This window comes from Crassostrea angulata, chromosome 7, assembly GCF_025612915.1.
Source record: "Crassostrea angulata isolate pt1a10 chromosome 7, ASM2561291v2, whole genome shotgun sequence".
Lineage (NCBI taxonomy): Eukaryota > Metazoa > Mollusca > Bivalvia > Ostreida > Ostreidae > Magallana > Magallana angulata.
The window spans coordinates 54,717,854-54,862,032 of record NC_069117.1 but is presented as its reverse complement, the minus strand read 5'-3'; the positions used below and the strand labels follow the sequence as shown (position 1 = coordinate 54,862,032).

Genomic DNA, 144,179 nt, shown 5'->3' with positions numbered 1-144,179 from the left:
AAATTACGAGAGGAGACGACTTTCTTCATGTTCATGAACGAAATGCTACGTCGGAGGAAAATGCCTATCCGAGAACTAGCTAAAAACATAACAAGTATCATCGATCATTGAACAATTCTTAAACACCTCTTTTCTACTGTTGTTATACATACTGTTGTGATGTTTAACAAATAAGTGCAGTAATGGTATAAAATTCTGAATACGGACTCTCTCTCTCTCTCATTCTCTCTCTCTCTCATTGTTACTAAAAATAAAACGTCAAATTGTGTTTCTGATATATAGAGCTAAGATACATCGGTTAAATGCTCTGCTTTATACAATTTTACCGATGTAATGTGACTAGTTTTCGATGTATAGATTGAATAAACATACAGAATAGCAACTTAACTTAACATGTCCATCTACAGCAAATGGAGGTTCTAAAAACAATGCAGTTTAACATATTTCCAAATGTTCTTTGAACAACCCCCTCGTTTTTTTGAGAGGACTTTCTCCTCAATTGTTTGGAGAATGACAATTATGAAGTGGTATTTCTTAGTGAACTTGAATCAATAAAAAATAATGGATCACCCGGTAGTATATATAGCTGCAGATCAAAAAAAATATTCTGAAAATACATTAAAATCTATTGTAGGAGCCATTATTAGCAGAGCTTACAATTTTTCAAGGACTTTTAATCATCTCATGTTTTACGAAAGGTGACAAACCATGACAATTTTTTAAAATAGCTTCCAATCACTCAGTAATATTAATCTTAGAAGATAACATATGCATGTCTTAGTTTTAGAATGAAAAAATAAAGTCTTAGAATAAAAAAATATATAGATTTACATACTTTCAGATTTACACTATGGGTTTATGAAGGGCAAATATAATGAATATAATGGAGACTAGACTCTTGTTGCAAAAGCAACAAAAAGGTCTTCCGTTTTGATATACATGTATCAATATAACTGTAAGACATTGCTTCTCTCACATAGAAAAAATAGTGGATGTGATAATTTTTGTGAATGATATATCCAGACGTTACTTCAATGTAAAACAACCGGAATAAAAAAGAAATCAATTTTTGAAGTACTTTCTGTGACGACCGGAAGTAGCGACGAACTAAACAAAACATGTTAACCATTTTTACTATCATAAGTCAATCTTTCCTCAAAGTTTGGTCGTTCGCATCGCTGCCAAATTTGAGATCTCTTTGAAACAATGTTTTCTGTCTCGGGACCGGAAACGGACGAACGGAAGTTGTTAAAAAAAGGCTCGTATTTCTCGTACATTTGCTTCACTGTTTCTCAGGCTAAATAAAACACACAAGAAGGTTAGTTAAACCTGTTAAAAACATGAATTGTTTGAACCCTTACGGTGGGAACCGGAAGTGACGATTGACAAAATAAAAACCCGTAAAACACATTTTCAATTAAATGTCTATCAGTCATGAAAGCTTCGTGTCTCAATCACTTACAGTGACAAAAATCTCGCGGGCATCACATTTGGAAAACGAAAAATTACATAGAGATATTTGAGATATCTCAACGGAAGTAAAATTTATTTGCTAATTTAACATTATATATATGTAATAACTAAGATTGTATCCTGATATATTCATTCCACGTCTAACATATAAATTAAGAAAAAAATTTTTTTTTGATGTGCTTCCGAAGATGACTTGAAGTTACGCCGAACAAAACAAAATAGTGTAAACACATGTACATACATAGGTATATTATCACACAAAGTTTGATTGTTCAAGTCAATACCGTTTTTGAGATCTCGTCGAAATAAGGTTTTTTGTCTCGGGACAGGAAACGGACAAACGGAAGTGCTCAATGTTAATTGTATTAAATATTATTTGTATACTTGCCCTTTGTACTTTGTTGTTCATCGAGCACACTACAAATATCAGAAGAATGATGTTAATTTGATTAACATCTCGATTTGTTTGAACTCTTCCTGTGTGGACCGGAAGCGATGGAAGACAAAATAAAACCAGTAAATACATTTTCAATCAAATGTCTATCATCCATGAAAGTTTTGTGCTTTGATCACATTTAGTTTCTGAGATCTCGTTTGTACAAAATGTGTTTCAAAAAAGCTACCTGAGATATTTGAGATATCTCACCGGAAGTAGATTCTTAACATCGCATAGATAACCTATGCATAAAATTTATACTTATATATTTATTTTATGGAAAAAGAATTTTATGCGAAAAAGTAGTTATATTTGAAGTGCTTCCGGTGACGACCGGAAGTTACGACGAACAAAACAAAATAGTTTAAACACATCTACAGCTATAGGTCTATCATCCCACAAAGTTTTAATGTTCAAGTCTTTAACGTTTCTGAGATCTTGTTGATACAAGCTTTTTCAACGCGGGACAGAAAACGGACGACCGGAAATGATTTTAGACAAAATGTAAAAAACGCCTAGAGATATTGTCATTCTCTTTCATTCCAGAAAATTTCACAAAAATCTATCGAGCCATCTCTGAGAAATCTTGTGGACAAAAAAAAAGGGAAAAAAAAGTAATAATAACTAGACTCTTGTTGCTATGGCAACAAAAAGGTCTTCCGTTCCTCATGTATTGATCTGCACAAAAATTCCAGTTATCTTGTAAACAGAAAATGGATATAATATGTACATTTTATCTTTCCTTAAAGTTTGGATGTTCAAGTTTTTGTTAGTTATGATATCTCGTTGAAAAAAGGTTTTTGTCTCGGGACCGGAAACGAACAAACGGGAGTGATTTAAGAAATGGAAAGTCTATATTTTAGTACATTTACCTACGGTACGTTACTGTTCATCACATTGAGTAAAATGTTTAAAAAAAAAGTTAAAATTTAAAAAAAAAGTTCTATTGCTTGAACGTTTCTAGTAATATCCGGAAGTGACGTAGGACCAAATGAAACCCGTAAAACACATGTTCAATAAATGTCCATTATCTATATAAGTTTTGTGTATTGATCTATCACAGTTTCTGAGATCTTGTGGGTACCTTGTTAAAAAAAAGAAGGCTACCTGAGATATTTGAGATGTCTCACCGGAAGTAGATTTTTTTTACCATGTGTAGATGACCATTTTTTATTTCTGTAGTTAAAATGTTACTTCAATGCAAAAAACAAAAATATTTTTAACAAATCAAAATTGGGTGTTCTTCCTGTGACGACCGGAAGTTACGCCGGATAAAACAAAATAGTGTTAACAGATGTACATACATTGGTCTATCACTCCACAAAATTTGGTAGTTCAAGTTGTTACCGTTTTTGAGATCATGTCGAAATCAGGTTTTTGGTCTCTGGACATGAAACGGCCAAATGGAAGTGTTCAATGTTAATTGTATTAAACATTTCTTGTATACTTGCCTTTTGTACATTATTTTTCATTTATCTAACTAAACATATCAAAGAAAAACAGTTAAACTGATAAAAAGCTCGATTTGTTTGAACTCTTCCGGTGTGGACCGGAAGTGACGGAAGACAAAATGAAACCGGTTAAACACATCTTCAATCAAATGTCTATTATCCCCGAAAGTTTCGTGTCTTGATCACTTATAGTTTCTGAGATCTCGCGGGTACAACATGTGTTTTCAAAAGCTTCCTGAGATGATTGAGATATCTCACCGGAAGTAGAATTTTTTTGTTGATGAAACATCGCATAGATAACTTATGTATAGATTTATACTTATATATTTAATTTATGGAAAATGAATTAAATGCGAAAAATAACTATTTTTGAAGTGCTTCCGGTGACGACCGGAAGTTACGACGAACAAAACAAAAGTGTTTAAACACATCTACATACACAGGTCTATCATCGTACAAAGATTGGTTGTTCAAGTCTTTACCATTTTTGAGATCTCGAGGTGACAAGCTTTTTCGTTGCGGGACAGGAAACGGACGACCGGAAATGATGTTTGGAAATATGAATAAAACATCCCTAGATTTTATCATTCACTATAATTCCTGAAAATTTCAAGAAAAAATATCCAGTCATCTCTGAGAAAATCGGGGAAAAAAATAAGAATAATAATAACTAGACTCTTGTTGCTATAGCAACAAAAAGGTCTTCCGTTCCTCATGTATAAATCTGTACAAAAGATCCATTTCTCTCGTAAACAGAAAATGGATATAATTCATACTGTAAAGGAAATCCCAAGAAATAAACAAAACAAAAAACGTCATTTTTTGAGTACTTTCTGTGACGACCGACTATGTTCTGTATGATCGCCGGATCATACAGAACATAGTAAACATATCTTCATACATTGCCTTGTCTTTCCTCAAAGTTCAGATGTTCAAATTTTTGTTAGTTATAATATCTCATTGAGAAAAGGTTATTGTCTTGGGATTGGAAACGAACGAACGGAAGTGATTAAGAAATTGAAAATACATATTTTAGTACATTTACCTATGATACGTTATTGTTCATCACATTCAGTAAAATGTTAAAAAACAATTCTAAAGTTAAAAAAAACTTTTATGCTTGAACACTTCGAGTGAAAACCGGAAGTGACGTAAGACCAAATGGAACCCGTTAAACACATGTTCATTCAAATGTCCATTATACATACAAGTCTTGTGTCTTGATCTCTCACAGTTTCTGAGATCTTAGGGGTAGTTTGTTTTTTAAAAAGAAGGCTAACTGAGATATTTGAGATGTCTCACCGGAAGAAGAACTTTTTTGGTTTTGTTTTTTTTCCGAAGTGTAGATGACCTCTTGTATTTTTAAAACTTAAATGTTACTTCCATGCTAATTAACCAACGTATTTATAAAAAATCAGAATTTGGTGTACTTCCTGTAACGACCGGAAGTTACGCCAGATAAAACGAAATAGTGCTAACACATGTCAATACACAGGTCTATCATCCTACAAAGTTTGGTTGTTCAAGTCGCTACTGTTTTTGAGATCTCGTCGATATATGTTTTTTGTCTCGGGACAGGAAACGGACAAACGGAAGTGCTTAATGAAACTTAAATTTTTTATATCTTGTTTACTTTTCTATTTTACATTATTTTTCATCGAAGTAGCTAAAACTATCAAATAAAAACAGTTCAACGGATAAACAGTTTGATTTGTTTGAACTCTTCCGCTGTGGACCAGAAGTGACGGAAGACAAAATGAAACTGTTTAAACACATCTTCAATCAAATGTCTATGATTAGTGAAATTTTCGTGTCTTGATCACGTACAGTACCTGAGAACTTGCGGGTACAAAATATGTTTTAAAAAAGCTTCCTGAGATAATCGAGATATCTCACCGGAAGTAGATTTTTTTTGTTTATTTAACATTGCATAGATGACATATGTAAGGATCTATACTAGTATCTTTATTATATGGAAAGTAAATTAAATACGTAAAAAAAAAAAAAAATTGAAGAGCTTCCGGTGATGACCGGAACTTACGCCGAACAAAACAAAAAATGTTTAAACTCATTTAAAACTATAGGTCTATCATCCCTCAAAGTTTGAATGTTCAAATCTTTATCGTTTCTGAGATCTCGATGTGACAAGCTTTTTGTCGGGGGACAGGAAACGGACGACAGGAAATAAATTTTCAAAAATTGAAAAAATGCCTAGAGATATGATCATTTTCTATCAGTCCTAGAAACTTCAAGTAAATCTATCGAGCCTTCTCTGAGAAATCTTGTGGACAAAAACTGGGAAAAAATTAATAATAAAAAACCTTACAATCTCTATAAGGTCTTCCGTTGGAAACGGAAGACCTTAACTAGACTCTTGTTGCTATAGCAACAAAAAGGTCTTCCGTTTCTCATGTATTCATCTGCACAAAAAGTTCAGTTATCTTGTAAACAGAAAATGGATATAATATATACATTTTGTCTTTCCTCAAAGTTTGGATGTTTCAAGTTTTTGTTAGTTATAATATCTCGTTGAAAAAAGTTTTTTGTCTCGGGACCGGAAAGGAACAAACAAACAAACGGAAGTGATGTAAGAAATTGAAAGTAGATATTTTAGTACATTTACGTACGGTACGTTACTGTTCATCACATTGAGTAAAATGTTAAAAAAAAAGTTAAGTTTTTAAAAAAAAGTTCTATTGCTCGAGTAATAACCGGAAGTGACGTAGGACCAAATGAAACCCATTAACACATGTTCAATCAATGTCCATTATCTATATAAGTTTTGTGTCTTGATCTCGCACAGTTTCTGAGATCTTGTGGGTACTTTGTTTTTTTTTTAAAAGAAGGCTACCTGAGATATTTGAGATGTCTCACCGGAAGTAGAACTTTGTGTTGTTTATTTATAATGTGTGTATGACCTTTTGTATTTCTATAGCTTAAATTTTACTTCCATGCTAATTAGCCAAATATTTAAAAAAAATCAAAATTTGGTGTACTTCCTTGGACGACCGGAAGTTACGCCGGATAAAACAAACTAATGTGAACCCATATACATACAAAGATCTATCATCCCACAATGTTTGGTTGTTGAAATTTTTACCGTTTTTAAGATCTCGTCGAAATAAGGTTTTTTGTCTCGGGACAGGAAACGAACAAACGGAAGTGCCTAGTGTAAATTGTATTAAATATTTCTTGTATACTTGCCTTTTGTACATAATTGTTAATTAAAAAAACTTAAAATATCAAAGGAAAACTGTTAAACTCATAAACAGCTTGATTTATTTGAACTCTTCCTGTGTGGACCGGAAGTGACGAAAGGCAAAATGAAACCAGGTAAACACATATTCAATCAAATGTGTATCATTCATGCAAGTTTCATGATTTGATCATTTATAGTTTCTGAGATCTCGGGGGTACAAAATGTGTTTTAAAAAAGCTACCTGAGATAATTGAGATATCTCACCGGAAGTAGAATTTTGTTGTTGATATAACATCGCATAGATAACTTATGTATAGAATCATAGTTTTATGTTTATTCTATGGAAAAGAAATTTAATGCGTAAAATTAATTATTTTTGAAGTGCTTCCGGTGACGACCGGAAGTTACGACGAACAAAACAAAATAATATAAACACATCTACTGCTATAGGTCTTTCATCCCACAAAGTTTGGATGTTCAAGTCATTATCGTTTTTGAGATCTCGAGGTGACAAGCTTTTCGTCGCGGGACAGGAAACGGACAAACGGAAGTGAATTTAGAAAAAAATTAATTAATAACTTCTAGATCTTATTAATTTCAATCATCAATGAAATGTTTAGGAAAATCTATCCAGGCATCTCTGAGATATTCACGATACAAAAAGGGGAAAAAATAATAAGGAGAAGAAAGAAAGAAAAAACCTAACAATCACTATAAGGTCTTCCGTTGGAAACGGAAGACCTTAAAAAGAAACATTACAATCACTATAAGGACTTCCGTTGGAAACGGAAGACCTTAATAAGAAACATTACAATCACTATAAGGTCTTCCGTTGGAAACGGAAGACCTTAAAAATACTTACGTTATCTATGCTCTGAATATCTGTACAGATCTATATAATATCCATGGTCTGCGATAGTCCTCATATAATTCGAAAAAAAGCTTTTGGCTCCACGTCTTATGCATTTATATATTATGTTTAGGGTATTTAGTTTTGACTAACATTCTGTATAGTGGATTAAGATTTCAAATGTAAATGTCAAAGCATGCACATTGAATATGATTTCTATCAGCACAAAATGACATACAAAGGGGATGTAGACAGAGGATTCATGCCTTTCCTTGCCTTTTTCATGTGTGCAGAAATTCTTTCAATTCGTAAAAAGCAAAACAGAAATATGAGAAGTATAATGATAAATAATACAGAACATAAAATATCATAATGTGATGATGATGCTGTTTTAATACCCTAATAAATGGAATGGTTTATTTAGATCTTTTTTTTTATTGTAGATTTTATATAGGTTATATGATTCATGCCTTTATGACAAAATGTGTGGATTGGTTAGAAAATATTTTAGATCATGTTTTCAACCATACTAGTTAGAATTTGGATTAGGAGTTCACAACAAAAATTTACTAGGAGTTCTTTTTTGAACTTGATGAAATTGTTGGGATAAACGTTAGCCTCCAAATCTATTTCTGCACTTATTGAACAAGAAACTTTCCTTGATCGTGTTACTATTATTAAATCTTTGCTGAAGTATGCTTAATTTATTATGGAAATCGAGAACAGATAAAAGGAAAAGGTCTGGAACAAAGTTGTTATACAGGATTTTTTTTTTAATTTTAAATCCAAGTTTTGATATAACACAACAATTCTTTGGATAAAAATAATTTCTTTTGCTAATTCTTATAAAACATGGATGGACATTTTGGTTTTATAGAATATGTTCGATTATGGAGACAATTTTATATTGAAATAGTTGCTTATAGAAAACAATGCATTTTGAAAAGATGTTAAATTTTCTTTAATCTATTATATGAAGTCAATTATCAATCCCCTCCCCTCCAAACATTGCAATATCATCTGCATAATAAACAATAGTCATAATGCAAAAGAAAACCCATTACAAAAACATGTTTGAAAATCTATACAGAAAACAGTCTGAGTAGATGATTAAATATCTATTTCTTTTTATTTCATTCACAATTAGGTATCTGGTATATGAGGTACATTGTTTTATTTAAAAAAAAAACTTTAAAAAACCCAACAATTGGCAATGAGATCACAAGTTTATGTTGAAATCGAAACTTATGAAAGTACTCTATATTTTAAGTGTCTTATGAGGAGTATGCATCCTTTTTTCTTTTCAAATACTGAAAATTAGATCATCACCCCACTTCAATGCAGTTCCGAACGGAAACAGTTCATATTTTGATAAGTATCAAACAAAAGAACGACTTTAATATCTCCTTATACAGAGCCACTTCTGTCACGAATATTAAATAATTTATACTCTTAAATCAGCCCTCTTAAAAGTATGAGTAAACGCATCCAAACGTTTTTAGAACCTAACTCACGCGGTTTTCTTCGTAATCTAAGTCAACTATGAAAACTGTTGAAATAGACTTTTAATTGTTCTTTCAATTTTAGGGTCATTACACATGATATTCAATATCTGGATTTTGTACTCACTATGTGAGGTCAATGTCCAGGTATTAAATATTAAATAAGTACATGAATTGATTAATTATATTAGTATTGAATATTAAAAGCAAATCTATGATTCTCTTTGGTCCATGTATTTGTAGTTTAGAATGGAAAAAATTGTTGCCATCCTATAAAAATGTAAACCGATTTCAATTCGTTTGTTCTAAACTTTGCCTTATAACTTGACTATTACGCTAAATCTTTTAAGTTATTAGAAACTTGTACTATGTATGCAACCGTATGCACTGTTTAGATAAAGACTATTCCTCCATATCGATCTTTTTGTTGTGAAGCTAGAAATGAACGTGAATCGTTTTTGGGAGTTGATTTTAATCAACTCTTCTATGCAGTTACTCTGGGTCTCTTGGACCTAAGCACAAATCTTCACCGCTGACAAGTACTTAAAAATAGTCGATAAATTCGATGAAATCTATTCAGATGCATTGTATTTAAAAAAAAAACTTATTTGAAAATAGTAAAACTTCAAATGACATGAACAATTTAGATATTTTTTGTAGTCGTATATATTTCTATGCCAGAGTTCAATATTGCTTTGGGGGGGGGGGGGGTGAAATATTTTGATTACTGACACATAATGCATCACGGGGCGTTAATGCTATCTTTAAATAAGACACAACATGATTCTAATGATGGTTTCCGTCTATATTAAGAAAATATGTGCGTACTCATTCAAATACAGCTAAGTAGCTTCTTGCCATGAAAATTGCATGTCTTTGATTTTTTATTTTAAAATATTGAACAATAATGAATAAATCAACTCTCGTTAGTACTTCAATACTTTGATTAATATATTTGGATTTCAGCGGCCAGATAGTTTGAAATGCGAGAAATTTCCAGATTTGGGAATGTGTGTGTGGGAAAAAGGGCAGACCACATGGACCCTCAGGATCCGGAAAATGGATAGAAAAAATAAAAAGAATGTTTTTGAAACAAAGAACAGTGGACCAATGAATAAAACGTTTAAGAATTAAGAAATTGTATATTAAAATATTTGATAACCAAATACTTGCTTTCGGCATCTTTGTGTATCTGGCATTTCATTTTTAGAGACATCAACCTCTGTTATCATTTTTTAAGTCATAAAACGAAGGGTGTCAATCATCAAATATTTAATTATTGTAATTGAAGTGACACGTAGAAATACACAACAATAACAGCAAGAACATTAAAAATGGATGCGCCTTTAGCTGATGCTGAGTAATTGAACTGAATTTATTAGATTAAACAGAAATGAAAGTTGTAAACCGACTGATTTGAAAAAAGGGAAATTACATGCAATGACCTGTATTATTTTACTGTGCAGAGAGATTCGTTACAAGAGAAAGCTGGATATACTGTCACTGTGATATTTTTCGACCAATCAGAAACGTCTATATCTTGTCAAACCAAGAAAATGATAATAGAAAAGAAAAATATATTTTGAATTCCCTATACATCAATAGAAATACACATTGATGCATCATTTTTGTTTATGATTATAATCATCATTTTTTTTGTTATTTGCTTTGACGATGAATGCTCGTATCAAGCAATTTCTAGTCTTTTTACAGCACTGTATACATATTTTTCAACCTATTAAAGAAAAAGTCCTTAATACTTAATTACAAAGTTTGTGAATTTTGATACTGTAAACGAATAAATTGTGAAAAAAGAATTTAATCAATGGTTTGTAAATTTGATGATCGTTTTGCAAATCTTTCAATTGTTTAAAAAGGCTTTCTTAATCTATAATTGTCATGTTCCTGCATAAAACACAATGTCAATTTCCAAACAATTTGTATGGCCTCCTTATAATGCTTTAATTTATCAAGAAATATATAGAAATGTTTCCAAACTATTTTATGTTTAAGATTTTTCAAGTCATTTTTAGCAATCAAAATTACTGTTGCTATACATCATTAAAATTAATTTAAACAATAGAAAATCCTAAAATCTTCTGTCGTTTTATCAGAAAACTTGTCGTGACAAAAATGAATATGGTTGATGATTAAATGCGCCTGCTGGGCAGTGTTGGGTAGGACGCGCCCACCGTAAGTAAATATATCTCCCGTAAATATTCTTCTTTTTGTTCAATTACTATGGGGTATATGTATGACCCAAAATAATATTTAAAACCACACATCATTGTCGCAGTTTATCGTATAACGTAAGATCGGAAGAAGCTAGGACACTGTAAAATAAGTCTGACTATGAAATTTCGTAACTTAAAACCTGAATATCATCAATTTCCTCATTAAGAATTGCTGCTTTTGTTTTGTTGGCTACATTTGTATACAAACTAGTATACAAATAATTGTATACAAACTAGTATAACAATTCTTGTATACAAACTAGTACCGTGTTTCTTCTATAGCTGTATTCTAGATACTTTAAATATTACATCTGACATGACATTAATCGTTGAGTATAAACTTCTACACGTTCATCGAAATTTAGAACATAAAAGTCTGGATAAGGCGAGCACCATATGCCGGAATGAAGACGGAAAAGACCGAACAAATCTCAAGTGAAGCGTATGCTAAACGAGATTACTATATTTTGCCAGACAATTTGTGAAACTATTATAAAGTGCGAAAAATAAAACATGAAAATGTATAAATTAAGTAAAACATATAGGCAATTAAGTTGATTAAGCAAACGCAAAAGTCAAACTCCAATATTATAATTAAACTTAAAAGTTGAAATACTTCTACAAGAATTTTAATAGTATTTGCATTTTTTGTTTGATAGATTCAGCTATGTTTAATTGTTATTGGATTTGAGTTTTGATTGCAACCAGCTACGCTTGTTTGCTATTGGATTCGTTTTAAAAAGATATCAATATTTTATCTAGTTTTATATTGCTTAAAAAATGAGACAAGATGTGAGTCATGCAAGTTAAAGAATGAAAAAATAATGACCAGATAGATAACTAATTTACATTTGTACCATCATTGTCACACGATGATCAATTTATATTTTTGTCCGATATTTTCATCACAATTGAGATAATTTTCAGCTAAATATATTAAAGAAGTGTTTCGTTAGCTTTAATTTATGGACTATCTAATAGATATATAGTGTCATATTATGACACTATTATGACATTTTCCCGACTTTGACATTTACCTCGACTATGACATGTCCAATTGTGACAAAGAGCACACAGCGGGTGTGACCGGTCAGCAGAGAATGCTCACTCCTCCTAGGCACCTGATCCTACCTATATCTTTTTGGAGGTCCGTGTTGCTCTGCTTTGAATTTGTATTTCGTTTCTTGGATTTTTGAGATGGTTGACGATTTGTTATTGTCATTTTTTCATGTATCCTAAAACCCATCTTACATCATAATGAAAGTTTTTAAAAAATATTCACATTAATGCTACCATGGCAAATTGTTTTCGCAAAGCGAGATTACACTCCTTCCTTTTTATAGAAAGCGCCACTAGGCGCCATATAGAGGCATTAATTTTTAAATGTAGATAAATATCAAAATTTACATTTAGTGGACATTTTGTTCTAAAACTGATTTTTAAAACTCACTAAGCTATAACAAAGCCAGATCAAAGATAAATTTAATTTCCATATGCAACAGTTATTAAATAAATATATTGCTATTTTAAATTTATCGTAAACTTTGTTAAATGCCAAGAAACAGAAAAAATGAAGAATTAATGAAAATATACAGTTGTGGAAATGTAAAATCGGTAAATGTTTAGTCAGAGTCTATGAATACAAAAAGTAAACTTGATATGAAATTGTACATATTTGAGTAAAAGAAGAAAAAAATGTAGAACATATATAGATGTATTAACATATAAGTGCTGAATTGCTATATTGAAATTAAAAGACGCTTTAAAGAATGGTCATTATAATATTTGAAGACATATATTTTAAATATTTTATGTTAGCATTCGTTCATTTACAAAAATAGAGACGTGCAAACGGGAAGATGAAATCATCTAAAAGACTGCAAAATTTCCATTTAAGTATAGAAGATCTCCAACGGACAAAATACAAAATCCATAACTTTTTAAACCAGACATTCAGTGGGAAATTCATAGAAATCAGAAATAGATGTAGTGTGATCGATCTGCGTGTGAGTGAAACACTCGACCTTAGTGACACCGTCTACTAAGGAGAATCCTTTACATGTCCTGTCAAGTTGACAGATGGCCTTACAATCATGTCGATTGTATTTCCCGTAGCTCAGTCCGTTAATACCAATCCGTCCGACATGTTTTATCAAACCTACAATTAGAGTTAATGTCATAGTTATTAAATATTTTTGGAATATTTTCTGAAACCTCTTTGCTCTTATATATATCATACGTACTTTTGGAATGAAAAACATTGTTTTATATAATTATAAAAAAAAACTCATAAAAAGACCCTATAGATATGATTAAATCTAAGAAAAACATACTGTAGCAATTTGTTCTTCTGCTGTTGGTACAGTCATTGAAATCGTTGCAGTCCTTACAGTTGAATTGTCCTTCAAGATCTTGATATGTACCAAAAGAACAAAATATACAAGCCGCCTTTCCTGTAACAGATAAGAACCATCGCTAAATGATTTTATCAAGAAATTTTATTTAGCAACAATAATATACAATTGTTATTGGTAACACGACAACCAATTCAAAGGTCAAACGATATCAATTCAAATCGAGCTACACATTTAAACAGGAACAGCAATTGGTAAACCTGTTGTATATTGGTGGTATCCCGATGGGCAAGGTTTGCATGAATCTATTAAAATAGAAACAGAAATATCCAATCACATGTGTTTTGTATAAAAATTTTTTTTTACAGATCAAAGTACTTTATTGAAAAGTCATTAAAATTTTGACCTTTTCTTTAATGAAGATTATTGCAGATTACCATTTTAAAAGCGCCAAAGTAATATTTTTCAAACAATATTACGAAGAATATGGTCTTCTTTTGAAATTTCATTTTTGACCTTAAGGTATTATTATCATTTTGAATATTACCTTTCATAATTCATCCAATATTATATTAAAAGAAATAATACATTTATTACAATATTTTTTAAAGATAGAACAACAGTTAAATCATTGATATCAGATTTCATATAATCTTCTTTAAAATCTGCGAGGGGTGCTTCTGACGATTTTATTATCGTTTTACTAACAGCGTGCCAGTTTGCTTTTCGGGCCGTGCTAAAATTTTGTATGCCGATTATTATATTTCTGTCCGATTGGTTGTTCGGTTTCATTGATGTGAATGCTAATTTGCATATCGAATACAGAACCCAGAAACGCACTGATCAATGACATTGCATGATGTTTTGGTAGTGAATATCAACACGTGGACAGTCCAAAGCCTGTGGTTTGTTAAATTTATTTCTTTACGTTTTTAACTTCATTAATATCCGATGGTTTCCGTAATACTTGGATTACTTTAAGACTGGTTTTTTCATGCAAGAGCGCTGCCCCTCCCAGTATAAATAGATTTACCGGGGAGTATTCGATTAATGCGACGTTCGTTAAACGTTCGTAGAAACGGTGGAGGACGTTTATTTCATTTGAACACATTGTCCATCTTCCCCTTTCTAGCGTTTTGTTACTGATATGAAAGTTGTTGAAACTGTATGTAACTGTTAACGTTAGTACCATACGCAGGAGACCCCGTCAAGGAGGTCCGAGTAAAATGGTGTAGGTATACTACTACACTGATTTCAATGCATATATATTTATACATTTAACAAACAACAAGCTTTGGATTGTCCACGTGTTGATATTCGCTACCCAAAAAATCATGTAATGTCATTGGTCAGTGCGTTTCTGTGTTTTGTGCTTGATATGCAAATTAGTATTAACCTATAATGAAATTGAACAACCAATCAATGAGTTATATGATAATCAGCATACAAAATTTTAGCACGGCCTGACAAGCAAACTGGCACGCTGTTAGTAGAACGATAATACGTGGGTATAAATTCCCCGCGTTTAAAAGGAATTTACAGTAATCATCAGATCTTCCTAAAATTTTAAGATATGAATTATAAGGCAATAAAAATTATTTAGTAAAGAATAATTCCATTTTATTCACCTTTTAGATTTGGATACTTATATGTTTATAAGTAGCTTTTCTTTTAAAGGCGATCAATACAGTCTAAAAATGGCAACAATCGTCGAGCGGTCTTAATTGTGTGGTCTTACCTGGCACTGTTTGGCCATAGAATCTATTATAAGTACCAACAGGACAAGGATAGCAAAAACTTGACCCTGTTTCGTTACTGTAACTCCCAGGGGGGCAATAAGAACACCATTGCTTGGATCCATCGTTGTACTGACCCATGGGACAGGGCAAGCACTGACCCTCTTTTCCATAAGTTCCTCCCCTACAAGCTTTTGAAAGGAAAGGAGAGTCCAAATCATGAAAGGGTATCACTGACAGATGATGACAATGTACATTGTTTTCACTATCTGAGAGCTTTTGTTGATATATTACTATTGAATTACTGAGACGTACGTTTGTGAAAATAATAAATATTCTATTTTTTTTAATCTGACAACGATAAAATGATTAAAGGTATTGCGTTTCTCGAAGATGAATACAAGAGAACGTTGTATCAAGGACGGGCAATTTTACTTCGTTATAAGCGTAATTCGGTCTATCCGTCAAGTTTGCAACATGAAATAAAAATCACGTCGCTGAAAGCGTCAATTCATAAACAGCATGTTCGCTATAACCGTGTTTTATCTCCAAAATTTGGAGAATTTTTTTTCAGAATTTGGTAACCTAGAAGCAGTTGGTTCTTATGACACCCATATAAATATCAAGGATTTAAAAATGTATGCTGAATTAATAACAATTTCTAGTAATATTATAATACTGATTTTTAATGTCCAATGAAAGACATTGGATAAAGATATTAATTTTTGTATGGGTTATAAATTTATGTTTTATTCTAAAAACCCCACCACATTAAACCTAAATATTTGTGCCAACATTAAATAATATGTTTTTAAGGCAATGTTGCAACTTAACATTTAATTTAATAAATTAAGTCATATATATATATATATATATATATATATATATATATATATATATATATATATATATATATATATATATATATATATATATATATTCCAGTTTAAAATCACAAATTGATCCTATTTACAGCAAACGTTTTCGCCATTCCTGGCTCTTCAGGCAGTTATGTAGAGCCAGGAATTGCAAAAATGTGATTTTATTCTGGATATTTATTATTTTTAAATTATTTAAAACTGTGCCGATTTATTTTCATGTTTATGTAAACCATGTTACAAAGAAATAGATTATACATACCTGTTGAAATACAAACATGGGTATTTTTCATGGCTACACATTTATGAAGAGGTTGACAGATTTTATCCTTGCAGTTTTTTGAAAAATCCTGTAGAAAGAAAAAAAATGTAAAAATAATTATTAAAAAGAAATAAATTAAAAAAGAACAACATTTCCTACTTATAAATAACATAGAAATAACAAATACTCTTTACCTTGGAAACATTTGCTAAATTAGCAAATATGCTGTTCACATCCGGCGTTCCTTCCAACAAAATGGCAGCCCCTTTAGAATTGACCTCACATCGAAACTGTTGGGTGTTGTAATTGATGGACTGACAGTGAGGTTTCCTCAGAAGACATTCTTTTATGCAGGTTTGAACACCAATGTTTGATATTTCTTCAGTGATGAAGTTGTTTAAGCGGTATCCATACATCAAACTATCAAAACAGAATGGAATAATCGGAGAAATTATGAAACAGAAGAACAAGAGTGAAATTTGTCTCATTTTTCAGATCAAATGTATATGCTCGCATATAATGAAGGTGCGCACTAATGTCCTTATATATCTTACTCACGATATGGTGGCTTCCTCAAAATGAGAGTTTTCGATTGGTAAACCAATATTAACAAAAAAATATTGCAACAAAATTTAATATAACTATAAAAAAATTTAGTAATGGTACTTTACAAGTATTTTCAAATTCAAATAAAAATCATTGCAATAATATTTACACAGTGTTCAGAAATAGATAAATTCCAAGTATGCTAAAATGCTTCAGATAATTTCATCATTTATTTCTATTCTTAGAAATTAATCAGTAAAGAGGATCAATAAAATGCATTAACAATAACAATTAACAAACACATTAGGTGCTCATCCCGAGAAATAGGAAATATTGAAAATACGAAATAAAATAATATGAATTTTTTAACACATTCTTACCAAAATGTCTTCTAATCTATAGCACATATAAAAATGAGACAATGCCAATGAAAATCAAATAGCAATGACGAAAGTTCAAATAAAGAAATAGATATCATTCTGGCAACATTTTGCGAGTGATATTAGTCTTGTGTATAAGTTTCAAAAGTAAAACATTTAATAGAATTGCCAACGAGTAAAAAAATGACCCAGAGTAGTTAGAATATTGGTGTCTTGATTGTTCCTACGACAAGTTGTACCTTAAATCTGCTGTTCATATCGTCCTCGATATTGTTTTAAATATAAAGCAATCCGAATAAAATGTTCCAAAATTAAACACACTGAATGTATTTGTAATATCCAGTAGAGGTGAAGGTATCGAGTCGCAACCAGAGGTCATAATTGCTACATCGTTCTTTACCACTTTAAAGTAAGGTAGAAATCAGCCAGCCTAACTTCAAGACAAACTAATGTGTTTATTTCATTCCGCAAACACATTTTTATAAGGTGAACACTTTGGACTTTGGTTTAGGGTAAAGTTAATATAATCTAACTATTCAGTTAAGGATAGAAAAAAGCCCCAACAAAAACAGTGACAAGGTTAAAGGTCCATCCTTTCAAGATAAGCAAAGTTACTGACTAATTGATCATATCATCAATATACATTTACATCTACCGAGTATGATTCCCTCTATTTCTTACGGAAACTTTAGTTAATTCATAGCTCTATAAAAACTAACAGGATTGATATTGACACGGGCCGTTTATCGATTGGTCGAAACCTACAGCTGACAGGAAACTGACAGGAGTGATATCTACACGCCCCGTTTATCGATTAATAGGAACCTACAACAACCTAAGAAAAATCACGGACTGCTCGAAATCTTCATGATGATGTCAGACTCAAAGTCTCACAGGAGACGATTTGGCTGTTACTTTTATCTGATGTATCTGACGTACATTAACAGATTAGTTAATTTAACTTATTTTTTACAATCAATTTATTAACGCGGGTCATGTATATTTTCTGCAAATAAAATATCAATATATACCTACATCAAACTTTGACCCCCTTGTGGGGCCCAAGAATTATCCAGGGGTCACAGTCAAAACCAGTAAGAAACATCAACATGTAAAGTTCGCTTTTTTCGCGATCTCTTTTAAATAGAAAATAATTGAATATGCAGAAATTATATCCTGTAACATTTTCTATAAGAAACTTTTAAATCGCAAAATATGATAGACGCAAATTTAAAATGTTACAGATTTTACCCCATTTTCGCAAATATTGTGACAGGCGAAAAAACCCAAGATATACTGTATAATTATGGGTGTTTTCAGATGGTTTTTGTACTGGGCAGCACCGAGCGCATGCTTGGTTAAGTACAATTTTAAAGTATCTTGTATATAATTTTATGAACAAAAACATATGTAAAGTCGTCCTTGCGCAGATCTGCACTCTATACATCTAAATACAAAATATAAAGAAAAACATGACAACATTTTTATTCGTTTGCAAAATTGTTGGAATTAGCTTATTTTGGTGATGTCATAGACAAACACCTAATGGACAATGGTGACTTAAAGCAAGATTAAAGTAATAGGCATCTATTTTGATTAACAATAATTTGCTTTTTTTTAAATTGCTTAAATTTAGGGGGCGGATATTTGACCTTATCATATATACAGTAAAACTCGTTTATAGAGAATTTCAAAGGACCATAAAAAGAATTTCGCTATAACTGTCATTCGATAGGCATTCAGAAGTTGGAGTTCTATTCGCTTTTCGCTATTCACTATTCGAATAGCGAATAGAATTCTGTGGTCGGTTCGCTATTCAAATTACCGTAAACATGCTAATTAACGTAAATTCAAAATTTCATATAAACTTCCCTTTTTAATTGAAAAAAATAGTTTCATAGTAAAAATTGTTACTTGCTCACCTAACCTAAACATTGACATAATGAACACGGCCAGTAAGAGGCTTAGCTAGCCTGGCGAAAATGCGACATTTCGTATAATACAGTTATAATAGGATATCTTTCGAGGGGCTGGCTTACACCCTGTATCCCATATTTGGGCCTTCATATTTGGTGGGGATGGGGCCCCGGGGAAGCCCAGTCGACCCTCAAAAGGAATTGGGTTTACACGGCCATTAACAGGCCTAGCTAGCCTGGCGAAAATTGGAAATTTCGTATAATACAATTATAATAGGATATCTTTCGAGGGGCTGGCTAACACCCCGTATCCCATATTTGGGCCTTCATATTTGGTGGGGATGGGGCCCCGGGGAAGCCCAGTCGACCCTCAAAAGGAATTGGGTTTACACGGCCATTAACAGGCCTAGCTAGCCTGGCGAAAATTGGAAATTTCGTATAATACAATTATAATGGGAGATCTTTCGAAGGCCTGGCTTACACCCTGTATCCCATATTTGGGCCTTCAAATTTGGTGGGGATGGGGCCCCGGGGAAGCCCAGTCGACCCACAAAAGGAATTGGGTTTACACGGCCATTAACAGGCCTAGCTAGCCTGGCGAAAATTGGAAATTTCGTATAATACAATTATAATGGGAGATCTTTCGAGGGGCTGGCTAACACCCTGTATCCCATATTTGGGCCTTCAAATTTGGTGGGGATGGGGCCCCGGGGAAGCCCAGTCGACCCTCAAAAGGAATTGGGTTTACACGGCCATTAACAGGCCTAGCTAGCCTGGCGAAAATTGGAAATTTCGTATAATACAATTATAATGGGAGATCTTTCGAGGGGCTGGCTAACACCCTGTATCCCATATTTGGGCCTTCAAATTTGGTGGGGATTGGGCCCCGGGGAAGCCCAGTCGACCCTCAAAAGCATTTTCGCCAGGCTAGCTTAACCTCTTACTGGCTTTGTAAACCCAATTCCTTTTGAGAGTCGCCTGGGCTGTCCCAGGGACCCATCCTCACCAAATATGAAGGCCCAAATATTGGATACAGGGTGTAAGCGATCCCCTTGAAAAAAATCCCATTATAACTGTATTATACAAAATGTCGCATTTTTGCCAGGCTGGCTAAGCCTTTTACTTGCTGTGTAAACCCAATTCCTTTTGAGAGTCCACTGGGCTGTCCCGGGGCCCCATCTTCACCAAATATGAAGGTTCAAATATGGGATACAGGGTGTTAGCCAGCCCCTTGAAAGAAATCCCGTTATAACTGTTTCATACGAAATGTCGTATTTTCGCCAGGCTAGCTTAGCCTCTTACTGGCTGTGTAAACCCAATTCCTTTTGAGAGTCTACTGGGCTGTCCCGGGGCCCCATCTTCACCAAATATGAAGGCCCAAATATGGGATACAGGGTGTTAGCGAGCCCCTTGAAAAAATCCCATTATAACTGTATTATACGAAATGTCGCATTTTCGCCAGGCTAGCTAAGCCTCTTACTGGCCGTGTTCATTATGTCAATGTTCAGGTTAGGTGAGGAAGTAAGAATTTTTACTATGAAACTATTTTTTTCAATTGAAAAGGGAAGTTTATATGAAATTTTGAATTTACTTTTATTAGCATGTTTACGGTAATTTGAATAGCGAACCGACCACAGAATTCTATTCGCTATTCGAATAGTGAATAGCGAAAAGCGAATAACCCCAACTTCTGAATGCCCATTCGGCATACGTTTATGGCGAATTCATAAGATATCTGATTTGACCCAGTGGTTCTGGCATTGACAAGAAGTCAAAAATGTAAAAAGATTAAGGACGGACAGACAGTCAAACAAAAAAAACAAGAAGACGAAGAAACAAACATACTGATGCCGGATAAAAAGTGATAAGAAAAGCTGCCTGAGCTTTCAGGTCAGTAGAGCTAAAAATCAATTGTACATTTTGTCATTTGGACAATAAAACATTAAACACGCGTAATCTTAATCTGACCATGCTTTTTTAAAAATAAATATATGGACAAAAACCATTAAATAAATGGGATCAAATGAAATGCATGTTTAGCCGGTTTGAACTTATTGTTTCATTCAATTCTTTAATTTTTCACTCCACTTCCTCTTCATGATTTTAAACAGCATTTACAAAACAACTTTTGTATAGATACAGTTTGTGTGTAAAATTGCATAAATCTATGAATAAAACATTCAAGTTTAAACAAGAATATTTTACAGTATTTATTAATATCAATATAGCTTCTCGATATATTTATACTTATAAATTGAGGCATTTTGCAAATAAATTACAAAATGCCTGCACCGGAGTACTTTCTTACATCTTTGGTATTTCAACACTTGTGTGATGATGTCCGTAAGGTATAACTGAATTTTAACTGCTAAGTTATTATTGTGAAATTAATCAAAAACCTTTCGATTTCCGATAAACAAGCCCGAAATAGCAAAAATGAGAGTAAGGTGGTGAACATGCTTTGGCAGATCCAAGTCAGGGATTGTCTCGATCAAAATATATACTTGCAATGAAATCATATTCAATGATTTCGGAAATAGTGAATATATTTACTGTGAGGCTATTTAGAGAATACATCGAAGTTAAAATTTGACAAATGTAAAACAAATAAAATGATTCAGTTCGTTTCTTTATTGGGCGATCTCAGTTTTGATACTCATTTGCTTGCGAAGCACGACCTCTGGTGAGAGAATGGGATAGAAATTTTCAGAACGGGGTAACCAGGAACGCGAATTGACTAAATACCGAAAAGAGTAGGACGAGTTCATCATGCACCTGCACCGCGGGCAAATACCTTGGAACGGACTTCAATTAATACAAAAAAATTCGATACCAAGAACGACTTAACAAAAAAATTTCGAATGTCTTTAAGTGTGACTTAACAAAAATCGAATTATTTTTGGAACGAATCAATTTTACTTTGAACTTTACGCTATTTTTGAAACCAAGAACACTGAATCAAAATTTACGAAAAATCAATTTTTTAAACCCCGATATCTCTGTAATGCATCTAGCTGCAGAACTGTAGCTCTCCGGGAAAAAAATATTGACAGACCGGAGAGCTACAGGGGCACCCATTTCAAGATTTCAAACAATGACTTTTTATGAAAATCAAAAGATTGGGGGGGGGGGGGGGGTATACAGTGTACATGTAAGGGCATTTCTAAGTGATGTGATGCTTTATCATTATAATATCATGTAGATGTATGCTGTATTGAAAAAGGTTTCTTATTGAAGGAGGTTGAGCAATTGACCTCTAAAGGGTTAGGCAAAGATGTTTTACTATGGGGAACCCAATAAGGCTGTGTTGAAAAGAGGAAAGTTGAAATGGTGGGTTCACTTCAATGGCCATATTTTTCTTAAACCTCAATGGAATTGGGAATATGGGGTATACTTTTTCTCAGAATTGCATTAGCTTTCTAAGTCTAAGACAAAACATCTTTTCATTAAATGATATTGACTAAGTTAAAGGTAGCAAGGGACATTTTTCGAATAAAGTACCCATTAATAATTTTGTAAAATTGAGAATTGCTGTACTTGAAGGCTTATGAGTGTTGTAATGATTCATGAAATTAATTTTAATGATTATTTTTAGTTAGAGGGATGTCTCCTGTTTAAATTGGTATGCAATATGAAGGCTTCTAATGTTAAGTGCATGAGAAGCAGGAGTAAATTTTGAAACTACGAATGTTGTGTTGACTTAAAACAATGATATTGCAGGTTACAAATGGGAGGTCAATCAGGTCATAAAACTCAAAATGTAGGTGGATGGGACATTATATACCTTTTTACTGGCTATAAGGATTTAGCAAGTTTATTTTCCAGCAAGACAGTAACTAAATGAGGCTTAGCCGAGGGAAATAGTTGCTATCGAGGGGGACAATAAACTTGTTATTGTCCAAATAATAAATATTTATTTTATTATCCAAAAAAAACTTTATTTGTCGGCAATGCAGAATTTTTTTATGATAAACAATTCGGAGTTATCGGACCAAGAATTTAATGCAGCGATCGGAATACATCAGAGGTGTTTCGTGTTTGAAAATGAGGGAAATTGAATGAATCCTGCTGGTGAATGGTTTTGATGACTATTCACCATGGGCAGGTAGCACGGAAACTGTTTCACGGTTACATGTAGATAGAAAAGCATATTTATGCGGATACCCTATAGTGATCAGTACCCTATAGTGATCAGTTTGTCCGTCTGTCCATCCGTTTGTCTCTCCATCCAAGATCACTTATCCGGAGCATATCTTTTCTCCCTTTGGCTCAATCTGGTTTATACTTCATCCACAGAGTGCCGTTGGGTAAAGGGTTTGCAGTGGCCTTGAACCATATTTATAGGTATAAGGTTAAAGGACAGGTGACACAAAATCATTTTCTTCTAAAAACATTTTATTTGACAAATATAAATCAGTTTATAACAATTTTTCCATTTGACTAGCATCAGATAAGAACACACAGCTCAATTAAGTGTGCTGAAAATCCCAGCTGCAGCAGATCTCCGAGTTTTGCCGATCTTTAATGAGATTAGAAACCCCTGTGCGTTATTCGTCAAAGATGACATAGTCAGCTATCGGCTACATAGTAAACAGAGCAATGGACGAGGATTTATATACACATACAGGATAGAGTATTTGTGTTGCAAATGATGATTTTGAAATAAAGCACTATCAGATTAAAGTGAATTTATTAAAAGAATATTATATTGAAAAGTTTAGTGTATAAACCCTCTCCTAAAAACAAAGTAGTAAGATTATGGCATGTACAAGATTGCATGTTGTATTATTGGTTGATGGAGTTTTTGAGAAATTTTGTGTACATAAGATAGTGGTAATAGGAATTGAAACAAGAGGCCCATGGGCCACATCGCTCACCTGAACAGCAGTTCCTTGTAACATTACATTTCGTAGCATATGCTTTTTCTATTTTAAACATTGAACCCCTTTCTGGGGACCCAGTTATGGTCCGAGGTTTATGGTTGGCTTGAACAACATAAATAGTAACATAGGAATGAAAATGTGTAGCACTGCGGTGGGACCGCACGTACACAACCTGAAAAACTGAACGTAGAATAGTTCCACTTCAAGAGGAATAACTCTCAGACTGTACAGAACATCAAGAAAGATAACTCTTGGTTCCACTACATTAGAGTTTACACAATTTGAGGATCCTTGCATAGTAATCTCACAAACTGTAGCATTATAGTTCTCGAGAAAAACTTTTTAAAAACATTTTCAATATATCTTTCTATGTTAAACTTTGAACCCCTCTTGGGGCCACAGTATTAGTCCAGTGCTAAAGTTTTAATTATTTGGAATCTACATTATTTAAGGATGCTTGCATAGTTATCTCACAAGCATTATAGTTCCCTAGAAAAAGGTTTTTCAACATTTTCTTTCTATATTTCCATGCTAAACTTTGAACACCTCTTGGGGCCCCAGTATTAGATTGAGGTCACGGCTTTTATACTTTCGAATCTACACTATTTGAGGGTGCTTACGTAGTTATCTGAAAAATTGATGCATTGAAGTTCTCGCAAAAGAAGATTTTCAAACATTTTCCGTATATACCGGTACTTCTACATTTAACTTTAAACCCATCTTGGGTCCCTAGTATTAGTCCAGGGGTCACTATTTTAAAACTGTCGAACCTTCATTATCCAAGGTTGTATGCATGATAGTAATCTCACAAATTGAAGCATTGTAGTTCTCGAGAAGAAGATTTTTTAACATGTTACCTTTATATTTCTATAAAAAACTTTGACCCCATCTTGGGGCCCCAGTATTGGTCCGGGGGTCACGATTTTACCAATTAGGAATCTACATAAGCGAAGGATGCATGCATAGAAATTCCACAAATTAAAACATTGTACTTCTTGAGAAGAAATTTTTTAAACTTTTCCTTTATGTTTTTTAAAATGTTTAAATTTTGAACCCCTCTTTGTGCCCATCAATTGTCCGGGAGTTACAATTTTTTGAATCTACATTATTTAAGGATGTACATGTATGCATAGTAATATCCCAAACAGTTGCACTATAGTTCTTGAGAAGAAGATTTTAAAACATTATCCTATATATGTTAAAATCTAAACCCCTACTGGGGCCCCACTTTTTGTTCAGGGGTTATAATTTTTACAATCTTCACTATATATACAACGTTTTGTGTATGTATTGGCATTTTTGGTGAAGTGATTCTTGAGAAGAAAATTTTTAAACATTTTTCATATGTAGTTCTATGTTAAACTTTGAACCCCGCCTGCAGCTGGGGCTGCAGTTTTGGTCTGAGGGTCACGATTTGTACAATTTAGAATCTTCATTATACATACAAGTTTTTGTGTAAATATTTGCATTTATGGTGCAGTGGTTCTTGAGAAGAAGATTTCTTAAACATTTTCTTATGTATTTCTATGTTAAACTTTGAACCCCGCCTGGGGCCCCAGTTTTGGTCCGAGGGTCACGATTTTTACAACTTAGAATCTTCACTACATATACAAGCTTTTGTGTAAATATTGGCATTTCTGGTGCAGTGGTTCTTGAGAAGAGCTAGGCTTTTTTTATACATTTGTTTAGTGTACACTACTGTTAATCATGGAAGATGAAACACCAAAGATAATCAGTTAAACTTGTGAAAAAAATGAATTGTTTGAAGTCTTCTGGTGAGTACCGGAAGTGACGGTTGACAAAAGAAAACCCGTTAAATATATCTTCAATCGATTGTCTATCATTTATAAAAGTTTGTGTCTCAATCACTTACAGTGACTAAAATCTCGCTGGTATCAATTTTGTAAAAAGGCTAGGTACCAAAGATATTTGAAATCTTAATTGTTTTCAAGTTATCTGTAATATAGTTTACGAGTGTCTTGGCCCCTCATTTAAGGGGCCAGCCCCTTTTTCTTGATTTCAATCGAAAGGTCTCACGAATACTAACATTTTTTGTTCTTACACCCATCTAAAATTGTTGTTCATTTTTGAGATACAAATGATTGAATATTTTAGGGACCAGCCCTCTAGATCCTTAATGGGGACAGACTTTAGAGTTTTGATTAGTGGAATCGATTAGAATCATCAATGCAAACATTTTCTTTTCTACATTGCCTAACAAAATATGTCTGCTTCTCTAGATATATTGCATCAAAGTTTAAGTACTTTGGCCCCTTAAAATCCCTAATTACGTCATAAATGGGTGTGAAAATGATTTTACCTGATAAATATTGCTACAATCAACAACTTTGCTTCTATATTGCATTTCAAAATTTTGATCGTTTTTAAGTTATTTGTAATAGATTTTACGAGTGTCTTGGCCCCTAATTTAAGGGGCCAGCACCTTTTTCTTGATTTTGTTGGAAAGAACGTTTAATTATCTACTACTTTTGTTATATATGTCTTAACAAAATATCAACTGATAAAAAGATACAGATAAAAACGTATGAAAATTTTGAATGAAAATTCGTACTCAATTTTCGAGCCCAGGCGAGCTCCAAGAAGTGGCGCCACTGGCGTAAAACAACATAAAATTGCACAACTTCAAACTATAGACTACCTATCCTGAAAATTTAATAGTCATATCTCTGATAGTTTCTGAGATCAGCTCTGCACAAAATAGGTCGTGAAAATGTGCAAAATTGCCGATAAATCGGTACCGGAAGTGACGACAGGAAAAATCTCAAAAATGTATGAAGTTTACATCAAGTCCCATCTTCTGTGAAAAAATTATTGAAATCGGTCGAATAGTTTTTGAGAAATCGCGTGCACAAAATTTGTGGAAAAAAATAATAATAACTAGATACGACCTCGTTACGAGTAACGAGTAGGTCTTCCGTCCCGTTTTTATTTAGTTCAAATGATACCATGAAATATCGATACAATTTCAAAATTATCCCCCCCCCCCTTAAAAAAATTTGAAGTTAAAGAATAAAAACCCCAATTACGTCAAACATGGGCCTGACGATGACTTTTTCAAACCGATAATGTAGAGATCAACAATTTTGATTTTTATTATGCATAACAAAATATTTATCGTTTTCAAGTTATTCGTAATAAAATTTACGAGTCTTTTGGTCCCTAATTAAAGGGGCCAGCCCCTTTTTCCTGATTTAATTGGATAGAACTTTTGATTCTCTACTACTTTTGTTCTATATGTCTTGACAAAATATCAACTGATAAAAAGATACTGATCAAAACATATGGAAATTTTGATTCGAAATCTGTACCCCATTTTTGTGCCTAAGCGAGCTCCAAGGAATAGCGCCACTGGTGCAAAACAAATCAATAGTGCACAACTTCAAACCATGCTCTACCTCACCTGAAAATTTCAAAGTCATATCTCTCATAGTTTTTGAGATCAGCTCTGCACAAAATTGGTCGTAAAAAATTACAGAATCGACCGTAAATCCGGACCGGACGTGACAACGACAAAAAATTCAAAAACATATAAAATTCAGATAATTTCCCATCATCTGTGAAAAAATTGTTGAGATCGGTTGAGTAGTTTTCGAGAAATCGCGTGCACAACATTTTGAAGAAAAAAAATAATAATAAACAGTACGAAAACAATAAGGTCCTCCGTTGGAAACGGAAGACCTTAATAATAAGAAATCGTACGAAAACTATAAGGTCTTCCGTTGGAAACGGAAGACCTTAATAAAATGGAACAAGTATTGCGACTTTAGTATTAATGGAAAGAACTTTCTATAGCGGGATGCCCTGGGCGAAACGGGTTGACTAATTGATATCATGGCGGAAAATGTAGGGCGAGTTCACCATCGGGCAGATACTTTGAATCTGACAACTTTGGTTTAAAATATGCATCCAAATGAATAATAGTGCATAACCTAGCGTGTTTTAATTTCATTCATTTTCATACCACGACAGATTGGTTGTAAACCTTAGACATTAATTTGTGAACATTAATAAACAGATTATTGTATTCTACGTTATTCTACGTTTATATGGATAAATGATGTATGCATAAATCGGGGAAGTTTAATGTTTAATTGGGATGCCCCCCCCCCTTCCAGATTGGACAGTTATAGAAATTATATTGAAAATTGACATAAAGAACCAAATTTAGAGAGAGATACACTACATACCCATTCACTGGTTTGAAATAAATACAATAAAAAAGCAGTATCTTTTTTATTTCAATTTTAAAAAATAAGATAAGGAAAAAATCGGACAAAGTATATACAAACAAGAGGTCCATGGGCCGCATCGCTCACCTGAGGAACAATAGGTATGATAAAATCAGCTTAAGGTTCTCCGATCCTCAGCCTCAAAGTATTTTTTTCATCATAAGAATATTTTTCTTTCAACCTTTTTAAATGAAATGATATAAAAAGAATTTTTTAGAGAGTATCAATGCATTTTACAAAGTCATTGTAAATTTTCCTACGATGGATATAATGGAATAAAGAAACAAGTTGAGTTAAAAAAAATTCTAGTGCATCGATTGGCTAAAACTCATACCAAGATGTATATAAGTGGGAGTGCTCCGTGGATCCACTACGCCAAGCATGCAGTTGTGTAACTGATGGTTATATTAGCAGTAGAATGCTAAACTAAAATTGTCTGTATTAAAGTCATATTTATGGTACGAATAAAAAAAATCCAGGTAATTTAGAGTTATCAAACTTTGCTGAGGATCGGAGATCGTTAATGGAGTTATGATACAAACTATCTGGACAATGAACAACAATACATGTAAATCCTGTATCGATGAAATCCATTTTCCCCTGGATATTCTTATGTTTATAATCATGTCTCTTTTCTAACAGGGTGATTTTATAGTCATATCACATGTTGAGTACTGTAGTTCTCAAAACGATCCTTAACAATTGTTTATGCATGGGATATAAACCTACATCAAACTCTGAACCTCTTGGGAGGCCGAAAAATTCCCCTGGGGCCAAAGTCTTAACAATTATAAATAATCATCTGGCTGATTAGTTTCTGGGAAGATTTTTAAAGATTTACTCAATATATTCCTATGTAAAACTTCGACCCCCCCCCCCCTTGTGGCCGACCCTACCCCAGGGGATCATGATTTTTACAACTTTGAATCTACACTACCTGAGGATGCATCCACACAAGTTTCAGCTTTCCTGGCTGATTAGTTTCTGAGAAGAAGATTTTTAAAGATTTACTCAATATATTCATAAGTAAAACTTTGTCCCCCAATGTGGTCCCACCCTACTCCTGGGGGTCATGATTTTTACAACTTTAAATCTACACTACCCGAGGGTGCTTCCATACAAGTTTCAGCTTTCCTGATTGAATATTTTCTGAGAATTTTTTTTAAAAAATTTACTCTAAATATTCCTATGAAAAACTTTGACCCTCCATTGTATCCCCAGCGTACCCCGATAGGTCATGATTTTAAAACGTTGAATCTACACTACCCGAAGATGCTTCCACACAAGTTTCAGTTTTCCTGGTTGATTAATTTCTGAGAAGAAGGCTTAGATTTACTTTATATATTCATATGTAAAACTATGACCCCCCATTGTAGCCCCACGCTACTTTCAGGGGTCATGAATATCACAACTTTGAATTTACAATACATGAGGATGCTTCCACACAAGTTTCAGCTTTCCTGGCTGATTAGTTTCTGAGAAAAAGATTTTTAGAGATTTACTCAATATATTCATATGTAAAATTTCGACCCCCCATTGTGGTCCCACCCTACCCCCGGAGGTCATGATTTTTACAACTTTGAATTTGCACTACCTGAGGATGCTTCCACACAACTTTCAGGTCTCACAACACTATTTTTCCGAAGGTTCACGTCAAATCATGGCTGAGTGAAAATCATTCCCGAAGTCCCCTTCGTTTTAAGGAGTTTTCCGCCAGCGACAGGGACTGTACTTTTTAATGAGATGGAAACCAACGGTAAAATGCCTGATTTTCCCACGTTTGTAAAAATACGAGGTCACTTGAATTTTTGATGCCAGTTGTTTCGGCAGGGGGGTAAAAGGGCTCGGACATGATTTTCAAGCACAGGTGTAACTTTGATGTAAACAAACTCTCGTGCCTTTGTGGATGGCTGTGTGTTTTTTGCTACTAAGTTGCGTAATTTTGGTAAGAATATATAGTAAAAATTAATAGTGGTGTGCAACCTGAAGCTTTCCTGATTGATTAGTTTCTGAGAAGATGTATTTTAAAGATTTACTCTATATATTCCTATGTAAAACTTCGACCCCCCCCCCCCCCCATTGTGGCCCCATCCTACCTCCGGGGGTCATAATTTTCACAAATTTGAATCTACACTACCTGAGGATGCTTCCACACATGTTTCAGCTTTCCTGGCCAAATGGTTCTTGAGAAGAAGATTTTTGTAAAATTCTCAATATTTTTCAAAAATGTCTTATTATCTCCCCTTGAAAAAGAGTGTAACCCTTAATTTTCACAATTTTGAATTCACTTTGCCTAAGGGTGATTTGTGCCAAGTTTGGTTGAAATTGGCTCAGTAGTTCTTGAGAAGATGTTGAAAATGTAAAAAAGTTTAAGGACAGACAGACGGACGTACGGACGAACGGACGACAGACAAAATGTGATCAGAAAAGCCCACTTGAGCTTTCAGCTGAGGTGAGCTAAAAAGGAACCAAAAATATAGTTCAACATATTAAGCATTATATCCTAATAATGTGTAAAGTGTTAATTCCCGCGCTTATGCAGGTTAACGTTATCATCGTGTTTAAAGAAAAGGAAAGTAAAGAATTCCCAACTTAGTGATAGGCTAAATACATATTTTAAAAAGTTATAAATCCACATAAATAATAGTATAATGAAGGACTATTGTTATAAAAGAGATAATTTACTAAAGAATTCATTTTAAATCTATCATTTGTATTATAAATGCGTATAGGAATAATGGACACTTTTAAAATAAATTTTCTTCTTTTCGACACTGCAATAAAGACTACAACAAACTATAAATTTCACTTAACTTAAACTTGATGTTCTTATAAGTTGTTTACCTTTCATATAATTAACACAATACAAAATTATTGTGCTTATTGTGATGGAGATATCAATAAAGTTTGGTTTCAAGTTATTTGAGAGGTTTAATATGAACATTAATCAACACATTTAACATATTCTCTCTGAAAGCGTGACGTTAACGATGACAATCAGGTGGATATTCAAAGAAATTTCTGTACTCATGTCCATAACGCTCTTTCCCTCTATGAGTGTGACATGATTCATAGTCAGTACGAGATATAGTGAATCCCCTACAGTTCGGATTTTCCTGACATCTCCGCTTGCATTCAAAGCGATCAAATTCCCCTTCGTATCCGTGGTAACCGCTCTGTTTTTCATGTCTTTTCAGGTCTGAAATATTAGCATTATTGGTACATGTAAATGCGTTTTGCTAGTTCATGGGTAATAACTTTGTAATGGTAAAAATTTGTATCCCTAGTCGATTATACAGTGATCAAGGTAGGTATTTTGAATAAAGCAATGTAAAATATATGGTATTAAGAAGTCGCGTAGCACGCCATATCATCCTGAGGGAAATTTGTAGTGCGAAAGATTTAACAGGACACTGCACGACAGGTTGCGAACGCTCAATGCAGATCAAAAGAGAAAGTGGACAACGTATTTGCCAGAACTTGTTTATGTGTATAATGTTACCCCTCATTCTTCTATAGGTTTTTCCCCTTATTATCTCCTTTCTGGAAGAGAACCGAAATTACCCGTAGATTTCCTACTAGGGGTCAACGATAACAACGAGTCTTTCCAAGTAGATGAATGGTTAGATAAACACAGAGAACGCCTTCGATATGCATGGGCTGCTGCTGAGAAAACACAGAAAAAAGTGCGGAAAAACGACGCGAGTTTCATGAGAGGAAATCTACTCCTTGCTCTATTGATGATGGAACAAAAGTTCTCTTGAGAAATCATGTACAAGGTAGGAACAAAATACAAGATGTGTGAAAACCAGATCCTTATATCATAACTGAGAAATTGCAAGAAAATATGTACAAGATTAAGTCTGCGAAAGGTGTGATGATGTAAAAGTTCTACACAGGAACGAGATTTAAGATACTAAAGAAAAAGCCCAAAATGATATTGACCTTTGTAAAGAGCCTGACTCGGACGAGGAGATAAAGACATTCGAGGTTACAGAAATAGAAAATGAAAGGGATAACCCTGATCAAGAATCTCATTGCAAAGAACAAGCAGTCTGATATTTCAAATTCTCCGTTGCAATTTACACCGGGTCAAAGTCCCACTGACAATAAAGTTTCTGTTGGGCATGAGCAAGAAATACCTCTTCGACGCTCTAATAGGTCAACGGCGGGTAAGCATTCCAACCCTTTCAATTTGCCTAGATCAGTGTTATCCAGAAACATGTCAGTAAATGCCAATTTGTATAGTTCTGAGTTTCAGGATTTCGGAAATGCTGTTTTAGCATTAGGTGCAAGTCTAAGCGCAAGCTTAAGTCAAACGTGTTTAGAATACTTGCATATGAAAAACAGGTCGAACTCAGATGATTGTACATAGATTTTTTGAATGAGTATCCAGTTTTATATGATTGTTGATGAGGGTATCAACATACTTGCGCGGGGGAGATATGTAATGGTTAAAATTATGCGAGTTATTTGCGCGAATCGCGTACCGTATTTTTTACCTGTGTTTATTCTATTTATAGCGTTTTTGTTCACGCAAATTTCTTTTTTTTTGACATTATGGTTCTTAAAACTTAAAAATATCTTTTGAACATTTATCTAGTTGTTTTCTATTTCATTATGATAATCAGCAAAGTGAGACTAATTTGCGAAATTATTTATTTACTTTTTATAATATTTTTGATTTAAACTAGTTTAACAATTTGTACGGAGTCTCACTTCGCTGACGCCCTTGAGAGTGTTCAGGTCTGAAAAGCGTAAGCGATACCTTACATTATTAGAGAGTTATTTTCATGTTCTGGAATTACTATTCATTTGTATTTTATTCAATACATAGTAATTCAAATATTCTTTATGTGAAAATAATAAAAGTTTAATAAACAGAAAACTTTAGAGATTTAAACATAAATATATATGGTGTTTTTCATATATATATATATATATATATATATATATATATATATATATATATATATATATATATATATATAGTCATACCTTATGCAAGTGCGTTACTCTACTGCTTATTGACTGTGTGTGGCACCGCCACCATATATTGGAGTTCGTTAATATGTCATATTTTGAAGTAAATGCAAATTGTGTATTATGAATTTTTTTTGTGTTTCTTTGTGTGTCTATTTGTAATAAGAGTTATTTTGTTTATATAGAAGCTCATCGCCAATAAATTTAATATTTAATTGAAATAAAGAACTTGAATAGAAAAAGCAGTTTTATCTATTACAACTTAATTCAAATTGTAACGTCTCATTTGATTGGCTAGACAAATCCATATATATCGTATAACATAACTTGCCTCCGCCACAATTTGACGCTGCCCGTGCAAAATGAGACAAATCCGCTTGATGTCAAATTTGGTAGACGTTAATGTCAATTTATTAAATAATGTACCATATTTCTGATTTTACTTGTTGAAAATTTCTAAAATATGAAGAATAAATTTAATCTCTACCTATGTTATAGAGTATATCTTGGAATAGTTTACGCATTTTAATTGACCGCTTCTTAATATAACATAATTAGATTATAAGAAAATTCATTTCTCAAGTAAATACAAATAGCAAAAAGGTAATATAAAAAAGAAAAAGGAGATGAAACACAAAATGATGGTAGGTAAAATTCTGATTTGAATTGAAAATATTGATTTGAATACAACTTACTATGACATTTTGTTCTGATGGGGTTTGTGCATTCTCTGTAACCAGAACAATTCTTACAAGAAAACTGTCCTTCCAGATCTTGATATGTATCCACAGTACATTTCTTACAAGAAATTTGTCCTTCTTCATCTTGATATGTTCCCAAAGGACATTGCAGACACTCCGTTTGTCCTACAGCAAACAATGATCGATGCTTTCACACAAGTTACAGCTTGTCTGGACCAAGTACTAGTAGATTTAAAAAGATTGATCTGTGTACATTCCTAATAAAACAATTGACCTCTGGTCCCATCCTACCCCCGGGGGTCATGATTTATACAAAATTTAATCTACACTACCAGGGAATGCTTCTACACAAGATACAGCTTGTCTGGCCGATTGGTGTTTTGAAGGATTTTAAAAAATTTTTCTCTATATTTTCTTAAGTTAAAACTTGACCCCCATTGTTGCCGCCACCTTCCCCTTGGGGATAATTATTTGAACAAATGTAAATCTACACTATCTCAGGATGCTTCCATACAAGTCATAGCTTGTCTGATCGATTGGTTTTTAAGAATGTTTTTAAAAACAACCAAAAATTTAAAGTGTACATGTAACGTTTTCCATAATATCTATTTTGATTCAAATGCTTTCAATTCCGGAAAATATCATCATAAAATCAACTTAAACAAACATATATTCTTTAGAAACAATTGATCGACTCAAAACTAATAACTGACAAAAAACTTAGCTTCCTTGTCGCTGCACAAAGAAAACAAAAGTGTACATATTAAACTGATGTTGAGTTAATTTTTTATTATAGTGTCACTTATTAAATTGAAATAAATATATGAAAATGATATCTTATACCAACTATTCTACAAAATAACAAAGCAGTTTCATTTTTTTTGAATTCTCGTACATTTTAAAATGTCGAATTATTTGGGGGGGGGGGGGGGGGGGGGGCAAAAGTATCATAAGTTATTTGAAGATTATCCCTGACAGGTAAATAAATCCGTTACCTATATTAGACTGAAATGATCCATGTGAACAATTTTTACCTGTTAAAAAGAAATAAAGACTTTTTCAACAATACATTTAAAAATTGATAATATACAAAAACATAAAAAAAGAAATTAAATTTTTTGAAACCCATATGAGCGCCTCATTATATTACAATAAAATTTGGTTATTTAAAAAAATGAAAAAAAAACCAAATCATTTGCATGCAAAAACTATCTTAAAGCTTAATACTAGGTCTTACTTTATGCATGATAAGATTATTTAATTTATATGACAAGATCGGTCATGCAGACCTTTTAAAATAAAAATCGATATTAAATCTGTAAATAAAATCTTATTCATAACCAAAAATCGCAGAATACAATACTTAGAAAAATCTTTTTAACAAATTTAATTCAATCCCAAAGGAAATAAAACTGAAACCAATTAAAATCGATTAAAAATTTAACATAAATGAAGATACTTCTTTTCCCATTTAGATAGCAACATGTATTGTAAAATCAATTAATCTAAAACAGCCCAGAACTCTTAAAAAGTGTTACACGTACATGTTTAAATTCTAACTTCATATACCTTTGTTCGGAGTCAGTTTAGCTACAATCACAGTTAATTAAAAAATTTAAAGATTTTTTTTTTCCTAAAACGTCGCAATACCGCATAAATTTCTTTTTGAAATATGATTGCTTGATCATTGCCCAATGTGAATGACAATTAATTGATAAATTTCATCCATACCCTTAAGAAATGTCAACAATTACCTATTTCAAATTTTCGAATAATTTCATATTTTAAACTATAAATTTTATTTCATCGCTTTTAAATGCATTGTTAAAAATTTATATAATGTTTTAATAAATATCAAATCTAAGGCGTAAAGCAATCTTGTTTTAAGCAAAAGATTTTTTCGGTTTACTGAAAAACTAATTTACATTTTTAACTTAATCACCTTTTTAAAAAGTTTAATAAAGGAATGCATTTATTGATATTACAAGGATTTAAATGAAATAGTAAAATATAATAATTAGATGTTTCCAGTCGTAAAAATATGATTGCATTTACTTATAAATTTATCTATTTTTCAATGTTTTTTAGCATTTTGCATTTTCGATTGCATTTGCATTGATTTGATACTATTCCGTTTAGAAATTCAAAGTTTAATCATGTTTTGATACATTTTCTTAACTTACAAATATATTGTCCTTCAAGATCTTGATATGAACCAATAGGACATTGCAAACATAACGTTTTTCCTGAAACGAAAACCTAAAATTCATGATTGAAATTTAAGATATCAAAATATTGGTCGAATATCAAAACTGCCAATTCTACAGATTGCAAACACTCTCTCACGCAAGAACATAAAAACGTTTAATCCTAATGATATTTTTATCATTACATTTTCAGAAAATTCCTTTGTTTGATGTAATGAAAATTGTACAATTTATTGAGATAAAGTCGATAAAATTATTAATTGCAAAATTACATCGTAGATGAAATCACACGACACCATTTAAATACACTAAAAATGTACATTACCTGGAAAATCTTGAAAGTATCCGACCGGGCAAGGTTTGCAAGAAGCTGATAAAAATAAAAGAATTTTTAATCAGTACACTTTAAGCCCCTTTCACAATTGGCGCACGAGGAGAATCGACAAAATATTCGTGCGATCGTAAAATTTGATATTAGCTATGCTTCGTAAACTGTTGCCAAAATAATCGCACGTACGAAACTCGCACGATTCAAAGCGACCGTTGTGCGATGTAAACGCATTAAAACTTGTGATATATCCTGAGTCTATATGCGAATGTTGTACAATGAATGCAACTGTTGTAAGATAATTTGATAGGATCGCACGAAAGACCAGGCGCTCGTTACATAAAGGGTACTAAAGTCTCAGACAATGCTTAAGTAGGACTTATATACATTCTTAGATTTAAGTCCGCAACTAGAAGAGTGCTTAGCTAGGACGCTTTACCTAAAACTTAGGCGGCCGGTGGAGGTGACTTAAGTATGTCTTAAGTATTGTTTTCATACATTTAGAAGTTTTATTGTTAAATGCAGCCTTTGAATACAGTGTATTAATCACTTATTCACACAAAAGCAATATCTAAATGTTCACCAATAAAGAAGTTTTGTTTTAATTGATATAAATTTTAACAGTGGTCCCAATGAGCTGTATTATTTTCCATATAGTATGCAACTGGGCTGTTGAATAGGTTGTAAACACGTAATAGTCAGTTTACAAGAAATAACTATATATGTAAACTCGCGAAACTTGAGAAATTGAAAAAAGGACTTACGGAGACAGAAAAACCCTCAGTGAATTTAAAGACGACGATTGCCTCATTTCATTACAATGTTTATCGACTTAATGAAGAAATTATACTCAGAGTATGTCAATTGCCTTATTGGTAAGATGTATATCAAAAGATAAAAAATAAATCCACTGAATTATTCTATCAAGTTCTAACAGCATTGCGATATTATGCCACAGGCAGTTTTCGAGAACGACTAAAGTAGTGAATATTCGTCAAAACAAAGACGTAACAACAACAGACTGAAAAACATTGCCTAAGATCCATCGCTTTGAGCTTTTGAGAGTTACATATGCAATGAGGTACATATGCATGTATACTCATGCCACCTTGAATTATGTGTCTGTACATTTACATCTACCCCCATCTTATATCCAAGATATTATAAGTAAACAAAATATTAATCTAAGACAATGATTTTATTACCAATGCATTCAAATTCAACAAAATAAAATATGAAAAATTCGTTCTTAGTTTTTAACATAAGCATGACTTAGCTAAGATATTGATAAGTTTGTTTTATGTTACGGTATAAGACATACTTAAGTAGGACTTATGTAGGTCGTAAGATTCCGCCAAAGTCCTACTTATGACCCTACTTAAGTCAAAATCTTAGCATGCTTTATGTTACGAGCCCCATATGATCGGGCGATTGAACGTGCAGCAATACGTTAGGATGAGCGGCGCTCGTCCTAACATGCGTTTCATCGTACTAATGATCGTAGAGTCAGAGGAGGTATGCCGGTATAAACCGCCAGATTGCGACTCTCTTCAGTAGAAATATTTGAATGCAAGATGAGATACCTCCCAGGAAGATGACAAAAGCAACAGCTAAAATCAAGGTCAATTGAGGCCTGAAAAGGATATGTTTTTGCATTGAATACTTCATAAGGGGTATTAACCCCGATTTATTTTCGTTCACTTGCTCTTTTTGCCAGTAAGCAGATTAATACTTGACGAATTCCAATGTCTCATATTATCCCTCTTTTACCACAATATCATTGGGGCGAATTAAATACGAGATAAAACCGTTAGTAGAAGCAAAAATAACATTAGGCGAAAATAGCCCTGTATCCAATATATTTTAGAGCAAAGCATGTAAACTGAATCTGATATATCTTGCAATGATAGTAAAACGTTGCAAGATTACATGAGACACGTTGAGCAACAGTCTTATAGTCGCACAACACACGTAGCAACAGCTGCTATTTTCTTACGATCTTTAAAAACCGTGCATCGCTCTTTCGAGCACACAAAACGTTGTGAAACATTCGTACTAATGTTAATGCTTCGCATTGGAATAATTTGGATCGCATTCGGTCGCGTCTGAAAAGTGCGCATGTCCACAATTATGATGAGACCTGATGCGACCACAAAAACGCATGCAACGAATGCGAGGGCTTGTGCAACATATGCGAAAGCTCGCACGAAGCCAAAAAATATCGACTGCATAGTGTTGTAAAGTGTTCGTGCGCCAATTGTGATAGGGGATTTAACGACCTACTTGTATTAATGTATTTAACAAAATTGATGGAAATGTAAACACGACAGTAAACAATTTGTTTTTTTTTAACAAAAAATATATAATATGAAAAAAAGATCAAGTTTTTCTAAAAACATAAGAAAACATTCCCAGACATATGTACAACATTGTGTACATCAGCCTAAAATATGTTTTTATACACATGTACATCTAATTTATTGAACGTGCATTATATATCAAATATACCAATGTATTATATATGCATTAAGTATTGACGTATTCCGAAGCTAAAATTTGGGTGATGTAACAGATTTAATGAAATTCAAAAATCATAATCATTATTAGAATTGATCAATTACAAATCACAGAAAATTTAATATTCTTGTTCTTTGTTTCAAGTTAAATAATTTCAAACGCAACATATATACATGACGCATAAAGATTACTCTTCAAAATCAGTATCAATATTTTAATCGTTTAACTTGAAATAATAAATTTCTAAGACATCATACAAACAATGGTATTTCTATTTTTTAACCGCAGATAGGTTAATCTATTGTAGGCGGAGTGATTCTAAGTGTTAATAATTTTCAAGACGGAAGTAAATGGTAATATATTATTAATGCTATCATTAAATAATTTGAACATTTTTGATTATGTTAAAAGGCTAAATACGATTGCATTTTTTAAATGTGGAACCAAGGCAACTTAGTGCAATGTTTACAAAACTTACTGACAAACCACAGCAAGTAAGTTTCAATCCTTCAGAAAATAAAGCATAGGGTATATTAAAGGTTAAAAATCCATAGGAAACAAAACGCCAGAGGGAAAGCGATATATCTTAGCATTATTTAACGCCTGAGCCACCAATAGATCAGAATAATATCCCTAGGTGCAGTAAACAGCTTACCGTATTCTATTGTCGGAGGCCATTGGTTGACCGAGGGCAATAGGAGATGCATTAAATAAGTGTTTCATTGCATAACTTTTTTTTAGTAAATGGTATTCACAAGTGTACTTTACAGAAGGTTTTCATACCAATATGCATTTAGATAATTGTAAATTAATACCAATATGACGTCTGCGCAATGTTGCATATAAACTTGAAACCTAGATCGGTTTTTCCGAAATACATTGCTGGTCAAATAAAACGCAGTCTATTGACCAACGGTTTCATAGATCGGTTTAGTGGTTAAGGAAAATGAATACAAAATTGAAGAAAATCTGTATTTATATGTAATTAAACAACAAAATTTCTTTGATAAGGTAATACAATTTTTTTGCTCAGTTTACAAAGTAGTTTTACCTTGTGTGGTCTGTCCGTATAATGAATTGTCCATATAAGTTCCCGGAGCACAGAGTTTGCAAAACTTGACCCCGTTTGGTCATTGTAACTTCCAGGGGGGCAATAAGAACACCATTGCTTGAAGCCATCGTTGTACTGACCCACGGGACACGGAAGACACTGATCTTCCTTACCGTAAGTTCCTGCTTTGCAAGCTATAAAGAAGAGAAACGTCAAGGGTATCTGTATCTGCGATATATCCTAAAAGGACAAATAAATGTTTAAAAAAAGCCCCTTTAATTAAGTCAACAATAAGATAAAGAAAATTTATTAAGTCAGACAGATAATGTGGAATAATTGAAATTCTTGGTTATTTAAAAAAAAACTATCTAAAGTTTTAAAATGTGAAAATGTTTCTTAATAATACGAACGTAGATAATAAAGAAAAACCGTTAAGAGAAAAAATTACGATCTGAAAATCATTCACCAATTATTGAGGTTATTTTAAGTCAACATCATTCTCAAAATACGTAATCACTATTTGCAATTTAAAAACAAATAAATTAAAATGCGGCATCGGAAAGACAGTTTTAAAAGCAGTAAAAACTGCACATACCTGTTGAAGTACAAAAATGGGTGTTTTTCGCAGGCACGCATTTGTGACGAACTGGACAGAACGCATCTTCACATGTTCCTAAAATTTTCTGGGGGAAAACATTTTTCAGAATAAAAAATACAAAATATCAAATGCATGTTTACAAATTAAATACATCTTAAAGTAGAAATAAATACTCGTGTCGAATTCAAAATGTTTGCGAAGATACTGTTGGAGTCCGGAACTCCCTCAAACTCGATGTCGTCAGCCTCTCTAGAGTTGATTCCACACTGGAAATGTTGGGTGTTGTAATTAATGGATTGACAATGAGGTTTACGAAGAAGACATTCGTTTATACATGCGTGGACTCCAATGTTTGATAAAATTTCTGTGGTAAAGCTGTCCAAACGATAGCCATGAGTTAAGTTATTAGAGCAATTTGCAGCGAGCGAAGGAGCTAAGAAACAGAACCAGAGACAAATATTTCTCATTCTGTAGACGTAAGAAAACCGAATAATTTCGATGAACCATATACCTTACTTATATTAGCCTCTTAAACGAAGGGTAATCACTTTAAAATTATTCTCCATCACAAAGAAACATCTTTTTTCGTTAGAATAAACACAACAGTATTGTGTAATAAAAATGGGTTCCAGGAAGTAGACATACTTCAGAGGACAATCAGAAAAAGTAACATTAAATATTTAAACATTTTTGCCAGACTTGAAGAATAAGAAAGTACTTTAACCAGGATGATATTAGCTTTGAAGTACGCAACTGTTTAATTTAAAAAAAACTCTTTGGGTTATTTTAAAATTTTAATCCATTATATGCTCCCATTCGTTCTGTTATTGGGTCAATATAACAAACAATGTTAGGGTTTCTTCCTTATTTTGTCTTAGTTATTTAGCTTTTGGATGAGAACATCAAATATTATCATAAAAAGCTGATACTTTAAATGATATTCCCATTCTTGTGGTTTTTGTTCAATTCTGCGATGAGAAAGCTTAGTTGTGACGGGGTCTTTGGCTTTTTAATGCATTAGCAAATGGCATGAGGGTTAACTTTTGAGGTACAAAAATATATAAATCAATGAAAGCAAGAAAACTTCATTGACGCAATCGTCAAATTGGCCGCAAAAAATATGATTGTTGTATGAATCATCGTTGGTTGTTTACATTAAAAACACACCACAAAGAAGCAAACGAGTTGGTTGTTATACAGTACTAATTTTAATAGTAAATTTTAATAGATTTGTACATTATTCTAATACAAAGTTCAACTCATCAACTCATCATTATTTTCATGGAGATTATGTATTTCAAACCATTTTGATTTTTTGTTGCACTGTATTGAATAAAAACTTAATGCATCAGTTCATATGATTTCAAGACACCACATTATAAAATAGAAATGGAATATTTTAAAGGTACATGTACATGTAAGATCGTGCTCATCCGTTAGAAATTGCAGAATTAAAGTAAAAAATAAACGGGATAATTTTCTTCCCAGATTGAATTACAAATCTTATCTACACTTCCGTTTATGAAGGTAAGCATCGTTATTTAATTGCATGAGGTTTTCAAAAGAATTAAAAATAAGTCAGGTCAGCTCAAATTTCAGGTTATTTCAAATTTTTAGATCTTTCATATTTTTACATGTAAGTAAATAATTGGGTTTATCAAATATGGATAAACCCTGTTATTTCATGCAGTTAAGCATATTGTTTGGGGCAAGAACTATAACTCTAGTAATGTTAATTCAAGGGCAATAACTCTACACTTCCTGGTCTTGGAGCGTGCGCGTTAAGCTCTTCCTTTTATATTCAACTGTTCCCTGAGTCGGTCACAAAAAATCAACTAGAGAAATAATCAAGTTTTATCGTTTTAATCGGCGAGTTTTATTACTTTATACCGGTATATTATTACAATATCATGCTGAGGGTAAGGAACCAAAGGGCATCTAAGGCGAGAAGCCCATACGCAGCCGTGCCAAATGGAACAAATACAGTTGCCTCGAGTAGTGTATTGGCACGAGGTCGTCGCGGAAATCGTCGAGGAGGTCAAGTGAGACAGCCCGTTCCTCCGACACAAGCGACTCCTCCAACACCTGCGGATCCGACGACACCAGCGACACAGGCGTCAACTGAAGCAGGCCAGGGAATGTCACGGAGCGGGATGATTCCTCACAACATGCCGCCCATAGTTAACCCCACCCTTGACGCACCAAGTGCGTTGTCGTCACATGTTCCCATGAATCAAGGTACAGAAATTTATTTGGAAAATAATATTGACACGCCAAACCCATTTAACAGTGTTACTTCTATACTGGGATCCCATGTATCCCAAGCTCTCAAAGATAAAATTTGGAATGGCGAATTTGTTCATTTAAACAAATTGTTGCTTCAAGAGCCTTGCACAGAAATGCAAAATCAAATTGTTTTCGAGGGGGGTGTTTTTCAGGTCAAACCAAAAAATAAAGAAACCAAAATTACAAACCTCTCGCAATGGATGGATGCATTTTTCATATATGCTTCTATATACTTAGAAAAACATCCACTACAAGCCATTTCACTCTTGAGGTATATGTCAACAATTAAAAAGGGGGCTGCTAGTAACAATTCAGGTTGGTTGGATTATGATGTGCAATTTCGCTTAAAGAAGTCTGTAGACTCCTCTTTAAACTGGGGATCTATTGATGCTGAACTATGGTTGTTTTACATGCAAACAGTTAATAAAACCCAATTGTCAAATCAGTCAACTCGTAGGTATTTGAAATGTTATGCCTACAATTATGAAGGTGTTTGTCAGAAGCAATATTGCAAGTATTTGCATCAGTGCATCACATGTAATGCATATCATCCCTCCATTAACTGCTTCAAAAATAATCAATCTAATCAAATTCCCAAAAATGCACCTGCTCGTTCGGAAAATTTTAATTCCAACAACAAATTTTTCAGGAATCGACAACAAACCACAGGACGGCAAACCTACATGTAACTTGTTACATAAATTATGGGATATTGGCAGCACTCCAATCAATACATATAACTTCGATTCTTTACTGGTAAATTACCCTAACAAAGAAATAGCAACAGTTCTATCAAATGGGTTTAAAAATGGGTTTTCACTTCAATATACAGGCATTAGAAAAAAGGTTGAATTTAAAAACATGATATCTGCAGAGGAACATGCTGTTGAGTTACATGAAAAAATAAATAAAGAAATAAAATTGGGTAGAATTTTAGGCCCCTTTCCCTATCCACCTATTTCAAATTTGCGGTGTAATCCTATTGGTATCCTCCCCAAAAAGCAAGGGGGGTGGCGTATGATTTCTAATTTATCACACCCAGTGGGTAATAGTATCAATGATCACACTGATCAGCAATATTGTTCAGTGTCGTACTCTACATTTGATCAAGCCTTGTCACTGATTCAGGAGATGGGGGAGGGTGCATTAATGGCCAAAATGGACATTTCAAGTGCTTTTCGATTGTTGCCAGTCTGTCCTGAAGATTTCTGCTTGCTAGGTTTCAAGTTTTTAAATTCATATTATGTGGACAAATGCTTGCCAATGGGTTGCTCAATTTCATGTTCATTATTTGAGATGTTCTCTTCCTTCCTTCACTGGGAGCTGCAGCAAAGGTCAAATTCAAGGGGGATCATTCATTATTTAGATGATTTTTTATTTATAGGTAGAGCAAACACAGCTGAATGTGAGATGTTAATGGCTCATATGATAAAGTTATCTGAAATTTTAGGGATCCCATTAGCTCCAGAAAAAACAGAAGGTCCATGTACATCTATTTGTTTCTTAGGATTAGGCATTGACACAGTTTCAAGAACTATTTTCATTCCAAAAAATAAAGTTACTGAACTTTTGAAAAAATTAATGATGCTTTAAGTTGTAAAAAGGTCACCGTTAAAAAATTACAGTCATTAGCAGGGTCACTTGCATTTGTGGTTAAAGCTTTGCCCTCAGGAAGAGCATTTTGTTGTTTTGTATATGCGGCTTTAGCAGGAGGTAAAAAATCTTTCCATTTCATAAGAATTTCAAAAGAAATCAGATTGGATTTAGAAATGTGGGTAGAATTTCTTACAAAGTTTAATGGCTTAACCCCTTTTCCATCTTTGACATGGCAAGATGATGAGACACTCAAATTTTATACAGATAGCTCAGGTTCAAAAGGGTGTGGGGTTATATTTGGCAGTCAGTGGTGTTATTTGGCTTGGCCTTCACATTGGTTTTATGAGACAACAAAAGATATTACTTTTCTTGAACTTGTGCCTATTGTTTTGGGAGTTTTTATTTGGGCAGAACAACTCTATGCTAAAAAGTTATTGTTACATATTGACAATCTCTCATTAGTTCATATTATTAATCAAAAGTCTTCAAAAAATAACAGGGTCATGGTTTTAATTCGAGCATTGGTATTGTATACCCTTAGTTATAATATCCAGGTTAGAGCTATACATGTTCCGGGAAAAAATAACAATATAGCAGATGCTATTTCTCGCTTTCAGTGGTCAAAATTCCGACAGTTGGCTCCTACAGCAGACAATTTTCCATGTCAAATTCCTGCTCCATTTTGGGAGATTATTCATCAACTATAGATCAACTGTTAGAAGCCAGTATATCTGAAAACTCAAGTAAAGTTTATAAACAAGGCATCCAAGCATTTTTTAATTTCAGAGTTCAAGCTTCCTTTGAGCATTTGTGGCCACCACCTATAGATCATATAGTAATGTTTATAGCTTATATGAAGGAATCTGGATTTGCATTTTCATCAGCAAAATCTTATATGGCTGGTTTGAGTTTTGTTGTAAATTTACATGGTTGGCAGAATGCTACGGAATCCTTTTTGGTCAAAAAGTTGTTAGCAGGATTTAAAAGGTCATGCAGAACTCAGGACATTAGACAACCAATTACATTGTCTTTATTAACACAAATTACCAGTATCATTCCACATTTAACTATTTCTTCATATGAAGCACATTTATTTCAGTCAGCATTTCTCATTGCATTTTTTGCTTTATTGAGAGTAAGTGAGCTAGTGGCATTGGAAAGAAATCATGTTCAAATGTTGGAGGGTGAGTTTATAGTTTTTGTGGGTTGCTCAAAAACAGATCAATTAGGTAACGGTTCATCCATTAGAATACCCAAAACACCAGATTCTTTTTTGATGTTTCAAATTTTTCAAAAATTTCAAAGTCATAGGTAATGCATTCAAGCAACACATCTATTTGCCCACTGCAATACTAAACCATTGACTCAATATCAATTTTCATCCATGCTGTATAAATCCTTAAAATTCCTAGAGGTACCTACAAATTCATTCAAGTCGCACTCATTTAGGATTGGAGGTGCAACTTACCTGTACTTAAAAGGGGTTTCTGAAATACAAATCAAGCACATGGGTAAATGGAGTTCCTCGGCTTTCAAATCCTACATAAGACCATGTTAATAGTATTTTTAGTTTTATGCTGTTAAATCATACATAAATTTCAGATTCAGTTTGGATCATTGGCTCATCTATTATTCATTGGGCACAGAAATATGCAGAGACCACAAATCAGTTAAACCTTGGATTAAACCACTTTACCATTAATTGGAATGGTAGAAGGGAAATGGTTTGGGGGTACTTGTATACAACTGTGTCAAGTATGTTAATAGCTAATAAACAACCAACTATTTTGATAATTCACTGCGGTGGTAATAATATTGGGGACCCTCAAAATACCCTAAAAGGTATTCAAAAATTCATGAAACTAACTTTATCTCAAATAGCAGACCTCTTGCCAAACACTCTCATTGTATGGTCACATATATTACCTAGAAGTAATTGGAGGCAGTCTTTATCAACCATTGAAGGTGAAAACTCTAGGCGTAGAATAAATAGTGCCATTGCAACATTTGTTTTGAAAAAGCTTAATGGTGCATCTATCAAATATCCAGATATCCACATAACTCAAAAGAGATTATTTAGATTAGATGGTGTGCATTTGTCAGATCTGAGTAACAATATATACATAAATTCCCTGAAAAATGCTATTGTGCAGTTTGTGACATCTTCCTCTCGCACCTATCCTTAAAATATACTAGCTGATATATCTCTTGCAAGTCATGGTCCGTTTACTTATCTATCTTATTATATATCATATACATATATCTGAATCTAGAATGTCCAAGTATAGACATTCTTATGTATCATATCTACAGGTGTCATTGTTGTCAAAATTGCCGCCTGGTATTGGCGGATGGTTCACGTGACAGTGTCCGTGATCCATTTGGCATAATTTTGATTAGAATACTGTTTCCGTGGGGCACTGTTTTTTCCAGGCTCCTCGGGTCAAGAGAGTATTTCTAATATTGTATATTACATATAAATATTTGATATATGCTGCCATATTGTTTGAAGGGCGCATGTCGAGTTCAATGTACATGTATGAAATCTATCTGATGTACATGTACTATATATCTGACTGATATCTATCTGATATTCATGTACTTATCTAATTTTTGCACATTTGATTAAACGGCCATGACAACTACGCCAAACAAACAAAAGTCTATTTAGTTTTGTATATACATCAAGGTAAATATCTGAATCATAATTGTCTGTTGTTTTGATATTGGTATTAGGTAGACACATGAAAACCATATTTATTTGGGCAAAGGTCATGAAATAATTGATATGGATGTCATTTCATGATATTTTTCTACCACATTTCACTTCGAAATAACATAAATACACTCAAAAGTTAATTGACGCAGAATATAGAAATTAAAATATATCATTTATATAATAGTTCTCGTCATTTAGGTCTTTAGTGTTTCGGGTCTTTAGTGTGTCCCGTATACCGATCCCGACACATTGTTTTGAAAAGAATGAAAAACTCTGAAGTTTTCCGAATAGATCATAGTTTCGATAAAAACGCGTCTAACACAACAGTCTATGACCTGCTTTACATTTACAAGAAAAACAAAAAATATGTAATATTTTTTAAAGTCTAAAAACACATTTCTACATGCAAATTTACTTTCAATTCATAAAAATAAGCATGATAATAATTTTATAAAAAAGACCTAGATCCCGCAGAAACGCAGTTACAATATCTAAATGTACATCAAATAACGGACCGCCTTTTGGCGGCCCGTAATAAACAATTCCGAAAAATCTGAAGAATTTTGAATTTTTAAGATATAAATTAAAAATAATAACTCCAAGTTCATGTGTATACACACGAATACAATTTTAGGTGTTCTTACTTCAGTTATATGCTGCATGTGCATGTTTTTGCATATTCCTGTTAAATACAAATTATTTGCCCATTCTAAGAAATATTTTTGTTATCATTTATAAAATTGAATGCAATAAACAAATTACCGATCTTTTTTACAGAAGATATCTTAAAACTTTTTTTCTGCTGATCGGTTGGTGAACAGCTCCTTCGTTTTTGGTTTTTTTTAAATAAATGTATGATTAACTGAAATCGTAATAATGGTAATCCGGAAATATTGTATTTGTTTGAGTTTTGTTTATTCAATCAATAAAAGGGTTTCTTTTGTGATTCATGTTTGATATGGAGGTCACTGGTGGCAACATTGCAGAAAAAACATAATCCGCGTTATCGGGGTATGTTCTGCACTGACTGCTACATTCGTAACCCGCAAGAATCATCAAAGAAAGCATTTTAATCTTTCTTTTAAAATATTGATCACTTGATCGTAAAAAGTAGGAAAAATTAACTATATAATTGTTAATGTATCTCAGTAATTAAATAAAAAAAAAACCGGCTAAATCGTCTCCTATTAGGAATGTGAGTCTGACATTATCATGATTATCTCGTACAGTCCATGATTTTTCTTACTTCGACGAAGGTTTCGACCAATTGATATATAAGTCATGCAGATTTTAACCCTGTCACTTCTACAGAGCTATGAATTATCAATCAAAGAGGGAATCATACTTAGTGAATGTATATATTCATGTATATAATTACCGGAAGTGAATTAATAAATAAGAAGTCCATACAGTGGAACCATGTGGGTCGAGTTCTTTGAGCACAATTAAATCTTTTACAAAGGTATCATAATTGGCGACGAGGATAAAGTTCCAAATGTGTAAAAACGTATAGTGCACGGGAAAGAAAATGGCAGTGTTCTTAAATGATTTCCCAGCGTTGCAGGGCTTCGATATACACAGAGACTCGGCAACAGAAAGTGCACGATTGCAAAAGTGGCTTCGTATCTTTGAAATAAATTGTATACTGGACAGGCAAGGCTATGAGAGAAAGCGATACTGTTTCATTAAGGAGGGTGGGGGGGGGGGGGTGTAGAACTTCAAGATGTATACTAGAAGTTCACATTTGATCCCAGGCAGCCTGGAGATGGGGAGACGAAGTACAGTGTTGTGAAAAAACAGTTTTACGATTACTTCGAGGCATAGGTAAACGTATCGTATGTGAGACAATAGTTTCGAAACATGATACAAAAAGCAGACAAACTTAAGCTTGTTTATCAGTTTATCACACGTTTACGTCAGCGAGTGGAATTTTGATAATTCGGTCAGCAGAGTGATGAACAAATTCGAGATCAGGTCATAGAAAAGTGTATTTCAAATCATCTATAACTAAAAGTTCTGGAAAAAGGAAATATTTGACCTTGGGGCAGCTGAAAACATTTACATCAAGTAAAAAACAGGCAAAGTGTATGGGTAGTGCTAAAGCAGAAGCAGACTCTTGTGTGATTTATGTGGTTAAGTCCCGTAATGCAAAGCAGCAAAAGTAGAATCGACGAACATATAAAAAGGGTGTTACAGGTATGGTGGAAACGATCATTTTCCCAAAACAAGAATTGCCCAAGAGAAAAACGAATTGTTACAAGAGTCATAGAAATGGTCATTTTGCGAAATTCTCCAAAATTAAACCGAAACATGAACTTGCAGAAACGTCCAAACAAGAACAAAGTGAATTATAGTATGTTGATGATGAAGATAATGATGAAGATTGTGCAAAGTCGTAACCACCGAACATGATAATAAACTAAGGACCAACATGCAACCTGATTGGTATATATAAAAAACGTGATGTGCGATTCACACAAGTGCACAAAGAACCTATTTGCATTTCGATGTAAGAAACCTATAGATGTGGCAGGCAGTTTCACAGCAGAAATTTCAGTTGGAAAAACTTCTATAATGGCAGAGTTCATTGCTGTGGCAGGCCATGGACAGACTCTTCTGGGTAAAGAAGCTGCATTGTGTCTCAATGTTTTAAGACTTGGCCCAGAACACATGAATAGTGTGAGAAAAATGACTTGTTGGATCAGTTCTGTAATGTATTCAGTGGACTCTGAAAACTCAAGAACTTTCAGTGGAGATTACCATCGACAAAACATCGAAACCTCTTAGAGCGTTCATCTGAGAATCAACAATATGGCGAGATGCTCGCATACTGTGGTTTCATTAATTTTCGTGGGTATCAATTTTCGTGGATTTTCTGAAAACCATAGTTTCAAGGAAACGTAATTTCGTGGCCAATGATCCTATCAATACAAAATGTTAGTTGAAATTGAACTTCAATGAACATTTAATTTCGTGGATTAACTTAAATAACGAAATCCACGAAAATTGGTATTCAACGAATATTAATGAAACCTCAGTATAAGTAATACCATACAAATTTATGAACAATTTATTTTTTTCTGCAATGTAATTTGGACCACCACCAACCCTTCCCACCCTCACAATATATGGACCCGCCCTACTCCAGAAGTTCACGATTTTTAACTTGCCTGAATCTACACAACCTGAGGATGCCTCAACACAGGTTTCAGCTATTCTGACCACACATTTTTAAAAATACCAGAAATTTCCAATCATTCCTCATTATCTTTCCTTGAATGAAGGTGCGGCCCTTTATTTTTACAACCTTGAATTCCTTCACCCGATTATACTTTGTAAGAAGCTTGGTTGAAATTGGTTCAATAGTTCTGCAGGCATGTTCACGAAACTTTCCTAAGATATGACGTAAGTGTGCTCCTAAGATATGACTTAGGAAAAAAGTTAGGAACATCCTAAGATCAACTTAGAACACGTCTTAAGATGTAGCTCAACGGTAACTTAGGAAAATCTTAAGTTAGGATATCCTAACCTTCTACAACCATTCTTATTTTTCATATTTATTCATACAGATCGATTTTGAGAGACTTTTGTGGTGATAAATCCTTAAACAGTTTGCCAGAGAAAAGTTTATGTGTCGGTAGTTTACACAATATGCCTAAAACTAGTTATTTAATAGTGTACATTTTTAAAATTTATATTAAATATATATCAGTGTTCGATAACAATTTAGTTTTAAAAAACACCCCCCCCCCCCCAAAAAAAAAGCAAAAAAAAAGCACCCCCCCCCCCCGAAGTCTAAATGAAAAGAAAATATGTGTCAGGACAGAATTAGCTTACAAAACAAATAATTATTTAAACAACACGTGTGCATTCTTTGAGTGTAAATTTACATTGGATAATCTTGTCATTCAAGTACATGTTATACACAAACACGCGCTTGTCTCAGAATTTAAAGTTACATGTAGAATAAACACACGTACATACACGACCATTTTCCCTTTAATCTGCAAAATATATAATACACGAAAATATTAAGTAAGAAATAAGTCATATTGTATCTCGAAAATACATAAATACAGTTATGCAACATTACGAAAAAATTTTCAAGGTTATTTTTTTTCAGAATGAAGTGATAAGAATTAGCCGATGTGAATTTACTTTTTAGCCAAGAATATTTGAAAAATTTACACAAGAATCAAAACAAAAAATGTATCTCACGTAGTGTACATTGTAGATATTAAAAATAAGTGAATATTTTCAATTCGCCAAACAGAGACAGTATTTGCGTTAAAAAAATTGCTTAAAGGCAGGCATGTAGCAACGGGGAAGGGGGTGAGAGTTTGGGGTCTCTCTCTAATTTTGTTAAAATGAACATACATGATAGAATAAATGACTAATTAGCTTACAAAGCAAATAATTATTTAAACACCACGTGTGCATTCTTTGAGTGTAAATTAACATTGGATAATCTTGTCATTCAAGTACATGTAATACACAAACATGCGCTTGTCTCAGAATTTAAAGTTACATGTAGAATAAACACACGTACATACACGACCATTTTCCCTTTAATCTGCAAAATATATAATACACGAAAATATTAAGTAAGAAATTAGTCATATTGTATCTCGAAAATACATAAATACAGTTTATGCAACATTACGAAAAAATTTTCAAGGTTATTTTTTTTCAGAATGAAGTGATAAGAATTAGCCGATGTGAATTTACTTTTTAGCCAAGAATATTTGAAAAATTTACACAAGAATCAAAACAAAAAATGTATCTCACGTAGTGTACATTGTAGATATTAAAAATAAGTGAATATTTTCAATTCGCCAAACAGAGACAGTATTTGCGTTAAAAAAATTGCTTAAAGGCAGGCATGTAGCAACGGGGAAGGGGGTGAGAGTTTGGGGTCTCTCTCTAATTTTGTTAAAATGAACATACATGATAGAATAAATGACTATTTCTTCAAGTCTTATCAAATTCCTTTCCAAAGTAAAGAACTGTTTAAGGGTTGGGCAAGTTTTTTGGGAGGTTCTTGAAAATGATCTAAGAGTATATGAAGTTCCTGTTGCGCTTGCCTCAATGGTTGCAATGAGATATATATAATATATTTGCCCCCCCCCCCCCAAAAAAAAAAAAGAAAGTGATAGTAAGGATGTTATTTTGTTGTGTGTGTCTTTTTTAAAAGATGCTTGCTGGTGTTGATTAATTTATTACGCGTTAACACTAACTATAATATTTTGTTCTGCTTTGATTCGTGCATAGCAATAGGAACATCTCACTCAAATAATAGTTTGATATTAAAAATGCCTTAATGAAACACAGTTAACATTTTTATGCAAAAAAGAATTTGGACCTTAACAGCTAAAATCGTGACCACGTACCTTTAGAATACGTACGTAGACTTTAAGAATACAAAATGAGTAAAGAAAAGAGGAAAAATTCTACATTTAAATAATATTTAAGGTAATAAAATCTAAGAGATATTTTTTTATTACTTTAAATAATTTAAAAATATATTATAATATCAATTTAATATATTCGATATCTTTTAATAATGACATATTTTCATCTAATAATATGGGGAAATATTTTTTTCAAGAATAGTATCTAGCAAAACATTTTATGAATTAATTACTTACCGAGTAATTTTTTAAGTATGTTTAAATGAATAAAAATTTGTGTAAAAGTAATACTTTTAAAAGTGATCACTATTTGCGATGTGAGAAACAAATAAAAATACGGTACCGAAGAAAAACAATTTTAAGCAGTAAAAATAACACTTACCTGTTGAAATACAAAAATTTGTGTCTTTCGTAGGCACGCATTAGTACGAAATAAACAGAGTGCACTTTTGCAAGTTCCTAAATTTTCCTGTCAAAGGAAGACATTATTTAGAATTTAAAAAAGAAGGCAGAACCAAAAGTATCAAATATATTTAAAAAGTTAAAAAAAAATACTCGTGAAGAATGCAATACGTAAACGAATATATTGTTGGAGTAAAAAACTCCATCACACTCGATGTCATCAGCCCCTCAGAGTTTATTCCCAATGGAAATGTTGGGTGTTGTAATTGATGGATTGATAGTCAGGTTTACGATGAAGACATTCTTTTATACAGGTGTGGATGCCAGTATCATATATGGTATATTTTTGGGGCTGTCCAAACGACAGCCATGTGTCATATTTTTAGAGCAATTTGCAGCGACAGAAAGAGCAAAGAATTAAAAACCAGAGACAATTATTTCTAATCCTTGTACGTGTAAAAAAAAATCAGTGCTTTTAATAAATCAGATACCTTATTTATATCAGCCTCTCAAACAAACATAATTTCTTTGCTGTAAAAAATGATATTGATTCCTTTTTTGAAGTTATTTTCCATACAAAGAGAACTTCTCTTCATCAGAGTAAACTTAATATGAAATCTTAAATTGACTCCGGGAAGTGCATCTACTTTTAAGGACAATTAGAAAATGCAATATTAAATATCAAAAACCGTAGCATCAACCTTAATAAATAGAAAATGTACTTTACGGAGGATGATATTGAAAATTTGGAAGTATAAAACTGTATATCTTTTGTTCATTATTGATTACAATAGGTTTTAGCTCTATATATCATTCTAGAATAATTTAATGCTCTCAAACTTTTTGTCTTTGGATCAATTTAAAGAATAATGCTATTGGGTTTCTTCCTTATTCTTTTTTAATTATTACTTTTGGTTGAGAACATAAAATATTATCATTAAAAATTCGATACCTTTTTTATAACATTCTGTTCGAACTTTTTTTTCACATTGTAAATCTCTTGGTCTATTATAAGAAAGCTCATCATCATTGTGATTGAATCTTTGAGTTTTTCAATAAACTTTTGACGTACGTTGATGGTTAATTAAAAGCAGCGAATAGATCCAGAAAATCTAAAAAAAAAAATTAATAACAAAAGGCTGATATTCCTTAGCATACTAGTATGTAAGAACGTCCTTTCTACAATAATCATTGAAAATCTACCATTATTTGATAATTTTAAAACAAAAATGAATAGAAAGGACACTTTCTGGCAATTGTTTATAGTTTGAATGTATTTTTTTTATTTTAAAGATTCATATTCTCCAGCCTTAGCTCTGCATTCAGCTTTCGCAAAATGCTTCCATTGGAAATTAAAAAAACTCCAGATTTGATGTTATAGATGTGGAATTCTTTACACAAAGGTACACAGAGGAAGATCAAAGCATAAGACCAAATCTTCCCTGATAAATAAATTTTGTTAGCTGTCAGTGTATACTGGGTATAGTCAACTTTTAATTACAATACAAGACAAAAATATGTGGGGCAATATGTTGAACGAATTGAAACGCCATGTGATATGTTTGCCAGTAAAAATATGCATCAAAGAAGATTCAATAACAAATCAAAATACTAATTTTTTGTTTCAATATGTGGGTGATTTTTTCATGGAATGCAAAAAACGTTTTCATTTTAAATATTTTCAAATCTGCATAACAGGTTTGCAGCTGTTCTTTTGATTCTTGTGTCATCTCCCCCTTGTATTTAGTATTGAAATGCTAATGAGGATACATACAATAGTATCTTTATAAAAGAGCAGTCAAGCTTACATATTTGAAAAAAAACCTCAGAAATTATATAATTGTGCTTTAAAAATTGGAATAAACAAAATTGGAAAGTTATATATAATACTTTTTCTGATACCTTTACTGATTTTGGACCGTTTTTAACGTGATCGATTTAATATCAGCTATGATGAAAACATCAAAAATCACGATATTGGTTCCCCTTCTTTATCTTCAATGCAAACTACTTTTGTCCATTTCACCTTATTTTTGTAAGATACCCAAAAGAAAAGGAATATAAACAGCAAAATGCTTAAGAAAATAGATAATTATGTAATTCTGAAATTGATCGGTATTTTACTAAAGGCTTTAATTTCAACAAGAGGCCAATGGGCCATATCGTTCACATGAGCAACAATAGGCATGCTAAAATTAGCTTATTGGAGATATAATACAAAATATTTGGACAAAGTGGTATAATACATGTCGATCCTGTATAAATAACAATTGAATTTCCCCCTGAATATTCTAATGTTATTAATCAAGTCCCTTTTCTAACAGGATGATTTTATAGTCATATCACATGTTGACCATTGCAATTCTAAAATGATAATAAACAATTGTTTATATAGGGGATATAAACCTACATCAAACTCTAATCCCCTTGTGAGGCCCAAGAATCATCCAGGGGCCAGAGTCTAAACAATCGTAAAATCGTAAAGAATCAGCAATATGTCAAAATGATTGCATATAAGTAAAACCATATGGGATAACATTTCCAATTTCGTGAGCAATTAAAATGTTTTCCTCTCTGTACAACTGGATCTCAAATGTGCCCCCCCACCCCTCAAAATATTAATTTTCACGTCTATCTGAAGTTGCCTCCACTAAAGATACAGGTTTTCTAAACAATTTCTTTTGCAGATTTTTAAAGATTCCTATGTAACAATATGCCCCCCCCCCCGTTGTGACCCCATCCTACCCCTGGAGAGCTGAACACATTTGAATTTACCTTACCTGAGGATGTTTCCACACAACTTTCAGCTTTTCTAGCCATTTAGTTTCTGAGAGTTTAATAAGTTCTAAGAATTTTTATGTTGTAATTCAAGTTTACAATCATACAATCTTTGTTTACACATATTTCTTATTCTTGCTCAATTTTCTAATCTTCCAAAGAAAATAATAAATTGAAAATATTTGATTGATACGTTCATGCTATTTTTATTATGTTGACATATAAAACAATCTGATTAATTTAAAAAACTTTAAATTGTCTCAAGATGAATTGTCACAGTCTAGATAAAATTTACATCTACAATAAGTAAACAACAATACTCTGCTGTTTTTAATATTTAAAATCCTACCAGTTTGATAACTCAATGTTATAACACGTAACAGAAACACGGATGTTTCGAGGGGACAGCTATGTTAGAACGAAGATATTGTTATTACAGATATTGAAGGTATTCTTATAATATTAATATATAATAATAATAATAATAATAATAATAATAATAATAATAATAATAATATTCTTACATTCACTCTGGAATTACGAAAAATTCAAAACAAATTATTTTAGTGCCTAATTTTTAGCAACCCCCCCCCCCCCCCCCCCCGCATTTTCATAACTCATTTCCATTTAGGATAAAAATAAATCAATTGTACATTCTTTCATTAAAAAGGAACACATTATTTAACACGTGTAATGGGACTTTGACCACGTAAGTTTTTTATTATGCATTTCTTTCAGTATAAGAGAGAAAACTGGTTATTATAAATCAAAACGAATAAGCTAAGGGGATAATACGTAAAATTTATTTTTTTTAAAATTAAAATACATTAAACTTTATTTCTTACCATACTGCCTCTTTCGATGATTTTAAATTTAAAAAAAAATTAAATAGCATTTATATATGTACTATATGTACATTTTGTGAAAAAAATAACCCTCTCATTTTTTTCAATAATTTTCAATATTTCAATTTTAAGTTAAAACATATATATATATATATATATATATATATATATATATATATATATATATATATATATATATATATATATATATTTACATCTTTATGAATATCAATAAAGCTTCTTGATACATTAACATAAGTTAAAGTTGGCAGAATACGAATATTAATCAAAGTACTGAGATTACTGAAAGACCTGGTCTTGAATGTTTTAATTTGTAATTGTCCACGCTTTCCTAAAATCTGTTTTTAAAATTATGAGTTTGAATTAGGTGTTTCAATCTATGTTAGAATTCGACTTTTTGCAATTGCCTGATACTGGTGCAACAGTATTTTATGTAAGAAAAAGACCCCAAGGAAAAATATAGATAATTTAAATTATAAGATTTATTTAATTTTGTGATCAAAGGGAAAATCCACAAGTCGGTATCCGTTATACAAGATTTATGAAAATTCCGAAAACTCTCCAACTGTTGAATTACCGAACAAAGTTAACTTTTGTATACCGGAAACAAACACAGGCATCTGACGTTAGAAATATTTCTTTTTACTATAAGATTATTTTAAGTACTATAACAATAACAAGGTTCGTCATGGTCGGCATTTTGATGTTTTAAACCGGCCTATCTGACACGATTTTCTTGCAGCAATTCATGTAAAATTAATAAGTAAAAATAAAACGTTTCGCCACTACTACTACACGAATTACTATAAACCGTTCCTTTTATTGAAAATCATACTCTTAATCCAGTCTACTGCTTTTCAAATCGATAAAACTAGAAAATGGAGACCGGAATGGAATGGATCACGTCATACTTTGGGGCAGACCTTTCCTGGTTTGTTGTTTTATTTGTCGTTAAGAATAAAGCAAAAGAATGACAAAGACTGATAAATGTACAGAGATAAGTCAATTAAAGGATTGGTTAGAAAAAAATTGTAGAATGTCCAGGTCAGTCACTTAGTGCTAATGCAATAGAGAAGGTGTCATGTCTAACTAAAGACTAATATTCACAAAGTGGTAATATGTCTAACTGACAATTGACAAAGTATTGTTTATTGTATGATAATTTAAAATTTTTAATTCTATCTATTAATTCAGAATCATTTGATTTTAAAATCTCTAATATATGCCAAGTTAACGCTTTAAAGAGCAAAATTAACAAATGTTGTAGGAACTTGTCATTCAGTGATATGTGTCTTTTTAATACACTCTTGTCTATCAGGCGCAAATTTGGATGCGTTTCTTGAAAAAAATGAACTTAACTTCGAAAGCGGTTTAATTTGAATTTATTCGAAGAGCTACAATAAAGGATTTGTAAATGATATTTTAAAACTACGATATAAACTATGAGTTTTTATTTTCTTGAAATTGAGATAAGTACTACTTCTATTTTCATGTACTACCTCACGGGAAATAAATTTTTTTAAACATAATAATCATGCATTATCTCTGAATTCATAGGTCTAATATTGGTGTGATATATATACAGATTGGAGAAATCTGTCCTGATTTCGGCTGGGCTTCTGATGATAGACATGAAGAAATTGATAAATATTTTTTTGAATGTGATTGATTTTGTACGTTATAAAGTATAAAAAAAATAGTATAAACTTATGTCTCATAACCTGTAAAAAAATAACATATATATTCCAACGATGCTGTAGAACATGAACATGAAAATTTTATCTTGATTCTTCAGTCGATAAGATTGTAATATTGTTTGATGTGTTGGTCACCCAAAATTTATAATCTATATTGATTTTGCTTAAAATGCATTGTTCAAAATTTAAATTCAGTTTAGTTAACTAAAGAGTCAATGAACGGGAAGGCAAATTCAGACTTATTTTCGATGTGCAAAAATAGGGTTTATTTTAATGTTGTACATCACAGTTTTTATACGGTCTTAAAAGGTTTTTATTTCCGTAAGCAAATTTTATGAGCGATCATTCAATCAGAAAATCTAAATTTTTACAGTCTTAGTTTATGCTAGGGGAAGCTGCACAGATATTGTTGATCGTTCAAGACACCCCCAACCTCCCCATTCATCCACTACTTCTATCTTTGTATAAATAAAAGATACAAATTTTGCAGAAAGCCTTTTTGCCTTTTTAATGCACCATTTTTATCTCCATTGTATTTCAGTTTGGTATTTTTTTAGCCTGTGAACTAGTTTTAGCAATTTTGTTGCTGCGAGACCCCTTTGTTATATAATCTTCAATTTTTTTTGTAGTCAAATGTTTGTGGATCTTCCAGCCACTTTTGTTTATGTTTATATGTTCTAACAACAATTATGTTAATAATTGTATTTATGTGTTGAATGCTATAATTTTATTTGCTGATTTATTGTATTTTTCATGTTTATGTTTGATTAGATAAGTTGCATTTCTTTCCCAGGCCTTCTAGAGGTCGTTGGCCATATTATGTAATTTCCCTGCAGTGGTCACTGTCCATGTCTATTTTTAGCCCAAATTCCTAGTCTAAAAACCTCCCAGTGACCTATTATGTAATTGCTAAAAATTCCATGGTGTAATTCTCCCCAAATTTAATCTAATAGCCAATCAAATTAAGCGATACGGTCACGTGGTTTGATGCGGTCAGTATCTGACCAGTGAGAGTAGGGTCATTCTGTCTTCATCTATGAGAGTGTTAGCACGAGTAATGTTTTGATATAGTAGGTTTTTGAAACGCAGTTTCTAGTTTTTTGTTGTATGCGATATCGCATGATTATTTCTGCTGGTTTCGGTTGGGGTACAATATGTAAACAATGAGTATTTTAAATGCGTGCGTGATTGGACATTCTTACATCAGAAGATTAAGAGATTATTGTATGCAGACAGAAACAGACAATCTGAATTTAGACCCTAAAGTGTTTAAAGTATCATTTAGAGGAAAAGGCGGTTTGAGATTAAGCAAGCGTGTCTTTAGGGCGGAGATTCTGCATTTTGACTCAATTTCTGATGTGGTGTTTTTACAGATTGGTGGAAATGATATCTGTGAAAGTACAAACAGTGAGAAATTAGCTAGGGACATTATATCTGTTGGACAGTATTTAAGAGATGGTGTTGGAGTAAAATAAGTGATAATAGACCAGTTAATTCGCCGAATGCAGTTTGCATCATGCCAAAAATTTTAACGTCTTTGTGGTTCAGACTAATGAACATTTGAAACGTTTTGCTGAGCCCCTTGGTGGAATTTATTTCTGGGGACATCGGGGGTTTTGGAAGGACTTTCATTATTTAGGCCCGGATGGTGTCCATCTGCTGTGTACCCCTGCCGAGGACCAGCCCATGAGGAAGTTTCGCCGCAGCATTAGGAATGCGGTGATCCTGCACTCAAAAGTTTTGAGGCCAGTATGATTTTAGATCTTATGTGCTACCACTCTAGAATAATGATATTCAATGATATGTGAATATATATATCCATATTTATATATATTTACATTTTATTTGTTTTAATTAAGACAGTGTAAGGGCAGTTTATGTCTTAACTCCCTGAAATTTAAATGCGTAATTTTTTCATGTTGATGAGTATCAGTTCAAGTTTTACCTTTCATTTTTGGGTCTGTGTTACCCATATGGCCAGTGGGACATGTTTCCTTCCAATTATGAATTTAATGTTAACATGTAATTAAAAATCATGTTGAGACTATTTAGTTACATGAATGTTTGGATCTACATGTACTAATAATGATGAAGGAACATTGGGTCTGTGTTACCCATATGGTCAGTGGGACATGTTCCTTACAATTATGAATTTAATGTTAATAATGTTATGTAATTAAAGTCATGTTGGGACTATTTAGTTACATAGATGTACTAATAATGATGAAGGAACATTGGGTCTGTGTTACCCATATGGTCAGTGGGACATGTTCCTTACAATTATGAATTTAATGTTTATAATGTTATGTAATTAAAGTCATGTTGGGACTATTTAATTACATAATGTTTGAATCTACATGTACTAATAATGATGAAGGAACATTGGGTCTGTGTTACCCATATGGTCAGTGGGACATGTTCCTTACAATTATGAATTTAATGTTAATAATGTTATGTAATTAAAGTCATGATGGACTATTTAGTTACATACATGTACTAATAATGATGAAGGAACATTGGGTCTGTGTTACCCATATGGTCAGTGGGACATGTTCCTTACAATTATGAATTTAATGTTTATAATGTTATGTAATTAAAGTCATGTTGGGACTATTTAATTACATAATGTTTGAATCTACATGTACTAATAATGATGAAGGAACATTGGGTCTGTGTTACCCATATGGTCAGTGGGACATGTTCCTTACAATTATGAATTTAATGTTAATAATGTTATGTAATTAAAGTCATGAGGGACTATTTAGTTACATACATGTACTAATAATGATGAAGGAACATTGGGTCTGTGTTACCCATATGGTCAGTGGGACATGTTCCTTACAATTATGAATTTAATGTTTATAATGTTATGTAATTAAAGTCATGTTGGGACTATTTAATTACATAATGTTTGAATCTACATGTACTAATAATGATGAAGGAACATTGGGTCTGTGTTACCCATATGGTCAGTGGGACATGTTCCTTACAATTATGAATTTAATGTTAATAATGTTATGTAATTAAAGTCATGATGGACTATTTAGTTACATACATGTACTAATAATGATGAAGGAACATTGGGTCTGTGTTACCCATATGGTCAGTGGGACATGTTCCTTACAATTATGAATTTAATGTTTATAATGTTATGTAATTAAAGTCATGTTGGGACTATTTAGTTACATAATGTTTGAATCTACATGTACTTATATTAATGAAGGAACATTGGGTCTGTGTTACCCATATGGTCAGTGGGACATGTTCCTTACAATTATGAATTTAATGTTTATAATGTTATGTAATTAAAGTCATATTGGGACTATTTAGTTACATAATGTTTGAATCTACATGTACTAATAATGATGAAGGAACATTGGGTCTGTGTTACCCATATGGTCAGTGGGACATGTTCCTATTATTATGAATTTTATGTTAACATGTACATGTATATCAAAATCTGTGTTGGTATTCGCTTAACTATCAGGTCAAAATACCAAGTACATGGTTGAAATCATCTGTTAATGCAAAAGTTATTAGGAAAAAATGCTTATGGGTTAGGCTAATCATATATGTGAAAGGATAGGATTCATACTTATTATTCTTATTATATATTTAGCCATTATGCCACCCAAAAAGAGAGCCAGGAGAGATGATGTGGCAACGGGAGGAGTACCACCACCAACACCACCAACTGAAGTACATAATGGGCAAAAAGGGCAAAAAAGAACCCGAAAACAGGCGGAGACTGACACTGTCAATGTGCTATCAAATCTTGATTATGAACTACTGGCAAAAGAAATTGTAAACCAAAAAGCTGCTAGTGAGAAACAAAACATCGGTGAAAAGGTTGGGCAACCTCCAATGGTGAATTCTGTTGAGGATACTGCACCGGTAGTTGGGGAACTGGGACTGGGAACATTACTGGATAATGTGTTCACAGGTGAGCCCGCAGGCAATTTATCTCAGAGTACGATTAGTAGTTTTGCATGCTTTAGTAGCCCTCAAATCCACTTATCAGATTGTGTGCCTCTAGGAGCATCAGTTTCCTCCAAACTGAAACTTAAAATTTGGAACAATGAATTTGTTGACTTAAAAAATTTATTGCCGACCTCAGGAGATGAACCCCTTTCAATTGTGGTACAAGCGGGGAAAATTGAGCTACAACAAGCGGCTTCACATAAAACACCTATTACAATCCATCAATGGACAGATGCTTTTCTGGTATTCAGTACAATTTACTTACAGAAATTTCCCCATGAGGCATGCAATCTGTTAAAATACATGTTTACAATTAGGGAGATTCACAAGCTTCATGGGGACCAACCCTGGAGAATGTATGATGAGTCATTTAGGAAAATAAGAGAGACATCCCTCCTGCCGTGGGAGAGAGTAGTAACAGAGTTGCGACTTAAGGTAGCCTCTATGGGTTTAAAGTCTCCTACCCAATTCCAAGCTTATAATGGTAAACAGCAGCCCTTTCGGGCAAAACAGTGCTACAATTATAACAATGGGCAAAAATGTAACTCCCTACCCTGTCGATTCGCCCATACTTGCCAAGCCTGTAGTGGACCCCACCCCCGATTTCAGTGTAGAAACATGTCATCCAAATCTATTACATCAAACAGGAATGGCGCTGGTTCTTCCAACTCCAGTAAACCCGTTAAGACTTCACAATGAACTATTAGGTTATGAGGCAGATGAATTAAAATTGTAAGTGAATGGCTTTACATTTGGGTGTAGATGAGGCTGTGTTAAGTCCCCTTCCATTCATCCTCCTCATAATCATAAGTCTACATATGAGCACCCAGAAGTTATTGAAGATTACATTCATACGGGTTTAAGTAAGCAGAGGATATCTGGCCCATTCACAAGACCCCCTTTACCTCATTTTAAAACTTCTCCTCTGGGGGTTGTACCAAAATCCGAGCAAAACAAGTTTCGAATCATTCATGATTTATCCTTTCCTGCTCAGGACTCAGTTAATTCTAATATACCTAGGGAATACTCTCAGGTTCATTATGTTTCAATTGATACGATACTCAGTTTGGTGCATCAATATGGGATGGTTTCACTTATGGCTAAAACAGATATAAAGTATGACTTCAGAATAATCCCCGTGAACCCAAAGGATTATCATTTTTTGGGTTTTACTTGGAAAGGTCAGTTCTACTACGAACGCTGTTTGCCACTGGGGACAAGTAGCTCTTCTCAAATATTTGAGAAGTTAGGTACAGCTCTTCAATGGGTTATGTTAAACAAGCTAGAAGCAGGGGGTATGTCTCATATGTTGGATGATTTCTTTTTTATTGGACCTCCTCAGTCTGAAAAATGTAAAAATCATTTGATGAATTTTTTGATTTATGTGGAAGGATTAATATTCCAATTGATGATAAGAAAACTTTCTGGCCAGTAACATGCATCACCATTTATGGTATTTTAGGTTGATTCTATTGATATGATGAGTCCGCTGCCACCAGACAAATTAGAAAAATGTAGGACTCTTGTATATCAGTTTAGTAGGCGTAAAAAAAGTTACTTTGCAGGAGCTTCAATCATTAATTGGAGTCTTAAATTTTGCTTGTTTGGTATTAGTTCCTTGTAGGGCATTTTTACGTCGTTTGATTGACTTGACTATAGGTGTGAAAAAACCTTATTATCAAAAAAAAAATTTAATAATGAGGTAAGAGCTGATTTAGCCATGTGGCTAGATTTTCTTCAAAATTTCAAAGGAAAATCAGTTCTTTTTCCAGAGGAATGGGAATCTTCAGATGTCACGCGACTATTTACAGATGTTTCTGAATTTGTTAGGTTTTGCTGCTGTGTTTGGTTCAAAATGGTTTGCTGATGAGTGGACACAAACTCTACCTTTGCAAATTGCTGTAAAAAATTGTTTCCAATTGTTTTGGTTTTGGAAATTTGGGGTTCAGAGATGGCAAATAGAAAAATCTCATTTATGTCAGATAATATGGCAGTGGTAGAAGTAATCAATAAACAGTCCAGTAAGGAAAAGTGCCTCATGCATCTACTTCGGCGTTTTCGGATAGTGGCAGCAACACATGCTGCACAGTTAGGCTATTCTGAGAGTTTTATTCAGCATTTAGGCTGTTGGAACCCCAATGCATTACACATATATATTAGAATACAATCGTTTCAACTGTAATTATTTGTATCTACATTCTTTCTTACCCCTGCAGTTTATGTATAGCAGGCCAGTGATTAACTGCTGCTATTGATCTGTACCAAAAAATGTCTTTATGTCTGTTACTTTTTCCATAAGAATCTTGTGCGTAAAATAAGGAGGGTGTCTCAGTTAATTTTGTAATTATAGTATGTTTACAGGTGTAGTAATTTGTAATGATAGGTCAGTGTTTAACTGCTATTTTTTAGTTGCACATTGTGTCTTTAGAAATTGTTAGTACAACTTTATAGTTAGTCTGTTAGAGTGCCTGCGGGTTATCACCTTGGAATTGCCATTCATGTTACATTTGTACGGGTTATAGTATAATGAATTATATGCACTTATTGCCAGGTCAGTGTGTAACTGCTGGTAACAGTATGCCAAGTCAGTGTTTAACTGTTGGTACATTTGACTATAAACTGTGATTTGTGTATGTGTTTTCATCAGCATCAACAAGTGCACAACTCACTTTGGATGGCACAATGGAATTGCCAATTGTCATTATGCAATTCACATTTGGTGGCATATTTTATTTTTGAGGTGCCATCTTTTTGCTGGTTTTGTATATATTGTATATAATTTTGAACAAAATATTGTTTTTCTGTATTTTAAGGGGATCAGCATATTGATAAGTTATTTAACATTTTGTGTGAACAGTTTTGGGTCTGATCCCCTACTATGTTGTTTATATTTTTCTTTACTTTCGTCATTTTTAATAAATGACATATTTCATCATGCACAAGTGTTGAGTTCATTTATCAGACAGCAAAAACGGAGCTGCGGTGAGGTTGTGCAGCATGAGAAAATATAAATAATTTTGCGTCATTTTTAATTAATGGCCTTTTTATGCACCACGTTTGTTTCCATTGTATTTCATTTTGGTAGTTTTATAGCATGTGAACTAGTTTTAGCAATTTTGTGGCTGGGAGACCCTTTCTGTTCTATACTCTTAAATTTGGTTTTAATTAAATGTTTGTGCACCTTCCATGTTGTTTATATTTTCTATATTTTTTACGTCATTCTTAATTAAATGACAATATTTTAACAATCACGAGGTGTTACTGTCTTTTTTTAAAAGGAAACAAACAAGCGTCAATGTTGCCTTGAAAGGTTAAGAAGGGGTTTTAACATAAATTCCTTTAGAGATGAACAGCAAGAATATCGCAAGTAGACAGGAAGCCAATCAAGAATCTATTTAACAAGTAAGACAGCTGTGTATAACCCGTTCAGATTTTAACTTCGGCTCGCACATGAAGTTCGGTAGTACTGTATACAGGGTTATTTTCGCCCCGTGTAATTTTTGCCCTTTTGCACTTGCAAAAAGTTTCGTTTAGATTTCGCAAGACAGTTGTATTAAGGAGAGATAAAATGAGAAATTTGAGTTCGCTCAGCCTTAAATTCGCCCGCTGACAACGAGAGCGAAAGGGGCGAAAATAAAACGAGGACGAATATTGGCACATTGCATTTGTGATCTTTAATTTCGATTCAACCTTCAACCCATTCTTTTAATTAATGACGTCGTTCACCAACTGAATCGTCAACGACGTTATGCATTCAGTTACGTAACTCATTCCACAAAACGCTACTACTGTTGAATCCGAGCAAAAATATTTTGATCATTGAAACTTTTATTTTCTTTATAGAATTTGGATTGTACATAGACTTAAAAAGATTTGATGTGTGTTTTTTTATAACATATATTTTCTGAAGTGCATGAAAACTTCTTGCACTCTTTTCGTATGCGTAGACTCAATTCATGTAATCTTCGCGTGCCTTCTGGTTTGAGACTTCGGCTGACAGGAAACTAATAGACGGGATCACGTGACTCCGTCTAAAAATCATTGTCTTAAAAACTTTTACATTAATGAAACTTAAAATATTCCTGTTTTCGACAGTGATATAGGGATCACAACATAATGATGATTCTACTTGAAACAATTTAAACTTCATGATCGTAATAGTTCTTAACCGTTTAATTCTACTTTCTACGAATAAAACATGTTGTCATAAGATACACATAATACAATGTTATCAGTGATGATAGAAATAAAAATCAATTTTGGTTTGAGGTTTTTTCCCCTCTGTTTTATCACATCTGAGAGCATTGATATCAACATTTATAAGCACGCTTTTTTCATTCTTCTTGCAAGTAAGACGTTACGGATGGCAATCAGATGGATATTCAAAGAAATCTGTCAACTCCGATTCAAAATGATCTCTTTGTTGGTGGGTGTGACAAAACCTATAGTCAGAACGAGGTATAGTGAATCCCCTACACTCAGGGTTCTTTTGACATCTCCGCTTGCATCTATCTGGACCGTAATTCCCTTCGTAGGATCCGTTGCGACCATGTTGTTTGTCATGTTTTTTCAGGTCTGAAATATGAGCAATATTGGTACATGTAAATCCTTTGATCTGTCTAATAGGCAGTTAATACAAAAGGAAATAAGTTAATACAAGACGAAAAAGAAAAAAATGAGAAAGATGATGCAAAAAAGTCATTTTGACGCGTTTTTAATTGCTATTTCTTCTTAAATTATCAAAAGTAAATCGTATTTTGAATACATCTTACTGTGACATTCTGTTCTGTTGGGATTCGTGCATTGTATGTATTTTGAACAATCCTTACAAGAGAGTTGTGCTTCTCGATCTTGAAACGTATTTTCAGTACAATTCTTACAGGAATTTTGTCCTTTTTCATCTTGATATGTTCCCACAGGACATTGCAGGTAATTAGTTTGTCCTACAGCAAATATTGACTTTATAGGAATAAATTCTGATAATATGAAATAGTAAAAAATTAAAATGCAAATTCAAGATGATGGATAATTTTTAATCGCAAAAATATAACGTCGGCGAAATGTTTTTATTTACAAACGCTTTTTAGCAATTGAAATAGTGCTTTATGACCATTTACGACAACTTTTACGGTAAACTATTGATTAATTGCAAAATTTGCATCTTGGAAAAAATTCACTAGATAGCATTTAAATTCATTCCAAATGTACCTGAAGCAGATTGATAATGTCCAGCCGGGCAAGGTTTGCAAGAAGCTGTTAAAATTAAAAGAATTCTCAGTCAGTACATTTTGACAACTAACTGATAATAACGTAATTATACATGCACATTTTCTTAGGAATCTAAAGCATGAGCAATAATGAAAATATTGACCTGAGCGCAAGATGCACTGCTTATTTAATTTCAAAATTAAACTTTTAACAATGTGTGGACTTATTTCTCGCTCATTTTGAAAGACAAAAAAATTGTTAAGTACAAACACAAATAAATCAAAATCTTGGATATAGCGAAGTTTTATGGAATACCTGGCAACATTCTTAACAAAACCTTGCACCTTTTTATGTTATAACGAACTCGGCTATAATTAATTTGGTTTTATTTATTCAAATACGTTTGTATTAAGCACCATGGTTCATTCTGATAAAATAATAATGGGAAAAAAGCGACATCTCTCTAAGTTGTACTTTCAGTGCAGAAAGGTCCTAATAAAATTTTTCTTTTGAGTATTTGTTGAACTGTTTGTTATAATGTTAAATTGGATTTTTAAAAATAAATTTAACAATACTCCTTAAAATTTCAGGTTGCAGAATCCAATGTCCTTCAGCTCAATTTTAAGTTTCAAAAGATTCATGGATCAAAACATTAGAACTCTCTGTCAGCTCTTGTTTCCTGGTGCTTCATACTTTATAAAAGTCAAGCAGCAACAAGATAGAGAGAAGCAAATTGATTTTAAGCCCCCTCGCAGTGAACAATTACGAAACTCGCATCTTTAAGGGGAATGTGCGGCCAAGTTATACATTTGAGGATAAAAATGTAAACATTTATTGAACTGGCTTGTTTCTGTCCAAAACTGACCAAAGCTGTGACATAAGATATGAAAGGATTAAATATGAGATTCTACATGCTGTTTTGTATGCAAGTTATTCATAAAAGAACATTACAATGCGTTTTAATTAATTAAAACACCTGTCTAACTGCGCAGTTTGAGAGTTATTTTGAAGATTTTTGTTGTGACTTTGCCTCGATAAAGGGTACCTTATTTTTATCAGTCGGCATGGGATTTATTTTTAGAACTTGAAAAATCCAGTCTTTACTTAGATCTTCTGTGTTTATGTAGACCTACTGACGTTATATTTTTATAGAAAATAATAAATGTCAATTCAAAACACTCATTGTTGAATTTGATATACATCTCTATACCTGTCCCTGATTGTTTTAAATAATTAATTAAAGTAAATTCTTTTTAGAGATGGAATAGAGGTTCAAAAAGTTATTGTCTTAAGTTAAAAAAGGTATACATCAAATTTCAATGAAAATATATCTTTAAAGTACCTCCATAGACAGAGACAAATATATCTTGTGGGAATTGAGGTCAATTTTAAAAATAGGATACCCTACTTTGAGACAAAATTACAACTTATTAAGCAACAAATGGTTGTAGAGAGGACACAAATAGACCCCCTTAATATTTTTTCAGATTTTTTAAATATGTCTGTAGCTGCGCAATTCGACGGCTGTTCTAAGTAATTAAAAAGGCATTGTCCTGTTGTTGTATGCATACATTTAAAAAAAAATGACATATAGAATTTCTTTTTACTGCTTTTATATCTTTTGGCAACCTTTTGCAAGTTTTGGGCAGAAACAAGCTTTTTCAAGAAATGCTTACATTTTTATCCTCAAATGTACAAGATGGCCGCACATCCCCCTTAATAACGATTTTCTTATATTTAAAAAACTTAATAGCGTTGACATTTAAACAGTAAAATGCTTTCTTTGGTGATTCATGCGAGACATGGTGTCGATATTGCAGACAAAGTATATGTTTCTGCAATGGTCGATACCTTCATAACCCGCATAAATCATCAAAGAAAGCATTCTATAGTTTTTATTACAATTTTCTTTTAACTAATCAATAAATTGATTGTAAAAAGTAAGTTAAATTAACTCAATCACTGTTAATGTACATCACTACGTTAGCTAAAAGAAACAGCCTAATCGTATCCTATGAAATTTTGAGACTGACATCATCATGATTATTTCGTACAGTGTGTTTCTTAGGTCGCTGTAGGTTTCGACCAATCGATAAACGGAGCGTGCAGTGTTCAGTCCTGTCAGTTTCCTGTCAATTTCTTGTGAAATTCAGTCGCTGTATAGATTTCGACCAATCGATAAACGGGTCGTGTAGATTTCAGTCTGGCTGTTTCTTTAGAGCTATGAATTAACTGTAAGTTTTCGAAAGAAATAGAAGGAATCATACTCGCTGGATGTAAATATACTTCTTTGATTTACTTTATTTTCACAATGATTTCTCTATTTACTATCCATTTATCTCAGATTTCTAGGGAAGGTATTTTTTAATTTTCAATAAGCGCAGATAGTATTCATCTAAAAGAAATCATGTTTTTATAGAGTCATGGATAAAGCATGGTAAATCTACTGGTTCGTAGGACTTTGCTGAATCAAGTTTTACTAAAGTTAAACTTCGATACACCTCATGAAACCAAGCTATTGATATGATGCATCATTAAAAGAACTTATAATTAAAATTTTTGAAATATGTAAGTTCCTTTCATTTAATGGATCTTAACCTTAATCTGTCATTTCCGATGTTGGTGATCATCCAAAAATGATTCTTAATGGACAGAGTGATTCTAAGCGTTTGTAATTTTTCAAGTTGGAGGTGTTTTTTGACAAAGAAATGCTATAATAAAATAACATAAAAATGTTTGTTAACGAAAGAAATACGCTTCGAACAATTAACGATATTTTAATCTGCAAAAAACTAAGACAACGCAGTTCAATGTTAAATGGAACCAAAATTTAAATTAGGTGTGAAAAGTGCAGGAAAATAGCAAAAAATATAATTAAATTGCATAGGAAAAATACCGAAAAAGGAAAACAATGTGGTTTAATGAAAGTTTAAACTTTTGAGTAATTAATATAGTTATACATGTATTACCTGATGAATTCTCTCCATATAAAAAATAGTTCATATAAGTTCCCGGAGAACAGAGTTTGCAGGACCTTGACCCCGTTTCGTCATTGTAACTTCCAGGAAAGCAATAAGAACACAATTGCTTGGATCCATCGTTGTATTGACCCGCAGGACAAGGCAGGCACTGGTCCTCCTTACCGTAGGTACCTGCTTTGCAAGCTAAATAAAAAAGAGAAACGTCAAGGGTATCTGCAATATATTATGATTTTGATATGCTGATGACAGGGCAAATATATATAAAGAAAAAGACACCGGTATTTATGTCAACAATAAGGAAATTTAGCCAGTCAAGCAGATATTCTATTATCAATTTAAAAGATGAAAGTGTTATTTAAACAAATGAATTTTTACTTAAAGGTTGATTTTGAATAAATTGCAGGAATTCTAAGACATTCTTTGTACTTATATCTATCGACTACCAGACACTGTTAATACTATGCAGTTTCGAGTACATCTATTTAGTCTGATTTCAATGATAGCTAAAATATACTAGTTGGTAATATTTTTTTGGAGAATTGTGAGAGACATGTCTTTATCACCTGTTTGTGATCATGGTTTTTTTTTTATTGTAACAATTAAGGCTCGTGCAATATTTTTGTTAACAAGGAATAGAATACAAGTGATTTGCTAGTTTGTTATAAACACAAATTAACAGAATATAATGTTTGCCACATAACGATCTGTTGAGCCTGTTATATTAAATTTAGTCTTCAATACTCAAACAAAAACATAGTATGGGCTTTTTACCTCGCATATAAGTGTACAACCCACACTCCAATTATGGTTGCTTATTTAAAAAACTTATGAAAATCCTTACATACACAAAATATATTTTGTATATATTGTTATTTATATCAAATCCCGAAACGTTCTTGCCGATTAAAAAGAGGTAATATTGTTAAGGGAATAAAATTTTAGGGTTATTTTTCAATCTTTTTTAAAACTTTTTTTCTTATTATCATGTCAATGCATTCAATTAATCCTAATAAGGATATATATCGCACCCCCAAAACTCGTTTTTCGCAAAATTTGCCGTATTTAATTAATTACATCAACGGTAAACCTTTCTTTAGAATGTTTTTAAAACTTAAGTGTAAAATATCTCTGTCATATCGTGTGAGCACTATTTGCAATTTAAAAAACATATCAAAATACGACATTAAAGGTCATATGAAACGATTTTTAACACTATGATTTTCTTTCATAAATATAAAGATTGGTATAAACAAATGTTAAAATACATGATGTAAGATTTTTTTGCCTTTGCATTACTGAGAAATAACCGTGAAAACTGAGCACCTGAAAAAATTCTTGCCCGCTTATCGTTCTTGATTTTGTGGATTTATGACGTCACACAGACCCACCGACGTAAACAATGCATTAAAACTAGTGTAATTTTACAGTAGTTTATCGATTAAATTTTAGTTATTTTTGCATATATGAACGTGTCTTTCTTTTCAAATGAGATCATTTGATTTCGTAGTAGCCTACAGATGACTTAGTTTTAATTGGTCGTTAATGAATAAACCTAATATCAGCTTCTCACTAGAGTAAAATCATGATGAAGATCCCGTACTGCACTGGAAATTTAACGAAAGAAATGCTCCAACATTAACAGCTGATTAATGAATTATCCTTATCCTTTTGAAATAGAAACATCATTTTCTTCTTCGGTACGTATAATGATTGAGCTACATTTAAAGGGAATTAAAGCATTTTAATTCGGATTTGATTTATTTTGTCACATAAAAAAGTATATAAGGCAGGCCAATGAAAATGTTTGATACATTGTGTACATAGTTTGTATTTAAGAGCTGCTATAAAATGCCGCAAAATCATTCTTAAATTTTATTTCGAAATAATATAAATTTCTGATTTATTGATCTATACATGTAGCAATATCTTTAGAAAATACTTTGTGTACACCTGTATTAACGTTTTATTAAATTAGATCGCGGAAATATGGCATTTAAGGATTTAGAAATGTATCGGTAAAATAAATCGGTTGTTTGATAAAAATAGTTGTGAACGAATGTGAAGATAATCAACAGATTTTATTAAAGAACAAGCATCAATAATGATAAAAAACGAAAGGAAACATTGCGGTGGAGAGTGAGATAAAAGGGATCTGAGAGTAATACAGTAAACACCGCACATACACGTTGTAAAATCAAAACACCGTACATTCAATTACACGTTTCAAAAACAAAACATTTGAAGAAATTTTTCTTAGACTAAAAATAATTAAATGGTAAAATATTTGTGAATTTGAAAAAGAAACAAACAATATAATCGTGAAGCGAATGAGGCATACAAATTGTTTTAAAAAAAATCTATATGAATTGCATGAATGTGCAAATGGGAAAAAACGATCATTATTTTCAATTTGTCAATTTCATTGAAAAGATCGAAATAAAACATATAAATAGCTTATATTAAAATTATATTATACTTGCATGTGGATCTATGAAGAAAATCATTCATTCTCCGTGCAGTCTCGAAACTGAATATGTACACGCTATTAAATAAAAACGCACACGATTTCATTTCTTGAGAGAAAAAAAACTGACGTGGTGATTATTGTATAATTATACAAGTTTTTATATAAAATAGTATTTTTTTTCTTTTAAAATGCTGCAAAATGACATAGATATCTGTATTCACAACATAGCTTTATAAGGCGATTGGGTCTTACTGACGTCATAAGCAAGGGAGGTAAGCCGCGTAAGTCAGTGTTCCTTTTCCCGATTAAGTGATTTTGATCGACTGTGGCGCTCACATTTTGCATAAAATATCCAAAAAAACAATGTCAGTCTTATTATATAGGCACTTATGAACTCATTCCCGTATATAACTCAATATGGTCAGGATATCGTTTCATATGACCTTTAAAGAAACGGCTTCTTTAAGCAGTAAAAACAACATATACCTGTTGAAATGCAAAAACTGGTCTTTTCTGCAGCCACGCATTTGTGAAGATTAGGACAGAGCGCGGCTTTGCAGGTTCCCAAATTTTCCTGGGAAAAGAAATATTATTCATAATTTAAAAAGAAAACAGTATCAATTGTATATGAACAAAATACATCTTTAAAGTAAAAATAAATACCCGTGAAGAATTTAATACGTTCACAAAGATACTGTTTGAGTCCAGAACTCCCTCCGACTCGATGTCATCAGCCCCTATAGAGTTGATTCCACACTGGAAATGCTGGGTGTTGTAATTGATGGATTGACAATGAGGTTTCCTTAGCAGACATTCTTTTATACATGAGTAGACGCCAATATCAAATATTGTTTCTGTATTAAAGTTGTCCAAACGATAGCCATTTGTCAATTTTTCAGAGCAATCTGCAGCAACAGAAGAAGCAAAGAAGCAAAACCAGAGACAAATATTTCTCATCCTGTAGACTTTAAAAACCTGAGTGCTTGCTATGTGTTATATAAGATATATATATCAGTCTTTCAAACGAGACAGAATCACTTAGCTAGAAAAAAATATATATTGATTCTTCTTTGAAAATCATTCTCCATATATAGGAAATGCAGTTGTAGTAAAATAAAATCCTACATTAACTCCGGGAGGAAGTGCATCTACTTTAAAGGACATCAAACTTTCAAACTTTTTTGTAATTGGATGATTTAATGCTATAATTCGGCATAGCATAATAATCCTATTGGTTTTCTAACTAATTATATTTTAATTATTTATCTTTTATGTCGGTAACATAAAATATCATCGTTTAACAATCGATACCTTATGAAATATTCTATTTGAACCTTTTTTATATCATAGATTTCTTCTTTGGTCTATCATAAGAAAGCTCTTTAGTTGTGACAGAGTCTTTGATTTTTTAAACTATAGTTTTGAAGTTCTTAGGGCAGTCAATAGGAAAGAACAGATCCAGAAAATGTCATGAATTTCAAAAAACGAATGTATGATATTCCTCATTATATGTAAGGGTCCCTTTTAATATAATGAAATACAGAAAATCTTCTATGATCTTTGTATATAAAAAAAGGTTGATAAGACACAATTTCTGATTAGAGTTAATAGACTGGATTGCTTTGTTTGTTTGTTTTTTTTATTTTGTACACCCTGTAATAATAATTTTCGTTCTTGTTTGTGACCCTGTCCTTGCCTTTTACTGAATAATTAAATATAAAGAGAAGGTGAACTATGGTACAATGGACAATATGATGAAATTAAGGTTGCTTATTACACATTAATAAAGTTTTCAGCAGGAATTACTTGATTATGAAAGATAACATGATGAGTAAGAAGTAAAATAGGCGAGAAAATATGCAATTCTAGGTAATAGTTATGATTTCCAAATGATGATTTGTAATTACAGGCCCGATATTTTAACCACTGAGGTATGATGATATTGTACTAAATCGATTGATTAAAACGATTTACCAACATGCTCAAATTGCTTTCTTGTGACGTACGAAGGCTGAGCCTTCGATATGCAATGTGCATTGTAGCACAGCGCGATTTGCATTAATCAGTATATGACAGTATGCTTGAATAGCTAATTTCAATACCTTTCCAAAGTTATAAATATGAGCCTTCAGATCAACATAACCAGTCGGTGACTACTATTGTAAAAAAGGGTGTGGAAACGTGTGGAGAATATCTAAAAAAAAATTAGAGCTTACTGTGGAATCAATTTTATTCGTGGGGGTCAATGTTCGTGGGTAGCCAACATTTTCCTGTAGCAATGTCGTAAATATATATTTAAAAAATGATTGTATACACGTACGTGGGCAGAGGTTACACACAAAAGCCACGAACTCCCCCCACCCCCTCCGTACAATGATGATTCAACAGTATATAAACGTTTGAACAAAACTCATTCGGCAATGCAGTTGTGTACTGAATTGGGAGAAATCAATGGGTCTGATAAATAGAGGATATCTAAATTGTGTGATTTTATATTTGCTTCATCCAACTCATTGAAATGGCTTATATATTCGCGAGGCTTGTCGACCGAATATAACCATTTCAACAAGTTGGGTAAAGCAAATATAAAATCACACAATTATAGATGTTCTATTTATCTCAATGATTTGATATATATTAAAAAGATTTTGAGACAGCCCCTTAAATGACACTACTATTACTATTACTGTTGAATAGAACCTGAAGCACATTTGCAGCTCAGTTGGCTTGTGTGAAGAGCATTTATAAAAAATGCCAGATGAAGTTATACTGAATATAAACATGAAAATGTGAGACTGCATACATTTAGTAAATCATCAACAGTGCAGCAGTAGGTTTGGCCAACAAAATACACCAAACCTTTTACAAAAGGAAGTTATCCATTCAACTCAAACACACAATCAAAATAATTTATAGAAAGGAGGATATTCTTCTTATTTTAATTCCGATCTGCAGGAATAAAATATGATATGCATCTCTAATTGCCAAAATACACAGTTATGCTATAAATACAGATCAAGTTTATTCTGGGGATTTTCCTCTTTGCTTTATAGACATTATTAACACAAGCTCTAGAGAAGAGACACTATGGATGACCTTCAAATGGATATTCATAGAAATCTTTTTCGTTATCTGAATCGCGCTCCTTTTGTCCATGAATGACGAAGTAATGAATTACAGTAATAATGATGAGACAAAGTAACTCTCCTACGGACTGGGTTTCTCTGACATTTTCCCTTGCAATCATTAAAATGGAAATGCCCTTGATAGATTCCGTCCTTACCGCTCTGTTTAACATGTATTTTCAGGTCTGAAATTTAAGTATTATTGATACATGTAAATGCATTATTTGGAGGTTAGTCAATAAACCCATCATTTTTTTCAATATAAGAATATAAAACCAAGCACAACGACGACGACGAAGAAGAAGAAGAAGAAGAAGAAAATGGAAAGTTGTCGTTTTATTATGCATATTTTTTAAAATTTATATGCTTGCTACTTTTTGTTTACATGCGGTAATAACAATTAGGATACAGCTATCTGTAACATTTTTGTCCGCTTCGATTCGTGCATTGTTTGTAATCGGAACAACTCTTACAAGAAAATTGTCCTTCTTGATCTTGATATGTATCCATGGTATAATTCTTACAAAAGGATTGTCCTTCTATATTTTGATAGGTTCTCAGAAGACATTGCAGACCATCGGTTTGTCCTACACCAACCATTAATGAATGGACGTCATTTTAAATAACTTTAGATAACAATAAATAGTATGAAATTTAAATGTAGATGATAAAAACGTTCAGGCGCACGTAGTTGTGACGTTGGCAGAAGAAAAAATTGTTTATTATTTTTGCCATTGAAAAAACCTTTAGAAACAGAAAAAGCAATTTAGTACATTATTATCAATCTACCTCAATTATAAAAAAGAACCACTATCTTGTTTCATAAAAACAGTTAAGCAAACTAAACTCTGAATGGATTTAAAATATGTTAAACCATAAACTCATGTCGTTCCCAGAGTTCTTATCGTAATAGAATTGATACAAGATAATTTAAATCCTTTTTTAATAAATGAAATTTTAACAGACTGTAAGCAATTATATGTACTTTTCGAAGTTTTGTAGGAATATGCAATTAAAATTAACATGGAAGAGAAAATTAAAAAAGTAGAGGCCTCAGAATTTTTTCACAAAAATATAGGCTTCCTTCAGGGTTATCCTTTGTTTAGTTTATGAGTGATTCCTTTCTACGAAGTCCGTATAGGGTAATTCTACTTTCAAAGTCAACCAGATAATCTACAGATCAAAAACAATCATTAAATTTTATTTTAGGGATATTAAAGTACTTTTAATTGTAATATTTGTGCCAAACAAGTCAGGTGTATTAAAATAACATGTTTGATCGGTTCTGTATGTATTTATTTTTCAAACAAAATATCAATCAAGCTTGTTCAAAATACTTCTAAACAAACATTTATTGATAGATTGGTCAATTTGAAAGTCAATTCACTTAAGTCTGAAAATGCCTCCTCGAAAAGTTCTAGTGAATTGGATTTTAGATGGCGTTATGTTAATGGACATCGTTTGTTTGAATACTTTACTTTGTTTACTCAGCTATGATACTTAGCCATCAATATATAGATGCAATGAGTAGTCCAAAAAGAATAAAAATAGCCAGAAGTGGACAGGAATATGGAAGTTCTTTTCCAAGCTCTATTTTGGTGTTCCCTCTTAAGAAGTTTGTTAGGATTTGAAGTGTGCAATGAAAATTATCTGGATGGATACAAACTTGACGGTTATTTAGTGGCCACATTAAGAGATGTCGGTCCCAATGCTTGCATCAAGGAGTGTTTGTCGCGTCCCAACCATTGCATGTCTGTTAACTTTGACAGAGAACATTTTATTTGTGAATTAAATAGTGAAGCAGTTGATGTCACCGTGGATGGTACAGAAAAGAAAGCATCTGCGTACATCCAAATGACCAGCCAATATATGGTACATAAATACCACTGTGTCATATAAGGCTTATAAACATTTTGTGATGTAGATAAAGTTGCTACAATCTACGCATTTTTTCTATCTTTGTTTTATCTTATTCAGGATTCATTGGGAAAATGTCAAAACAATTCTTGTTTAGAGTCTTTCAAGTGTGAGGAAACTGATAGACAGGCAGTTTGTATTGCTACAGGTACTGGATTCTTCAATTTTTTCTTTCCTATATTTATCAATAACGAACGGTGGGGTTTACAAAAGTCGAAAATCTAAAAGTAGACAAGGAATAGATAAAAGAAGATACCTGAAATACAACAACTGGTGTTAATAACTTGTTATTGATTGAGTATTAATTACATAATCATGTGTTATTTTGTGATTTTATTTTTCAAGAATGCCCGGCCGGAACCTACGGCAGGGATGGACAATGTCTCCCCTGTCTCCCGGGACAATTCAACGCAGGTTCTGGAAGACAATGGTGTGCCCTCTGTGCCGCGGGATCTTACCAGGACCAGTCAGGGTCTACTGCCTGTAAACCATGCAGTGTAGGGCATTACCAAGACGAGATCGGACAAAGTGTGTACATCAAAAAAGTGTCCCAAATTTTATAGAAATAATATTAATGGAAAAGCTGTCAAAATGCTACCCTTCACTTACGGTTTTATTGTACCAGTATGAATTAAGTGCTGTAGTTTCTATTACAAAACACTAACTATTCTCTCCTATCTTAACCAGTATTATAGGCTACCAGAGACTTTTGACTCTATAGGTCATGTCTGAATTCTTAATAGATGATTAAAGTGTTTGAGTTTTATATTCAAATACAGAAATATGAGATAGTATTTCAGGTCGATAAAATGTAAACAAACTTTGATATAGCATTTTTAGTACATACCTTTTAGTAATTTTTAGTAAAATAGACTAGTAATTCATGCATATTTCTATTAAGTTTATTCTAGTTAATTGTATGGAACTTTCTTTTCACGTTAACCCTTATTTCACCTAATATTTTAATCTATTCAGGCAAACATCAGCTTTTCATATAAAGTGGCGGTAATCAAATCTATGCTAAATGATAACTCATCTGAATATATTTTTCCCCTTTATTAATAAGCTTCGTGCAAGCCTTGTGATAAGGGAATGTTTGCTGACGCCCCTGGGAGGGCTGCTTGTACAAACTGCGTGGCTGGGACCTACCAGGACAAGATTGGCCAATCCTCGTGCCCTGCCTGCTCACCTGGTCATTACTCTGGGGTGGCGGCTCTCGTCTGTATACCCTGCAGTGTAGGACACCACCAGCCCTCATCAGGTAACGTTGGTATTTACCTGGATTTAATGCATTTTTAATGTTTCAGTTCAATTCAATTTGAATTTGACATGTTTCAGCTTATTCATGGTATGGATAATATGAAGGATTACGTATGCTTAGGGGCGCAAAAGGTTTACATTTAAAAACGAAAAACTACTCAATGTACCTTTTTAACTTGGCTGTAGGACTCTAGCTCTCGATCTGAAAAAAAACCCCATTTTGATGGATTACATTGGAGCTACAGTTTCGTACGTGTGAAAAACATGCAACATACGGCGCATAAAAAAATGAAGGTTATGAAGTTAGTTTACATGTCAAAATTGAATTGTTTGTGGATTTTTCATTCATAATTTTCCGACGTCGGTTAGCGTATTTAAAAGAAAGTCTAAGCTAAGTGAAAGGACGACATCAGTTATGAATTGTCTGAAGAATTGAAGGGTACTTATTATTTCAACTGAGTTTCTACTGAGTAAATAAGGTTAAACAGTCCATAAGTAGCACAAATTCTTGTACGCCGTAAATTGCAAGTTCATTAACCCGTATGGAACTGTAGGTCCCAGAACGTCCATCCAATGTTTATTCTCTTTTATTCAGGAGGTGCAAATTGTTCCCCTTGCAGTGCAGGATCATATCAAGACAAGACAGGACAGGCAAATTGCGTCCTCTGTCCGAAGGGGAACTACCAGTCAAACACTGGACAGACCTCTTGTCAAATCTGCCCAATAGGGACTTCTCAAAACAACGAAGGTTTATTATTTTATATAATCAAGTTTTAGCAAACATTTACTGCAAATTAACTGTCCTTGCTTAATTCATGTTTTACTTATTGAACTGAAATAAGAGACATCACGCGAGTAACCATGTAAAAGGTTTTTTTCGTAAGACGTTTTATTTAAAAAGATAATAGTTTCAAATAACAAGATAACGATATTTTCTTCATTTATTTGTTTCTGGTACTTAGGCGGTGCAACTTGTCCTCCGTGTAGTCCGGGGTCATATCAAGATAAAACAGGACAGCACACTTGTACTTTATGTCCGAAAGGAAATTTCCAGTCTAATCAAGGACAAACCTCTTGTGAGATATGCGCCGTTGGAACAGCTCAAAGTGCCGAGGGTAACATGCCAAAATTTAACTTGAAAATTGCATATTGATAATGAATACTAATTGCTCTCTTCATTAGGATAATTACTAAGGTGTACCAATTTATTTTCCGACCTTCGTGTTTAGTGTGATATTATATGCCGTTATTTTAAAGGAGGTGCAACTTGCCCCCCCTGTGATCCAGGGTCATACCAAGATAAAACAGGACAGCACACTTGTATCTTATGTCCGAAAGGAAAGTTCCAGTCTAATCAAGGACAAACCTCTTGTGAGATATGCGCCATTGGAACAGCTCAAAATGCCGAAGGTGAAACATATCTAAATTTATTGTCAGTATACGGAAAAACAAATGAAGCTGTTGTAATATCTATATTTGTATGCATTTAAGTAGCACAAATGAAATATCTAAAGCATATTATTCATAAATTGTGTGGTAGTTCCCCCCCCCCCCCCCAACCCCGATGTAGTCGAGGATCAGGACAATATACATAATTATGCTTACATTCTCTATCAATGAGGATTGTTCCAATCCAAACCGTGTTTTATGGTATTAAATCGTCAATTAAACATATTTTGCATCATCGAGATCTGATAGTAACTTTTTTGGCGGGTCACAATAAAAATAAACCCTCCAAAATTTCTTTGATTCTGTAGGCGGAGAGACGTGTCCTCAATGTAATGCTGGATCATACCAAGACAAGACAGGACAAACCACATGTATACTTTGTCCTAAAGGGAAGTACCAATCTGCTTCTGGAATGACATCATGTAAACTCTGCCCCGTGGGAACCTTTCAGAATGCCGAAGGTAATCTCAATTAAAAGATTTTATTTTCAGTAAATATCAAATATCATGTGATTTTTAACTTTTAGTGTACATTCGTTTAAATTTTCAAATTTTTGTTTTCTATAAATTTTAGTACAAAAATAATCTATGATAAAGTAATCTATATATATATGTAAATTTAATTTTAAATAAAAATATACTCAGGAGGAGATCCTGAATTATAATGCTCACCTAAGCGTCAGCGTAGAATGATAACCACAAAGCGAATTATCATTTGATATATATGATACTTATAAACTATTTCTCATACCACAAGTTGTACTTTTATTATGGAATATTTGGAATATTATATCAATATGAATGTACAGTGTATCACAGAGCGAGTTTTAAATACATTCATTAAGTGCATGTGTATGTGCAAAGATGAGTATCAGTGTCATGATGGGACTTTTAGTATTCGGTATTAAGTAGACATTATGCGTGGAAAGCTTAACGATCGTGACCATTGAATAAATGAATTTATAAATTTTATTGGCGATGGAGCTTTATATAAAGATAAAGGAAAATTGCAAATTTTGAAAATAGAATAAACGTATTTTTTTATTAAAGCTGCTTGGTCCGATTTTATATCAAATTTTATGCACGCTTTTAAACGATGGCTATGCTTAGTATATATATAATAATAGACATTGCAGTAGTTTTACCCGTCAATTATGTCAAATTTCAATGAAGAAAAATACGTACAAAATTTGCTAACAAAACAAACGACATTAAAAGGTACCTCGTTATTTCGCCTCATGTTAAATTTCACCCCTGACGACGAGACGGTAATAGTTTTATTACGAATTTAAAATCGCCTTAAATAAAGGTCGAAATGATCAGACAAATTACAAATAAACATGTGTACGTTTTGTTCGCTAATATTTCTAAAGTCTGCTTTCTTTACAATCGATGCATAGCATGCGGGTTGAATAACCCCAATCATTCGGGGGACGAAACCAAGCGGTTTCCTTTTCTAAACATTCCCGTGATGCATTTTGGTTTGTTTTTTCGTTTGCCCAAAGAGAAATTATTTTTATTTACTTTGAATATTTCTAACTTTGAAAGGAGACTGATTCTGCTTGTGTAAATAGGAGAAAGTCCACAACTTTCTAAGATAAATGATTTGTATGGAAAAAAAATTGATACTGTAATTACAAAAAAATCGGACCAAGCAGCTTTAAAGGGGCATGGTCACGGTTTTGGTCAAATGTTATTTTTATGTTTTTAATATTTGCGATGCTTTAGGAATGCATTTCTAATGATCAAATGAAATTTTGGTACCAGTCGTTGAGTTTGAAGCAAGATATAGGGCTCACAATTCTTCATCATGTAAACAAGGCTCGTGCCCTGTTTTTGTTTACATAAGTTCAATATACCAGTAGAAAATCTTTTTACAGCTGAGTTATCTATCTTTTTATTCATTTAAAGCATAAATAAACAGTTCCTAACGATTAACGCATTTATTTTAGGTCAAAACTGGAATTTTAACTTCAACATTCAAAATGTAAATAAACGCTTTGTTTACATAGCGAAGAATTGTAAGCTCTGTAACTCGCTTATAACTCATCAAATGATACTCAAATTTGGCTGCCTATTAAAAATGTCTTACTGGAGCATTGTAAACATCAAAATCGAAAAAATAATTTTTGACCAAAATCGTGACCATGCCCCTTTAATATAGGAATATAGCGTACAGTATTGTCGATGTCGTGTTTCATCAGCATTTTCATCTTTTAGAAAATCAATTTTACATTTTGGATTTTCTAGGCGGAGACATTTGTCCTGCGTGTAATACTGGTTCATACCAGGACAACACCGGACAGACCGCGTGCGTTCTGTGTCCGGCAGGGAAGTACCAGTCGGAAACAGGACAACCTTCTTGTAAGATTTGTTCTGTTGGGACCTCCCAAAGTGCTGAAGGTTTGTGATTTTTTACTTCCTTGCTATCATCCTGTCATCAAATCATGTTAACTATTGTTTTGAAAGAAGAACAAATATAAAGTGTGGTACAGGAGATCTGCCAACATAGCACCAAATAAAACCATCGAAATCCTGGACTACTTTCGTAGGTGTGTTTTGTTTTGTTTTGTTTTTGTTTTTGAGTTTTTTTTTTGTTTTTTTTTAGAAAATTGATTTAATTTTGTATCGAGATAATGGATTGAGATTCACCCGTATAACAGGCACGTAGCATCGTTTTTGAAAGTGTGGGGGGGGGGGGGCCAATATCATCAAAAAAATCTTGACAAGCAAAAAAAAAAAAAAGGAAATTTCAACTTTTCCAAAATCTTCAAAATCCTAATGGGGGGGGGGGGGGGGGGGGCTGGCGTAGTATATAACTTCAATTTCACTCTTCATTTCCTTATTTTCATATCAATTTTTTACATACTCCCAAAAAAGTGGGGGGCCAACTCTATGGTAATTCAAATTTTTATATGTAACTTTAAAAAATGGTTCCTGCGAGAAAAAGTGGGGGGCCAGCCCCCCTCCCCCCCCCCCCCCCCCCCCCCGATGCTACGTGCCTGTATAAATAGTTCTAATATAATTTGAAATCTACATATTAAGCTAATGATAAATTTGTCACTTATTTTTAAAATTGATAACATTAGACAGTTTTTCAAATGCTTAAACCTAATTGCATCATTTGAGAATCTCTTCATGTTAAAATAATCATACCAAAAATAAACGAGACTACACAAATACAAATACAATCATTATACATGAAGTTAAATAAGATTGTAAAATAGATAAGAAAATACAGATAATAAAATTAAGAAATCAAAAGGTCAAAAGACTATTAAGGCATACTTTAGAAACGTTGTCAAAGGTCAGCAATTTATTGATTTCAAGAAAGAAAATTCGAACACAGATGTAGTTTACAGAAGCTTATGTCATGTGGCAGAGTAAACAGTACACACTGAATAGTTTCACAAAAATCAGATGAACATTTTGAACATTTGTGTTCTTCTTACACTGAAGGTAGCAACATCTGTCCAGAATGCAGTGCAGGATCGTACCAAGATAACACAGGGCGAACCGCCTGTAAATTATGTCCAGTTGGGATGTACCAAGCAGACACTGGGCAGACTGGTTGTATACCATGTGAAGCAGGAACCTATCAAAGTACTGAAGGTAGGAGTTCCTTTTTCTGGGTTTTTTTACGTTCAAGAGAAGAAAAGTTCTGTAGTAAGCTTTTCATCAGTAAAAAATATCATTCATTTTGTTAAAACAAATTTATTAAAATATATTTTTATCAATTAATTAAAAATGTATCATATCAAAATTAAGATTATCAGTAAAGTTCATTTGCTTTATTTGTGCGAATTTAGGTCGATATATAATTTCTCTCATATTTCTACTTTGAAGGCACATTTTAATTATACATTATTAAGAATTTGTGAACCTCTGTTTAGTGTGTCTGTTTATTGTCTTTTTACATAATAATGCAGTTAGTCAAATTGAATATGTAAATGATATCCTTTATTATGATTTTTTGTTATTCTTTCATTTAAGGTATTATATTCATTTAAAGTTGAACATTTATGTGAATTAGTTCATCTTATTTTTAAAAAAAATTCACAGGTGGCGCTTTTTGTCCGAAATGCAGCACAGGAACATATCAACCTGACAGTGGCCAGACAAGCTGCACCCTTTGTTCAGTGGGGACATACTCATCGTCCATGGGGCAGACCTCTTGTACATCGTGCGCTCCCGGGTCATACCAAGACTCTGCCGGGAAAGCAACGTGCAAATCCTGTCAACTTGGAACCTATCAAAGTAAATGGAAACAAACTAGTTGTGTATCCTGTCCAGCGAATCGGTACCAAGATCAAAAGGGGCAATCTTCTTGCAAACCGTGCTCTGGAGATACTAAGTGTATCAACTCGGCCCAGACAGCGTGTATCAGTAGGTTTTTATATATATACTATACTTTGATTTAAATGCAACGAATACCGTATAAGTCGAGATAGATAAAGGGAAATTATTGTGTACCTAGTAGGTTTTTACCACACACACACACACACACACACACACACACACACATATATATATCCTCTACTACTCTATTCAATTTGATTATCTTTATATTGAATGATTTTTTTTTTAAATATTTTATTTTTTTGACTACATGAGTCAATTGATAGCGGTTAGTTGTGTTTATTAAAACAAAACAATTTTCCTTGAGATAGCTGTATAATTTTAAGCTTTAGTTTTTTCAGACTTTTCATTAAATATTATCAAGTTAAAATAACTTCCATTTTTCATTTTAGACTTGGCCCCAATTCAATACTCATACTGTACATCTGAAAAGTGGGTCGGATATAAGACGTTTCAGGCCTGTAAACAGTACTGTTTGGATATGGGACCCAGTTGTTTTGGAGTAGTATATCCAATGAACAGCGCAACTTGGTGTTACTGGTGCCCCAATACGGTCCAAGCGTACTATAAAAGCAGTAACTACTGGGAGTTGACTGGGTGTATGTGAATTAAAGAACTGAACTCATCAACTGAATTGTCAGTGTAAAAACCACCTTATTCTAAGAATACTCTACTTTTTTAAAGTTAACTTAGAAATCTTCGTCAGAATTTAGGGTAAAAGTACAATTTGTACTATCCCCTTTAAATATTTAAGTACAAAGTATAAAGAAATGCTTTGAAGACAAAAACCAAATATGAAATATTCCTATTCAATATTTAATATCACGTATTCAATTTTTACTTTAAAAACCGTTTACGGGGTATTTAAATAGTTTGTATCTGTATTATGTTTTATTCCCGCAAGAATAAGGGGAACATGTCAAACTGGAATTTTGTACAATGGTCGAACGTTAAAACATATATTGCACTTTGACTTTCAGTACAGTACTGCTGTGTTCATGTTTTGAAATGTTTTATGAGTTTTATAAATAAAAGAATATTTGTATATTAGTTTCACTGTATAAGATTCGAGAAACTAGCCCCGAGATTAATAATTTAGTTTTAGTAAATATCAGTTTTTGGGTATATAGTATGTAATATATTATAGCTGGGCAAAGCATCACCATTTTGCCGCAAGAATGAAACTGTCTTTTGCAGATACAGTCCAACATATCTGGAATATGTTTGTGTATGATACTATATAGTATACGTACGACAATACATCGTGTGATTTTAAGCAACACATGTTCTATGTACATTGTCATGTTTTAAGTGTGTATAAAATATGCACAATCAGATGAAAGCTAAAGAAAATCGAACCAAACTTGTAAAAAAAATTAATTTCCGCCAAATATCTTATGTTAACAGTCAAAATAATAACATTCATCTTTATTTAATTGTGTTGTTCAAGAGCTGTGTAATAGTTGTATTTTGTGAACAGTTTTCTTTCAAAATTAATATGATTTTACTGCAACCGGTTATTCTTATTTTTTTTTTTAATTTTCTTGTTTAAATGAATTTTAATCATGATTCAAAAATATTGTTAATATTTAAAATATGATGTATTCTTATCATAAATAAAATCCAAAAAAGCCTTTTACCACCAAAAGTCAGTTTGTATGAATGAGTTTTTGAAAACGAACAATTTTATTTTCGCCATTTCCGCGAAAATGACACGGGGCGAAAATAAACCTGTATACAGTATTGAAGAATAGATCTTTGTATTGTAAAATTTGAAAAGTACGAGGTGTGCTGAAAGATTGTAGCCATTTTTAGATTATAATTGCCTTAAGATGAAGATCACTGTATAAAGGTATAGGAAATTGTTAAAAATCTCAATTGTTTGTATTCAAAATATTTCAAATTTATTCACCAATTTCAAACTTATTGCTAAGCTCAAGATGATTGGTATTAATGAACTCACAATGTACGCTTATAGTTCAATTGTTCTCATGGAGATGCATACAAATCGTAATCCGTCAATAAATATCAGGCCCGCAGTAAAAGCTCGATTCAAACCTGAACAAACTTTACCAGGCACTTTATTTAGTTACAATGGTCCACTCTAGCCATCTTTGCATAACTATTATGTATATCAATATTGAAGCATTATGACTTAGCAATCAATTCACTTGTTCAAACAAACAATATCCAAAAATAGTTGACCAGCAGACTTTGTCCGTACAGTCTTACAAAAGGCTATTCTAATCAGGTTCAATGAACTCTTAACCGTCACAACCAAGACTACACCCTTTCACTTTTAGTTTTCAATTAACGTTTGTTTAAAGTATTTTGGCATACTAGTAGCTTGTATTCTCGAATGCTCATTAAGTCCCTTCCCTTTTTGTGAACTGTATTGAGTATTCCGTGAAAAGTAGTCTTTCTTTCCTACAGCTGTTCACAAAAAAGTTTGCAGAAACATGTGCCGGTTCTTCAGTGTAGCGTGTTGCTGTTATCAAAGTTTAAACATGTGCCTCTTTCTCATGTTTTGTTCATTGATTATCAACCTGGTACTTATAGATAAGAACATCACTGACGTACTTCTACTTTTATCCATTCTAAGTCGCTTTGTATTTTACAAATCAATTCATTATTCATACAAAATTTAATGAACAGGGCATACTATGTAAGCAATATTTTGCTAAGACTTTATTCACAGAGTATATGTGTATTTACAAGAATCAATATTAGAAGATTTTTTCTCATTTGACTCATGGGGAAACTTCAATGAAGAGGAAGTAAATTTCCTTTATCTGCGTTGAAACTGTTTTAACCGAGTTATTTAACCCCTATTTATTTTTTATTGTAAGCCCTATATAATGCTGTTTTGATGTTTTGCAGATTTACTTAATTTTCAGCATGAGTAAGTTTCATTTCTTTCTCTACTTTTTCTTTTTTCCTTCTATTGCTGCGAGTTGTTTAGAGCGTTTGACTCATGGCTATCGTTTAGACAGCTTCACTACAGAAATTATATCTAATATTGGCGTCCACACTTGTATGAAAGAATGTCTTCTGAGAAAACCTCACTGTCAATCCATCAACTACAACACCCAACATTTCCAGTGTGGAATCAACTCTAGAGGGGCTGATGACATCAAGTTGGAGGGAGTTCCGGACTACAGCAGTATCTTTGCTAACGTAGAGAATGTTTCGCGGGTATTTGTCATTATTTTCTTTCTATATTGTGCTAGTACCTGATAAACATTTTTGCTAATTAAATATTATGTATCAGTCTTGTTTAAAAAGCGTAAATTCAATTTTACCTATATTAAAAGATGAAACATAATTTGGGTTAGTAAACGCTTTGCAAACTGGGAAACTTTTATTTATATAATGCATAATTTAAGCTTATTACTTCTTTTTTATATAAAACATAGAAAAAATGATTCTTTAAAATAGCATATGTACAAAAGTTTAATGTATCGTTAATTTGATTCAAATTAAACAAAACTGTCGGATAGGTATATGTTTGTAACAATGTATGTTATCTGAACATTTTGACAGGAAACTTTAGGAAATTGCAAAGACGCCATGTGCTCCCCCCTGCACAGATGTGTGACAATGAAACAAAATAGTGTTTGCATTTCAACGGGTGCGTGATATCTTGAGTATTTAAAAACATGTATCAACTATCAGATACAATGGTGCGAAAGTATTTGAGAAATATTTATATAATTTTTACATGATTTATCAATTAAGCTACGGTTTCTGCACCATAATTTTGTCAGTGTTTTCATAAATTTGCTATTGGCGGTTTTAATTTTATCTTTACTATTTTTTCTATGAAATATCTATAAGACTAAAATACAATACTGAGAAGTAACCGATTATTTTTAAGTAACCTAAATTAAAAAATTGGGTAAGCAATTATAATTGTATTATGTTTGAATTATTACACTTTCATCTTTAAAATCAGCCTGTAAAAAGGGATTCTATGGTAAAGATGACCAGTGTCTGCCTTGTCACGTGGGTCAGTACAACGATGGATCCAAGCAATGGTGTTCTTATTGCCCTCCTGGAAGTTACAGTAATAAAACGGGGTCAAGTTTGTGCCAGCCATGTCCCCCTGGTACTTATCAAACTAAATCAGGTAAATCCACTTGTGACCACAGAAATGGCTAGGCATTGTCATGTTTTACTATTCATGTGTTTATCGCGAAGTGCAACGCTCCGTAATCTACAAACGAAAATTGCAAAACAACGTATTCGCCAAAAAATGAAATATTTGTACTGGCGTGCGACCAGTTCTCGCCGAGTACCATTTCTCGCCAGTACATTGTAACGTCATTATATCAACACATAAAATTATAGACGAAAAATGACGTCACAATGTACTGGCAAGAAATGGTACTCGGCGAGACTTGTCGCACGCCAGTACATAAAATAATAATGTTCTTGATTCATTCTTTTTAATAACCATTTAGGATTACGAATAAGTAATCAATTAATTAGGAACAGGTAACATTTAGCGGGACATGAACGTTGCAATTGGGAATTTGCATGTGTAAATGCATGACAATCAATTAAGATATTGATCAACTTTAGATAGAGTGTAATCCTCGATATATTAACAAAAATTTCGTTTGATCATAAAACATAAAGCCGACTTTTTTTATTTTCAAAATACATTTTGACAATTCATTCATAATACAATTGTATGTCTAATTAATTAAATTTACAGGCAGCCTCACCTGTTCTAAATGCAGTGTGGGGTCGTACCAGGATAACACAGGACGGACAGGGTGTAAACTCTGTCCGGTGGGGATGTACCAAGCAAACACGGGGCAGGGCAGCTGTATACCCTGTGACACTGGAACATATCAACATAACAGTGGTATGGATATGTGTGCTCATTTTCTTGTATCTATTTATTATCTTCCAGAATTCTAAGAATAAACTTACATTCTGCTGTCTTTAGTCACCTTCAGTGCCTAAGAAATAGCAACCTTGATAAACTTGCTATAATTGTTAAAAACATCGTTTGATTTAAATATATAATTGTTAAAAACATCGTTTGATTTAAATATATAGTTTGATATACTAGTACTAAGGAATTTGTTTTAATTTCGTTTGATATTTTACCTGTTATGATTGACAGGGAGCACTGTGTGTTATCAGTGCAGGGTAGGAACTTACCAATCAAACACAGGACAGGCTTCATGTTTATCTTGCGCTCCTGGCTCCTACCAAGAAGCAGTTGGAATGTCATCGTGCAAACCTTGTCAACCTGGGAGTCACCAAAGTTACTGGGAACAAACCCAGTGCACGGCCTGCACGGGGAATCAATACCAGGACCAACCAGGGCAAGCGGTCTGCAAGCATTGCTCGGGACATTACCAGTGTGTCAACACGGCCAAGACTCAATGCATAAGTAAGTCTAGTTCTTTGAGAGGGTACATGTATTTTGACTAAAGAGGTATGCTATACAATCAACAAATATTATTCAGCACTCCAATATTATATACAGATGAAAACTGAGATAAATAAATGATAATTAATCATCAAAACTTTTTGCCACAAAAATATGCTTGCGTTAAAGTTATATTTCTTCCCACGTTCATTTGGATAGAGACTAACTCAAATTGAAATTACATATAGTAATGTTTTCAATACAATAGATATACTCACTTTTGTTATCAATGGTTATAAAAGAATAATAATTGAGCATTTCCTAAAAAGAAACAAAATAGTAGATATAAAACTATGAGTCATATCTCATTTTTCAAATAAATAATTATAATGCAGCTGACTAATCAAACTCGTTACTGTCCATTTTAGGTTTGTCCTCAGTGCAATATTCCTATTGCACAAGTGAGAAGTTTGTTGGATATATGTGGTTTTATCAGTGTAAACAACACTGTTTAAACATGGGATCCAGTTGTCATGGGATCGTTTATCCGAGAAATCACGAGACCTGGTGTTATTGGTGCCCCAGTGCCCAACAGGACTACTACCATAATGGTGACTATTGGGACTTAACCGTGTGTGTCTGAAAATGTCTAGTGATTTTCAGTCAGACGTACCAAAAAAGTAGACAAATTTTATTTGAAATGATATTACCATATAGGTCTTATGCCATAGTAATCGCGCGACTTGTCATTTCGCCAATGTTACGTTTACTGCAATCGATAACTGGTTTGTTGATAAATTTTTATTTCACAAATTGCCTGGGTTTTAAGTCTTTTGTACATGTTTATGTCTTACGTTTGGTAATTTTTGAAGGCAGTGTTTTGGGCTGACGTTAATAGCTACTTGCATTCTTGCAGCTATTATTTCCCTTTTATTTGAGCATTTCAACGTTAAATTCATATTGGTAACTCCAACAATTTTTTGCCAAAATCGTTTAAAACTATTTTTTCAGAGGAAATGTCATCGGTTTGATCAACTAGGTGAAACGGCCACATTTAGGTTCTCTGAATTCACCGATGAGTAAATAGGATACGTTTGAGAAGGTGGTTTTGTCCTTTTAAGGAGGCTGGAGGGTTAGCAAAATGAACCATTAGATATACCTTAGATTTTTAGAAATGATTTGTTAAGCTATAAACTATTATTTAGTCAAAGCTGTATTGTCCGATTTTTCTGTATTACAGTATCAAATAATTTTCCTTACAAACCAATTATCTTAAAAAGTTATAGACTTTTGCCTATTTACACCGGCAAAATCGATCTCGTTTTAAATAATAATTTAAATTGAATATTCATATTAAATAAAATAATTTTAAATAGGCATACAAAAAACCTAACTAAATCGCATCATGGTAATATATAGAAAAGAAAACCGATTGATTTCGTCCCCAAAATGATTATGTTTATTCAACCCCCGTGTTATGCAAAGATTGTAAACAGCAAACTTCAGAAATATTATTGAATAAAATGTACACAGGTTTGTTTTTGATTTACCAAAACATTAACCTTTTTTATAGCGACATTAAAATCGCAATTTAACACAATCATAGCGGCCTCGACATCAGGGACGATTTATAATATGAGGCGAAATAATGCAGTATCGTTCTGTTTCGTATGGTTTTTTGTGAAAAAATATTTTGTTCATCATTTTTTTCTTTAAAATATGACTGAATTGACCGGAAAAACTACTGCAAAGTCTATTGTTATACACATACTTGGATAAACCATCGTTTAAAACGGTTACAAAATTTGATAAAAATCGAACCAAGCAGCTTCAAGAAAAAAACAATAACTTTGATAAATCCATAAATCCATTGAATTCAAGTATTTTCCTTTTTTATATGGGCCTCTTCTTCTAAAGGAGATAGAAACAGTCTGAAATGGTCACGGCCATCTAGCCCTTTTAATGACTTCTCATCCAAAAGCAAACTACAAATCGTGCTAAATCTGACATTTTTCAAGTAAATTAAGAATTATTTGTAAGACTGATTTGTTCTCCTGTGAACTGGTTTGCATTGTTAGAAAGAAAGAAGTATTTATATTTCCATGCAATTCTTTGAAATTATCATGGACACAAAAACAATATTTTGACTTGGTTTAAACTTTAAATTTTTGTGATGCTTTGAAAACCCCCCACCTTTTTAGACATTATAAAAGAGGTATGTCTCGGGAAAGCTTTTTCTTTAAATTATAGCTCTCAAACTTAACTATACAGCTTTAATTTAGAATATCTAAATTTACAAGTAATTGGTCCATTTCTGACTTGCTGTTAACTACATAATACATGGGAAATACAAGCATTCTATTCACGCAGAGACCTTTAAAGAATAGCCGACATGTCTGTTTTCATCAACATTCTCATGAAGGCAGATATCAAAGGACAAATAAAAGTCAAATAATCTCTAGAGGATACCTTTATGTACCAAACTATCTAGTCCGTGCTGGTTTTCGTAAGTACATCTATATATTGATGTGACGCTCCATCAGGAATTAGATCGTTTTACTTGTTTAAACAAACTCAACTGGGTCACATTTTTGTTGTTTAACACACCTCAGTCTCTCAGGCTTTTAAAATTGATTTCAACAAGATATTCAGAATTTTAAAGAGTACAAATACAATGAAGCGCATTGAAGTGGTAAAAGTTTTCGTTCGAATGGAATGTTCTAAACTTTGTATCGAACGTCAGTTGCTACATAAGACACGTCCATTTCTTTTAAAACGAGGAAAACAGTATTCGTCACAAAACTTTTATATCAAATGCATTCAAGCATTATTTAGCAAAATAAAATGACGTTGTTAAGGAAATATGGAAAAACATCATTCAAAATGTAAAATGTTGAAAACGTTTTTGTTATTGTTCAAATGCAGCTTCAATTCATATTACATCATGTTGAGGATATATGTTTGGTCATGAATAAAATAAAAAAGTATCTCAAAATAAACCAATTTTCGAGATTCTTTACTCTAATGCTAAAGCAACGGTATTTGAATATTCACAACAATATTCACAACAACACATTATTTTCATTTAAAATATTAATATTTTTATAAACTGTTCAAATTAACTCGAGTACTTTAAGAGGCGACTTCAAATCAGTCTTTACTATGAACATGTTTACATCAAAATATATGCATTAATAATGAAAATGTTCATCCATAGATATTTTTGCTAACTATAATTCATTCTTTAGAAAGGCTTTTGTTGGTCTAAAAGACATCGGCGGAATTTATGCTTTCAACCCAAGATGCGGCTATGATTGGTCAATTACCAGTTATGACCGAAATGATTATAGTTTACATTAGTATGGCTGCCGATATTTGGTTTGATCCAAGTCATTTTGTTACAGCAATTATCTTTTATTCGAGATGTAAAACAATGACTAAATATAAAGTACTTCCTTTACGTCTTCATCTCTTTAACCATACTTATTTTGTTACATAGAAATATTCATAAAAAACCTTCTATTGGAAGATTATCATTTTATTGACATACTCTATAGCAGTAAATATATTTTCGAACTTGATAGTCTGAGGAAATGTGTATTTATATTAGACGATCTTTCATTGTTCACTTAATCAAGTTAATGAAGATAATTTTTCCCCAGTAAATTTCCTTTATCTGCTTTTAAACTGTCTTATGTCCAAATTCCTACCGAGGGACCATGCGATGATGCTTTGATATTTATTAATAATATTTAATTAGTTTTACAGCTAGGGAAAGTTCTATTTCTTTCTCTCATTTTTCATTTTTGCTCAAGGACTGTGCTCCGAGTTGTTTTGAGCGTTTGGATCGTGCTTTTCGTTTGGACAAAATAACTACCAAAAAATACCTAACATTGGCGTCCACACGAACAAAATATTGTCTCCTGAGGAAACCTCACTGTTAATGCATCAATTACAACCCTCCAGATTTCCAGTGTGGAACCAACTCTAGAGGGGCTGATGACATCGAGTCGGAGGGAGTTATGGACTCAAACAGTATCTTTGTTAACGTATTAAATTCTTCACGGGTATTTATTTTTACTTTAAAGATGTATTTTGTTCATATACAATTGATACTGTTTTCTTTTTAAATTATGAATAATATTTCTTTTCCCAGGAAAATTTAGGAACCTGCAAAGCCGCGCTCTGTCCTAATCTTCACAAATGCGTGGCTGCGGAAAAGACCAGTTTTTGCTAGAGGGGCTGATGATACCGAGTTGAAGGGAGTCCCGGACTACAACAATGGCCTTGCTAACATATTGAGTGCATAACGAGTATTTTTTTTTCTATATATGGAAACATTATTCTGTAATGCATTTAATACTACTGATAACATTTATGTTCTCAACTAAAAGATCAATGATTCAAAAACAAAATTAAAAGAAAACCGATAACAGTATTCGTTAAATTGATCCCATGAGGATTTAATGCTTCTAGAATAATACAAAAAACAAAGAACCTATTGTCATCCTATTGAATAAAAGATTTTTGTATGTTCCAAATCCCCTATATCATCCTCGATAAAAAAACATTTTGTATCTTTAATGTTGACAATTCGTTTTCATTATATTGCTTTTTTCTGAATTTAGAAGTAGGTGCACTTCCTGGTATCAATATTAGATTTTATACTATGTTTAATCCAATGCTGAGAAGGTCCTTTTTATGGATAATAACTTCCAAAGAAGAAAGAATTATTTTTGCCAACAAAGTAATAATGTTCTGTTTGAGAGGTTGATATAGTTAAGGTTTCTCATTTGAAGAAATCACTTAGATTTTTCATGTCTTCAGAATGAGAAATATATGTCTCTGGTTTTGCTCTTTTGCTCGTTCTGTCGCTGCAATTTGCTCTGAAAAAAATGACAAATGGCTATCGTTTGGACAACTTTACTACAGAAATAATATCTGATATTGGCGTCCACTCATGTATAAAAGAATGCTTGCTAAGGAAACCTCACTGTCAATCCATCAATTACAACACTCAACATTTCCAGTGTGGAATCAACTCTAGAAGAGCTGAAGACATCGAGTTTGATGGAGTTCAGGACTACAATAGTATCTTTGATAACGTATGGAATGCTTCACGGGTATTTATCAAGATTTCCTATCTGCAATATGATAAATTTTACTCGTTATTTGTAGGTTATTTATCAGTGTCTTATTTAAGACTTTATTCTATTTTTACCCATGTTGAACGATAAAACTGTATATATCTGTAAAAATAACTCTTGGTAGTAAACGGTTAAAAATTGGGATGCAATTTTTCTTAAAGCATAGACTCTCTTGTTTTGTGTAGCATGCATAAATAAAATTTATTATTCATTGTATAAAGTATAATTTGTTCTTTCAACATTAAAAAAAATATGCATTAAAATGTATTAAATTTTAGTATAGCATTAATTTAATCAATACATTTGTCTGCTCATCAATAAGGGGTTTTATGAACAAAACTGTTTTGTCAATACAATTAAACATTACAACCGTACTTATATAAATTTTTGATAAAAATAATTATGATAATAATTTGGCTTCTTTTTGACAGGAAACTTTAGGAAACTGCAAAGATGCGATGTGCTCACCTCTGCAAAGATGTGTGACAATGAAAAGCAATAATGTTTGCATTTCAACAGGCAAGTGATATCTTGAGTAAATCCTTATCATTAGAAATACATGCATTGCATGTCGGATATATTGGTGCATATTACATTTTGTAATTTTTATAATTTGGCAGTTACATTAACAATCAATCGGGTTTCTGGTTATGCTTTTTTTTTGGAAAGGAGATGTTTTGGGGTTTTTTGTGTGTATTTGTTTTTTTGGGGTGGGGGTGGGGGTGGGGGTGGGGTTTTTCTTGGGAAGGGGGTTAATTTTCTTTTTTATTATTTTTTTTTTTGGGGGGGGGGTATTTTTGCAACTGTCAATGTGAACACGTTAAATATATATAAATACCATTAACTTGACGACCATTTAAGAAATAATAATATTAAAAATGGGGAAAATTATTATGATTGTTAGAGGTTTTTATATAAACTATGTTAAGTTTACGTATTAAACTTTCCATCTTTTAATCAGCTTGTCCAAAAGGATTCTATGGAAAAGAGGGTCAGTGCCTGCCTTGTCACGTGGGTCAGTACAACGATGGCTCCAAGCAATGGTGTTCTTATTGCCCTCCTGGAAGTTACAATGACCAAACGGGGTCAAGTTTTTGCCAGCCATGCCCTCCTGGCACTTATCAAACTAAATTAGGTAAATCCACTTTGTAACCACAAATATATTTTATGGTGATTCTAATTTATTTATTTTTTATCCATCGCTGTTACCATTACGCGCATTTTCTTTATTTTGTGTGGATAAAATGATAAAAAAAATCAAGGCAAGGATTTTTTGATTTCGTTTAGATTTTTTGTCAGTTAACGACCTACATAAACAGAAAACCTTATTGTTTTCATACTTTCTTCTTATTTTTGTGCACGCAATTTCTCAAAAAGTATTGGACCGATCTCGATCATTTTTTCATAGATGAATATACGTGATGTAAATTTTTATATTCTAGAAAAAATTGATAACGTCACTTCCAGTGTTGAATAATCGCTGGTTTTGTAATTTTTTACGACCTATTTTGCGCAGAGATTTCAAAAACTGAGATATTATTATGAAATATTCAGAATAGTTAGACTATAGTTTGAAATTATGCATTATAGTTGTCTTATGCCAGTGGCGCCATTTCTTGAATCTCAACTATTAAAAAGACCGTTTGTATGATATCAAAAAAGGGACTGATCCCTTTATCTAAGGGGGGGGGGGGGGGGGTCGTCAATCTATAACAAATAACTTATAAACGATTAATATTTTGTTTTGCAGTCAGAAGCAAAGTTGTTAATCGTAACAATTACTATCTGAAAAATCATTGTTACACCTATTTAAATTACGAATATTGCGGGTACTTTAATCGGTTATCCCAAATGTGTCATATTTTAAAAAGGAAAACCACTTTTGTGCAAGATATTGGCGATCATATACAAGGATGAAAGTTAGGGATTGTTTGTATATTGCATCGGATCTTTTTCTTAAGAAATAGGAAGGAAGACCTACTTGTTACAAGATCGCATCTAGTTATTTTAATTATTCATTCATAATACAATTGTATGTCCACCTGTTCTAAATGCAGTGTGGGGTCGTACCAGGATAACACAGGACAGACAGGGTGTAAACTCTGTCCGGTGGGGATGTACCAAGCAAACACGGGGCAGGGTAGCTGTATACCCTGTGACACTGGGACATATCAACATAACAGTGGTATGGATATGTGTGCTTATTTTCTTGTATCTATTTGTTATCTTCCAGAATTCCAAAAACTATATTGTATTCAATCTTCCTTGTAGGAATCAGTAACCCTCATGCAATAAAAAAGTTTGATATACATATATTTACATTCATTTAGGCTATCGGTTTTTAGAACGCAGTTCGCAGTTCGCAATTGAATAGTGAACTGCGTTCTATAGAACGCAGTTCGCAATTCAAAATTTTGTGCGATTGAATAGTGAACTGCGTTCTATAGAACGCAGTTCGCAATTCAAAATTTAGAATTCATATTTGGGGCCCGCTTGACTTATATGCAATTGAATAGTGAACTGCGTTCTATAGAACGCAGTTCGCAATTCAAAATTTAGAATTCATATTTGGGGCCCGCTTGCCTTATATGCAATTGAATAGTGAACTGCGTTCTATAGAACGCAGTTCGCAATTCAAAATTTTGTGCGATTGAATAGTGAACTGCGTTCTATCTAGAACGCAGTTCGCAATTCAAAATTTTGTGCGATTGAATAGTGAACTGCGTTCTATCTAGAACGCAGTTCGCAATTCAAAATTTAGAATTCATATTTGGGGCCCGCTTGCCTTATATGCAATTGAATAGTGAACTGCGTTCTATAGAACGCAGTTCGCAATTCAAAATTTAGAATTCATATTTGGGTTCCGCTTGCCTTATATGCAATTGAATAGTGAACTGCGTTCTATAGAACGCAGTTCGCAATTCAAAATTTAGAATTCATATTTGGGGCCCGCTTGCCTTATATGCAATTGAATAGTGAACTGCGTTCTATAGAACGCAGTTCGCAATTCAAAATTTAGAATTCATATTTGGGGCCCGCTTGCCTTATATGCAATTGAATAGTGAACTGCGTTCTATAGAACGCAGTTCGCAATTCAAAATTTAGAATTCATATTAGGGGCCCGCTTGACTTATATGCAATTGAATAGTGAACTGCGTTCTATAGAACGCAGTTCGCAATTCAAAATTTAGTGCGATTGAATAGTGAACTGCGTTCTATCTAGAACACAGTTCGCAATTCAAAATTTAGAATTCATATTTGGGGCCCGCTTGCCTTATATGCAATTGAATAGTGAACTGCGTTCTATAGAACGCAGTTCGCAATTCAAAATTTGGAATTCATACTTGGGGCCCGCTTGCCTTATATGCAATTGAATAGTGAACTGCGTTCTATAGAACGCAGTTCGCAATTCAAAATTTAGAATTCATATTTGGGGCCCGCTTGCCTTATATGCAATTGAATAGTGAACTGCGTTCTATCTAGAACGCAGTTCGCAATTCAAAATTTAGAATTCATATTTGGGGCCCGCTTGCCTTATATGCAATTGAATAGTGAACTGCGTTCTATCTAGAACGCAGTTCGCAATTCAAAATTTAGAATTCATATTTGGGGCCCGCTTGCCTTATATGCAATTGAATAGTGAACTGCGTTCTATCTAGAACGCAGTTCCCAATTCAAAATTTAGAATTCATATTTGGGGTCCGAAATTTTCAGGGGCATCTACTAGTGGTATTTCACTACCACTGTGAACATACGGTGATGCAGCTATCTCTAGTTTTTAAGAATCGGGCTAATATACAATTGAATAGTGAACTGCGTTCTATAGAACGCAGTTCGCAATTCAAAATTTAGAATTCATATTTGGGGCCCGCTTGCCTTATATGCAATTGAATAGTGAACTGCGTTCTATAGAACGCAGTTCGCAATTCAAAATTTTGTGCGATTGAATAGTGAACTGCGTTCTATCTAGAACGCAGGTCGCAATTCAAAATATTGTGCGATTGAATAGTGAACAGCGTTCTATCTAGAACGCAGTTCGCAATTCAAAATTTAGAATTCATATTTGGGGCCCGCTTGCCTTATATGCAATTGAATAGTGAACTGCGTTCTATAGAACGCAGTTCGCAATTCAAAATTTAGAATTCATATTTGGGTTCCGCTTGCCTTATATGCAATTGAATAGTGAACTGCATTCTATAGAACGCAGTTCGCAATTCAAAATTTAGAATTCATATTTGGGGCCCGCTTGCCTTATATGCAATTGAATAGTGAACTGCGTTCTATAGAACGCAGTTCGCAATTCAAAATTTAGAATTCATATTTGGGGCCCGCTTGCCTTATATGCAATTGAATAGTGAACTGCGTTCTATAGAACGCAGTTCGCAATTCAAAATTTAGAATTCATATTAGGGGCCCGCTTGACTTATATGCAATTGAATAGTGAACTGCGTTCTATAGAACGCAGTTCGCAATTCAAAATTTAGTGCGATTGAATAGTGAACTGCGTTCTATCTAGAACACAGTTCGCAATTCAAAATTTAGAATTCATATTTGGGGCCCGCTTGCCTTATATGCAATTGAATAGTGAACTGCGTTCTATAGAACGCAGTTCGCAATTCAAAATTTGGAATTCATACTTGGGGCCCGCTTGCCTTATATGCAATTGAATAGTGAACTGCGTTCTATAGAACGCAGTTCGCAATTCAAAATTTAGAATTCATATTTGGGGCCCGCTTGCCTTATATGCAATTGAATAGTGAACTGCGTTCTATCTAAAACGCAGTTCGCAATTCAAAATTTAGAATTCATATTTGGGGCCCGCTTGCCTTATATGCAATTGAATAGTGAACTGCGTTCTATCTAGAACGCAGTTCGCAATTCAAAATTTAGAATTCATATTTGGGGCCCGCTTGCCTTATATGCAATTGAATAGTGAACTGCGTTCTATCTAGAACGCAGTTCCCAATTCAAAATTTAGAATTCATATTTGGGGTCCGAAATTTTCAGGGGCATCTACTAGTGATATTTAACTACCACTGTGAAGATACGGTGATGCAGCTATCTCTAGTTTTTAAGAATCGGGCTAATATACAATTGAATAGTGAACTGCGTTCTATAGAACGCAGTTCGCAATTCAAAATTTAGAATTCATATTTGGGGCCCGCTTGACTTATATGCAATTGAATAGTGAACTGCGTTCTATAGAACGCAGTTCGCAATTCAAAATTTAGAATTCATATTTGGGGCCCGCTTGCCTTATATGCAATTGAATAGTGAACTGCGTTCTATAGAACGCAGTTCGCAATTCAAAATTTTGTGCGATTGAATAGTGAACTGCGTTCTATCTAGAACGCAGTTCGCAAATCAAAATTTAGAATTCATATTTGGGGCCCGCTTGCCTTATATGCAATTGAATAGTGAACTGCATTCTATAGAACGCAGTTCGCAATTCAAAATTTAGAATTCATATTTGGGGCCCGCTTGCCTTATATGCAATTGGATAGTGAACTTCGTTCTATAGAACGCAGTTCACAATTCAAAATTTAGAATTCATATTAGGGGCCCGCTTGACTTATATGCAATTGAATAGTGAACTGCGTTCTATAGAACGCAGTTCGCAATTCAAAATTTAGTGCGATTGAATAGTGAACTGCGTTCTATCTAGAACACAGTTCGCAATTCAAAATTTAGAATTCATATTTGGGGCTCGCTTGCCTTATATGCAATTGAATAGTGAACTGCGTTCTATAGAACGCAGTTCGCAATTCAAAATTTGGAATTCATACTTGGGGCCCGCTTGCCTTATATGCAATTGAATAGTGAACTGCGTTCTATAGAACGCAGTTCGCAATTCAAAATTTAGAAATCATATTTGGGGCCCGCTTGCCTTATATGCAATTGAATAGTGAACTGCGTTCTATCTAGAACGCAGTTCGCAATTCAAAATTTAGAATTCATATTTGGGGCCCGCTTGCCTTATATGCAATTGAATAGTGAACTGCGTTCTATCTAGAACGAAGTTCCCAATTCAAAATTAAGAATTCATATTTGGGGTCCGAAATTTTCAGGGGCATCTACTAGTGGTATTTCACTACCACTGTGAACATACGGTGATGCAGCTATCTCTAGTTTTTAAGAATCGGGCTAATATACAATTGAATAGTGAACTGCGTTCTATAGAACGCAGTTCGCAATTCAAAATTTAGAATTCATATTTGGGGCCCGCTTGACTTATATGCAATTGAATAGTGAACTGCGTTCTATAGAACGCAGTTCGCAATTCAAAATTTAGAATTCATATTTGGGGCCCGCTTGCCTTATATGCAATTGAATAGTGAACTGCGTTCTATAGAACGCAGTTCGCAATTCAAAATTTTGTGCGATTGAATAGTGAACTGCGTTCTATCTAGAACGCAGTTCGCAATTCAAAATTTAGAATTCATATTTGGGGCCCGCTTGCCTTATATGCAATTGAATAGTGAACTGCGTTCTGTAGAACGCAGTTCGCGATTCAAAATTTAGAATTCATATTTAGGGCCCGCTGGCCTTATATGCAATTGAATAGTGAACTGCGTTCTATAGAACGCAGTTCACAATTCAAAATTTAGAATTCATATTTGGGGCCCGCTGGCCTTATATGCAATTGAATAGTGAACTGCGTTCTATAGAACGCAGTTCGCAATTCAAAATTTAGAATTCATATTTGGGTTCCGAAATTTTCAGGGGCATCTACTAGTGGTATTTCACTACCACTGTGAACATACGGTGATGCAGCTATCTCTAGTTTTTAAGAATCGGGCTAATATACAATTGAATAGTGAACTGCGTTCTATCTAGAACGCAGTTCCCAATTCAAAATGTAGAATACCTATGGGCCCCGGTAAAAAGTGAAAAAAATAAAGATTCAAATGAAGCATATTTTTCCCCTAACATTATCTATTGATATCTATTCCATAATAATTAACAAGTTTTAGCGCTGAATTTATTGTATATAAAAAGCACGAAGCTTTTAAACATGGTAGGGGTCAGCATACATTCGTGATTTTGTATAGTAAATCGACGACGGGCATTCATTTCAAAGCCTTTGTTTACTGTAAGCCTAACCGAGGACAAACTTGTTGGAAAGACAAAATGTGCATTAAGAAAACTCCTGTGAAAGTAAGAGGTTTGTACTACATTAGGCTAGGACCTAAAAAATGAAAAAAATATGAAAATTTCAAGGTTTTTCCTATAGCAATCGAAAGCTATTATACTCTGTCCCAAGATATCTTGGATTCTCATTTTGCTTAATTGCATGATATCTATAAATACCTCAGAGTTTAAACGATGTTCATTCAAAAGTATGCAAAATTTCCAAGATATTTCATTCGAAACGCCCCTGTTAGCTGATCAGGTTTCAATACAATGCTAAAAAATGTGATGTCGTTGCAGCAAGCCCGGATGATAACGTTGTAAAATTGCGCGATGTATTCCGAGTGTATTCCGAATGGAGAAAAGATGTAAACATTCCCCGTTATAAATCTCCGTAAGGAATCGGTTTTCCTTCCTGTGGATTTTTCTGAGTGAAAGATGATAATGAGTCAATGAAATTATCTTGGAAAATATCCCTTTTAACTATTTCAATTGCACTTCTTTCACAGGTATGTGTATTTTTATTATGAGGTTTTTACAATTTTCACCTCTCAAAATATTTTTAAAATCTATTTTTTTGATTAAATATTGTAAAATTTGAAAATTCTAAACCGGTGAAAATATTTCAAATATAATGTACTTTATTCTTAATTGATATCGTCAGGTGTCCCATACCACCTAAAGGTAGTTTTCTTAAAGTAGTTTTCAAAGTCATTTCTTATTAATATGTTTACAGTGCGATTGTTGGGGCGAGCGCAGAAGGAACTTCACTTCTTTTAATATTAATGCCATTTGTTTGTTTAGACGCAGTTCATAATCCGTTCTATTACCCTCAGCGTTAGCAACGCACTTACCAACGGGTAACATTAAAAATTGTTACATGCGCGAAAATTATGCGCGTACGGTTCGCCGTAGAATTCACGTTATTCCTAGGTAAAAGCAGTTAGGTTTTATTTAAAATTAAGACATTCAGTATAACAAAATAAATAGTGCCTGTTTGGGAGGATAACAGTTGAAATTTACACCCCTTGAAAACCATTGTCAACCTCCGCTTCGCGTCGGTTGACAATGGTTTTTTGAAGGGGTGTCAATTTCAACTGTTACCCTCCCAAACAGGCACTATTTATATAATACATATTGTATCATATGATACAATTATATATCATATAAACCAATATCATATTGTACAATATCGTATGATACGATAAAATATAATATAACAATATCATATAATACAATTTCATGTGATATAATTGTATATTACAGAAACCAATATCATATTATATTATAGATACAATATTATAGATACAATATAATATCATATAATATTGTATCATTATATACAATACTATACAGAACACTATCATGATACAATATCATATCATAAAATATAAAAAAAAATGATACTGTACATATCATATCGTATCATATAACTTTTTACAATATAACATATGATATTATATTGTATCATATTAAACAATAGTGTTTCATATCATACAATACAATACAACATCATAGGAGTCATGTTTTATCATTTAACAACAACCACATCAAGCAGGTTTAAGTGAGGTAGGAGATTTCTTTAGCATCCTTGATAATGGAGATCAGGCTCTGCATCTGAAGCAACCTCTGCGTTTCATTTATAATATAGTTAAATCAACTTTGAAAGCTATAATCTATAAAACATGTGACCTGTTCCAAAAATCTAAACCTCATCCTGCATCCGTAACCAATGGCTCAGATTTAGCATTCAAGCCTGTCAGGTGCATCAGTATCATAAGACGCATCACCCATGCAAGTTTGGTGAAGTTAGGACCAGTTATAACTAAAATATCATCATCACAGGGCACCACAAATTAAAACCTTAACCACCTCCAGCATCCGCAACCTATGGCTGAGATTCAGCATCCATGCCTATCATGTGCATCTGTATCATAAGACACACCATCCATTCAAGTTTGGTGAAGTTAGGACCTGTAATAACTAAAATATTTTTTTATCATCCTTGATAATGGAGATCAAGCTCTGCATCTGAAGCTTCCTCTGCGATTGATTCATATTACAGTTTAATCAACTATGCAAGTTTGAAATAGTACTAATATCTATGTAACATGTGACCTGTTAAAAAAAACTTAACCTTATCCAGCATCCGAAACCTATGGATCAAACTCAGCATTCAAGCCTGTGAGGTGCATCAATATAATAAAACGCACTATCTGGTGAAGTTAGGACAAGTAATAACTAAGATATCATCATCAAAGGGCACCTGTTTCAAAAACTTTGACCAGGTCTTAAAACCTTAACCTCCTCCAGCATCCGAAACCTATGGCTCAGATTCATTATTCAAGCCGTTCAGGTGCATCAGTATAATAAGACGCACCATCCACACAAGTTTGATGAAGTTTGGACCAGGAGTAGCTAAGATATAATCATTAGAGGGCACCTACTCAAAAAACTTTAACCAGCTCCAAAAACCTTAACCTCCTCCAGCATCCGAAACCTATGGCTCAGATTCAGCATTCAAGCCTGTCAGGTGCATCAGTATCATTAGACGCACCAACCATACAAGTTTGGTGAAGTAAGGACCAGTAGTAAATAAGATATTATCATCAGAGGGCACCTGCAACAAAAACTTTTACCAGCTCTTAAAACCTTAACCACCTCCAGCATCCGAAACCTATAGCTCAGATTCAGCATTCAAGCTTGTCTTGTGCATCTGTATCATAAGACACACCATCCATGCAATTTTGGTCAAGTTAGGACCAGCAGTAACTTAGATATTGCTATCAAAGGGCACCTGCAACAAAAACTTTAACCAGCTCTTAAAACCTTAACCTCCTCCAGCATCCGAAACCTATAGCTCAGATTCAGCACTCAAGTCTGCCTGGTGGATCAGTATCATAAGACACACCATCCATGCAAGTTTGGTCAAGTTAGGACCAGGAGTAACTTAGATATTGCTATCAAAGGGCACCTGCAACAAAAACTTTAACCTGCTCCAAAAACCCTAACCTCCTTCAGCATCTGAAATTTAGGATCCAGATTCAGCATCAAAGTCTTTCAAGTCCACAAGTAGGTCCAGATGCATCATCCATGCAAGTTTGGTGAAGATAGGACAAGTAATAACTTATATAGATAGAGGACCTGCAACAAAAACTTTAACCAGGTCCGGACGCCGACGCCGGGGGTATAGCATAAGCTCCCCCCGACTTCGTCTCAGTGAGCTAAAAACTAGAGAAAGCTGCATCACCATATTTTAACAGTGGTAGTGAAATACCACTAGTAGATGCCCCTGAAAATTTCGGGCCCCAAATATGAATTCTAAATTTTGAATTGCGAACTGCGTTCTAGATAGAACGCAGTTCACTATTCAATTGCATATAAGGCAATCGGGCCCCAAATATGAATTCTAAATTTTGAATTGCGAACTGCGTTCTATAGAACGCAGTTCACTATTCAATTGCATATAAGGCAAGCGGGCCCAAAATATGAATTCTAAATTTTGAATTGCGAACTGCGTTCTATAGAACGCAGTTCACTATTCAATCGCACAAAATTTTGAATTGCGAACTGCGTTCTATAGAACGCAGTTCACTTTTCAATTGCATATAAGGCAAGCGGGCCCCAAATATGAATTCTAAATTTTGAATTGTGAACTGCGTTCTATAGAACGCAGTTCACTATTCAACTGCATATAAGGCAAGCGGGCCCCAAATATGAATTCTAAATTTTGAATTGCGAACTGCGTTCTATAGAACGCAGTTCACTATTCAATTGCATATACATGTAAGGCAAGCGGGCCTCAAATATGAATTCTAAATTTTGAATTGCGAACTGCGTTCTATAGAATGCAGTTCACTATTCAATCGCACAAAATTTTGAATTGCGAACTGCGTTCTATAGAACGCAGTTCACTATTCAATTGCGAACTGCGAACTGCGTTCTAAAAACCGATGGTTATTTAAACTTAATTAATTCAAAAGTCTTTAGAAACAGCCATACTAAAATCTACAAGCCCCGTTTATCGTTTGGTCGAGACTTACAGCGACCCAAGAAAAATCACGGACTGCACGAAATACATGTAATCAGATGATGTCAGACTCAAAGTCTCACAGGAGACGATTTTGCTTTTTCTTTTAGCGACCTCACTGAAGTACATTATCAGTAATTTAGTGAATTTGACTTACTTTTTCAATCAATGTATTAATTTGTTAAAAAAGGTGCAAATATAAACAATAAAATGCTTTTTGGATGATTTATTTGGGTTATTTATTTTTTATTTTTATTTTTTGCAATGTCACTCATTGTTTAATTATTGATTGTCAGGGAGCACTGCGTGTTCTCAGTGCAGGGTAGGAACTTACCAATCAAACACAGGACAGGCTTCATGTTTATCTTGCGCGCCTGGATCCTACCAAAACACAGTCGGAATGCCATCATGCAAACCTTGTCAACCTGGGAAACACCAAAGTTACTGGAAACAAACTCAGTGCACGGCCTGCACGAGGAATTGGTACCAGGACCAACCCGGGCAGTCATTCTGCAAGCAATGCTCGGGATACCGTTGTGTCAACACGGCCAAGACTCAATGCATTGGTAAGTCTAGTTCTTGGCACTTTTATTTTGACCAAAGAATTTTGCACACACATCAACAAATATAATAAAACACTGAAATATTTTTATTAACGAATAAATGAAAGAAATTCCAATTATTCATCAGACTGGTTTGCTACAGTAATATGCATGCGTTATGCTATATTTTCTGGCACATGCATGGATAAAGACTAAGCACAACTAGTATGATTATACAGTAAAACTCAGTTATAGCAAAGCCCTAGGGACCAATTGATTTACTTCGTTATATTCGTAATTCGTTTTATCCGTATAACGAATTTGTAATAATAATTATAGCGAATTCACTTTATACATGTTTTCTTTCACCAGACAATAATTTTGCTAATTGATGCTTTAAATAAAAATATATATTACTTTGATACCTTTAATAATCGGATTGTGAATTAAAAAATCTATATGAAAATAAATTCATTCAATCTATTACGTTAAATGGTAATGCAAACATTTTAAAACTGTTAAGAAATTCCTTATAAAAGTGTTAGATTGTGTTATTATTCACCTCTACGGGACTCAAAATCAGTTCGCTATATCTGTAAATTCGTTTTATCCGAATTCGTTATAACTGTAAACTTTTGTAAAGATTTGTTTTGCATTTTACTGGGGACTCAAAAAAAACGTTGCTATATCGGAGAATTCGCTATATCCATATTTTTACTGTATACGTATACTGTTTTTCCCATGCAATCAATAGATTCCCTCATATCAGTTTTCTGAGGAATTTGGCTAGGAACAACATCAAAGTTATAAAGAGTGTGATTTCGCAGGAATCACTTTTTATGCTTGAATGATAATCTCAATGTTTCAGTGAATCATAACAATAATGATGCAATAGACAAATTGAACTCTTTATTGTCCATTTTAGGTTTGACCGCAATACAATATTCTTGGTGCACAAGTAAGCAGTTTGTTGGATACATGCGGTTTCATCAGTGTTAACAACACTGTTTAAACCTGGGATCCAGTTGTCATGGGATCATTTATCCAAGAAATTACGAAAATTGGTGTTATTGGTGCCCCAGTGCCCAACAGGCCTACTCTGGTAATAGTAATTACTGGGATTTAACTATGTGTGTTTGAAAAGTGTCACGTGACCCTCGATCATCGTTATCTGTGGAAAAAAAGAGAAAACATATTTTTGACATACCGGTAATACTACCACAAAGGTCTTGAGCTATAGTTACCGTTATACTGACTTGTAAATTCGCCAATGGTATCTTAACTGTAAATGATAACTGGTTTGTAAATAATTTTCTTTTAAAATCACGTCGTTTTCATATCCTTTGGATGGCGTTGTTGTCATTAAAACTTACATGCATTCTTGTAGCTATGATTTTACTTTTTTCCGAGCATTTCAAGGAAGATATGTTCTTATTCCCTCTATCTCCCGTAATCCGGTAGATCTGCCATAAATCGTACGGAATTATAGAGAACGGTTATTGTTTACACGTTTTAAACATGATCAAATAAGTTTCGTTACATATACGCCCTCAGAATGTCCCCAACTCCATGAAAAGCTTGCTTGATAAAGTTAAGCCCCGAACGAGTTTTGTCTCTGAAATTGCCTTGTTTAAGAGTTATTTACTTTTGCTCATTTCGCTCCTTTTGTCTAGCTGATAGTGGATTAAGACTTGGCAAATTCCAATGTCTCACATTATCTCTCTTTTACCACAAACTTGCTGGGGACAATTCAAGGCAAGGCAAAACCGTATGTAAAAGCAAAAAAATCACGGGGCTAAAATACTAGTAACCCTGTGTCCAGTATATACTAGTAGCAAAGCATGGAAACTGAAACAGATAAATCTTGCAATGATAGTAAAACGTTGCAAATGATATTAAAATATTCGTACTTGCGAGTACACAAAATGTTGTAAAACGTTCTTACTAATGTTCATACGTTGTTTTGCAATAATCTGGATTGCATTCGGTCGCGTCTGAATAGTGTCAAATTTTGATGAGACTTGATGCGACCACAAAAACGCATGCAACGAATGCGAGAGCTCGTCCAACGCTTGCAAATGCTCGTGGAAAGTGAAAAAATTCCGATCGCAGTGTTGTTAAGTGCTTGTGCGCCAATTCTGAAAGGATATTTACAAACTTTCAAAAATCGTGCATGCCTTTGCGAGTACACAAAATGTTGTGAAACATCTGTACTAATGTTCGTGCGTTGTACTGCAAAAATTGGGATCGCATTCGGTCGCGTTTAGATAGTGTGCATGTCCATGATTTTAAAGAGACTTGATGCGACCACTTCAACGCATACAACGAATGCGAGAGTTTGTGCAATGTAGGCGAGAGATTGTGGAAAGCTAAACAATTCAGATCACAAAGTTTGGTAAGATGCTCGTGCGCCAATTGTAAACGGGGCCCATAAGGCAGACATCTTTTATTGTGATAATTGTATAGCTGTCAAGTTTGCTTTCATCAACAAAAACATGAAGGTCAACTAAATATCAAACAATCTGCAGTGTGTACCTTTATGTACTAAAGTATCTTGCCAAAGCTGGGTTTATTTACTTAAATGGCCCATCCTATACATTGATGTGACGCTCCATCAGTTAATAAATCGTTTTACATGTATTTGTTTAACAAGCCCTACTGGGTCACATTTATAGATGTCCTACACACGCCAGTGTTATGGGCTTTTAAAATTGACTTCAGTAAAGCTCTCAGTGTAAAAGGTTTAGATTATACCTAACATAAAAACTATCATCAAACATTTTTTCTTGAAAGTATTTTAGTTGAGAAGTAGATAGTCTGCGTGGCTCTGAATTCAAAATGAATACGTTGCTATTTGAGAAACGAATTTTAAATTATAACTTGATAAAATAAATTTATATTCCTCACATTTTTTTAATTGATGGAACCTTAAACCCGCTGCAAAATGTGTTTACTTTTTTATTTTATGAGACTAAATATAACTATCTTCATCCGAAAATTTGTTCTAGAGCGTAGCTTAGGTTTAGCTTAACTAAGCTGAATAAATTGTAGAAGGAAATGGTGCCATGGTCAATTATTTTCATCTTTTTCAGAAAAACAGATAGCAAATTGGTACAAACTGTTTTGCATGGAAAGCTAACAGTTATAGGTACATCGGACCAGTTGCGAAATAAATCATTCGACAGTCCTTTGACCTTCATGATGTTATAAGCAATATTTTAGTGAATGGGCTCCTAAGCGGATCTAAGAGAGGCCAGTTATGGTCCAAGCAATGATAGATAAAGGCATTGTATAATTTAGTAGTGATGAAAGTAGTGTTCTCTGAGAGTGTGCTTCTGTCGGGTTTGTCGCGACTTCTTATTGTTGAGTTTTTACCAGTAAAAGACTTTATGATATTCTTCATAAATCAAGTATAGATTTTCTGATCAAATTGTTTTTAAAATCTCGACTGAAAAGTACTCAAGACAATTGTGAGCCATTAATCATAAAGTGCAAAATAAATTAAGGTTTCATTTAATGAATTAAGGTACCCGATGTACAATTGAGCCAGAGAGCTCGGGATTTTCCGAGATGAGCTCGGTAGATTACGGAGCTTGAAATAAATTTTCAAAAAGTCGCAGTATATTTGATCTGACATAATAAACGATAAAGAATAAACAATTGATGCATAAAGTCAAGCAATACTTTTTTTTCTTAATTTTAAAACGAGTTATTTTCACTTTTCCCTCTTACGCTGATTGTGACGTTGTAGCACCTTTACGTCATTTGCCGTTGCATGACTTTTTTTCCCGCGGCGCTCTTGCAATAACGTGAAGAAAAAAATCCAAATTTATAGAGTAAAAGTTGCAGTGCACAAGTCACGTATTTCGTCGTAATATACTGAGTACGTCGTTTTAATCATTGATTTCGTAGATATTGTGACTGTGCATAACTTAAATTGGGTTAGTCTGTTAATCGTATGGCCCTATTCAATTTGTTCAATTTTTTGTATACCTAATTTCATTATACCATGCATACCATGCATACCATGCATACGGATTTCGTGGTAAAAGTGGTTGTACACGTTTATTGTAAATATTGTGTCAAAAAATCTCCTTGTTATTTTCCGTAAATCAAGTTAACAAGAGTCAAATAATGAAATTTCTAATCATTGATTTATTTTTCATCGGGATTCCAAACAATTTTCTTCTCTCGCATTTCATATTAAATGTATGTGCATGAACGATACATTTTTTTTAATCTTTTTCAAAATCGCTGGATTTTATATCATTCAAATAATACTATTAGATATTGATTCCGACTGCTTTAAAGTCAATTCGTTTCATTTTGCTGTTTACATAAAAGAGCCACGTCACCATCCAATGAAATCAAATACTCGAGATTTGATTGACAGGTTCAGCCAGATAGCCGATGTCCGATGCATGTTTTGTGTGGTATTTGTACACAATCTTATCGTGTAAAAAATGCATGCTTATTACAACATCACAGCGTCATTTATGGTTGATTCATATTTTGTTATAACTGTGTAAAGCATGTTGATGTATTGTGCATTCCACAATTGTACCGATACGGAAACATCGTAGTCAGACTTTATCGACAGTCTCCATTTCAAAACTGACTTAATTTTTTTTTAAAGGATACAATTTTAAGTAAAAGATAATACAATATATATTGTTTTCTACGAGTAAAAGGTTTGGAATGAATTCTAATAAAACATTTCACACGGTTCTTGCACGCTTTGTTCGTAACGCTATACACATCTGATGTGACCCGCAGTTCACGACTTCGTTGTATTGGTAACAATATTTTTTGTGCAAACATTTTGCTGAATGAAAAAAAAAACCTGAACAATTTAGATTTTTAATTCTAAAATTACAAGTTCTCAATCGTAAAGGAATAGAAAACATGAAAATTACCAGGTAACGGGAATATGCGTTGGATTATGAATGCGACCGCTGACGTGGGGGGGGGGGGGGGGGTGGTAAAAATCGCGTGAGTCATTGTAAAAAAAAATCCGCAAAAATAAAAAAAAAAAGATATTGATAAAGGTAGTCAATTTATTTAAAAATTTTATTTTTATTAGAATATGTTTGCAATATTTATTTGATAAATATTATTAATGATTACACATGTTTTCGTCAAAGAAAAGTAGTATTTTACCGTGCGTGATTTGCAGAGCTAAAGTTACTTCCCCATAGTGATTTGGCGGGAAAAACATATATTTTTAGAAACTACATATCCTTACCTATCAAACGAGTACATTGAATATATACCTTACCAGGCATCATTTTTTGGTCAATTGTACATCGGATACCTTAAGGACAACTATAAGAATTCTAACTTTATTAAGAAGTACAGCAAGTTTTGTATGTAATATCTTTTTTAACTAGATACGATCTCATTAAGAGTAACGAGTGTGTCTTCCGTTCAATTTTTTAACAATACAATTAAATACGTTTGAAACGGAAGACCTTAATAAAATGAAAAAAGTGGAAAAAAATTAATCTACTTATTGTAATAGAGAATTCAACAACAGATTTCATCAGTATTTATCAGTATCTATCTGGTAACCCATCGGGTCTGTATCGATTCGGGTCCCCGCCATTTCGCCCCCAGCGATTGGCCTCTTGGTCCCTAGCGGTATCTTCTGGGCCTTGTCCACTCAATCCGCTCTGATAACCCTCTCGTGCATTGCTGTAATGTTATATAAATATATACATTATTATACATCTATCAATTTGTTTTGTAAGGAAAATAAACCCCAATGATTTTTAGCATAATTTTCAGCAAGAAAATGTTAGGTTCTTTTTTTTAAAAAAAAAAGTTTTCGGTTACCTGATTACTCTTGCTGCCCAGCGGCCTCCCGGTCCCCGACTGGCGGCGTCATGGTTACCACGTGCGTGGAAATACTGGTCCGAATTACGCCAGTTAGCCTCTCTCATGTCACTGTTGAAGCATAAAAAATATTAATGGATTTCATACAGGCGTTTTGAGATGGATTGTTGGGGGGGGGGGGGGGGGAGTGAATGGTGGATCGCCGAATAAAGTACGATTTCGCGTAAAAAAAAAAAGGGGGGGGGGGGATCTAAAGTATAATAATGAGTCTAACTAACAAGTCTTGACAACTCTTATTTTCAATTAACCGTAGGACTTTCAATTGGTCAAAAATGAAATAGCTTCTCTGAAAGCTTTTCTTCCCTGTACCAGCTATACATAAGCATACTAGTAATTTTATTTTGTCAGAGTGTACTAGTAACCCATTATGACTGAAACCTATAATACACTGACCCTGGTTCATTAAATTTTAAATTTTATTATATTTTCATATTAAATAATGAAATCTGATTGTTTTAGACACAGTTTATAATCCGTTCTATATATTATCTTCAGCCTTAGCAAAACACTTGGCATCCGGAAACCATTTGCTTCGCAGCGGTTGAAAATAGTTTTCTTGGGGTGTCAATTTCACCCGTTACCCTCCCAGACAGGCACTATTTATACAATGTTAGTTGTGAATACGTAAAGTCTCCAATATCGAAGCTTGAATTTGTACAAATATTGACCAATTATTTCTTCAAGAAGAAACTAACCGATATGATCATGTTCGCTTAAAAAATGAATAAACTTGAACCTTTATCACTAATTTTCCTTCTGCATTGACCTAAAGGTTCCTACTTTAAATGTCTCGGTGTTTTGCTCTGAAATAGAGCATATGGAAAAAAGTAAAAACACTAAAGCTCAAGCTTCTATCTTTGCTCACAATTTCTTACAATTTTAACTCTATGTGTAAAGTATAATATTAATTGGATTAATCCCTCGGTACCTGTAAGCTCTGTACATGTCCCGAGTACCCTGCCCAGCCTGCCTGGCGAAGTCATACCCCGACCGGAGTCTGTCCCGAATTCTGCCTAAAATTCCCTGCGCCAAGGTTTGTTCTGTCAAAACAAGGCCAATGAAAAGCACCGACAATACTGCGAATACCCTCATTTCGAATCTGAAAGGAAATCAGCATGATCTAATAATCCATACACTTCATGTTTGTTAAAGTTGTTGATATTTTACACTACAGTTGTAACAAGATACGGTAATACGATGATTTTGCATGTTAAAATTCGAAACGTATACCGGCAACCGTAAACAAATGCAAATATTACGAGAAAGACTACTGGAAAACATGTACTTACTATTATGATAGATCCTACTGCTGACACTAACACCAGTGTTGATGCCTGTCTTATATAGGCTACAGGTGAAGACTTCCTATCAAGAGTTTTCGAAAAACTACCAGGAACAGAATCAGCTTTTATTATAGAACACCATTGGTTGCACACACATTGGGAAACTCCTGAGCCTGTACTAGACCTGTTTTGTTGCCCGACAGATCTTTGGTCAACCATTGACTGCCTCTACAGATGGAGTGTCTAGGGATCATTATAGCAAAGTAGCCACTTAAAACACTTCGCAAAGATGCAATTTAAATGGGGGGCTATACTTACAGTGGTTTTTTGGAGTTAAATCTATGTGCCTTTTTTTTTTTGTTAAGAATCTGAGTTATTGCAATACAACTAGTCTGCTGTATATTTTTTCTCTTGGTTTGAAGTGTTTTGTGTGAAATATTCAGAGGGCTGATAAAAATTCGTTTAAACACAGCAGTACTTTGTTCACATTGATTATCATACAGGGGTAGGTCGGGATTTAAGTAAATCATTTACAGGTAATCAGACACGAATTCCTTACACAGGAGACCCATCTTGATCGACACATTTTTAGGAACCTTCATTCGTTAATTATTCATAGAATATCCAAAAGAATTTCACAAAAAGTTTTAACTGATTTATATAACTGTTTATAACTGATTACATAATTCTCTTGATAATTACTTCGAAAAACGAATACATCGGTTTACTGGCAACACACCTGAGTATACTAATTTTTTTATTTTAAAACTTTATTTTGCAATTTACTAGTGTTACACATGTTTGCTACCAAGGTTCTGTAATAATGACCAATTATTTGTTTATAATACATAACATGTACTACAAGACGTGAAGAACTAGTTCACGATGACAACGTTCCCCGGAACCTCGCTATATATATACGGTACACACATTTGGATTACAGTATTTATTTGTCAATGCTTTATTTCTGACAAACAAGTCTCTTGCCTAATCTGAGTGCGCTCATTTATCACTGTTCTTAAAAATACGAGGCAAATAGGGCAATGACCAACCTTAATAATTTGATATTGACACTTCGCGAGAGGTCTTGATGATTCGATAAACGTAATGAAAAATGACCAAAAAAGTTGTTGGAATGTTGTACTTTTATATTTAAATAAATTTTACAACAAACAGCACAGTTGTATAATGATTCTTTCATTTTTTTTAAATTACCATACTAAAGAAAATCATATATGTAAATGATCTGAAATTCAAAGGTGGATTATTATTTATAACGATAAAAATGACAAAGAATGTCTGTTCCTCTATAAAGCATTAAATGTGTTATGAACATTACAAACTATCTCTAGTATTCCCGTCAAACACACATCATAAATACAAGTAAAATAAAAGAATTTGTACATTGATCATTACAACAAATGACTCTCCATAGACTTCCATTCAGATAAAATATAAAATGACTCATTCTTTACAGGATATGAAGCCTCACTCTTGCATCCCACCCTTCCACAGCAGATATAGGCATACATATATGTACATTAACAATACGGTTCACACATACTGCCAAAAGTTGTAAACTCTCACACACAACTCCATTCTCAAATACATATAAGCATCAATTACTATGTACAAATATATTCATGATCAGTGAATTTTCTTCAACAGAAAAAGAAACATACTCATGAGAGAAAAAGACATCACATGATGGACAAAAGAAACAAGTTCAGGGGAAAAAATGTAACTTTGTACCAAATTCAGAGTAGGACTTGTATTCAATGAAGGAATCTCATAATTTACAAGTACTCCTACTTGCATTACGCTAAATTAACTGCCGACTAGGAATGGTAGGTATGCACAACTGCTGGTGTTTTGTGAAAACAATGCTTGTCTTTTTTTGGAGGACCCCCTTCAAAAAACATCATTTTCATGAAAAAGATGCAGGCACATGTTTGAACTAAGAATGTTAATTAAGGACATTTCTAGAATCTCAAAATGGTGGGACTACTGTTGAACAAGTACATTTACAATATTTACATACAATGCCAAAAAACTCGTACATATATAGGTTGTTAATGTTTAGAGACTACATAGATTATTGATACAAATTGATTTGAAACATGGTCATTATCACAGCACCACAATCCTGGGAGGCAGAGGATGGCTCCCTTAGAGACTGCTTGGTCTTGGGTGGGCAAACAAGATGTCCGCCTTTTTGTTCAGAAAATAGATCAGCACCATGGAAACCAAAGTCAGGATTACTCCCCCTGACAAAATGGAAGTCTGTAAATAAAACCAAAAAGTGAAGAAATCAGTAAAGATCAAGTCCAAGTGCCTACAGAATGCACTATATGTAATCTGTTTATGACACAGATTAATTCATATATAACATGTACCACATTTACAACAAAAGAATTAAGAAACTGATTTTGGAGACAGTTAATAAAAGCTAAATTGGCCTACCTTGATCAACCCATTTTAAGAATCTTTCATTTGTAGGTTATTCACAGAATATCAAAAAGAATTTCACAAAAAGTTGCATGTTAAAACAAAGACTTGGTTAGACATCCTATTACAAATGTTACGTGTGACTTATTATATTATTCATAGATATTGCTAGCATACAGGGAATAAATTAATTAAAAATATACAGGTTACTGACTTTGTTTCAAGAATTTAATGTACTAGCTGATATATGCATAACTTTAAGTTTTCATAGGACAAATTACAAATATACAGAAAAGTACTAGTTATTTTTCATAATAACTATGATTGGGGGAGAACTGTAAAAACATGGATCTTTCACCAGATTCAAATAAATAACGCGTAGTTCACTAGTCTGGTGATGTAACCAATGAGCAATCATTTTAATTCCAAAGTTTGTGCCAAACTATGATATCCACTATGTGGTTGTAAACCCTTCATCGATTAACTTATTCCACATGTTTGTGGACAAAAATGAAAAGCATACAATACTAATATTTTTAAAAGCTGGACACACATCGTAAAAGGCATTGTCTGCTATGTTGCTTGCTGCTATCTGTACAACACCTAATATACTAGTAAGTGGCTGAGGTTTTTTTTTAAGTTTAAAATATTTCACTGTACAGGCCTATCTGTATGGATGTACATCTTGTATCTCCACTGTTACTCAAGTTTCCGTGAACTTAACATATTCAATGAACATAATCAAAGACCAAAATAACTTAACACCAAATATACAGGTCAGAGCATTACAAACAAAGTCATGCAAAATCTAAGACAGTCCCAACTTACTTAAGGATTACTTATTTCAGCAATGAGTTCAAGGTGTGAAAATGGGTGTAATACAAATGAAGCGTTTATACTTGTATACCATTGCACTGGTATCTGACATAGGCACAGTTAAATGGTGTTTTCCTGTTTATGAATTATGTTCTGCTTTAACATAATGACTTATAAAGGGGCATGGTCACGATTTTGGTCAAATTTTATTTTTCTGTATTCATTGTTTACAGTATGCTTTAGAAATGCATTTCTGATGATCAACGGATATTTGAGTTTCAGTCATAGAGTTCCGAGAAAGCTACATGTACATTTCTTTTTCATGTACAGTAAACAAGGCTCGTGCCCTGTTTTTGGTTACATTGGTTCAATAATCAATATACCAGTAGAAGTTCTTTTCTTAAGATGATTTCTTTCTCTTCTAATTCATTTTAAGCATAAATAGTTTTTAGCATTTGTAACATTCATTTTAGGTCTAAAACTGAAATTTTTACTTCACGCTATTTAATGTAAACAACAGCTTTGTTTACTTGACTGAAAACTATTAGCCCTGTATCTTGCTTATAATATGACGAATGACATTTAAATTTTGATTGATTATTAGAAATGCCTCACTGAAGCATTATAAACATTACAAAAGGAAACATAATTTTTGACCAAAATCGTGACCATACCCCTTTAAAGATTAATGCTAGAATTTCAGTAGATATATATATCTCATATTTCTATGTGAATTTTTAGACAGTGTTTAACACTTATATTGGTTGAAGTATCTATTGATCAATGTAAACTATATGAAGAGTTAGGGCAAAGCATGCTATTAATACTTGTTAGTTCATTAGCTACTAGTATCAAACAACCTCATGCAAAGTTCTGCAAATCACAAACCTTAGCTTATCGGGGTGTCATCTCAATTTCATTATCCAATGAGAATAGAGAAGTTGATTTTCTTGTGATGAAATAAACGAGGCCTAGCGATGCCAGAATGAAAAATATACCTGTACAAAGGAGGCCCACCTGAGGGGTGAAACAGGTATCAATAACAAAACCATCAATATTTTAGATAAATATGTTCCCCAAAACCCTTCTGGACTTAAACAGCATCTTATCAGAAAAAGGGATAAAAATAAAAATTGAAACAAATCCAATCAAATTGCCCAATAATCTTTTTCATCACAATTTTGTAAAGTATGTTTGGTTTTTACATTGATCTTATCTTCTTCAATACTTTGAAATAGGCACACACTTTATATTAAATGTATTGATGTAAGGTTCTAAAAATGGTGACATTTGAGTTAATGCTCCTAATATTAATACAAAATTAATTTTAAAGTCAAATAAATATGGTGAATACAAGAATAGTGTGCATCTACAGCATGTGCACTCAAATTCCAAGTAAAGCTGTATACATCATAATATCATATTTTAGCACAATTGTTAATCTATGAAATGATGTGTATGAATTTTAAATGAATGCTGTAATTATTTCATGTGTGTTTCTAAACATCTGTGGAGATTTGAAAAATCCATGCTGTTCATATTTTTTTAACTGCTGTACATGTAAATGTACAGAGTATAATTTATATTTCACAAATCAAAATAATTTTTTTTTTTTTCCTGTATATTTCTAGGTAAACTTGGGTCCTCCCCAATTGTGACCAATCTAAGATCTAAGGGTTGATTGTATGAATAAGCAATTGCTTTTGGAAATACACTGTAGATACTCTCTTGATAATTAGCATCCCTCAGATGGCCCCTAAATCTCCTCCACTAATAAGATGTTAATAAAGTCTGGTAAGGTTTCAGGGACAAAGAAAAAACAATTAGATCAAATACTGGTTAAAAAATTAATAACATATTTAAATCAAAAACAAATTAATGAAATATAGATCAAGTGATTCACATGTGAATCTGTTTTAGTATTGCATACAGAAATACAGTAAAACAAACAAAACATCAAACAATACGTATGTCAGACAAAATGCATCTTGCCATGCAAGAACTCTTGACAAAGCAGATACCATAGACATGCACTGTATAATCTTATTTCTGGATCTTCCTCTTGCAGTATCACAAAAAATTGGTAATATTCTTTTAGTTCAATATTTTTCAGTTAATTATGAATTGGTGCTAAAAAAAATTATGTTTCATAGTTATATAAACTGATGTGCACTAGGGGTGGGACGATCCACCGATGCACCGGTGCATCGCGGTATTTATTTTGACGATATTTGGATCGATACATTTACCATTAATACAACGATACCTTACCGAACTTTTTTTAATTTTACAAAAATATCCGAGCTTCATATATCGGCTATTTTTAGTCCGCGCGCCTAATATGAAAGTACAAAGATGGCGGAAAACCTCGTAAAGTTGTCAAAACTGTTAGGAGGCTAAATATGGAGTGTGGAAAACTTTTGGAGTACTTGTTTATGAAAAACTAGTGTACACGAGACTAAAGTAATTTGTAAATTGTGCAACGCTCATTATGAATATAACAAAATAAATTTGGACATGCGGTAATACATCGGCAGGTTGAATAAATTTTAAACTTTTATTCATGTTTTCATTTAATTGCAATGTATCGTGATATGTATCGTATCGCATCTCATATATCGTGATATGTACCGAATCGGCTCAGTACAGTATCGTCCCAGCCCTAATGTGCACCAGAAACAAAACTAATGCTGAGCGCTGGTTTGCACTTTTTCGTACTAATGCAGGGAAGATGACTCTTACCTCCATAGCTTTGCTTGGAATTAAGAAGACTCTCAGGAGAAGGGCATTGGTTGCCCAGCTGGACTCAGTCCATGTGGAATACTGGAATCCTCCCCAGCCATTGTAGTCTACCAATTATTAAAATAAATTTATAGCGCACACAGATGGTAGAGGACAAGATATAACTTTTAATAATTAAACATTATCTATCATATTTCATTGAGCATGCTTTTTTTTTTTAATATACAGATCAACATGAGGCAAAATTGATGAAATGTAAAAATTATTTTCCTGTGAAATTGCTACTGTTTGCATTACAATAATTAGTATGCTTATTTCCTCTCACTCCAACACTTTGACAATGTAAATAATTGACATACCAGTGATCTCAAATGCGGGTGAGTAAGCCTTGGTTTGCGTGACCCGACTCTTGACACAGGTGACAGTCCTAGTCTTGTTGTCAGAGTTCAGTGGTCCAGCCATCCACAGGTAGTTATATAACTAGTAGAGAAACAAACTTAAATGATTGGTTGGGTAAATAATTCATTCCTACATCACATACTGCCATCCACAGGTAGTTATATAACTACTAGAGAAACAAACTTAATGGTTGGTTGGGTAAATAATTCATTCCTACATCACATACTGTTTTAAGGGTACTTTGGTGGAGTTAGAGTCATCTGCCATTTGATGTTGGTAAATATCGTAAAAAATTATAATTAAGTGCGGCAAGGTTTCTAGTGTTTAAATAGATTTGAAGCAAATGGTTAGAAGTAAAAAATAGTTAGGCCATGCAGTATGTGGCACTCTAATCTCACTTGCTAGTAAAAAAATTGATCAGCTGGGATTTAATTGTATCATGGTGGAAAGCAATATGGACCAAAGTAATTTTGGGCAGATATAATATGTTGTATATGTAATAAATGAAGCTTGAAATAACAGCGTTCATAAATAATGCTTGTTGTTGGAATTAATATCCGTATAAAATCATGAGAAGAACATCTCCTTTAAATCTCACTCTTATTTTTTGGAGAGATGTAAATTATATGGAACTATGATAAAAATTTGGCATTCGCGATTTTATATTCTCGTGATTTGATGGAAAACGATTAAATTGCGAAATTAAGTACTCCTGCAGAATAAATCTAAATAATCTCAAATTGAAGAATGTAAAGCTGAGAAGAAATGCCATGAGTTACCTGAAGAGAAGCTTTCTCAGAACTGGTACAAGATTCAGTGTGGTTCTTTTCAACAGTCCCTATGTAGTGGGTCAACAGTCGCTGTATGATTCTGGTAACATTGTTTATCTGGCCGTACACACTGACGTAGAATGGATAAGGAGACTTCTGAGAGGCTAACAAAAAGATCAAACAATGACACTGGTAAACAGAAATCCCTCATATTGCTGACCAAATGCAGAATCATCTACCATGTTGCCTTTAAAACTAGAGATCTTTATAGTATCATAAAAAAAACCACTTTTTTGTTCCTTAAAATACTTATACAGAAAAAAAAATTGTTACCGTTAAAGGTACAAAATTCCAACATGGTATTGTAAAATCATTTTACCAACGTAAAATTAATCAAATACTATAAACCGACTTTTACTAGCGTGCAAGAAATGTTCACAAGGTTAGTTCCTTCTAGTAAATATTTCTTGCCAAGAAACCAGTCCTTGTTGAATACTTATCATAACAAGATGGATAGTGCTTGGTTAGAAAGGTAGTTGCCGTAATCCATTTTATCTCAGGTAAATCACCAAATTAGGTCTTCATGAATAAAAGTTGGTTTACAGTAAACTCTAAAACATACTAACCCAAATCATCAAAAGCTTCTCTGGCGGGTGGAATGACTTGTTTGAACAAATCACAGTTAGGGCTGATCAGGAAACAGTAGAGCATGTGTGTGACCTACAAAATTACCATAAAGAAGTAAAAATATTGCCCTGGTTTCTAATACTACTCCTTACTTATCAATTCGAACAGTTATTTTTTAGCTACTATGTAGTATGTTTTAAATGTGCTATGTAGATGCTTATAAAATGAATAGAATAAGTTATTTCATCATCAATTTTCATCTAGCAGAAATTTTTTCCCCTTACACTTTGTTGCTCGGCCATGAGACCCTCTGGGGCGGGGGATCCAGTGGCCAGGGTGTACAGGGACCTGGCCAATAGGGTGGCTGCTACTGTCAAATTACTGGCCTGATCCGTCACATGGTTGTACCCACTGTCAGAAGCGTTTACCATTGCACTGATGGTTTTGGCCAGGTCAAATCGGCTGTTGTAATATCTGGAATAATATACTCAAAGTACACACCAAATTTTTTTTATAACATTTTCGTGAACTACCGTTCTGATATGATAAATTATGAAAACATTCAATTTCATTTACTACATGTAGTTGCTACTTTAAAGAAGTTCTTTAACTAAATCTTTATTAATTACTTGTTAGTATAAGTTTTCTTGTGGTCAGTCAGAACTAGAGCTGGGACCGGAGTCTTCTGTAGGAACTTCTGGGTGGAGGCTGGGGGGAGGGGCTGAGTTTGATTGACAGCTCCCACAATGTCTGACAGGTTTTTCCCAATGTCCAGGATAGTTGATATCATGTCATCTATCTATAGATAACAAAGAAATACTTAAACCATTAACATTTTGGGTGTCAGTTGGCAGAAAAGAACTTTTTGAATTTGATTCAGTGCATTCCTGGGTGTACCAATTTATCTATGTACATGTATTAAGTTTGACATTTGGCAATGAACTTGATTTAGCAGAAGCTGCATTCAGCCAAAAAACAATACACAGTCAATATAATACATCCCGAGTAAATGTTTTGTACATGTACACTGAAAAAGTGATACATTTTCAAACATTTAATCATTGCAGTTTAACACTAACTCCAGAACAACCTGTAAAACACGTATCAAAGAGAACAACTCAGTCGGAGGTTATTGGAAGTAAGTTTGAGAGATATGCTTTATGGACAAGAAGATTTAATCACAAGCAGACTAGGTAAATTTCAAGTAGTATTTTTACCATAGTAATCTACTGTACCTAAAGTTATCTTCTCTTAAAGGGGCATGATCATGATTTTGGTCAAAATTTATTTTTCCATTTTAAATGTTTTCAATGTTTCAATACTTCAGTAAGGCATTTCTTGTGGTCAACCACAATTTGAGTGTCAGTCTTTCTTTGTTATGTAAACAAAGCTCAGGTCATGTTTTTGTTTACATTTTGAATGTTGATGAGGAAATTTCAGGTTTTGACCTAAAATAATTCATGCTCAAAACAAATTGGCAGATAGATATATCAGCTTGAGAAAGAGCTTTTACCTGCATACTGAACCAATGTGAACATGGCATGAGACATGTAAGTTGTTTACATATAAACAAAGAATTGTGAGTGTTGTATCTTGCTTTTAACTTTACAACTGCAACTTAAATTTTGATTGATCATTAGAAATGCATTACTTAAACATTGTAAAGAAATAAGAATAGAAAATAAGAATTTGATCGTGACCATGCCCCTTTAATAGCATAGTGATATTTTTCTCTTATGTTTATCCTAATCTTAAGGTAGGTGTATGGATTCAAATAACTTTTTTGTTCATGGAGTGATATATAAATTCCTAAAGTGTGTTGAATGAGTGAAAGATCATTAAAATAAGACAACAGTTACAAAGAGTGATTGTTGCTTAAAAACAACTTACCTCCGAGGATATATTGGGGTCATTCCTACTGACTGGATCAGCGTGGATCCAGATCCGTCCCTCCTCTCTGTAAGCTAACTGGTTTACTTCCACGATGCGGTCTATATGGTCCATTTTCAGCTTTAGTGGTAGAGCACCCTTATCCATATCATAGAGCATCCTGGTAGAGCCGATGTAATCAAAGGCTTCCTACAGAAGCAAATAATCCAAATATACTCACGACTCTAACTCTCTGACCAATCAATTTCAATATCATATTCAATTCATATTTCATTGCAAGCCAACTACTGAGGTCGTTTTAGACAGCCAAGCTGGTCATTGAATCAAGTGTTGACAACAAATTAAAAGAAGAATGGCAATATCGTCCATTTTGGCTAGCAAAAATATATGTTGATGCTCATCAAAATGTAAGATACTGTCAAAAGTTAGCTCAGGGTAAAAACAATTTTATTAAAGTTAAGGTTGAACCAGGAACCATTGGCATGTTGGTCTAGTGTTGTACTGGGTTAACCAACAAGCCTCCTCGAAGGATTTCAGTATTTCTCACAACAGTGATAACAAATTATGCTTGTAAATTAAAAAACTCATTTGGTGTGTCAATAATAGACATGAATATAAAATTATGAAATCATAAATCTTAATAACTATTATCTTGTTCAAATGCTTACTCCATTTAGGAATGTAAATAGGATGTCTTTAGTGGTGTTGTCAAAGTGATCTTTATATTTTCGGAGTGCTTCAGCAGCAGCTAAAAGAGCAACAATTCCACTGACTTGGTTGTCTGCACTGGGGTAAATATTCTCAAACAAACTGTATGAATCCATCTGAAATATGATACAAGCTGGATAAATGTTCATCACTTTTATTTCCTGAGACCTCTTTGTCATATAGACATACAAGCGATTAAGAATTTATTTTCAATACACAACTTTTCACAGCAGACTGAGTAAAGTACCATCACATTAATATATTTTGCTGATTTGGTTCTTTTGTGAAATTATGTCATTCAAAAAAAAGTTCTGTGGTCGAAAAAAAAACCTGGCCATATCTTCACTGTATCCATGGAAGGATGCACATGATTCAACATTGTATACCATAATTGATTAAACTCTTTACAGTTGAGCACTGAATTGATGTTTCTTGAATTTGAAAAAAAGCATCTTTTTCAACTATTGAGAAATTTTTGTTCAAGTTTAAATACGTCTACAGTATAGATTAATGTTTGAAATGTTTCATATTTTTCTTAGTGCATTTGATAAGGAATAATTACTCAGATCTATACTCAGTGTAATCTCACCCTTGCCATTGCCAAAATAATTGATTTCTTCTCTGGTTTGTAGTCTTCTGGAACATCTTTAAAAAATCCGATAACATTCTTGTCCCCTAGGGCATCACAGTACTTGTCCGGATTGAGGTTTGTAGGTGTGTTTGTCCGTCGGATACAGGTCTCTGAATCCTTGGCAGCGGCCATTCTGGATTTCATCTGTACTGCACAGAGAGGATACTCCCTGGGCACTCCCTGTGTTGGCTGATTAAACTTCAAATAGCACTGGAAAATAAAATCAGTGTTTGACAGTGTTATAATCTAAATCACAGTTTCCTTGAATCATTTTTATATTACACGCTGTTGTAGCTCTGTTGGAAAAATAAGGATTATTATGTAACCAATTTGCATATGTGCATGACTCAGTATTTTGAATCTTTTAGTTTTGATTTGACTTGGATTTACACTATATATATGCAAAACAAGATACATGTACTAAAACCATGTATATCTTCATTTCATCTTTTCAGTATAAAGTTTTCAATTTAGTTTACAAATTTAATGTTTTGATCAAATAAAAATGTCATCAATTGCATAATGCATATGTCACAAAATGTAATGCCAAAGCATTTCAAGTTCATCCAATAGAACTTCCAATGACATAAAACTCTGCTTACATTATTGATGAGGTAGTCAGTTTCATTTTTATTTGTCACAATGGAAATTGGGAACTCAAAATCCTCGAAAAACATCCCATTTCCATCCTCGTTCCAAGTCACCTTCTTACAATTTCCATACTCTTGATTATTGTGATATAGGCCTGCAAAATATGGGAAACAATTTGATACATGTACTGTAATAATGAAATGCCACAAAATATGCCAAATCGAATGTCTTAAGACGCCTTTATCAATTGCACATATTGTATCAGATCACTGCCAAAGTAGTTTCTATTGATTCTACTTTAAGACTTTTAGACAATTAAAAAAGAAACACAGTTCTTTACCATATAAATCCCCTGGACATTTATCTGCTGGAGAAAAGCTGTCTGGAAGAGGTGTTGTAGCAGAGTCATCAGTGTGAATCACAATTATCCCTGTTATTTTCTTTGAATTCCTCAACTGTTGGACTGTATCCCTGCATAGATGATTTAAAATACATATATTAGAAAACTCAAATGAAATCTAGCTATTGATATATATCAGTGTGTACTTATTTACATGTAACTAACTGTTTTAAAACCTACATGGCTAGAACACATGTGTCTCACACATATCACTCATCTTGCATGATCACATCAAAAAATGTATATAATTGTTTTCAATTTTTCAATTGCAGACTGAGTAAACTTGTAGTAATTAATTTCATTCACAATGGGTATTCATTTAGCAGACTCGTCAGTAAATGTTTGAATGACACTGATATAAAATTTATTTTTATGAGAATTTTTTATCCTTCAACAAACAAACCTGTTAAAATTCAGGGAGGTAAGCAAGGCTACATATGGTTGGTGAGGACCACTGTTTATCAGCCAGTTTAACGAGTCTGTGTCGTTTATATAATGAAGAACACCAACATTACCATTTATTTCAGCTGAAAATGAAATAACAGAAGAACAATTTAACACAATAAATTCAGATCATTCTTAGATAAAAATTTTGTAAATAAAATTTCTGAACTTTGTAGATATGAATGAGTTTAGCTATATACATAAATATCCTTATCTTCCGTTGTGATACATGTTTCTTTAAAACTGAGTATAAATACATCCATCTATAGTTAAATTTTTTTTTCCTGTTGATAACAGCAAATTACAGTATATAACAGTTAATAATTCAAACATTCATGTGTATATACAACAATGTCTTAAGTTCAATGACTTACAGCTACATCCAACTTGATGAGTTCCGTTAAGTCTTCGTATACAAGCTACATTTCCAGACACTATCACATACGTTTTACTACTTATTCTTTCACTTGCACCTAAAATGAAAATAAAAACATATTAATACATTTTATGCTAATACTGTTGTTGATTTGTTGAATCTGAGTGTACTATATGTAGAAGCATCAGATAAAAAAAGTTCTCCAAGCTGCCACATTGGTCAAAGCTTTTCTAAATTGACAAATTCAATTCGATCACTATACATGCTATAGTCTGTCCAAAGTTTTTGCTTCCATCAAAAAGTGGTGGAAGGAAAATCTCAGGACAGAGTATAAATGGTTGGCTGTTCTCAACTTTTTTTCTAGTATACATTCTCTGAATGTGGTAGAGTCAAGTATATGGCATTCCTACTAGCTCTTGCTAGTAGGTTGACCCTTTAGCTCGATCAGTAGAGTGCTGGACTGGTGTGCCAGAGAACCCTGGTTCAAACCCCAGCAGAGGCAGTAAGTGTCTCTGTTACATGTATTTGAACAAAAAAAAATATCTGGGAACCGTTCACCTCTTGGACGAATGCACAAAACTCACTTCTTTGGTAACAAAACAATGAAATTAAAATTAATGTAAGCTGAATGTTTATCTTTTTAGACAGAGACACCCTGTTTAACAGCTTTCCCTTTACTAAAGTATTATTCAGCAGGGGAAAAAATTGTCAGAAGAAAAAGAGTCTCCTACACCAAATGAGAGTTAATGTGCTTAAAGTCAAAATTCTATTTAAAGTGATTAGATATCCCACTAACTGTTTTGACATGTATTTGACCTGAGTATTTGACTTATGTTTACATCAAATTTTCAGATCTCTCAAAGTATTTTTCTCACACCTCTGAATTTGAGAAAAATAGGTTCGACTGTATCGATTTTTTTAAAAACATAAATTGAAGGTTTCGCCGACATCATAATATATTAGGGAGCTCTAGCAGTAATGTATAATGGTAATTTTAAACTCACCTAAGCTGATACAACTTAGAATGAATAAAATAAACTGTCGATAACAACGTAAACGAGTCATTCTTCCTTTCTCTTTCTCATTTCCCTGTCCTATCATTTATAGAACCCCAATCCCGAACTAATTACAATTTTTAAAGAAACAATAAATTGCTCAGTTATAAGCATTTGATTTTCCAAAAACAGATAAAGTTTAATGATATTTTTTATGAATCTTCTTTTATTTTTAAAGTTATTAAAATAAATTTAATTAAAATACAACTACCGACGATAACGGCATACAACAAGATCAGCTTGGTTTTGTATTTTAGCGACCGACCATGCATTTCCTAAAAAAAAAAAAAAAAAAAAGCATCAAAATTTCCTTATTTTCATCATCAGAGACATAAAAAAGTAAGTTGCTCCTTATTTTTCTAATCCAAAACCTAACGTATAGGCAGTATGGCAGTTGCAGATTTTAACAATTGTCTTCTTTTATCGTGATGTAGGTATGGATTTGTCTATTGATCCTGGAAAACAACTGACAATCACTGTGTCTTGCTGGCTATGTTGTTGTTGGTTGTAGGCCAGTACTATAAATGACCATAGTTCTTGCACATGTTTTTGTGTGCCATTAATTCAAGTTGCATCTGAGTATCTGTAGCTCTTTGTAATATCAACTTCAATTTTTGACAGAGGTACAGACATGAAACAAACCCTTTGAATTGCAAGATGTTTAGGGAGGTAACGGGTGGTTTCGCTCCAATCACTTGTTCGCGCTGAGAGGTTTCGCGCCGAGTGGTTTCGCCCCATTTGAATATATTATATAAATATTATTAACGATCTAGGATTACCTTTATTTATCAATCTAAGCAAACCCCACATAATTGCTCACGTTGTGTTTTATGGAATAATTTAAAATTATCGTGATTTCACCTAATCGAGCTGTCTTAATTTAATGCCTTTCATAAACATTTGTGTAGTGAAGGCATTTTTAGCCATTTCATTGATATATATATATCCGTGATTCTACTTAGTTATGTATAATATATATGCATTGGCCAAATGGACATATAAAAAAAAATTATATAGTTTGCAAAATAGAAAATATTCAAAGTTCGATTGAAAAAAATAATTAATAATACATTAATTTAACATGTATATATGCGGGCATCTTATGGAATTTTATGCATTATTTAAATCATTTTATAATCTATCATATCATATAATGCATTATATGTTAGGTACTCAGCAGCTTATGGCAGTAGAGGCAGCATTCATGGACCATTTCTTTGCTATAGTCTTTCAGAATACTGGTTCCAAAAAAACGTGCTAACGAATTCTTGAGATACTCTTCATTTAGTTCTCCAAATAAGATCGCAATCAAAGCTATTTATTTAACGGTTTTATTGATGATGGATTAATTGCCGACAAATTAAACTGCCCAGGCGATGTTCGAGCATGTGTATAAAATTATTGTCTAAATAAACTAAATTACTTTCTAAAACATTTAATTTACATATTTTAAAACAGAAGCAACAAGCAGTGTGTATTGTAGTGGTTATTAATACAATCCGGGCGAATCCACTCGGGGCGATTATGTATTCGGAGCGAAACCACTCAGCGCGAACAAGCGATTGGAGCGAAACCACCCGGATTCTTTAGGGACTAAGACTTTTCGGGACCTAATGTTAAAGACATTTCGAGACCCGGATGTTTCGGGTCAAGGATCTTTTGGGACTTGGAATAAGATTTTTTGGGACTTGATGAAAGGCTATGATGATAGATGTAACTTAGCTGCATAATTAATCCATAAAGCCGTATTATTATCAACTTTTTAAAAAAAAATGATTAGTAACCTTTGCATGCGGGTCCGGGAAAACCTAGGTGAGATATCGATCCTTATCAAATTGTCTGAGTGATTTGTAAAGTGTGGTTGATTTTAATGAAAACATTAATTTATTAATGATTAAACAATGAAAACCAGGAAAAACTTTGTTCTTTTTTGTTTTTTGCTAACTTGCGTTGAGTCATATTACTGAGTGAAACTATTTTTTCCCAAAATGGCATTTTGTCTACAAAAAAAAATAAAGGGTACAGGAGCCTGTACCAAAAAGGGTCAAGTTAATAAGCCCTGACAGTAATATTAACAGTTGATCTATTATACCGTTATCCAGGCCTATAAAAAAAAATTGTGTGTTTAGGGTAACACTGATGAAAAAATTAGGCTAGGTAGGTAGGTTTTTTTTTTTTTTTTTTCATATTTTTTTCTGCACGAATCCTAAGAATGTTTGTTTGTGTCACATTTAAAAAATGATTTTTTATAGAAAAAAAGTAAAATTCACAATCAGATAAAAATTGACATCGAAAAATGGTGGGATAGGGGCATTTTTGTAGGTTAGGTCGGAAACAAACAACTTTTTTTTTTAGGCCTCAGCCGTAATTTGATACATTTACTAGAAATATCCAAGGAGGGATCGGGGCTACTGATAATTGCTATAAAAACAATCAAATCACATCTTTAGCCTGACCTGTGTATAGGTGTACCCAGGTGTTAATTAAGAGGAGACTAATGAAGAGATCCCCCAGCTGTCAACACACACGCGTTATTATCTACTTAATATATTTTCTATTACTCATTCGTCATTGTTTAGATTAGTTATACTAGTTATCATGGTTATAACAAAGGTCATCGTCTTTAGGCCTGCATGCATGTAAATGCACAATAAGAATAAATTTTCTTTTTATATCAGAGCTTTTGTCATGCTGCATTATTTGTATTCCCTTTATCAAAAATTAAAAAGAACATACAAGGTTGAAATTAACGTGTTTTATCAATCACTATCATGATTAAGTACTTTAAACACGCACGCACGGTACAATTAACCATTTTCTTTGTTTTTTTACGTTTTATCTCTAAGATTTATTTATACACACAAAAAAAAATTACATTGAACATGGATTTAAATGGATTTAGCATTAATTTTATACAAATCCCAGAATACTTATTCTAAGTCCCAAAAGATCCAGGACCCAAAAAGTCTTGGTCCCTAAACATCTTGTCAGGTCACGAAACGTCCGGGTCCCGAAACATCTTGGTCACGAAACGTCTAGAATTCGAACCAAACATCAAAATTAAAAGATAGTTGCAAACTTGCTAAAAAAAAAGAAAGAAAGAAGGAAACAGCCAGAACAGAGAGGTAGGAGACAGCTAGATCAGAGAAGTAGATTTCTTTCCACAGCTAGGAGAAAAAAAAAGAAAATAGAATTTTACATTTACAAATTTCTATACATCAGTTTGATCAATTTTTAAACCGTTCAACCTGCTTAAAAGCTTGATATCAATTACTGGTACAAAGTTATTTTGTCAATTAGGTACATCAAAATATCTACAGGATATCAGATCTGATTGAACTGTAAATCTAGCTCTTGCAACTGCATGTTACCTGTATGAATATGGTAATATTTTATTACGTTTTTTTCACTTAGTTTTAAATTCAGATCTCCACAATCATGACAATGTGAGCAACACTATATAACATACATATAACATCTTTATACTAGTAGTATGACACATTATGCATCATTGTCTTTATTAGTCAAAGGAACTGCATTCTTCCTGGCAGTTTACAAACAGGAACCACATTCTTCCTGAAGATTTAATAGGAAGTATCAAAATCCATAAATTCTGTGGAGCAGGAAGCTTTCCATTACTGCTTAAATTATGATGTCTCATTAAATCTCACAACTTGTCTTGCATAGTTTTGTGGACCATACCTTTATTGTTAATGAGTCAACAATCAGTTAAGGCCTGCTTTTATTTTATTCTCATAATGTAGGTATCACTTTGTTTTAGTACATGTATCATGATTTATAAATATACACTTTTAACTTTGATATCTCGAACACTGATATCTCGAACAAAATGGATAAGTTACAGTTGAAGTGATTTGTAAGTCCCAACCGCATATTTTTAAAGTATTTATACCCTTGACTGTATGACATATCAAATACTCAGATATCTTGGAGTTTTAGACAGTCCCATCTATTTCAAGATGAGGAAGTTTGACCGAACTACAGTGTTTGCATTGCATTTTCAAGTTTGTGGATGAAAATTCCCCATTTAGGCATTTACCATACAATGCTATGCATTGAAGTGATAAAATTTGTTTGGAGAGTAAAACTTTTTGTCTTTCTATAAATTAAATGACATTCTTTAATTTAAAACCATTTGGATTTTGTTAAAGTTTGGTTGAGAGAGAGAGAGAGAGAGAGAGAGAGAGATGTACATGTAGTATGTGCAGCAATATCAATATATGCAATAACAATATTAATGATAATCAATGCTCAACGGCATGCAATATAAGCAACTTAAAGTCCCCAATGTGCTGTAGTCTCAAACATAAAATTTAGCAACTTCATTACAAATCATTTTATAAAAAAAAGTATGTGGATTAGTCTGTGATCAGTATCATTATTTCTGTTGTAGGGAAAACTATGGGTGAACCATTTCTCTATGTGCTGCAAAGACTGAGGTTTTCTACACGGTGATGTTTTCTACACAGCGACAATGGAGGTCAATATGAGGAGTCTTCTACAGAGGCATGGTCAGGACGTAGGATTCAGTAATGACTTTGAGAAGTCAGGCTGGGACAATTCAAATGACAACACAGACCATACAATACTGATTGATTCATTTGACAAGCAGAATGATATCTTGTTTAATGGAATGGATGACATCCTGGAGAATTCTGGAACAGCTTTTAAAGATTTAGACAACGAGTCAGAGAATGTGAATGCAGGTGGGGATGATCCTTGTGAAGAAATTGACATTGATATAGACTTTTTAGGTGAAGCACACATGTCAGATAGTCAGGGGTATTCCATTAGCAACTTGACTGGAAATGTTATAGAGATATCAGATGATAGTAGGGAGTCCAATGGGGTATTGTTTTATCAGCAAGATGTTAAAGAAAGAGCAGACTTGTTTTTATTTGCTCAGAATAAAAATCCAGATAATGCAGCAGAATTAGAACAGCCAAATGCTCCTTCGCTACAAACAAATGTCATTAATACCATCGTTGATAGTGGGGTACATGAGGCTGATGGTAAGAGACTGATGGAAGAGGACAAACCAACCAACAGCAGAGAAGATGTGAAAACAAATGATATCCCAAAGAACAGAATGTCTCCACAGTTTGCAAAAAGACATTTGCCAGACACTAAACCAGGTGATGATGATAAGAGATCACAGAGGCAGTTTCCTAAGCTTTATATGGTATTAAAAGATGAAAAAAAAATTTCAACAATACAAGCAAAGTCATCTGAAACATGTTCTACAAAACTGACCTTTCAGAATTTGACTGATTCAAAATCTGCCAAATTCCCCAATCTACTTGATGCATTGTCACCGTCCAAAGAGTTTGAGGCTGATATTTATATCCTGGATTCACCAGATAAGGACTGTGTTAAAGAAAAACAAGATAGGATCTTAGAATCACTTGAATCATTGCCTTCTGAATCTGCAGAAAGAACACTTACAAATTCAAGTTTCCACATTACATTATTTAGTGCCGATAACACGAGAAAGAGCAAGGGAGATAATAAAGAAGATATAAACACTGAAGAAAAAATGGAGAAACCAAGAACGACATCATCGGAGGAACTCACAAAACAGTCTTTAAAATCCAAAAACCATGTTACTCAAAAAACAAAACAACTTCTAAAGAACAAAATAAAAAACGAAGAGCTGCAAGTTCTTCCTAAAGAACATTTCACAAATAAAGTTGGATTTGTGAAGGATGAGGCTGTCTCCCTGTTAAATGACTCTAGCCTATCTGCTCCAATACTCCCTGTAGGTCTTTACAAGGATGGTGGCAATTCACCAGAGGAAGAGCAAGATGATCTTGTTGATATCTCTAAACCTTGCAGCTGTAATATCTGTGGCAGGGTGTTCCTCAAGTATTCCAACTTGGAAATTCACATTCGTGGTCATCTTGGGGACCACCCTTATCATTGTAAAGAATGTGACTCTACTTTCAAACATAACTCCGCTTTAAAGCGACATATGAGAACTCACACAGGTGAAAGACCATACAGATGTCCCGTATGTGACAAATCATTCATTGATGGAACAAGGCTTCGTAAGCATATACTAAGCCATAACAGTGCAAAAAGCGAGTTTTGTAAAATTTGCAAGAAAGGCTTTGCGTCACGATCTAATCTAAAGCACCACATGTTAACACATCTTGATGAAAGGCCTTTTAAATGTGAATACTGCAACAAAGGATTCAATAAAAACTCCAATTTAAAATCACATCTTAAAATTCATCTAGGATACAAACCATGGGTATGTGATGTTTGTGGAAAAGAATTTCCTGAAAAGAATCGTTTGAAAATGCACGAGAAAATTCATTGGGAGGACAAGCCATACAAGTGTGAGCAATGCGGGGGTCAATTTGCTCAAATTTCAAATCTGTACGTGCACCAGAGGAAGCACAGGGGAGATAAACCCTGGAAATGTGGGCAATGCGATAAGTGCTTCATGATGAGAAGTCACCTGACTGAACACGTGAAGCGGCACACTGGGGAGAAGCAGTTCAAATGTGCCATGTGTCAGAAGGAGTACTACTGCAAAGGGGACTTTAACAGACACATGCGGACCCACACCGGCGAACGCAACCATGTCTGTGAAACCTGTGAAGAGCGCTTCATTGACAGTTCCACACTCAGGATACACATAAGGAAAGTTCACAAGAAACACAGATATAGGTGTAAGTTTTGTGATAAAGAATTTTCATTTGAATCTTCATTAAAACGTCATGAGGATAACCACATGGGCGTCAAGAAACATTTCTGTACTCTATGTGAGGCTGGTTTCTTATTCCGAGTGGAGCTAAAGGACCACATGAATAAACATGTAGGTAATAAACCACATAGCTGCGATATCTGTGGAAAGAGTTTCTACAAAGGCTCGGAACTGAACCAACACAAAAAGATTCACACCGGGGAAGCAATGATCTATTGCGAATGCTGTAACAAGACATTCAATTATAAACAGTCATATACGAAACACTGCCAGTCTGCGAGACACGCTCGTAATCTCAGGAAAAATGATGCAAAGTCGGTGCTGGACAAGAAATCAACAGGGGGTACAACAGAAGTAGATATAGTGACCTCTAGTGATGAAACAGTTGTCAGTAAAGTTAGGGAAGATAACTCTGTACAAGAAGCTATTTAATACCTTACAAGTGTTGTTATTGTTGATTTTAGTGTAACAATAATTTGTAAATGATGGTATTGTATTACCAGTGTATGTTGTACAAACCAGATATATATTTATACAATAGTTGTAAATAAACAATGAAAACTTATACCAAAACATGGTCAACCTTGCTGTTATATAAAGGGAAGAGAATTGAAACTGACCACTGTTTTATTATAAATCAGTGTCTACTATTTGCATTTACATTTTGTGAAGACAAGAATACCATTTAGAAAATAAGAAAAAATTATCACATCAGAAATGATGCTATTTTTTCCAATAATATGGGACAAAATTGATCCATATTTTTGGACATTTTTTCTAAGGAAAGATCGAGTGCAGATTTGAACAAAAATAAATATATTATTTATTTTGTAGGATTGATGTAATATGCTGGTATATATGATCAAAGTATGATGTTCAGGCCTAATTAGCTCAATTTCTGCTGGAAGGAAAAATTCTCAAAAATGAACAATTTTATGCAAAATGCAAAAGGTTTTATATTTTGGTGTTATACATGTATTTCTAAATGAAGGGCATTTGGATTGAATTGAGTATCATGAACATACTTGATATGTATCTGTAAAGTACACTTTAGGTATTCAAAGTGCTGGTTTATAGATCAAATATTAATCTGAATGTTTCAGCAAAGGTAAAAAATTCCAACCATAAATAATAAAATTGTAGATAAGCTTTGCAGGAACTTAAATCTCTCTCTCTTTCTCTCATTTTCTATGTGGACCAAATATGATTTTTACCATTACAGACTACCCTGCAAGTTTTGGTAGAAAGAGATCAAGGGACTTAAATCTTATGGATCTTATTAAGGTTTAAAATACCACAGACATACTGGTACATATATAACAGAGGCTCCTTATATGTCATTTTGTAGCAATGTAGAATGTTGCAATAATTCTATGCTTTGATTTAATCCAAATACTGGTAAACTGTATTTGATTTACACGCTAAAACTGACTCAAGCGTGTCTTTTTAAACAGGTGCCAGAAGAACTGTCATCAATTGCATAAAAAATAGTACATGTTAGCCAGTAGGTAAATTTTCCAAAAGTAATTTGCAACTTGACCATGCACTCATATCCTATCTTTGACAAGTTATGTACATTAACTGACAAGAAACAGACATTAGAGTAAAACTGAATTTAATAAATACTTCATCTTTAATAATGTACATGTACATTTGTGTTACACAATATAAAAGCATTTACATACTAGTACATAGTGAGAAGCACTCTTTTATCTCACAGCTAGGATTCAGTGTATTAATCTTACTGGGAAAACACCCATCTTCCATCTTCAAAGCAAATATAGTGTAAATAAGGTGCTATTATTTTAACTTGTTTTGGAAATACAGCTAGGAAATGCAGTAAAGATTATGCACAACTTCACAAAAGCACTGTCAACATCAAAGCATTGTCAACATATACATTTATATAGATGGATGTTATCTCAAACATCTTTAGATTAAACAAAAGTTTATAAAAGGTGGACAAAGCCTGCAGTCACCAGCAGAGCCAGCGCCATAACGAAGTAACCAGACTGGTAGGTGGTCTTCAGATCAAATCCAATCGCCCAATCCCAAGCCTGAAGCAAACGAAACAACACCTTAAAACAGTCCCTGCTAACAAGCAAATCACAGAGGATATGAGTGATTAAAATGGCTCTTCTCAGAGGGAGCATCTTCAATGACAAAGCTAAATTACAATATATATATTACTATAACTGTGAACAAGATTAATTATGTCAAGCTGTTGATCAGAGCCTCCATAATGAATGAGAATTAAACATTTCTCTCCATGTGGTAACTGTTTGACCTATGGCACTTACCAGATGTCTGATGCCATTGATGTAATGATAACAGATAGGGAAGGCCAGCACGTATTTGGCTGCCGTCAGGATCGCTGGATTCAGATGGAGGTCCTTAATGTATTCAATATATGAGGAGAAATCCCCTGGCAGTCCTAGAAGGGTGGCAGCCACAAAAGGAACAGCTAGTGAAAAGAAAGAGGTTCATCAACTGGGTTGGAAATATAAGTCAAACCAAACAAAACTGTTGCCGCAGGAATTGATATATATACTGCATACAGGGTTATTTTTGCCCTGTGTAATTTTTGCCCTTCAACAGCTGTTCAACACTTGCAAATAGTTTTGCCCATCTTGAATCCTCCCATACAGTTTTGTTTAGAGACATTATTGAATGTAAGACATCAAAGTTTGCCCAGTCTTAAATTTGCCCACTGAAAACAAGGGCAAAAATATAATGGGTGCAAATATTTCCCTGTATATTAATGTATATGAATTTTTTTTAATATAGCAGTACTTACTGACAGCCATGGCAATCCCAGTTGCTCTGTGGCAAAGGGACAGCATCGAGGTCAGTTCTGGGCTACAAAATGGAATTCACAAGTCACATCATTGTACAATTTTTAAAGACAAAACTCTCATGTAACCAGCAGGGATTCATTTTGATTGATAAACCATTTATTGCCAATCAAATGCAACAAGCCACAGTTGAAAATAATTATGGTAAAGAAATAAAAGAGGAAAAGTACATATATAAATACATATATAAATTATTACTTGTATATCCTAAGGTGAGGTGAAAGAGGTCGGTTCAGTCGCCTATTTTTTTCCCAGAACTCTTCCATTTCCTTGTAAGCAATGTCTCCTGTTTGACTTCTGGTGCTGGTGTGTGACAGCTGGGTGACCACCACTGGCTGAAGCCTACTATTAATACACAGATGTATTATCCGATCACTCTATACTTACAGCTCACAGTATATATACAATGATAAGTCTATACTACAGGCACTTAATGTTACATATTTTTTCATTAAAAAAATATACCACTTACCTTATAATACTAGTACATGAGGGTGTAGAATTAAGGGGTAAATTATTTAATGAGAAAAATATGTAACAATACATCATGCGAGACTAGCGGTGGGTTTCCGACGATGTGAAACAAAGTAATGCATTTTATTAAAAAAAAATTACATTGCAAACAGGCTAAAACTCTCAAGAGATCAATATAAAAATGACATTTACCTAATTGATAAGCAAATTTATAACAAACTTCCAAAAATATATGTAGTACACGATTCAATTTTTTAAATAAGAATATGAGTTATCTGTTGTTATTTATTTTTAAATAACATTAAGTTGAAAATGATCCATGGTGTGTTTTTAATTGTTTCATAATTTGGTTGAAATTACCTTGACAGTAGGGCAGCATTATTGGTCAATAAGGCAGAGCCCTTCCCAAAACTGAAATAATAATACATGTATGTGTCAATATCAAGCACTACATTAATTCGAAAAATCAAGCCTACTATTTGGCAAGATGATTGACCAAAGTCATGGTCTGATGGAGAAAACTTGTTTGAGTTGCATTTCAGCTAATTCTTTGCAAATTTTAAGTCCGAGATTTGAATGGAGAAAAGGGAGGACAAAGTAAATTACATTGTACGTGTGCTCTTGTGATCAACTTGGAGAGTGGAACTTTGGCTCAATAAAAATTATTAATCAGCTGTTTATCTGCTATCCATTTTTTCATGAAGCAAATTTTATGCTATGTGAAAAAGATATATCAAACAAGTTTCAAAACCCTCAGTTTTCAACTTAGTGATAGATTACGTGTAAATCAGGTGCTTGATACTGGTAAATTCAGTTGCCAAACACTTTGCTGGCATTTGAGAAAAGTTTCTGATATACCAGTATGCCAAGCATAATTTGACAAACCAAGACTGTCATCAATCAACTAATGTCAAAATTCAATGTATTTTGAAGCAAAAACTCAAAGCAGTCTTAACGTGATTCTGTAAAATTTTTTTATCGGCAAGCTGGCATTTGGGTAGATAGACTGTTCTTTTGTTAAAATGACTGATGTCCTATGGACCTTGGCACACCCTGGTCGCGGTAAGATTATTTTCGAGCACTGTAGCTAGGCAAATTGGTGATTGCATGAAGGCACATCAATAGCGAGCAAGTTGACCATTGCAAAGTCAAATTGTAATAAGGAAGGTGATCATAACTGAATTTCATATGTTTGATATTTATCTGTAGAAGTCTTTAATTTAAAATAAAGCAAACATATACTATTTTACAAGCAGTATACCATTTTCCTATTTTCTGATTGAAGTATATATGATTGATATACACCAATCACTTTCAATTAGTGTAACGTATCTCAACATCATTTATTAGCATGATAAAGTTTTGATTCAAGGACAAGGAAATATAAATCAACTTTTACCTTGTTTACAACCCTGAGAATAACTATTTACAAGAGAGCATTTGGTTAAACTACTGCAGACAATATTTTGTATCTTGAATAAATATGGAATGAAGTTGAATTCTGTTGTCCCTATTCAGTAGTTGCAAGTGGTGTTTCATAATCAGCTCATCAGCTGTAGTTTCAACTTCGTCTTATTTCTCGCACTGACGTTTAGTAACCAAGTCATTCATCTACCATCGCAGAAAGTAACGTGGCGTACAAATAAAAAGCCGGAAAGAAGATTTCAAATTGGTATCTTTTGATAAAAGCTTTTAATTGTGTAAAAAATGCAAAGAAGTCGTAGATTAGTTAACTAACCTTGCTCTTATCATCGCTGCCATTTTTTATTTAGTGTATTGTTCAGGGGACGTACTAAAGACCTGAAATACTAATGACCTGAAAGACCTGAAATTTTATATAAATGATACTTTTCTAAGATTTTTATCACATAAAATTACTTGTGGGGGTTTAAATCATATTTCCAGGTATAATTTCGTTTAAAAAATATCATAATGACCAGTTATTCACGCAGAAATATGAAAAACCTGAAAATTTGAATTGACCTGAAAATTTCAAATGACCTGAAATTTTATATAATTGATACATTTCTATGTTATGTGTCAATATTAATGTCTATTTGTAAGTTTTTATCATATTTCCAGGTATGTAAGTGTTAAAATAGTTCATACTGATCAATTATTTATGCAGGAGTACGAAAGACCTTAAAATTTGAATTGACCTGAAAATTTGAGCTGACCTGAAATTATATATAATTGATACATTTCTAAGTTCTGTGTCAGTTTTAATGTCTATTTGTGAGTTTTTAATCATATTTCCAGGTATATAAGTGTTAAAATATATCATACTGATCAATTATTTATGCAGGAGTACGAAAGATCTGAAAATTTGAATTGACCTGAAATTTTGGGTTACTGTCGTATCGCCCCAAAGTCAAAGCGCCCCATGCACGAGCGCCCCAATTTTTTTTTGGAGCGCCCCAATTACGTTTCACGAGCGCCCCAAATGTATTCACGAGCGCCCCAAAGTAAAATTATCATTATACCTTACGTCTTGGAAAATTTGCACGAGCGCCCCAAATTGGATTTTCCAATATTGTACTAAAATCGGGATCGTTTTCACGAGCGCCCCAAAATGATTTTCCTGATTATGTCTTTCTGCATAGAATCTTGTTGTATCATTACACCTTACGTCTTGAATAATTTGCCCGAGCGCCCCAAATTGGATTTTCCAATATTGTACTAAAATCGGGATCGTTTTCACAAGCGCCCCAAAATGATTTTCCTGATTATGTCTTTCAGCATAGAATCTTGTTGGATTATTTTTTTTTACGAACGTGCCCTGGAGTTGCCTAAGATTTGTAAGAAAACTATCTTATGATTAGGAAATCATTTCCACGAGCGCCCCAAAATAATTCAAATCAGCATTCTATGTTGCTATAAAGTTAATATTTGACCTCATGTGTAATAAATATTTGAAACCTGATTTTGCTTTAAAATGTATGTTGGAGAATCTCACTTTTACGTTAAATAAGCATCAGTTACACGAACGCCCCCCCCCCCCCCCCCCCCCCCCCAATGAGATTATTCTACTTTGAACTAAAATCAACGTTGGTGTGTGATTCCCCAAGTTTGGATTAATTTCACGAGCGCCCCAAAATGGTTTTGTTTATTAGTCCTTATTAATCTTCGATGGAATCTCATTAAACTTACACATTATTATTCCGAGCGCCCCAAAATACATACCTCAATTTTTTTTTTTATTTCGAGCGCACCAATTCTGTTGAATTGTACAAAGTATTCTTATTTTTGAAGGAAATTTTTTTATAATGTCAGATATAATCCAACACAATTGTTCTTCTACTCTCAAATTTTCCGCGCAAACCTCTAAATATGTTTTTTAAGCTTACATTTACAGTCAATCATTATTTATAAGAAAAAAAAATAGAATGCGTAATATGTGTATTATATATGTTATAATTGTATTTGCAGTGATATATAGGGCCAATGGGACGGGTGTGTCATTATTTATTTTGTATTACATATACCGTATGTGTTAAAACATCAGCTTCCGAAGACAACTGACGATGATGTAATAGAAGGGTATATTTGGAAACATTAAAAGGGGTATCCTGTCACGGTATCAGGAGAAAACGTACCCAGACACGCGGGAGACGTTGGCTTCGTCGCGTACCCCTTTGATTAGATGTGTGTACACCATGTACTAGTAATCACTGTGTGTATTGTATGTATACATTAATTGTGTTCGGTATTTTGTAGAAACTATCAATAATGAATTAAAACACACCAAAAAGAAACGTGATATTTATAAAGGAAGCAATTAACAGACCTGTTTACAAATATTGGCATATATTCTTTAAATTAATTATTACTAAACAAGAAAATCTAATTACATGGAAAATTTTGATCTAAGTTTGTTCTTATGATTCGAATTTCGTAATAAGTATCCAGTTAAAACTTTGAAGGTATGCATAGTTGTAGGTTCTTCAAATTGTCCTTATTTGTAAATTCTTTAATTTGGCGTAAACACCAAGAAACCTTTATATAAAGATTCTGTTTATATCTGTATATATGAACATTTGTTAACTTAAAATATTACGACCCCCCCCCCCCCATTTCTGAATGTTTTATCTTGAGTCGATAGAATATGAACGATTAAATGCATATATATTTGCATACCTCTTTCCGAGATTCTTAAAAAAATTTAATTAAAGAAACCTCACCGAACAGGGGAATATGTTTAGGTAAACTCAGGTATATTAAAGATCCGAACATTATTGATTCTGTTGTTAAATTGGTTGCAAAAGTTTCCTAAAGATACATATTAGTATGACCGTGCTAAATAAAATTAAAATAAATAAAAGAAAAATTATAAATTAAATAAATAAATTAATGTTTTGTTAAGTAGAGAGAGAAAATAAATGAGAATATTCACTTACCTTTTTCTTGCAATCGTACGAATGTCAACGAAGGAATAACACCCAACACAATATGTGACGTAATGGGGGGGGGCGTTGGAAGGTCAATTGGGTAGATAATTGTCATATTGTTTGATTGATATTGTTTGATGAATATCAATTTCAGTGCTCGTGAAAAAATTTAATCATGAAAAAAAACAACATTTGGGGCGCTCGTGACATACACTTGAAAAAATTTAATCATGAAAAAAAGCAACATTTGGGGCGCTCGTGACATGCACTTGGGGCGCTCGTGAATTGTACTTGGGGCGCACCAAGAAAAATTTGGGGCGCTCGTGCATGGGGCGCTTTGGCTTTGGGGCGAAGTGACCAGCACCCGAAATTTTATATAATTGATACATTTCTATGTTCTGTGTCAATATTAATGTTGTAATGTAATATTGTACGCTTGAGCATTAGTGGTTTTAACCCTCCCGAAGGACGGGGCTATACTAACCTTACCTAATATATGATACACTATATACAGTGAATTGAATTTACAGTCTATTATATTCAAAAAAGCAATATACCCTATGTCAAAAAAATATATATATAACTTCAATATTTGTAGGTCCAATATTTATTGAATACAGTGAAAAATATATTTGAAAGTATTTCTATGAGAAACCATCGATATGTAAACTGCTGCAATACTTTATTTTGAAATTAACAACAATAATTTGTAGTTGACTTTTGTTGTTGTTCTTCTTATATCAAAACACCTAATTCTGTACTTTATCTGTAATTTATACACTTTGATAACCTGTAGACCTTTAAAAAATAATTAAAGAATGAATAAATATATAATTATCTTTCTTTTAACAACTTAAAATACTCTAGATGAAATTGCATTTATTTTCCAACTATTTAGGTAATTAATAACAATATATAAACTTTAATGATTCATTACAACTTTCTTGACTCTATTTGTGATTATTTGGTTGTGTTTATTTAGAACACACATTGGCTAGTCCCGTTAGGTGGCAAACAAAGGGGTTAATCTGTAATTGAGGGGAGGAGGGTATTACACCCCATTCATATTTACCTGTATGGTGTATACACAACTTTAATGAACCGAAACAGTGTATAATTACACATGACTGAATCAAAATTAAACAAGATATTCCATATATCTTTAACTCTTTCACTTTT

At 33.3% G+C, this 144,179-nt stretch overlaps 11 protein-coding genes and 3 pseudogenes across 17 annotated transcripts in view; 8 read left to right on the top strand and 6 right to left on the bottom strand.

Moving 5' to 3' along the window:
* The window catches only part of LOC128156057 (frizzled-7-A-like), a 2,623-nt gene extending 2,355 nt beyond the window's left edge, over window positions 1-268 (top strand). Inside the window, exon 3 of the mRNA XM_052818043.1 lies at window positions 1-268. This exon is cut by the window's left edge and continues 94 nt beyond it. Within this exon, the coding sequence (XP_052674003.1) occupies window positions 1-111 (111 nt within the window). The 3' untranslated portion in view covers window positions 112-268.
* Window positions 269-13,179: 12,911 nt separating this feature from the next.
* Window positions 13,180-16,685, bottom strand: LOC128156058 (uncharacterized). Its single transcript, XM_052818044.1, has 6 exons — window positions 16,570-16,685; window positions 16,376-16,463; window positions 15,238-15,426; window positions 13,760-13,804; window positions 13,479-13,598; window positions 13,180-13,303 (listed from the first exon to the last, which is right to left on the bottom strand). The coding sequence occupies exons 2-6, from the start codon at window positions 16,391-16,393 to the stop codon at window positions 13,298-13,300; spliced, it is 378 nt and encodes a 125-aa protein (XP_052674004.1). The 5' UTR covers window positions 16,394-16,463; window positions 16,570-16,685; the 3' UTR covers window positions 13,180-13,297.
* A 14,479-nt stretch (window positions 16,686-31,164) lies between these two features.
* On the bottom strand, window positions 31,165-41,202 carry LOC128191624 (proprotein convertase subtilisin/kexin type 5-like; annotated as a pseudogene).
* Window positions 41,203-42,383: 1,181 nt separating this feature from the next.
* Window positions 42,384-47,018, top strand: LOC128191625 (uncharacterized). 2 transcript variants are annotated; one of them, XM_052863792.1, is made up of 3 exons: window positions 42,384-42,973; window positions 45,235-45,360; window positions 46,220-47,018. In XM_052863792.1, exons 1-3 carry the CDS (start codon window positions 42,646-42,648, stop codon window positions 46,801-46,803), a joined length of 1,038 nt encoding a protein of 345 aa, XP_052719752.1. In that variant the 5' UTR covers window positions 42,384-42,645; the 3' UTR covers window positions 46,804-47,018. The 2 variants fall into 2 exon arrangements, with proteins under 2 accessions (XP_052719752.1, XP_052719751.1); XM_052863791.1 differs by lacking the exon at window positions 45,235-45,360.
* Window positions 47,019-59,653: 12,635 nt separating this feature from the next.
* LOC128191187 (uncharacterized) lies at window positions 59,654-60,649 on the top strand (annotated as a pseudogene).
* Window positions 60,096-65,642, top strand: LOC128191186 (uncharacterized). The gene is made up of 2 exons (XM_052863271.1): window positions 60,096-60,235; window positions 62,110-65,642. The coding sequence occupies exon 2, from the start codon at window positions 62,115-62,117 to the stop codon at window positions 63,168-63,170; it is 1,056 nt and encodes a 351-aa protein (XP_052719231.1). The 5' UTR covers window positions 60,096-60,235; window positions 62,110-62,114; the 3' UTR covers window positions 63,171-65,642.
* Window positions 65,643-67,647: 2,005 nt separating this feature from the next.
* Window positions 67,648-74,084, bottom strand: LOC128191404 (endosome/lysosome-associated apoptosis and autophagy regulator family member 2-like). Its single transcript, XM_052863464.1, has 4 exons — window positions 73,791-74,084; window positions 73,614-73,701; window positions 70,649-70,843; window positions 67,648-67,724 (listed from the first exon to the last, which is right to left on the bottom strand). The coding sequence occupies exons 1-4, from the start codon at window positions 74,082-74,084 to the stop codon at window positions 67,648-67,650; spliced, it is 654 nt and encodes a 217-aa protein (XP_052719424.1).
* A 3,733-nt stretch (window positions 74,085-77,817) lies between these two features.
* On the top strand, window positions 77,818-86,024 carry LOC128191472 (major surface-labeled trophozoite antigen 417-like). The gene is made up of 12 exons (XM_052863556.1): window positions 77,818-78,124; window positions 78,230-78,317; window positions 78,515-78,697; window positions 79,236-79,430; window positions 80,025-80,177; window positions 80,392-80,544; window positions 80,687-80,839; window positions 81,187-81,339; window positions 83,128-83,280; window positions 84,337-84,489; window positions 84,940-85,263; window positions 85,629-86,024. Exons 1-12 carry the CDS (start codon window positions 77,822-77,824, stop codon window positions 85,841-85,843), a joined length of 2,226 nt encoding a protein of 741 aa, XP_052719516.1. The 5' UTR covers window positions 77,818-77,821; the 3' UTR covers window positions 85,844-86,024.
* Window positions 86,025-88,134: 2,110 nt separating this feature from the next.
* LOC128157252 (sushi, von Willebrand factor type A, EGF and pentraxin domain-containing protein 1-like) lies at window positions 88,135-91,423 on the top strand. The gene is made up of 6 exons (XM_052819709.1): window positions 88,135-88,431; window positions 88,780-88,867; window positions 89,192-89,365; window positions 89,957-90,109; window positions 90,374-90,646; window positions 91,054-91,423. Exons 1-6 carry the CDS (start codon window positions 88,135-88,137, stop codon window positions 91,266-91,268), a joined length of 1,200 nt encoding a protein of 399 aa, XP_052675669.1. The 3' UTR covers window positions 91,269-91,423.
* Window positions 91,424-92,148: 725 nt separating this feature from the next.
* On the top strand, window positions 92,149-109,925 carry LOC128191403 (major surface-labeled trophozoite antigen 417-like; annotated as a pseudogene).
* Window positions 109,926-112,803: 2,878 nt separating this feature from the next.
* On the bottom strand, window positions 112,804-114,831 carry LOC128157253 (serum amyloid A-5 protein-like). The gene is made up of 4 exons (XM_052819710.1): window positions 114,660-114,831; window positions 114,299-114,469; window positions 113,311-113,421; window positions 112,804-113,169 (listed from the first exon to the last, which is right to left on the bottom strand). Exons 2-4 carry the CDS (start codon window positions 114,460-114,462, stop codon window positions 113,028-113,030), a joined length of 417 nt encoding a protein of 138 aa, XP_052675670.1. The 5' UTR covers window positions 114,463-114,469; window positions 114,660-114,831; the 3' UTR covers window positions 112,804-113,027.
* Window positions 114,832-115,780: 949 nt separating this feature from the next.
* On the bottom strand, window positions 115,781-128,624 carry LOC128192505 (nicastrin-like). 2 transcript variants are annotated; one of them, XM_052865239.1, is made up of 16 exons: window positions 128,500-128,624; window positions 127,494-127,592; window positions 127,079-127,202; window positions 126,616-126,746; window positions 126,287-126,429; window positions 125,643-125,894; window positions 125,014-125,169; window positions 124,346-124,534; window positions 123,085-123,254; window positions 122,740-122,929; window positions 122,455-122,548; window positions 121,838-121,992; window positions 121,019-121,139; window positions 120,660-120,766; window positions 118,806-118,934; window positions 116,799-116,936 (listed from the first exon to the last, which is right to left on the bottom strand). In XM_052865239.1, exons 1-15 carry the CDS (start codon window positions 128,594-128,596, stop codon window positions 118,812-118,814), a joined length of 2,151 nt encoding a protein of 716 aa, XP_052721199.1. In that variant the 5' UTR covers window positions 128,597-128,624; the 3' UTR covers window positions 116,799-116,936; window positions 118,806-118,811. The 2 variants fall into 2 exon arrangements, with proteins under 2 accessions (XP_052721200.1, XP_052721199.1); XM_052865240.1 differs by lacking the exon at window positions 118,806-118,934 and having other exon boundaries at window positions 115,781-116,936.
* A 176-nt stretch (window positions 128,625-128,800) lies between these two features.
* Window positions 128,801-135,856, top strand: LOC128192502 (zinc finger protein 879-like). 4 transcript variants are annotated; one of them, XM_052865234.1, is made up of 3 exons: window positions 131,575-131,675; window positions 131,851-131,934; window positions 132,965-135,856. In XM_052865234.1, exon 3 carries the CDS (start codon window positions 133,046-133,048, stop codon window positions 135,713-135,715), a length of 2,670 nt encoding a protein of 889 aa, XP_052721194.1. In that variant the 5' UTR covers window positions 131,575-131,675; window positions 131,851-131,934; window positions 132,965-133,045; the 3' UTR covers window positions 135,716-135,856. The 4 variants fall into 4 exon arrangements, with proteins under 4 accessions (XP_052721193.1, XP_052721196.1, XP_052721194.1 ...); XM_052865233.1 differs by lacking the exons at window positions 131,575-131,675; window positions 131,851-131,934 and adding an exon at window positions 128,801-128,889; XM_052865236.1 differs by lacking the exon at window positions 131,851-131,934 and having other exon boundaries at window positions 131,526-131,675.
* Window positions 135,857-136,881: 1,025 nt separating this feature from the next.
* LOC128192504 (succinate dehydrogenase cytochrome b560 subunit, mitochondrial-like) lies at window positions 136,882-140,402 on the bottom strand. Of its 2 annotated transcripts, none has more exons than XM_052865237.1 (6): window positions 140,351-140,402; window positions 138,973-139,023; window positions 138,337-138,483; window positions 138,081-138,142; window positions 137,584-137,747; window positions 136,882-137,340 (listed from the first exon to the last, which is right to left on the bottom strand). In XM_052865237.1, the coding sequence occupies exons 1-6, from the start codon at window positions 140,371-140,373 to the stop codon at window positions 137,233-137,235; spliced, it is 555 nt and encodes a 184-aa protein (XP_052721197.1). In that variant the 5' UTR covers window positions 140,374-140,402; the 3' UTR covers window positions 136,882-137,232. The 2 variants fall into 2 exon arrangements, with proteins under 2 accessions (XP_052721197.1, XP_052721198.1); XM_052865238.1 differs by having other exon boundaries at window positions 138,337-138,480.
* Window positions 140,403-144,179: the final 3,777 nt, after the last annotated feature.

Bases quoted from the DNA above. Each gene is read 5' to 3' on its own strand.
- LOC128156058 (XM_052818044.1), bottom strand. The intron at 13,805-15,237 runs GTAAGACCACAC...CTATTTTAATAG, and splicing joins CTATGGCCAAACAGTGCCAG to ATTCATGCAAACCTTGCCCA. The intron at 13,599-13,759 runs GTTTACCAATTG...TATCTGTTACAG, and splicing joins ATACCACCAATATACAACAG to GAAAGGCGGCTTGTATATTT.
- LOC128191625 (XM_052863792.1), top strand. From the start codon at position 42,646: ATGCTGAGGGTAAGGAACCAAAGGGCATCTAAGGCGAGAAGCCCATAC. The intron at 42,974-45,234 runs GTACAGAAATTT...TCTCGCTTTCAG, and splicing joins ACATGTTCCCATGAATCAAG to TGGTCAAAATTCCGACAGTT. The intron at 45,361-46,219 runs GTAAAGTTTATA...CATAAATTTCAG, and splicing joins CAGTATATCTGAAAACTCAA to ATTCAGTTTGGATCATTGGC.
- LOC128191186 (XM_052863271.1), top strand. From the start codon at position 62,115: ATGCCACCCAAAAAGAGAGCCAGGAGAGATGATGTGGCAACGGGAGGA.
- LOC128191404 (XM_052863464.1), bottom strand. From the start codon at position 74,084: ATGAGAAATATTTGTCTCTGGTTTTGCTTCTTTGCTTCTTCTGTTGCT. The intron at 70,844-73,613 runs GTATATGTTGTT...TTTTTTATTTAG, and splicing joins CAGTTTTTGCATTTCAACAG to CTTGCAAAGCAGGTACCTAC. The intron at 67,725-70,648 runs GTAATACATGTA...TAATTTTAACAG, and splicing joins ATATGGAGAGAATTCATCAG to CTTCTTGCAAACCTTGCCCG.
- LOC128191472 (XM_052863556.1), top strand. From the start codon at position 77,822: ATGGAAGTTCTTTTCCAAGCTCTATTTTGGTGTTCCCTCTTAAGAAGT. The intron at 78,698-79,235 runs GTGTGTACATCA...TTTATTAATAAG, and splicing joins CCAAGACGAGATCGGACAAA to CTTCGTGCAAGCCTTGTGAT. The intron at 80,178-80,391 runs GTTTATTATTTT...TCTGGTACTTAG, and splicing joins GACTTCTCAAAACAACGAAG to GCGGTGCAACTTGTCCTCCG.
- LOC128157252 (XM_052819709.1), top strand. From the start codon at position 88,135: ATGAGTAAGTTTCATTTCTTTCTCTACTTTTTCTTTTTTCCTTCTATT. The intron at 88,432-88,779 runs GTATTTGTCATT...ACATTTTGACAG, and splicing joins ACGTAGAGAATGTTTCGCGG to GAAACTTTAGGAAATTGCAA. The intron at 89,366-89,956 runs GTAAATCCACTT...TTAAATTTACAG, and splicing joins TACTTATCAAACTAAATCAG to GCAGCCTCACCTGTTCTAAA.
- LOC128157253 (XM_052819710.1), bottom strand. From the start codon at position 114,462: ATGAGGGTATTCGCAGTATTGTCGGTGCTTTTCATTGGCCTTGTTTTG. The intron at 113,422-114,298 runs GTACCGAGGGAT...ATGCTTCAACAG, and splicing joins GACATGTACAGAGCTTACAG to TGACATGAGAGAGGCTAACT. The intron at 113,170-113,310 runs GTAACCGAAAAC...ATAACATTACAG, and splicing joins TGGGCAGCAAGAGTAATCAG to CAATGCACGAGAGGGTTATC.
- LOC128192505 (XM_052865239.1), bottom strand. From the start codon at position 128,596: ATGATAGGACAGGGAAATGAGAAAGAGAAAGGAAGAATGACTCGTTTA. The intron at 123,255-124,345 runs GTAAGTTGTTTT...TGTTATCTATAG, and splicing joins ACCCCAATATATCCTCGGAG to ATAGATGACATGATATCAAC. The intron at 122,549-122,739 runs GTAAGGGGAAAA...GTAATTTTGTAG, and splicing joins TCATGGCCGAGCAACAAAGT to GTCACACACATGCTCTACTG.
- LOC128192502 (XM_052865233.1), top strand. From the start codon at position 133,046: ATGGAGGTCAATATGAGGAGTCTTCTACAGAGGCATGGTCAGGACGTA.
- LOC128192504 (XM_052865237.1), bottom strand. From the start codon at position 140,373: ATGGCAGCGATGATAAGAGCAAG. The intron at 138,484-138,972 runs GTAATTTCAACC...GTGTATTAATAG, and splicing joins AATGCTGCCCTACTGTCAAG to TAGGCTTCAGCCAGTGGTGG. The intron at 137,341-137,583 runs GTAAGTGCCATA...CGTTTGCTTCAG, and splicing joins TCAATGGCATCAGACATCTG to GCTTGGGATTGGGCGATTGG.